The sequence below is a fragment of the Gastrolobium bilobum genome, unplaced genomic scaffold (assembly GCF_033153095.1).
Source record: "Gastrolobium bilobum isolate Gb01-03AN ecotype WA unplaced genomic scaffold, APGP_CSIRO_Gbil_v1 utg1383, whole genome shotgun sequence".
In the NCBI taxonomy this organism is placed as follows: domain Eukaryota; kingdom Viridiplantae; phylum Streptophyta; class Magnoliopsida; order Fabales; family Fabaceae; genus Gastrolobium; species Gastrolobium bilobum.
The window spans coordinates 226,159-368,734 of NW_026899537.1; the positions used below are offsets into that span (position 1 = coordinate 226,159).

Below are 142,576 nucleotides of genomic sequence, written 5' to 3' on the forward strand. Positions count from 1 at the left end.
AATCTGTTGAACCAAACACATGCTTTCTGAATTGCTTGTGAGATTTGCATAGGAAAGCTTGAAGAAACCGTTAACCAAACACTACCTTAGAGATTCAGTTCTTTGTATGGTAATTTATTCTCATCCTTTATTGAGTGTTTGACTAAACTTAAAGTAAAGGTGAAAAAGAGCATGGCCATTCGATTTCATATATTTAGAATAAAACTTGTCATGCAAAATTAATATTTGAAATAGTTATATTTTCGGAAAACAAAAAAGTTATGAGCTTATTAACAAGAGAGAGGTTATAGTTACTACCTCTTTTTCTTATTATCTCTTACTATTAAATCTTAATTATTGATTTTCGTCGATCTAACGATTATAATTTATTAATAATTAATAATTAATTAATAAGTATGACCCAATAAATTACATTCGTTAGATTGGCGAAAATCAATGATTAAGATTTAGTAATAAAAAATAGTAAGAAAAAGAGGTAGTAACTATAACCTCCCCCATTAACGAATTTAAAATCTTGTGACGATAAATTATCAAAACTTTAGATACAAAAATAGGGAGAGGTTATACTTACTACTTACTACCTCTCTTTTTTTACAATCTCTTACTACCAAATCTTAACCGTTGATTTTCGTCAATCTAACTGTTATAATTTATTGGGTTATACTTATTAATTAATTTTTAATTTTTAATAAATTATAATCGTTAGATTGACGGAAATCAATGATTAAGATTTAATAGTAAGAGGTAGTAAGAAAAAGAGGTAGTAACTATAACCTCTTTCTAAATAAATATGACCCAATAAATTACAACCGTTAAATTGACGGGATCAACGGTTAAGATTTAGTAGTAAGAGATAGTAAGAAAAAGAGGTAGTAACTATAACTTTTCCCACAAAAATATAACTATTTCAAATATTATTTTGATCAGGAGATTATATTTACAACCTTTTTTCGTTTACAACTAAATCTTAACTGTTGATTTCCGTCAATCTAACAGTTATAATTTACTATAAATTAATATAATTAATTAATAAGTTTGATCTAATAAATTATAACAGTTAGAGTATGATACCCAAAAAAATAATTATTCTACCTATCTTTTTTTCTCTCTATCTTTGCATACCACGTTTTAACACTGTTAAATCAGAATCTCAACTTCCTTTATCATTTCCATTTCCATCTCCTATTGAGATTCTGATCTAATGGTGTTGGAAAACGATAGACAAATGTTGACAAAAAAAATAGGTAAAATAATATATCTCCATTATAAATTTTATTTTTTATTGAAATTGTTTCGATATCTTTTAGTTTTAAGTGAAGATTAGTATTTTAATATCATTGGGATACACCACCCCAAAAGTTAGCTCAAAGTGTGGGAGTGTCCAAGACATTATAAACTCCACATTAGTTGCACATACAACCAATGTGGGACTATATATCTCAACACGCCCCCTCACACGAGAGCCCATTGGGCTTGAAGAGTGGACAATGCAACAGGCCCAGCCTACCTGTGCTAAGAAACGCCACAAGAGAAAGTGGGGGGCGGCAAAGCTCTGATACCATGTTAAGAACCTTGGATACACCACCCCAAAAGCTAGCTCAAAGGGTGGGAGTGTCTAAGGTTTTATAAACTCCACATTAGTTGCTCATACAACCAATGTGGGACTATATATCTCAACACGCCTCCTCACGCAAGAGCCCTTTGGGCAAGAAGCGTGGAATTGCACAGACCCAATTTTCAATTTTTGGTTTACCTTTTTATGCTTTTTATTTTAATTCCAATTGAAAGTGGGAGGCAGTGAGAGCTCAACCTCTGATACCGTGTAAAGAACCTTGGGATACACCACCCCAAAAGCTAGCTCAAAGGGTGAGAGTGTCCAAGGTCTTATAAACTCCACATTAGTTGCTCATAAACCAATGTGGGACTATATATCTCAACAAGCCTCCTCACGCAAGAGCCCTTTGGGCAAGAAGCCTGGAATTGCACAGGCCCAATTTTCAATTTTTGGTTTACCTTTTTGTGCTTTTTATTTTAATTCCACTTGAAAGTGGGAGGCAGCGAGAGCTCAACCTCTGATATCATGTAAAGAACCTTGGGATACACTACCCCAAAAGCTAGCTCAAAGGGTGAGAGTGTCCAAGACCTTATAAACTCCACATTAGTTGCACATACAACCAATGTGGGACTATATATCTCAACACTTGCGTTATATACTTGAAATATATAAAATATGTGTAATTAAATACTAATGACTAATTAATAATCAATAACAATAATTAAAAAAACTAAATATATTAGTGAATCTCCATTCTTCACATCATTGATTCACTATGTATGATAATCATTGTACACACGAAAAATCGTAAGTTTTGTTTATACAAATAATTGTATTTTCCCAAATGCGCATTTTTTATGCGACATGAAAGGAAAAGCATAGAAGGGAAATTAAAATAAGAAATAGGAGTACTTTGAGCTTTCGCTTTGCCCCACATCATATCGAACTTTTTTTGTTTGTTGCAATAGCATCATATCAAACTTTAACCAAGCCCAATGCACAATTATTTCAAATTTCACCTTTGGATGGAGGATTTTGGAAGGGAAAATGCAGTCCACATCCACCAACCATCTTTTGCTTTCTGATTTTGTGGTAGAGAAACGGTAAAATAAAGTACAACAATAACAACAAATAATATCTTAAAAGCCAGAGTTTCTGATTTGCATATTTTCATTTGGCTAATGTGCCCCCAATTATTGTTATGTTATTTTTCTGTTACGTTATGGTCCAACAAATGTTAAATGGGCAGAGCTGGCATTTTGTGGTTTAGTAGAGCCTTTACCCTCACTATAGTGTTAATTAAATATTAAGCTTTTGTAACCTTTCACGAGTCAGCGAGCATATTTTCAATGCTCCCTTAAAGTAGTTAAAAAATAGATTTATGTGTCATTAATTATAAGATAGGGATAAAATAAAGTAAGATAAATTATTTTTTTATTTTTAATAAATGATGTATCCAATACTCAATATGAATAATAATTTTTAAAAACAATTGAAAGCAAAACAACCTTAAAAAAGTTACTCTTTCATCCCGTAATCAATCCGTAATTTATCCATGTTGATTATATTGGTTATCTTTTAGAAATGCATTGTTGTTTCCATTTTCCAATAAAAAATATTGTATACTGAAAGATATCGAGCCAACTCATTTCAAATAAGTAATTAAAGTTGAATTAACTAAAAAAAATTGTTGTTTACTCAAATTTTCCTATCATAAATTCTATCAATGAATAAATGGTCTTGTTAACCGGCATGTTTGACGTAAAAGCTCCCTCATTGATTGATGAATGTAAACGCTATTGTTTGTTGTTGTTGTTTTTATTTTGTTTTCTTTTTTGGTAAAGTTCTTTACTGTTTGTTTTGATATGAACACTGTTGTTTGTTTGATTATCAAGGCCTTATAAAGATTCAAAAGGACGATATTTTCTAGTTCTAGAAGATAGATACACCATAAACCAGCTCCAACTGTTTTGTTGTCAACGGCAAAACAGTTGACAAAAAAAGTTTGATAAACTGAACATTGACTTGGTTTCATCCTATTTGTCACCCCACATTTATTCGGAAAAATAATCCTGAAAAATGAGTTTTTATGAAAATAGTAAGTGAAATTAAAAACAGCATTCATGAAAATACTTTTGAACATATAATAAGAAATTAAAATTGCATTTATAACTTTATTAATTACTTAAAGAATGAAATATTAAATACTTCTTCAACTTTAAACAAATTAAGTTATAGTAATCTTTATTTAACCCTAAGGTGGTGTTTGGTTGGGAGCTTTTCAGCGGATATCTATCTTTCTCAAGTATGGCTTTTAGAAACACCATGTTTGTTTCAACGTTTTTCACCAAAAACTCATCTATCCAATTTGTCTGGATTTATGAGAAACATAGATATCCGCACTGTTTAGAAACTCAATTTGAAGGTGGGATTTTTCGGAAAATCGGTTATCTGGCTTTTAATGCACTGTTGATTTCATAAAGTTACTTAATTTTCCCAGTAAAGTTTTTCCCCACCAAACAACTTTTTTTTACATTTTTCTACCTATCTCACTTTATCTATCTTTCCAATCATTTCTCTATCTATCTTATTTTCCTACTATTCCAAAAAAATTTCCTTGAGAAATCTACTTCACCAGATTTTTTTATAGCAAAAACAAAATTCGTTGACCACAATTAAAATTGAGTCAATAATTTAAAATTTAAAATTCACAAGACTCTAAACCAATCAAGATAATATTGATATTTCATTCAATTCTCATTCATAAGTTGAATGAGCTGGCTACTTGAGTAAAGACCATATAACTTGTGCACCAGATATACCTAAACTATCTTCACCAACTTATGCTGAACTTTTCTCACAAGAGATGTGGTTCTAGATCCACACATAATCAATAATTAATTGAAAATGATAAACTCTTTCGGCTAACGAGGAGTTACATATCTGACTCGCTAGAATGTTAAACAAATGAATTATGAACATTTTGGACAATAAGATTGCCAAACATAAAGTCAAAGTAGATAATCCATCTTAATAAACAAAGTCTACAGCTGACATCTTATAATGTTCTAGATTTCCAAGCTCAATGCAGAGAATAAAATATGAAGGCAAAGATTTGGCTTCAGATCGAATTAATACCCAGTTAGAAAAATCATGATTAATGTTATTTTATTATTTGATTTAAAAGTACTAAATAATCATTTCATTTAAAAGCTTAGTTTATTAAACGAAGGTTATTAATGCAGTCCCTCACACAAAAGCTCATAATGTCACTAACATAAAAAAGACTATTCTAATTTTATATTATACTTTCCTTAAAAAAAAAAGGGTACTATTGCATGATTTCGTCATACTAATTTGAATTTCGAATAGGCCGAAGTACTCGTGGTACACATGGAAACTAACTTTGGGTCTCTTCTCATGTTGATTCATCTGGGTCCTCTTTCAGTTTCTTTTCCTTTTCATACACCAACATTCTCATATACACGTCTCTAGCTAGTAGTCATAGTCATCGGATGTGCATTCATGAATGGGTTTTGCATCTATCATTTAACATGACCACAACAACTTTCCTACACACACAACATTTTGTGGGACCCGCAATTTTTGAAACCAAAAAAAATTAAAAAATTCTGGCACGCAAAACAAATCTCTGTAACATAACACAATCAATTTTCCTACAACATAACTCTTATAAAACTATTCATGAATCTTATAAATATGTTATTTTGAACATTTTTTTGTTAGTAATAAATTAACAACTTGTTGGGCGGCTTTTTTTTCTAGTAGAAAGAAAATCTTTAGGGTGTGTGGGGTATATGGACGGCTATATTTTGGAAGACTCCACAACGTTTTTCTTCCCTCTTTGTATTAGTCCTTCCGAATGTTTAAAGCAGTCTTAATCAATTTTACAGCAGAAACATAAAAAATAAAACATAAGGAAAGGAATTACACAATAATTAACAACTTCTTCTTTGTTTATTTTATAGTTTTTACTTTACGCATCGAAATCATCGTCTACTCAATATTCAAAAATCATGCGCTCTCTTTACCAAATAAAAAATAAGATTGTATGCGATGCTTTCCACCATGCAAAATAAATTAAAAACAAATATGCATTGCTATTTGTTTTTTTTTTTTTTTAAGAAACATCAAATCTATGCTTCCGCTTTGGAGAAAGTAAAACTTAGCTCAAAGGTTTTATAGATGCTAATTTGGGGAAATATGTTAACTCGAGGAAGTCGATTGATGACTTTTATTATAGGAGTTGTCTTCTGACAATCAAAATTTCGTAAGTGTGTGGCACTATCAACGATTGAGGCTACATATATAGCTACAACTTGAGCCTACAAGGAGATGATGTAGATGAATAAATTCCTTCTTGAACTCAGGCCATAAGCAAAACAAATATGAGTTGAAATATAATAATCAAAATGCTATCGATTTAGCGAAGAACTTGACCTATCACTCCTGCACAAAACATGTTAACGTGAGATATCACTGGATTTGAGATGTGTTAGGAGGCAAGCAACTTGAACTCGTCAAGGTGCACACCAACCAGAATTGGTCTGACATGATGACGAAGCTGGTACAAGTAAGGAAGTTTGAAGATTGCTATCAAGGTATCGGGATGCTGAACCCGATACATTAAAGTCGAAAGAGGGAGATTTGTTGGAGTGTGTTTCTCCATTAATGTTTGGTGGCTAAGCATGTACTACGAACCTGTTTGGTACCTCTCTCTTTTTAAAAATAAAAACTACTTTTAAGTTAAAGCAAAAAAAAAAAGAATTTTAAAAATAAAGCTATAAGTTGTTTGATAATTATATAAATTTTTTAGCTTAAAAGTTGTTCATTCCAAAAAAAAAGAAAGTATACAATTTAAAAAAAGCTCTTCCTAGAAGCTTTTTGCTTTTTGCTTTTTTATTTTAAGAGCTTTTATAAAAACTTGTATGGCTTAACTTCTATTTATAAGGAAAAGAGAAGCTAAAAAAAACTCTCAAACAAGACGTTACATTTATTGGTGCATGACTCAATAAATGCTACCTATGTCATTATGATTAAGATTCTAGAAGAAGATGAGAGGCTTCACTTTACTTTATAAAGAATTGTAAACTTTTTTTAAGGATTAACCTAAGCTTAGAGCCTGTGTGAGAATCCTTTGAAAAGAAGTTTAATTGTGAGACCTCTTTAGAAAAGAATAGTATAATCACTTTTGATGGTGAAATTTGAGTGTAAACCTCTAGTGATACTAGAGAAGCTTGAATCTTTGTAATCCTACTATTCATAGTAAAAGATTTTCTCGACTAGGTCTTGTAGTTTTTACTCCTTTACGTTAGGAGAGACTTTTCACATTAAAGTTATGGGTTTTAGTTTTCTTATGTAACATTTAATAAATGAGTTTTCTTGCATACACAAATATTCATGGCCCCCAATATTTTTTAACCATTCTAGCCAAGCTCATCACAAGGCCCAAATCCAATGCAAATTGATTTGGTTTTTTATCCAATCACAAAAATCACTCAAGACTCGAATGCTGATGTCATCGCAGAGATAATTGAAGAAAAAGCTAATTCCGACAAACCCGGATGAAAAGAGATGTATGATGATGTCCACTCAGAAGAAAGAAGGGCTCTGAAACTGTCCATCAGTACCGACACTACTGATAATGAACCAAGTTAAAGGTCACGTGTATGATTGTAATATAAAGAGTGTGCTAAATAATTCAGATTTATGAAGAATAAAAAAAAAAATACTATTCACCCTTCCGCAAAAGAATAATATTTCCTAAAAATTATTGTGTTTTTCTCTTCATTTCTTTATATCTTCATATTTGCATTTTCTTTGTTTTTCCGACTTAGTCGACCTGTGGGCTTCAAAGCCGACCTCCAAAGTGCCAAGCTGATGCTTTGACGGTTTGTAACTAGTTTCCGCGCCGATTTAAAGGACCCTAGGGATTAGTATATTCTCTTCATCCCAATAGAAGGATCCAATGCTAGGGGACTTGGGGAAATTGGTATATTGTCTTCAGAATACAATGAGTAAGCGAATATGTGGCCCAACTTGGCTATCTAAGCCTTTAGGCCCTGGGTATTGACATGTGTCCACAGAGCAAAGCATTAATCTCTATCTTGTTTCATGTTAATTATTGCTTGGCTGGTTCTATATGATACCCTGCTTTCTTCTATTTGTTTGGTTGTGTTACTTGGACATGGTCACACCACATTACTTCAACTTCAATAAAAAGAATTTCCGAAGTTGCTTAACTTGAGATATTGTCATCATGCTTAAACTTTCTTGAGGTTTATCATTTTGTAGATTTGGTGGGAAACATAGTACAAATAATAGGATATTGGATTAGTCTTTATGATAATTAGAGTATTTTCTATATCACGATTAAGGTAAAAATGTGTAGTTATAATGAAATTATTCAATGAGGAGTGTTATATTTTTGTGCTGAATAACGAATAATTATAAGACCTGTTGTGGATTGGGCCTTGGGCATATGAGTCAAACAATGTATACTCTTGTTGGTCCAATCGCATGGCCTCAACAATGTCTTCATTGCTTTAAGAAGTGTATAAGTAAATCAAACAGGAAATTATGAATCTTTCAATCTACACATCACTTGCGCGGTTGCTCATTTGTCACCGAAAAATTACAATCGATTATTGGAAACAATTTATTCATTTTAATTTTTATATATTTGTGGGTTTAATTACAAGCAAACCTAAACATAATAAATTAAGCAACTAAAAATTTAAAAGTAATTTCCTTGAAAGTTACATGTAATGTAAAAATGTGCATGTTCAAACTCTGTAATGTATTTTGTCTTTTTTTGTTGTTGCCCGAATACTATGTTAGTAAATATTTTGCAAAATGAACATTCAGTATATACAGCAGACAAGCTACTCAATTTTTTGAATCTTACAAAAAGCTTAATGTATTTTCAGAAAAATCTCAATATATTTTGACACGGAAGAAATCGAAACGGGAAAATTTCTTTGGTATTATTATTATACCAAACTCAGTACAATATTTTCTTAAATTGAAAAATTTTGGTTTCATTTGAATTCAAGTCATTATTCATATTTTTATTCAAATCCAAAATTTTCTTTTTTTAAAAAATATTTGGTACAATAGTAATACCAAAAAAATTCTGAGAGTAGACTAGTTTGGACGGTATTTTTTTTTTTTTTGATTTATTGTCCTTCATATTTTTCTACATACACATAAAAGTATCTAGGGCCCATATTTTTTATTTCTCTCTTCTCCTCACATGAATTCATACGGGCACCAAATATTTTTATATATATATACGAGATAAAACTTATCCCTTATAATATGAGAAATATTAACACCTTGATTTTATGTCCAAAGGCAAAGAAGGAGATCAATTTTAGTACTCTAATACCATTGAGCAGTGGTTATTATTCTCATTTAAAATGAAATTAAAGGCATACATTAGCATAATTTTAGAGTTTTTTTTTTTTTTTTTTCATTTCTCAGAAAACATGTTAACATAGATGTTATATTTTCACTAGCCGGATATAGTTACAATAACAATATATTAAATTGAGAAAAGTTCAGCCCTCGCTATTATTTTGAATCACTTACACTCATGTGCTTTATTTTTAATCACTTAACCCTTTTTAATTATTTTCATCCACACCTCTTTTTAACACTATTAAAAATTTAATTAAATATACCTATTTTACCCTTCTTAGAAGAAAAAATAGAGTGACAAAAAAAATAAAATCAAATATTATGAAAACTTCAAACACTTATTAAAAGACTAAAGGAAAAAAAGATCAAATGTCTAAATAAGAAAAAAAAAGATTAGGGACAAACAAAATAGAACAAAAAATAAGATTAAATATATTAAAAATCACAATAGTGATAGAAAAGACTAAAAAAATGGAAAATGTTTTTCTCCTTTAACATAAGAGAAGATTTGTTTTCTATACATAGATCAAATTATGTGTCAAGTTTTTGTTTTTGTTTTTCTTTTCTTTTTTAATTGTTGGCCCCACTTTTTTTATTTCAGTAGGAGACAATTCTTCTCTTATGTAAAAGGAGAAAAGCATTTATCTAAAATGAGTTTACTAATATCATGTTACATGAGATAATACTCTCATGTGGATAACACAAAAATGTGAGATCCACGATGTAAAAAGAAAAAGAAAAGAAAAATTGGCACGAAATTCTTTGAGTGTATAACATAAAATAACTCTCTTATGCAACATGATGCTAATATTTTTCATAAAAGAAAAAAAAAATTGTGTTGTAACATATTTGATTTTTTTTCTATTTTTTCTCACTCTATTTTATTTTATTTTTATTTAGGTAAATTTGATCTTATTTTTTCTTTCTTTGTTTTTTTGTATTTGGTTTATTTTATTTTATTTACTTTTAATTTTTCTGTCATTGTTGTGATTTTTCAATAAATTTGATCTTATTTTTCCTTTGTTTTGCTTAATTATTATTATTATTTTTTTATTTAGACATATTTGGTCTTTTGTTTTTTTTTATTTTTAGTTAACCCAACCCTAATTACTTTTTTGAGGCGAGTTGACTCTAACCCGTATTCTCGCAAACTTTGACTATTTGAGCCGGCTATGGACTAATCCGGAGTGTGGAGTGAATCATGGATAAAGATATTTAAATTTCTCCCAAATGTGGTATGTAAGGATCGTACCAAGACTCTTTCCTTTCCACTTACTCTGCTCACTTGCTATCAATTGAACTACCGTCATTTGATTTTAGTCTTTTATTGAGCATTCTAAGTTTTTCTAATATTTAGTTTTTTTTTTGTCACTCTATTTTTTTTTAAGAAAAGTAAAATAGATATATTTAATTAAGCTTCTAACAATGTTAAAGAGAGTGTAAATGAAAAAAAGAAAAGAAAATTAAGTGATTAAAAATAAATTACAAAGACAGAAGTGATTCAAAGCAATATATCATGTTCAGGGTTTTTTAATTTTTTCCTATTAAATATTTCCACAAAGAAGATGCCACGTCACGAGCCTTTTGAAAGTTCTAGATCATATGCGGGACCCACCTGATTAGCCATCATTGACCGTCAACCAAAGTCACGCGCTTTATCCTCTCTACACCTAGTCCTAGGACAAAAAATTAACGACACGAACTACCACGATGAATGACTTTTATGAATGTTTTTAACTACTTGACTAGTCTACACACTAGAGTTTTATTGATAAATGTGGTCAGAATGTCAGATAGCTGGTTCATGAATAAATTAATAATGGAAAAAACAAGTATAACGTTGTAGGAACATAGTATATTTTTCTACATACATATAAAAGTACATGTGTTATATTTTTTTTATTTTCTCTCACCTCTTTATTTTTGTGCGTAAGAAAGAGGTATTATTTTTTTATAACATAAGGAAAACAAACCCTATTAATAATAATCATGAAACAAAGAAAAAAGTTTGTCATTAAAATAAATTAATAATTATGAGTTATAGCAAAGGATAATAAGTGGAACCTACCTATATATTGTGTGAGTAGCAAACAAATTTCTTCTTTTATAACAGGGTAAAACTATTACCCTATAACGAAATATACAAATTTAAATATTGCAATGTATTTTTTCCTCTTTTTTATTTTTTATTCTCCATTTTTAGCTTTGCTTGTGAAACTTTTCGCATCTTATAATAATGATAGGTTTTTCTTTAAAGAAATTATTATATTGAGAAATAAAAAAAATTGTTTGTTTTCAAAAAAATTATTCGTTAAAAGTGTTTTTAAAATGAACAAGCTTATAAAAATTAAGTAAATTAAAACAATTAATAAATAATACATAATTTCTCTTCATGCATACATAATACATTATGTTCAATGAATCATTTCTCTTGTTTATTTTCCCGGCAAGACCCCCTCAAAACCCTAAATTCCCATTTCCACCGTTTACTGAAATTAAGGGTTTCTTTTCCCTCTATCTTACTCTAATACTTCTCAGCTGTAACCACTATCTGAAAAATCGATTCATCGTCGTTGAAGTTTCCATTTTTTTTTTTTTTGTGGGTGGTCTCGGTGTATTGATATTTATAGCTTGTATAGTGTAGAGTGTGGTTTGTGCTTCAAGGCCCTTCAATGGCGGAGGACCGCAATGAGGTCAGTGATTACAGTTCGGAGGACGAGGGCGCTGAGGATTACAGGCGTGGAGGGTACCATGCGGTTCAGATTGGGGATACTTTCAAGAATGGGTGCTATGTGGTGCAGAGCAAGCTCGGTTGGGGTCATTTTTCCACTGTTTGGCTCGCTTGGGACACTCAGAAATCGGTATGTCCCCTTCTGTTTGTTTCCTCAGGAAAATTTGGGAGGAAAAAAAAAAAAGAATGCTTTTTGACAATTGACAATTAGTCTAGTGTTTTGGGTTTGGGAAAAGTTGAGTTTTGTCCTTTTTCTGGGTTATGAAGGAGTGTCACTGTGTCAATGGCAGAGAACTTTGAGAAAAGTTGAGTTTTTTCTATTGGTGATTGAAAGAAATTTTTAAAATATTGGATTTTAAGCATTTTAATATTTTGGACAATGATTGGTTTTCAAAAGAAATCTGTCATTCTCAAGTCTCAACTAATAAAAGGTAACACATTTTGTGTTTAGTTATTCATATTTTTGTTGCCTTGTTGCTCTTTCTAATTTGCTAAGTTGTTGGTCATGTCTATTGTGTATCATTCGACTTCCTGTAACTAGATGGCAATTCACTTTGTGACTATATTATTAGTCATTCCTTGAAAGCCTAGCTAACATACATGCCACGATCTGTACTTTGTAACTCTATTAACAATGGAGGAAATTATTTGTTTGTAGCAATATGTTGCCTTAAAAATTCAAAAGAGTGCTCAGCACTACACTGAAGCGGCAATGGATGAAATAAAGATTCTCAAACAAATTGCTGACGGGGATCCAGATGACAAGAAATGTGTTGTAAAGCTTTTGGATCACTTTAAGCATTCGGGACCTAATGGGCAGCATGTTTGTATGGTTTTTGAATTCCTTGGCGATAATCTTCTCACCCTCATCAAGTATAGTGATTATCGAGGGGTTTCCCTTCCCATGGTCAAAGAAATTTGTTTCCATATCTTGGTGGGTTTGGATTACTTGCATCGCGAGCTTTCTATAATACACACTGATTTGAAGCCAGAGAATGTCTTGCTTCTGTCTCCAATAGATCCAGCTAAGGATCCTAGAAAATCAGGTGTTCCACTTATCCTTCCAAACACCAAGGACAAGATGGTCTCCAAGAATGGGCCCATAAATGACGGTAAAAGTTTGAATGGAGATCTGACCAAGAACCAAAAAAAGAAAATGCGGAAAAAGGCTAAAAAGGCAGCTCAAGGATGTGTTGGGAAGGAAAATCCTGACGAAATTGAGGAGGATTATAAAGCACCTGAGCAAGATGATTGTAGTAATGATGTGAAACCAAGTGCAGAATCTGGTGAAGGTAAACCTAATAGTCCTGTGAGTAAAGATGAATCAACAAAGTCTTTTGAAACTAAGGATGATCCACAAGGAAGTCATGGTCGTAGGAGAGGTAGCTGTTCTACAAGAAAGAAGTTGCTTGGAGCCGTTGATCTTAAATGCAAGCTGGTTGATTTTGGTAATGCTTGTTGGACATATAAACAATTCACAAACGATATTCAGACAAGGCAATATAGGTGTCCTGAGGTTCTTCTTGGATCTAAATACTCAACTCCAGCAGATCTATGGTCCTTTGCTTGCATTTGCTTTGAACTTGTCACTGGCGATGTTCTTTTTGACCCTCATAGTGGTGACAACTATGATAGGGATGAGGTAAATGCACACCTGTTTTCGACTTCAAAAGAACTGGTTGGCTTCACTTCTTGCTATCATCATCTAAAGCTTGCCGTTAATATGATTATTATTATGGATTTCACAACTGGCTTGCCATCATGTTTTTTCTGAACAGAGTAGAAGTTGTCCTTAACTGTCTGGTTTGATTGTTGTTCAATATCACAATTCGATTTTGTACCTGCTCATATTGTTAGAATCGTATCTGCATTAAAGAATATTTCTGCTGATTTTGTTAAGTAAATATTTGTTAAAAAAAAATTATGCATCTTGCTGTTTATTTATATATCTCTGCAGATATTTTGTTTTTTTGTTGTTGCTTGAAGTGCTATACTTTTTTTGCTGCTGAGACAAGTAATTGTATCATTTTTTGAATATTTTCTTTGTTTATGTCTGATTTTTAGGAATTTGAATGGTAAAAAATAAGGAAACATTTAGTGAAAAGATACCCTATCAAAATGTTTCCTCTACTGTTATACTCCAAAAGTGGGTGTGAGGTTGGTAGATTGATAATATTTGTGGCCAGTAAAGTTTGGTTAAAAGGACTCTTAATCCAACTAAAGATTTTAAACTACTTGTGCACTGCTTTGTCTTCAGAAGGCTGAAATAGAGGTTTCGACCCCAATCTGTAAAGTTCTGCTACTAGATCATTCGTAAGAGATTTCTTCAAAGTAATGTACTTATGTCAATACTCAATAGCATTTTTTTTTTTTTGATAACATACTCAATAGCATTTTGAAATCATTAATCAGCTAAAGTATGGCTTTTTGTCTAAAGATATTGCAGTCTTCTCAAGTTTTGAATATATTTGCTGTCATTCTGTTGGTGATCTTAGAATTGAAGCTTCACTATGCTTCTTTGGTGTTAATTAGTAAAAACTTATAAAGTTTAAACCAATAGGAGGTAAAATAACAATTAAAACTATAGGGGCTCTAAGCCCTCATTTCATCCACAAATAATGTATATTGTTGGATTTGTTTTTATTGTGTATACCTACTGAAAATGTCATCATTTCCTATTTTGGAAAAATGTACAAAATTGTGAAATACTGCTGTTGTTATTTGGACTTCAACTTCAATTAATGAATTATTTTGATGAGATTTCAGAATTTACTTTACAGGATCATCTGGCATTGATGATGGAGCTTCTTGGAATGATGCCTCGAAAGGTAGGCAAGTTGTTATTATCCATTTGCATGTTGGTATGCTCAAGTAAAAAAATATTCAACATATTATAGATGCTTTATAGACACTATTTTCCTGATCCTATATTCCTATTGCATTCTACTCCTTTTCTGTCTTAATGAATTGTGCTTTCAGAAAAAGAAACATTATGGTAGTTTACTGCAATCCATTTTGAATTGATTAGTATCAATATTTTATTTGTTCTTATCATTTAAAAAATGAACAATTATTTCCTTCAGATTGCACTTAGTGGCCGCTATTCCCGGGATTTTTTCAATAGATATGGTGATCTGAGGCACATCCGTCGGTTGCGTTTCTGGCCTCTTACAAAGGTGCTATTGGAGAAGTATGATTTCAGTGAGCAAGAAGCAAATAACATGGCTGATTTCCTTGTTCCATTACTTGATTTTGTCCCTGAAAAGAGGCCAACGGCTGCTCAGTGCCTTAATCATCCATGGATCAGCACAGTTCCTCGTACTCTTGAGCCCTCATTGACTATTGTGCAATCTGATGCTATTGATGGGGAAATGTCTGAAAAGTTGAAGAGGGAAAAGGTTGAGCAGGAGGCTGTGGAAGTTGGTATGGGGAATATGGCCATAGATGGAACTTCAAAGTCACCCAAAGAGTTCCAATCTGTGAAGCCATCAAAATAGACGCAAATTGGCTTGCTTGGGTGGTGTATGCAACCTGTTTTTGTTTATATGGTAAGCTTTGGTGGTCCATGGAGAGTGGTATTCTATTTAACTGTTATATTAAGCCTTACAGGTAATATAGTTCATACGTGAGGTTATGATTTGGAAAGCCCTTCACAGGGTGAGGGAAGCTGAGTTTTACAATGGAGCAACACCATTTCATTCACCTGTTACAGAGCAGAATGTCTAAAAGATATGCTAGCTTCCTTCACATTCAATAGTAAGTGCACTATGATGTACCCATGAAGATTTTTTATTTATATATATTTTTTTGGAGAGTTTGTCTGAAACTTCTCCTTAGATTAGATTTTCATCTTCCAAAATGGCGATAGTTGAGGGGTTTGAACTGTACATTTGAATGAGTTGATTTTTAATGTGTCCATAACCGATTTTGTTACTTTAAACTTTACCATTGCATCTTTTGTTTCCTTGTTTTTGGTATGTTTTTAGTAATGCGCACTTGATTTTTTAACCTAAAGTTTAGCTTAGGGGTCATTGTATACATATGTATTTTTGCGAATCAGAGTTTTAAGCGGCAAAATTTGAGATAATTGCTGGTCGGGAGTGCAAGCCAAATTCCAATACAAAATTATTAGTTATAACTGATACTAATACCTTGGGTACCCAGCTAAAGAGATGCATATTTGACAGACGCTGGCTAATGGCTATACTTGACTGTGCAAGTGAAATGTAAAATAAAATCTAATATTTTTTTTTTTTTTTTTATGTTATTGTACTCTTTTATTAAAAAAATAAATAACTGTCTTACAATTACAATTGTTTATTTTGAAAGGGAAGAAGGTGGAGGGACACAAATTTGAAATCGAATTAGTCGCACTGGTTGGTACCTTTAAAAAACAAAGTTAATATACATTTTTTTTATAATTGTTAATATAGAATTTTAGTTCAAGTGAGAGTTTGTGTTTCTTTCGTCTCAGAAAATATATATCTATCTAAATTGGTCGTCGAAAATAATAATTTTATAATAAGTATATTCTTAAATTGATGTAGAACGTTAAATACATGTGTAACGTTAAATACATTAACATTGTAAAGGATGTTGTCACTTTGGTTAGAGAGATTTAAAAATTTATACCAATCGTAGACTTTTCAAGGAGAATGGGTGGGAATTTTTTTTTTTTTCAGGGTACAAAGTAACGATGTCATTCAGGAATTCCATGTAAGTAATTTGATTACCAAATAACGTTACACATTTCATATCATCATTTATGTTACGTCTCACTAACACCGTCCGACAGAAGGATTAACTTGTAATGAACATTTATATTACTTTCAGATACCAATTTATATATACACACACTTTCATAAACTACAACAATACAAGTTACCACTCTGATACGGGCCCAATGTGCAACAGCCCAATAGAAGAGTTCAATGACCCAATTTCACAATCCAGTGATCAGGGTCCAATTGAAGTACACAAAGCTGCAAAAACTATGGAAGCAATACCGACAGCAGCTGAAGGAAAAGAGATGGAACCAGAGCTACATGCAAGTGTTGAAGAGGAAGTGGAACCAGAACTAGAGAGGCCCATTGCAGAAAGAAGATCCAAGAGAGTGAGTAGAAAGCCAAGGAGATTTGAAGAGTAGGCATAGCAAACAATAATGGTTGTAAATACACAGTTGTATCATTAGTGGTCCATAGCAGATAGTGAATGAGTTGCATGTTGTTGTTTTACTTTCTGTTTTCTGTTGAAATGCGTTTAGAGTATAAAAGGGGGAAAATCAGTGTAAGAGGGATTATTGATGAAATAAGACAAATTACTTCCTTCTCTGTTCTCTCATCCTCTTTCCCTTCTTTTCATCTTCCTTGATAGAACTCGAGTCTATCACACTCCAAGGACTATATTGTATATTAGCTCCCAAATTTACAATCTTTATAATTTAATTCAACTACCTTTTTAAAGCAGTGGCTATACATATTGAAACCTTGACCCTAGAGATAGAGTTGAAGAATGTTTTAGCACACACAATACAACACACCCACACAGGAAACAACCAAATGTAGAATGATAATCTATCAGGAGTATCATAGCCATTATGAACTCATGAATAATACAAAATTGTCTACCCCCCTCCAAAACAACAATAAAAACTAACGATCGTCACGTTCAGTAACGTGAGTAATATCATAAATACTTTCAAACCCATTTTGGATGATTGATCCTCATGTACAAACACTGAATTTGTAGGGTGCTTAATTTTCTTTGCAGTCAGACATCACCTGAAAAATGAATTAGATTCCCTTCAGGTTCGGAGGACAATACAGAATTGTAATTATATTGATATCTAAACCTTGGGAAGTCATTAGAAGCCTTGAAAATACTTTACTTATAAAGATGTTATGTTGGTAATATCATGGTAGTAGATCCACAGCTCTGTCTCACACTCAAGATCTCGGAAGAAAAAAGTTGAGAGTAATATTGCTTGGGAAACAAGTTAAAAGTAACAAAATTACCTAAATTTGAAGTTTCTTCCAATCAAAATATTTTCCTTGCCCTGAGGTAAGAATACATAAGAAAAAAAGCAATAACAGCACCAATAATTATCCCAGCTGTTGTCAGCCAAAATGCAAACTGCATCAAATCCAAAAATGTGGTTAGTTTAACGAGACTGATTGACAACAACCTCCAAGAAGAATCAAGCAAGTCACGCATGGAATAAGATTTCAGACACTAACCACATGTTCCTCAAGATAGGACTTCAGGTTCATGCCAAATATACCTGAAATCAAAATCAGGAAATGGACACAATATTCTCTTCAGATAATAAACCAGTCCCATGCATTTGACATAATTATTCATGCCATATAACCAAAAGTTCTAATATAATCTGCATGTTCCTTTGTAACATTCCATTAGAGGTCAAATTGATCACCTCCAGAGTCCAGATACCAGATTGGAAGTCCTTTATAAAGAAGTATATTTGAAAAGCATAATTATGCCATGATCATGATGGTAGCCAATTCATATAGCATGTACCTAGGCGGTTAAATGATAAAATGCATGTTCATATGTTTTGGCCAAACTTCAGAACTAAAAGATTAAAAAATTAAAAGATGAGTGCCATGGGTTGTTTTGAAACCATCCAAAACTTCAACAAAATTTATAATTAACCAAGTTTGAGCTCACTTTAATTACAGGTTAATTTAAGAGGGAGATTGCATTTATAACCTATTTTCCTTTACAATCTCTTACTGCCACTTTTATGGTTGTCAGATTAAAATCAAATCAACGGTTACAAAATGATATTAAATGAGAGCCCTTGATTTAATTGTAAGAGGTTATAAAAGAAAATAGGTTGTAAATATAACCTCTCCCTGACTTTAATGTAATTAATGTAAAGTCAATTTCATTAACTGGTTAACGTGGACTTGAGTGTGATTAATTTAAAAATAAATCTTGGTTAAAGTCATGGGTGGTTTCAATAAAACTATCAAAGAATCAACCAAAATCTGTACCTGCTACAAGGGCACCAACTGCCACACAGAATGTTCCAACCTGGAGAAGCAGTTCGAATCTGCTAACCTCAAGTCTTCGTGAGCTGTTGATTGAAATCAAATTTATTTTAATACATAAGGTTTGTAATGACAGATAGAGTTATTGATGTTAACAAATTGCTTTTCTTGAATTGAGTTTAAGCAAAGCTAATCGATGTGACCTAACTATATGCATAATTCTCTCAAGTTACTCTATGTAACACTAGCACAAAGGAACCTGGGTGGTTCTTTTAACTTTGCAACAAAGTATTTCATGCATTCTTAATTGTAAGATAGCTTCCGAATAATGCATTTTGAAACTCTTGATTGGTCTTTACCTGTCTTATTTGAAGCCCTTGAATGTCATAATATTATCCCAAGGTTTTGACTTCATTGAAAATATGGGATATATAATGGTTTAATGCCTAATGTGACTTCTGAGTCTACGCCATCACATTGGATCCAGAGATGGCAGTCCAAGCACAATCCCATGGTTAGTATAATTGTGGCTTTAGAAGAATACTAAACTACCTAGCATCAAATTATGTAATCTTTTAATGCAGTAATCTACAATAAGTTGATACAAGTCTAAACCCTCCTGGGCAAAGAGAGAAAAAAGATATTCAAACCTCAAACTGACAGCAATAGAATCTTCCATTTCCCTTGCAGAATCAAGAAGCCTTTCAGCTTGGCCATGACAAGATTCACATCTGCAAGTGCATTAAGACATAGAAGTCAATGCTGCGATGAAATCATTAGGAATGTTTAACTTTACAAAAACTAGCATTTGCTAGAACCATCAATTAATTGTGTTGTTTGAAAGCTTAATGGTTATGAGACATGTTTCTTAATGTGGATCCTTTTAGATATCGTAACATGGATCAGATAACTTTCTGGATATCCATTGTATTGTAACATGTAGTGTTCTTGTGTACGAATATTAATGGTAAGTAAAAGCCTAAGATTCTTGGTTTCAACTTGTTTCTTCCATGTTAGTTCTGTGATGGTTTCCTTCTTAAAGTTGACAAAAGGAAGGCCATGCAGGCATGTAATAATGTTGTATGGTGTACTACAAATAAAGGACAAACCCCGGTGCACAAGGATCACCGACAAAGAATTGAGGGTAAGGGTCAATTGTACACAGCCTTACCCTTATTTTTTTGGGCAGAGAGGATATTTACCATACTTGAACCCATGACTTTCTGGTCACTAGGAATAAGCTTACCGCTGCTCCACTCATTTTTTATTTTTTGCTGAATGGCGTACTACAAATATCATATATAAATCCTCAATACTTGTGCATGCACAAAAAAATCAATTATGAAATGTAATGCACAATTTTGGATTCAGAATAACCTTTGAAGATAATTTTCCAGAAGCATCTCAATTTCCTCCTCCTCCTCTACATATCATAGAAAAAGGCAGATGAGAAACTATGTTATAGGTCATCAGTATAATGGGAATATCCATTTTGATGTCTGCAACAAATAATAATCCTTTAAAGTTTAAACATCTTACGTTCAGCAATCTGCTTGTCTACGGGCATTGAGCATTCCATAGCATTGTTTCCTTTATTAATTGTGCAGTTTCTTCCCATGATACATATACGGCGTATTTCGTGGGGGTCCTCCAAAAGGTCAAGCAGCATCTGTCTGAGCTCACCTGCCCTAGAACCTAACTCAACCTAGCAATTTGGCAGGAAGCAAATTAAAAACTAGTGTTCTCCCAGTACTTCTGAAGATTGCTAATAAAAATAAAAAATAAAAAATACCAAAGTTTGTTTGCTAATACGAAGTTGCTCCAATATGTCCCCAGTTAACCGATTTGGCAAGGCCTCAAGAAGAGCTTGAACCTAGGATCAAAAGGGAGAGAGAAAGATAGAAAGAAAATAGTTATTCCAATCAGGGAGTGAATTCAGAGACAGAGAAAGGTGGAAACTTATAATCTATCAGGTAGCTTTTGGTGACTGTATTAGAACGGGACAGAATCTAATATATGGGTTCTGTTCTGTTTATTGCATTTTAAAAATAGAACAAAACTAGACATGAAGTTTAAAAAGGGGGTACATTTTGGTTACAGTAAAAAGGGTGGAACCAAGAAAAACATAATAAAACAGAACCGTTCTGTTATATTTTATTCCATTCTGTCCGTACGCCAAACGCTACCTTAATGACCTAGAAGGCGAAAAACCCATCTACTCTTTTTAATATTTCAATAAGAATGTGATACAGTAAAAGTATCTCATAAAGCACCATGAAATTTACTTTATGATAGTTTTAAGATCTTATAGAATGCCTGCATGAAGAGAGTAGCAGAAACACCACACAAGAAACAGTAGATAAAACCCAGAATTTTCACCAGTTTTTGTTCACAAGCAGGTTTAGAAATAACTACTTATCAGAGTCATAAAAAACAAAAACAGACAAACACATCTGCAAGCCCATACACACACACACAATAAGAATCAACATAACATACTCAATTACTCACTGTGTTCCCATACTCACACGTGGTTCTAAATCCATTAGTCTCCGCTCCAAACGCTGTATTCTTGAAAGCAATGCTGCTTCAACAACCTGAAATTTACACCAAATAACTCGGGGTAAGACAGTTCAGAATAGTATGCCTATGATGACAAGCAAAATGGATGGCTTAATATATACAAAATGAAAACAAAGAAATTACACCCATGTAACCAATTAATCATATGCATGATCATATGAACACCAACACTCAAAACTCATTAAGAAGTTTAAAGAGGGTATTTTCCACAACTAAAAAGCCTTAAACTTGAAGGGCCGGCTTGGCTCAGCGGTAAGCTTGCTTGCCGTGGTGTGTCAGGTCGCGGGTTCGAATCAGCCTCTCTGCAAAAAGCAGGGGAAAGACTGCCTAGAGTATTCCCTTTCCCAGACACTCACGAAGTGGGTATTTGAACTGGGTCGGCCCTTTAAAAAGCCTTAAACTCAATCACTTGGAAATCAACAGCCCAAAAGTCAAAACCATTTAGGGTCCCCTATGTGTTTTTTCTTTCGGCATTCTGACTTACCTTAAGTTTAAGGCCACACTTTTCCCGGCCTTCTGCATTGGGAATGTCACAATTTTTAGATCCTCCCACCTCATCATTTACACTTAAGTTACCATTTTCTTTGGTATGATATTGTCATTATTTATATTATATTCCTTGAATTCCTGAACATCCACTACAAACACCACATTTACCTTTTCCAAAACTTGGGCCATAAATATGTACTGAAGTATAATTCTAATATTTCTGTTTTTATCCTCATTCATTGGAAAAAAATTGGGAAGAAATGCATGTTATTTTGTTATTGCTCTTAAGTTGGTTCAAGCCTGAGTTTGCCTATCATATTTCAACCCTTCGAAATAAACCATATTCAAATCATCTTTCTTACTGTTGAGATATATAGTCCCACATTGGTTGTATGTGCAACTAATGTAGAGTTTATAAGGTCTTGGGCACTCCCACCCTTTGAGCTAGCTTTTGGGTGGTGTATCCCAAGGTTCTTTACATGGTATCAGAGCCTGGTTCCGATCCAGGGACCTGTGGGTTATGGGCCCTTTTTCAAGTCTTACCTTTCTTTTGTCTCAAGATTTAAAATCAGCTTGTGCTCTCAATGATAAAGCAGAACACAAGATGGGAAACATAGAATTAATGCACAAGACTATGTCTGGAAGTTAGTTCTACTCTATTTAGTTTTGTTTTTCTCCTATTCAGTGATCAGCACGTTAAATGAAAGAAGCAAATTCCAGACTAACCTCAAGTTCAAATGGCATTGATGGCCCTCCATTGTTGTTCTTGGGGTTCAACCGAGGCAGCAATGACTCTAGAAAAGCTTTCCCTCCTTTACTGATAAGAGTTTGGTTTTAGTTACCTCCGTTACTTTATCAAAGAAATAATGACAGTAATGCATCCCAAAATATATGAATTATTTCGGAATTAAAACACTACCGATTATAGTCAAATATAAGTACACGATCTTTCATTGCTATTGCTCGTAGTGAACCCAGATTTAGAAGTATAGCATACTCACGGACCTAATACAAGACAGAAATTGAACTAATAATTAATTGATAAAGACAACAATTGATATTGATGTTGTATATTCATCTTTACCACATATGGGGTAAACTTTCCAAAACAAAGGTTGTGTGTGTGTGTGTGTGTGTGTGTGTGTGTGTGTGTATTAATGAATTCATTTTTATGAGAATGAGTTCATTTTGAGGCTGAATTTCTATGAACAGTGTAATACAGGGAGTAGTTCAAGAACAACTTTTCCATCGACCTACGCAATAGGCTAATTAGATTCTTATTTCTTAGTAATGTCTAGAGTAGTTTTTACTCTACCATTTTTGGGGCACAGTTCTAGTTTTCCATGTTACCTATTTATATACTTGATTGTATGTGGAAAGTGTTCTACAGCAGTTTGGGGGTTGGCGAGGATAAGGATGAAAGCTAAGTTCAAATTCCATTTCTTGAAAATTATGCAATGAAACATACAATTTTAGCAAAACTAACCAACTGAACTTTACAATAATACGGAGAATAGTGACATTTCGTGAAACTTGGATGTGCGCGTTTACACGTACAACGAGGTATTAAGAAATGATAGGGAAAAAAAGAATAAAGAAATTATACCAGCAATGAAGGCATTGAATTTGTCAAAAACAATGACGGATCCACACTTCGAATGTCCCGTGGACGAAGACCTGAATAATCACACACTCATCAAACAGAACATGGAAAAAAAGAATTAACGATATAAGTAGGTTTAAGGTATTCAATAACGGAGCGTATAAAAAATAATAGAAGAGAACACGAAGTAGGTGCAGTGGCCCAATGGAAAACAAATGTTCTGCAAATTTTATTATAATTATGTTCATAAGCAACTTCTTTGACTTTGAGCCCATCGAAAGTGAAATAAGCAAAGCATGAATAACAGATCATGATAAGATACTAGCAGCATGGAGTATTCTCAACTTCCAGCTTAGGCATAGCATTTTACTCACCACTTGACTTCAACAATTCTCTCCTGTTGATTTTTCTTGTTGATACTGTCCCATTTGACTTCACTTCTACAACCTTCACAATTCACAAATATAGAAACCAGTAAAAGTGGATAAGGAAAATAACTAAATTCCACTACATAATTTCAGGATTTATTTAAAAAAGGAAAAGAAAAGAAAAATTAGCTTATAAGAACGAACTTCATAAACAGGCTCGCGAATTCCGAGCAAGAGAGAATCGCCAGAAGATGCGGTGGCAGTCCTCTGAGACTCAACACGATCGTTTGCAGGAACGGAAGTTCGGTTCGGAGCCTGATCATTTGGATTATCTCCAGCTTCATTGGAGTCTGACACGGCGGTTTCGGAATCGCTCCACTGTTTCTCCTCCGTGGATCTGCTGAGGCATTTCACGGATTTCAGCGCCGGCGAAGACAGAACGGAGATCTTTCTCCGGCGGAGTACGGTGAGGGAATAAGTGTACGGCAGTTCAAGAGAGCTGGATTCGGTAAGATCGGAGAAGAAAGGTTGAGAACGAAACTTCAGCAGATGGGGCCAAGTTAAAGCCATTGTTAGTGTGGTTTAGGTGTGGGAATAGCTATGGTTACGGTTATGGTGGTCATGCATGCCGTGCTTAGAAACGGAACGGGGTAGTTGGAGTTGTCCCTGATTATCCGCAACGATCAAAACGAAACAGAATGATAATTTATCCAGATTTGTTTTTTTTTTTTAATTTGTTATTATTAATATTACAGGGTTATTTGAGAATATATAGATAATTAGAAAAAGCCAAAAAAGTGAAAAACTCTCCTGTATTTATGTGTGGCTGAAATCAATTGGAAGGTGACAGTTATCATTATTTATTTATTTATTTATATTTTTTAGAAATATTTCAATCGGTTCATTTTTCGCCTAATCTGATTTGTGACGGGTCTAGGATTAAGACTTTAATCCGCTCCCAAAAATGATAATAAGAAGATTTGAACACATGCTCTCACCCCCACCTACTTATGCCCCAACTAAGTTACCGTCATTTGGTTTTATTTATTTATTATAAGGCTAAAATGTTTCTAAAGTCAACGTAGATAAGTTATCTACCTTGCTTCAAAAGCGACGTCGTTTTGGGTTGAAAAATTAAAAAATTATAATAAAAAAGACTATTATAACTCTGAAATAAATTATAATTAAAAAAATACTTTAAGGGGGCGTTTGGTACGCGAGATTTGAGGGATTACCAGGAAACTGAATTTTTCTAAATTTTAAATTTTCAGATATTATCGTAAACTGAATGCAAAATCATATTTTTGAAAATCGAGATTTCCGGACAAATAAAAATTTCTCCTGTACCAAACACCCCTTAATTTCCGTCTCAAAACGACGTCGTTTTGAGCTTAATATAAATAAATTATCTACATTGACGGTAAAAAAGTCTTTATTTTAATTCATGTAGTTGACACGGACAGGAAGCCCGCATTTTTATGGGCCCACAGGCCCAATGGGAAGAAATTTGGGCCTTGGATCAAGTTCATCCAAGAAAATTGAAATTGACGCAATTCAATTGGAGCAAGTAGTGAAGACGATGCGCATGGCGGTTCCTGCAGATTCAGCCATTGAAGAAGAAGAAGAGCAGGGTGGTCCCACACATCACCCTTCTCCTCCGTCACATGAGGTTAGTTGCATTTGCTTCGATTAATCTCCCATTGCTTACTCTTAGATTATTCTTCTTATTTTTAAATTCTTATTCAGTGATTGTTTTGAATTATTTCTGATGCAGTTTTTTGATTTATCAACGACAGTTGATCCCAGTTATATAATCTCCTTAATAAGGAAGCTTCTGCCTTTGGGTTCTGCTTCGGATGACCCAAACCAAGGAACACTTAACCATAATAACACAGAAGAAGGGGATGATGCACTGTCTGCATCTATTTCTAATGATGAACACTTTGAGCCACCCAAGAATAAATCTGAGAATATGGATGTTGATGTTTCCGGTGAAGTTTCTCACCGTCGTGGAGAATATAAAGATACTACTGGTGATGGATTTGAACACTCTGGTGTCTCAGTTGGAGAGAATGCCTGGGAGGAATATGGTTGCATTTTGTGGGACCTAGCTGCCAGTAAAACACATGCAGAACTCATGGTACACCGTACATGGATGCTTTCTTTTGGTTTAGTGCTTTGAGCCTTTCAACCTTTTGATATTTGTATATAAACTTAAATGAAGTGGTTGGTCGGTATAATCCTGCAGGTGGAGAATCTCGTACTCGAAGTTCTTTTAGCAAATCTTGTTGTTTCCAAATCCGTGCGTGCTAATGTAAGTCGATGTCAAAATATGTATCATGATTCAGACTGCACCCTTTTCATGGTTTGTGAAAATTTAAAATTTTTAGGTAACTAAGAAGCTCTAATATAATATTTTTTTGGATTAATTACATGATGCAGGAAATTAGCATAGGAATTATTGGGAACCTTGCCTGTCATGAAGTTCCAATGAAGCGTATAGTTTCGACAAAAGGACTAATTGAGATAGTTGTGGACAAATTATTTCTGGATGATCCTCAATGCCTATGTGAAACTTGCCGGTATGATGCATTTTTTTAAACACGTAATTGTTATCAACTTTGGACATCTAAATTTCATTTTTGTTAAGGATGAAATCTACATGATTGGTTACTATTTCCATATTTTATGCCCTCGTTTCTTGTTATTCCTTATATTTTCATGTTCTGCTTCTGCAATGCTCAACTTCTGTGAGAAAGAAACACTCTGCTAGTATAAATATATCTTTGGAACTCTTTTTTTAAAAAGAAAAAAATTGTATTTTTTCTATGCTTATCTAATTTTTCCTTTTTCTATTCTGTCCAATTCCTCTTGGAATTTTTCATTGTTTCAAGAACTTGCATGATAAGGAGGTGAATAGGTTAGAGCCTCTTTTGCTTTTCGCCTCTTCCTGGAATTTGTTCATCTTTCTTCCAATCCCTATAAAAGAATTTGGGCTGTTGACTATTCGGGTGTCTTCTCTTGTAAGTTGTAAATCTTATTTTCAGCCCCTTACCTATTCTCCTAATAGAGATGGGTTTCTATTGGACAAATCCATCTGGAAATCTAAAGCTCCATCTAAGGTCAATTTGTTTGGATTGCTGTTCGTACAGGATTAGCACTAATGACAGGCTACAGAAGCGCTGATCTCTCACTGCTTTGTCTCCCAAAATGTGTATGATTTGCAATTCTAGTTTGGAAACCAGTGCTCATCCGTTTTTTGCGTTGTTCTGTCACAACTTTTCTTTGGAATAAGCTGTTTGGGATTCTTGGAGAATATTGAGTCCGGCCTAAGGATTTGCATCAATTTTTCTTAGTTAATTTCAGAGGTTTTGGACATGTAAAGAAGACAAGATTTTCTGGCAATGTTTGGTCATTGCAATTATTTGGTTTTTATGGCAGGAGAGGAATGCTAAAATTTAAAAGGGCACTTGTTTGACTCTAAACTTCATTTGGGATAGGGTTATTTTGTTAGCCAACCTTTGATGTTACGTTCATGGTGATTTTAGAGGTGTTTCTTATTCATACCTGCAGAGAGATTGGCATGCTTTGCTACATGATTCAATCTCCTACATTCTAGCTTTGATCTTTGTGTTGTTTTGTTGAGAGGAAAAGGCTATGATGTTTCATTTTTTTATCTCAATAATTTCATTTGTGTTATTCTGTAAATTAGGTATCATGCTGCTTTTTGACATAATTATCTTTGCTCTTTATTTTACAAATTTTTCTTATAGTTTGTTTTGAGAACAGATTGTTGACTGTGGGTCTTCAAAGTGGTGAATCTGTTACGTGGGCTGAGGCATTGCAGTCTGAACATATACTATGTCAAATATTATGGATTGTGGAAAATACTTTGAACCTTCAGCTTATAGAAAAGGTAATGAAAAGTTTGTATTAATTCATGGTAGTTTCAACGTTTTTATTGTTATAGAAGTTACAATATGTGAAATCACTAAACTTTGTGAAAAATATGTTATGGAATATGTGCATAGAAACTTAAATAATTTGGGAGGAAAAATGATGTAATTATTTTGATTATTTTTTGGCATTCTTTCTGAGCCAGAATGCAAGTTCCATCTAATCAATAGCTACGAGTGTTCTACTTTTTAACAGAGCATCGGACTTATATTAGCTATATTAGAAAGTCAGCAGAAAGTTCTGGATGCTCTTCTTCCACCTATGATGGAGCTTGGTTTGGCAAGTATATTGATCAGTCTCTTGACTTTTGAGATGAGCAAATTAAAGAATGAAAGAATACCTGAAAGGTACCATGATCCACTACCCTTCATTCTGCAATGATGAAATTACACAGTTCCTATTATCTTCTAATACTAATTCTGACAATATCAGAGACAACTGCTTAAAATATATTGCCTTGCAATTTGTTTTCCCTCTTACATTTCATTTTCCCAAAAATTATCCATTCAGCTATCTATTGGAATTTGATATGACAACCTAATATCTATGTTTCAGGTACCCAATTCTTGATTTAATTCTTCGTGCAATTGAATCCCTATCTGTCATAGATGATCATTCTCAGGAAATTTGTTCAAGTAAAGAGCTTTTTCAACTAATTTGTGATCTAGTTAAGTTCCCAGATAAAGTTGAGGTACATTGTTGTTGTAGTTAACACTTTCAATTTGATTCATTGTACTCAACATCCATTGTAATAATTGTTTATATCAATAATTTTGTATTTGTTGACCTGTAAATATATGATTTTATAATAGCTAATTTATATTTTAGGTGGTCATCCATGCTAGGGTATGAGATATTATTGGAGGAGAATCTTAGTCAGAAAAATCTATGTCCACATAACTCATGTAAATATCATAATGAGTTTTCCGACATAATATCTTTTTTTACCCCTTTCTAAAATGCATCACGAGCTTTTATATTTTGAAAGTTAAGAACTCTTTTCTCTTTGTTGGTGGAAAAAATGGTTTCTTTTTCTTTTCTTTGTTCCCTTGAGTAGCATCAGTTGAACTGTGTACTTTACTTCTGATATTTTCCCATAGATATATTCCACATTTTCCTTAAGTCATGATAAGTTGTTTGATCGTGGATTTTGCTTGGTAGACAAGATGATCGTTGTCAAATACTATGCACCCTTCTCAAAAAAAAAAAAAAAAAAAAAGTTGCAAGCATCTCCTCATAAAACACAGAACAATAGAGTTCTTACTGAAATTGATGATAAATGGACGATCTTTTTAATGTATATCAGTGTCTCTGAGAGTTGAAGTTACCGTTCCTTGTTTCGCACTCCTGTTTACTCTTACATGAATAGAAACAAAAAGGCCTTCCTCCTTTGTTCTGGAGGAATATTTTTAATAGTAAATCTAAATTCAATTGAGCAGTGAACTTCATAATGCAGCGAACTTAATCAGGTTGTCCAAACTTATGTCAATGATGAATTTTGAGTCCAAGTGTTGTTGGAATCAAATGTCTTCTCAAAGAACATCTGATTATCTTAATTGATCTAGAAAATGGTATGAAATAATTATAACTGATAAAAGTTGTGTCATCTGGTAAACTACATGGTCGTATGACTCTTGCTTCTGTAGTATGCGCTTCTTGTAGATTGACAAGGAATGAAAATAATTTGGCTAACTGATAAAGTATGGTGAATTGGTATTATCTCTGTAGGTCGGGAACTGCTGTGTCACTGCTACAGTTCTTATTGCAAATATTTTGTCTGATGTTGCTGATCATGTTTCTGAGATATCACAGGGTAAAACATATCTCTCTCTCACTCTCTTCGATAAACTTCAATTCTTTATTTTTTTTCTGCATCTCTGGATTAGTTAATATAATGGTAAATGGCGCTGTGTCTTCCAGATTTGTGCCTCTTTGCTGGTCTGCTTGACATATTCCCTTTTGCTTCCGATGATTTGGAAGCAAGAAATGCACTCTGGAATGTAATTGCTAGAATAATGGTTAGAGTTCGAGAAACTGAAATGAGCCCATCAAGTGTATATAACTATGTTGCAGTTCTTGTCAGAAAAAGTGATCTGATTGAAGATGAACTTCTCAACCAACAATTAGGCTCCACAGCTGATGCTCGAAATACATCCGTATCCTTCTCTTGTAGTTGAATTTGTTGTTTGTGTTTTTGGGGCCCCCTTTGGATGACAGAATTTGAAATGAGGAAGAATCACAATTCTTGGAATGAGATTTCAAATAAGATGTTAATTTTAGTTTCATTCTTTTCTTTGTATGCTGTTATGATTGTATGTTTAGGAATTCATTTTCGTTCCTCTTGCAGTAATTGGCTTAGGCTAAAAAAGTGTGATAATTCATAGTAACTAATTATGCGTCTTCAGAAGAGTTAAAACAATACTTCTATTGAAACAGAAAAGAATTTAGTTTGATACATTGATAAGAACCTTGAGGTGCACCACCCCAAAAGCTAGCTCAAAGGGGGGGAGTGCCCAAGGCCTCCAAGTCCCATACCTTGCAAATGGGATCGTAATATTTCTCATTTGCAAGGTACGAGACTTGGAGGCCTTGGGCACTCTCACCCTTTGAGCTAGCTTTTGGGGTGGTGCACCTCAAGGTTCTTATCAAATAGTATCAGAGCCTTCCACGATGCCTCCTGGTTGCAATCGAGCAGCGCGGGTAGTAACGCCGGCATTGCAGTAAAAGACTAGCGCAAAGCCAGCCCGCGTGGGCGCCGGGTCTGCGGAGCGTGGTGGAATGTTACGATAGCTTTTGGGGTGATGCACCTCAAGGTTCTTATCATACATTGTCAGTGTAAAAAGGTTTTTCACTTACATCCAATAATATGTTGTTACATGATTTAATGAATTTGACATCTCCAATTCTCCATGTAGTGATAGCTATGTCAAACTCATTAGATGAGGTGGTAACATGAGATTAGTAACAGTGTACAAAAGTTTTGCAATAATAGTGCATCAAAGTTAAAACTCAACAAAAAAATGTTTTACATAATCAACTAGTTTATATCATATTTTTGTTTTTCAGTTTTATATACAGGAAATGTTTTTGCTCTTTTTCATTTATTAATGATGCTATATGTAACACAAGATTTTTTACAATATTAGGTACAAATGTGGCGGAAATTATTATTATATCTATCTTTGTTTTCTCTGGCTGTTACTTCACATCTAATTTCCTTTCGTGACATTAATCATTTTCCTTCATTTGTAAGGGAAATTCTTAAGCAGCGCACCGAAAGCACTGCTGATCTTTACGTATTTAGATTACTGGTTTTTAATTCTGAAACCATAAATATCCAGCCACACCTACTGAAGGTTAAGGTTCACATGTATGTTCTGCCATTTGTTTGTTTTCCCATAACTTTTGCAATAGCTCAGGAGGATAATCAGCATTCTGAATCAGTGGACCGCTGCAAAGGAGAGTGCTGAGAATAATGTGAATGCTGAAGTTCTAGTCAATGAGACAGACGTAAAAAGATTGTTGGATTGCTGTCATAAATTCTCCAAGTAGAATTACTTTATCTTGTAAATTACAGCTGTCCAGACAATATTTGAATGTTCTGTACCGACAAATGCTGTTTTGTGCTTGCTTGTTCTGCACCGACAATATTGTATATGGATATCAATATTGACTTTGCCCTCTCTTACCTCTCAGAAGCTATTGGTGGTGAGAGAAATTTTGTACCTGGCTTTTTGGAATGTGTTAATTGCTGGGCTTTATGTCACCTACATATTCTGAGGGATTTGTAATCTCAGCGAGTATTTGTTCTTCGTGAGTGATGAAACTGAAGAGTAATAAGTTTCCTAAACACTCGTCCCCGAGGATCCTTTTTTAGTGAGGTTTTATCCCCTAGCATTAGCACATCTTGTTTAACTCCCAAAAAAACCCTGAAATTGAAGCTAATACCTCTTATGAGAGTAGAGAAATCCGACTGTAGATAAATTCTGAAGCTAATGAGTGGTTTGAACGATCAAGTCTTGTGTGGTTTAAAGAGAGTAGTAAAATAGTGGTTTAAAGGGAGGAGAAAGATGATTTAAAAACAGAGAAGAGACTTGTCCATTGAATGCTTAAGTGGATGTTGTTTCCTTTCACATTTCTCCATCACCTTATAGAAGATTTCTTGAATTAATTCCTTGGAAAAAGTCACATTCAATTTAGCCCACAAAATTGTTAATAGCACATTTCATCTTCTGATCCAGGGAAGCATTAATGACAGTATATAACTAACAGTTTTATAAGCCAGATGATCAATGAGGCTGGAAAAATGTGACTTTATTTTCTTACAAAGAAAATGTGAGATTTTAAAAGAATCGTTGGGAACAAATAGACTGGTATCAAAATCTGAAATTTCAATAAAGATAACAGCTGAGTAATTATGGGTGAATACAAGGCATTTTTTAGTAAATTTCTACAGGATATTACTATTTAAGAATCAAGTTTCTTCACACGAAACTCACCGCTTATGATCTTATATAAGAAATTAAGTATGAAAGGGTGAGCAAAAAATCATTTCTTATTTGATACTACACTCAAAGTTTTATATTCTGTATTTATGGTGCGAGTTTGCCTGTCACATAAAACTAAATTCTCTAAATAAAATAGAACACAAATCCAGCATGAGCAGCTTTGAAGTCCCATATAAATAGAAATTTTACATGAAGCTTATACGCAAATTGATGTTATTACACATAAATTGAAACACATAATGAGCTTTGCAATTGAACATATTCAACCTCCTTTTACATAAGCCAAACTCATACAAAGCAGAACCACACATAACTCAAAAAAAAAAAGAAAAAAAATCCAAAGCAAAATATGACCCGTAAAGAGTTCGATTAGGATATGAGAGAGATGCCAGCAGTTAACAAATTATCAGCCAAAACCTTGTTTGTAGCCTCTGAGGGATGAAAACCATCCCAGAATACATACTCAGATGCATTAGCACATGTTCCTATAGACTTCTTATTGCACAATATAGATGTCTCCAGCAACCCCGTTCCACAACAAGCCTTCCTTGCTTCAAAAAAACCTGTGATAGTGTAGTGAGTGTCACACAAAGGAAACTTGTTAATAATCTTTGTTCATGATCCATAATAAGATTGGCTTTCTGGGATTAGCAAAATTAAATTTTGTACCATTTTCAGAAGGCTTAGTGACAAGGTCAAATAGAGGTTGGTAGATATCAAAGATAACCACTTTAATTCCAGGAAGCAATTTTTGCAAGCTCTGAGATGTGGTGTTTAGTTTTTTATTGAAGTTAATAGCATCACTGTTTATCCTGGCCACACATTCATTGCTATCAGAGCCAAAAAGAGTGATGGCTGCTGGGAGACAACCCATTGGAGGTAATGATGTTACACCAATCTTCCTTGCTCCAAGTGCATATAAATTCTGTCACATGCATGTTTGGAATTTGGTAATGCAAAATAAAAATCAGCAAAGTTCTTTATCAAATGAAGACAAACATCTTTTTTCTTTTTTTCTAAGTGGAATGTGGTTTGCTAAGGGAATATGTCAAGTTTGAGAGAGACATGCCTGAATGAAAGTGGCATAGTGTTGTATGAGAATGTCTGAGAATTGATCAGCAGTGTAAACCTTGTAAAGCAGAGGATTTATGTAATAGTTCTGAATAAAGTCACTGTTCCCTGCGCTTATAAGATATATAGAACCAGATATAATTGATGAAGCATTTGATTTCCCTGCTATTCCCTCCAATATATTCTGGCAATCTTTGTAGTGTTCCAGCTGCTGACTCAATGGAATTGCATGCTACACCAAGGGGAAACAAAGAAAGCGAAAAACACACACATATTAGAACTTACCAATAAAAAACCACACTCCATTTTACTAACCATGGCATGAGTGAGAGCAATTATTGTACGCAGCCTTATTTTTACATATTTGCAAAGAGACGCTTTTCCGGATTCAAATATGTGACTTTTCAGTTACGAAAGAGTAGTTTTACCACTACTCCAAACTCGTCCGACTTACCAGTAATGAAAAAATAAAAATAAATGAGAACATAAGAGTTTTAAACTTCCAAAATGTGTATTTACATATAATTTGGCTGTAGAATCATAGTAGCCAGAAGCAGCCGAGGCAAAGTTGGCACCATTCAAGAGGTTCGTTCCTTTGGCCTTTAAGTTGAGGTAAGCTGGTGGGTAAGAGGTAAATCCAAGGTTTTCAGCTGCAATGAATGGAACAAAGATCAAAACACTTGTTGAAAAACAACATAATGTGAGTGATAATGAAAGGGATAATTAATTAAATGGGGATTTTGAAAGTGGAAAAAAAAGTACCTGTATAGTCTGATGCAAGCTTTCCATTGCAAAACCTCCCTGTTGGCATGTGATTCTTGAAGTCTCTTCCATAAGGAGCGAAGTTTGCTTTAACAATAGTGTATAAGTGGTTATTATTTCCCACATCAACGACAGAGTCCCCAAATATGAACATTGCTGGGACTAGAGGCTGTCCTTTAGCCACATTGAACATTACAACCAGAAGCAAGGAAACCAAGAAATAAGTTGAATACCCCATGCTTTTCAATTTCTCTTCAGCAATGAGCTTTGAAAATGGGGTTACAGTATTGGAAACAGATAATCTGAGGAATGAGGATGGTCTTGTGCTTTGAGGCTTCAGTTCCGAGAATCTTATATAAATGTTTCAACTTACTAACTGTTAAAGATACTATTAACCAACCAATTTAGCTATTAGATACACCAATGATTTTATATTAGATTTTTTTAACATAGGTAGTTATGTACTAATATAAGAAATTTCAAGGTTAAATATTTGAAGATAAAAAAACTATTGAGTGAATGTCATTGTAATATAGTTGTATATTACACTTCATCAACAATCTTAGCTGTAATGTAACCACCTTAATCTCGGAAATATCTATGGTACTACTGCTGTACCATTCACTCAGTGTATCTATCCAATAAAAAATGAGAAATGATTGTCATGTTTGCATGAAAAGGAGAGAAAAATATTTTTTTATCCAAGTGTCACTTGTTAAATGGCAGATGTACATACTACAGATGTACAGAAGATGATCTCCTTAATCTCACTCAATTTTTGCTGAAAAATCAACTCAAACGAAATTATTAGCTTATCTTGAGCTACACGATACTCGTTAAAACATAATGCAGTGTAGTTTTCAGTATATGTAATTCGAGAAACAAACAAATGCTATTTTCTTAGTCTGTTATATACATTTCCCAAAACCAAAAAACCTGACTAACAATAATTTAGTAGTAACAAAGGACGTTGGTTACCAACAATTAAGTACAAGTATAGTTTTGTACATGATGAATTGAGCTGTCACAACTTCTTCAACAAGCCCACTTCTCCACTATATCAAATGAACAACACAACAGGGCGCAACTTAAACTCAACAAGAGCTATGCCATGAGAAAAGAATAGAAAAGAAACAAGAGGAAGAAATTAAGAGAAAATAAGTGCATGTTTATATCATTTTATTTTTATAAAAAAAATTATTAAGTTGTAAAAGGAAATAATTTTTTTTTTTAACCTAATTCAAAAACCTACTTGCATTTTGAGAATAAATTTTTGGTGCTACTGTTGGATCAAAGATTCAGTACATCTCATCAATAGAAATATTACATGTCAGCTAAAGTTTTTTTTTTGTCTGTTAAATTTTTTCTCTCTTCTATGATATGTAATACTTCCATTGGTGAGATGCATTGATTCTTGGTGCAACAGTAGCACCAAAGATTCATTCGCGTTTTGGACACACATAAATATAGGATTGGACATATGTAGATTACTTAAAACTAAAATTGAGATAAGTTATTTACCAAAAGAAATAAAAATTGAGATAGGTTTTGACAGCACATTAAAATTGAAAACGGATTAAACCTAACTAAATACTTAAAGCTAAAGAAAAGAAAAATGTCTAAATTATTATTAAAAAAAGGTACTTTGTCCGAATACCTGACTGACGCGGAATCTTAACATATAGTTTTTACTTTACACAGACACACACGGTAGGTGAAGGTTAAGATAACTTAAAATTAATTATTTCAAGTTTTTAGAATCAATTTTTTATATTAAGTTCTTTTAATATACGGTCATTGAAATTCTACCCAAACAATCATGTAATTAATGACCACTGATGAAGTTCGTATTTTGCAGCTTATTTATTTCAGTTTCCGTGGCACCTTTTCTTATCAAGAGTGATGTTATATATACAACATTTTATGCATACACAAAATTTCAGCTTTCTTTACAATAATTCTGTAGAGTATTATAATTGTTTTTTCTATATAAACTCACGTGTAGTCTAGTAATTTTAAATTTTATTTTTATTTTTAGTCTAGATTCTTGTATAAGGACAATTATGGCTTTTCTTTTGGGCTTCAGGTTACTGTTTCTTGTGACATTAAGTTATCACATGCGATATTTGGTGGGTAAAATATTTTTATGATTTCTTTCCATTTCTTCCACTAAACTATGCTTCTTTTTGCTTCAGAATGTGAGAGAAGGACTTATGGAACACACAGTCATCAAACCCGTAGGCAATGTTAACACTTATCATAAAAAATAAATCAATAAATAAGTGCAAGGGAGCTGAATAGATGGGAAAAGATTTCACTTCGATACCCACCAATGTTATTTTAAGAAGTTGCATAAAATTTTAATTTTTAATCAGCTTTATATTTGGAATTAGTGTCGTAATCTGTTCAAAAAGCTAAAACTTGGATAAATATTCGAAAAATTTACTCGCCTTAAAAGAAATAATTAGAGATATTATAAAAAATAAATAAAAAAATCCCGTGCAATGTCTTGGCTTTAAAAAGTTTGCTGGATTTAGTGTACCATTTTTCAAGAACTATAGAGAATCTCGATCCCTACGATTCTACACTGTAGCATTCCATTCAGTTACGTTAAAAATCTTACACAACTAGTTATAAACTTATAATTGTTGGTTGGGGTGATAAGGAGCTTATTTTCATCAACAAGTGGTTTTAAATTTGAACTTTAAAAATGGAAAAAATGATTTTAAGAGATCCGTCACCTATGCTATAATAAGTTCAATAATACTTGAACTGGGTTAGGTTAATCAGTTAATCAATTAACTGATAAATATATTTTTAAAAAAAATTATACAGTGAGACATCTTAGTATTTAGAGGGGGCAAAATACTATTGTGATTATTTTAGTCCAGCCCGTTGAATATTAATGTCATGACACTGAAAAATAGGCCCTTTGTATGGAAAACGGACAACTCATGGTGTTTCCATAACAATATGTTTAATGTAAGCACTTTATTCTTAAATTACAATGCTCTTTTCTAAATTACATGATCCTCTTATCTTAACACGTGATCATGTCACGTAGAAAAATTTTAACTATTAATAATTAAATTAACGATGATGATTGTGTAACTTCTTATCCTTATTTTTTTTTTCTCTTCCCTTATCACCATTAACTCGCCCATGTATGGTTATGATTGCCCCACATGACATGATCATGTTAATTAACACATGAGAAGATTCACTCCCAAATTACATTTACTTTCAAAAATAAAATAATAATAAAATATATCCTTATTAATTACTTACAAACTTTTATACATAGCGTGCTAAAAAAATAATAATAATAAGTAATTGCTAAGTTGTAACAAACACAATTTTAAAATTTCAGTTTAATTGGAAAGAATAATCTTATTCGGTAAGAGATACCTGGACTCATTAAGACACTACTATTTTTTTATTTTATTTTTTGGTGACTGAAGGTTGTTGAGAGAAGGGAATCGGTTGGCCTCTAAAATGTTAAGGGTTGCGAAAAAAAAAAATTGTAGAATAAGACAGCAATAATATCTTAAGCAAACATTAATATCAATGTGTAGTATAAAGTTGGTGGGCTTATGGGTTAATAACTATCAGTCATAATGCTATCGTAATTAATCTCATAATAATGTTTATAGGAATGTTTTGATTAAAGACAAAAAATAAAATTACAAATATATAAACATTTTTACATTCAGTGACAAAAAATATGGTACGTATAATGTCCTATCTTGAGTTTTCTTTTCTATTTGGCTATTTTGTAACACAAAAAATGATGATTTTACTGAAGAAGTCTAACATCTTGCACATACATGTCAAATTAATTTCAAGCGTAATGTTTTATTCATCAAAACTCTAAGAAAATAAACAATTACACATGAAAGCCATATAAAAGTAAAAATGCATAAAATAGAAACCACCTAAAACTACCTCTACCCACTTTGTTAGGCTTTCGAAAATTGCCAAGACTTATTCAAACAAAATTCAAATACTAGTATAGTAACTAATTAGCAACAATAACAAAACAATAAAATTAAATTAAAATAAAAACTAACAATCATAACATCCTTACTCTTGTCCCAAAGAGTAATTCCTTTTACTTCTATCATATTTTCTCTTTGTTGGGTAGCTCCTCTTCTAGCTCCATTTCGGCTTCTCCGTCATTATCCTCTAAGGCAGCTTGAATTGTGAATTACTTCTTACAATGGTGACTTGGTGCATAAGTCTCATTACAATGAAAGCATAAGCCTTTTCATTGTCGTTTCAAGATTTCATCAAAGGATAACCTTTAACCGGTGGGTTTTCGCTTCGGGTTGGGTTATTCATGGCGAAAAGGGTTGGACTTGTGGTATTTGGAGATAAGATTATTTTGAGCCTCATACAATTTGGCAAGCCCAATAGTAGATAGGGAAATGGGTCGGTTTGCCTGCATATCCTCCCGAAGAGCCTCAGAGAGCCCATTTATAAAGCAACTTACTTGTCTCAACATCTCCAACCGTCCAACATTGGAGAGCAACCTCTCAAATTGGCTTTGGTATTCCTACATCGTACCATGTTGCTCTAACTTAGTCAATTCCCTAAAGAAAACAACAAATTGATTAGTGTCGCAACGCTGTAATATTTCATCACAAAACTCCTACCAAGTGATATTCGAATGGTCTTGGACGAGTAATTGGTACCATAATTGAGCATCTCCAGGGAGATGGAAAGACGCCAATGAAACTCCTTCTCCTTTCGAGGTGTGATGATATTGGAAAAGTTGTTCAGCCCGGTATAGCCATCTAGTTGAGTCTTTGTTGTCATTGAATCGCGAAAAATTCAACTTCACTACCATAGAAGCGTATGTTGTGTGCAAACCTGATGCATTACATGAGTTGCTTTGTTCGTTGTTCATACTACTTCTAGAATGATCCCCTCTATGACGTGTTAGTGTGGTGGCCGTAACATCCAACCTATTGGAAAGTTAAGCGAACATCTCCTTAAATTGCTCTAACAAAGACTGGATTGCATCTTCCAATCTCTCCATATGTTCATCCATGTCTGTGCTCTGATACCAAGCTAGTACGTACAAGGTCCTGTCTTAGGTTTTCTTCCCTATCTTGGACTCAAGAAGATCCTTCTTAGCTCTAAGAGCATCCTCACATTTCTGTTGCACTAGGACAACCCTCATTTTTTAATCTTCCACATGTTGAAGTTGCCTCTTCCATCAAATTTTTCCACCTCAACCTTTGTTATGCCCATCTGTTGAATATATTTCCATAAACAGATTACATGTCACGTTTTTAAAGCCTATTTGTATGGGTATTTTTGTAATTGTTTGTTTTACTAAAACGGTGAGTTTTGGTTAATAGTATATATTTGATAAACATTGATTGAGCAATCATATTATCACTCTCTCATTATCGTTTTCTCCTTGCTCTCACGAAAGTCCCCTTTGTGCTCTGATAGGGTTTCTTCTCAAGAAACCCATCTGTTTTCTAACCCTTGTTCTTGCATGATCTTTGGTTCCTGGTTGTTTGGAAGGATTTCTTCTTGTGATTTCAGGTGGAGGCTGCGTCCAGAAGAGCGGTGGTCGGTGATAGCTTGAAGATTGCGGTTGTACAAGGGATCTCTTTCTCTTGGAGCTGTCACGAGGTTTTGGCCATCAATCAGTGGTGTTTCTGGTGTGGTTTGTCTTTGAATGTGGCTGTGTAATTCTTACCTGTATCTGTCAATCTTGAACTGAGTCTGAGGGTTAGGGTTCTACTTTGGGGTTTTCTTGTTTGAGCTGCAATTAGTTGTGTCTTGATTAATTGTGTACTCTGTTTGAACTATCATTCTATTAACGTGCAAGTGCCACGGAGTATAATCCCTAATTGATCCTTGATGTAGGAAACTTGGTAAAACAAGTTTCTTAACAAGTAAATCTTGCGTGTCACTCTCTTCTTTCTTCCCAATCTTTTGGTTTCTGCATGTTATTTTACAACACCATCCTTTGAAGCTTCCAGCAACAGTAAGCACGAGAACCAGAGGGAAGAACGAATGACAAGAGATACAGAAGGTGACCAAAAGGAAAAAAAGAATGCAAAATCCTAAACTCTTGATACCACTTGTTACAATTCTAGGAATATAGTTACCAGTTAAGAATTATTCACAAAGATCAAAAGAGAGCAAGAGAAAATATAAAGATCAAAGACACAAGAGATTTACTTGGTTTACAAACTTAGGGTTAGTGAGTTTCCTACGTCCAAGGGACCTAAGAGGGTTAAACGCCCTCAGATATACACTTAATTCAATAACAGAAAATAGGTACAAGAATGCTCAGCAGTTCTAAGCAAATTAAACTACACATACAACATATATAACACAACCTAGAAAGAACCTTCAAGATTATAGAGATATATCTAATATATGCAACTACAACACATATATATTTGAATACCAACAAGAATCATCAACAGAAATGAAAACAAGGAAATATATCACCAAATCAGTGAGCAAGCATCACGATTACAGTGCTCTCAGCTCCCCAAGCTCACAAATCCTTCTTTAATAGCTAGGAACATCACCTTGCTCCACCTTACCTCCCCAATTGATCGAAACTCCCAAAACTACATCTAACAAACTATGTGTCTTGACCAGAAGAACACTTCTCTCAACATATCTAAGATAAGATTCTTGGTTTATCTCCCTCAAAATATCTCACGAAGATTTCAATGAAATCCTTAGGTTTCTCGTCTCAGACAACCTAAAACAGAGAGAGAACAATGTGTGTAGAAGATTGAGAACCAAATGACATGTGTTAACAAGGACTGGATAACCATTGGGTATATTTGCCATCACAGTACAAAACGTCATCATTTTGATTGTGTTGCAATAATACCAGCTAATGGTAATAGCAACTAGGCCTCAGAAAAACAATACTGAAATTATATGCCCATAATCCAAATATACAGACAGAAAGCATAACGAAATAAGCCCAACAATTGATATAACACATACAGACATGTATTCAGCCCACATGTTTAGAAAATACAATTAACAAGAAGGAACATTCTATATTTGTTCCACTGATTTTGGCAAGTTAACAGGGGCAAGTGATCAACTATAATAACGTTTCAAGTGGATCCTTTCATATGTTAATTAATATGACCATATCATGCAGGAGAATCTTAACCATATAAGGGTGGATCAATGGTAATAAGGAAAGAGAAAAAAATATAAAGATAAAAAGTTACACAATCATTATCGTTGATTTAATTATTAATGGTTAAGATCCTCTCACATGATATAATCATCTTAATAACACATAAAAAAAATCCATTTCGTTACTTTATTTTAATTCCTCAAATCATAAAAGCACCAAGATTATTTATTATACATTTAAATTAATATTATCTCCCTGAATTTTCAAGTACTTTAACCACTCAGGTAGTGTTTGGTTCGGGAGAAAAAAATTTTTACTAGGGAAATGTAATTGATAGGGAAATGGTTAGAAAGTGAGTTTGATAGGAAAATGTAAAAAAAGTTGTTTGGTTGACCCAAATATTACCAGGGAAATTTATTTAAATATACAAAATCTATGTTCGGGAGAAACTTTGTACCTGTTTTTTCACTTCTCCAGTTATCTCAAAATACCACATCTCAAGTGGTATTCTGTAACAGTGAATTTCATCCAAAAATCAACACAAAAGTCATTTTTCCATCTATCCTATTTGCCTGGTATTTTTTGAAAAAACCTGAACCAAACGTGGTATTTTCCAATATCCACTTACACTTTTCCAGCAATCCCAAAATAAACCTTCAACCAAACACTACATCAGGAATTAAAGCAAACATCCAAATTATTAAAATTCTTGAGCTCTTTGCATTTCCTTAGTTTTTTGAGATCCAACAATAGATTGGAGATTGTTAGTGGGCTAGAGATTTTTACTGTTTACTATTTATGTGAGCCTACTATGTGGTGTTTTTTGCCTTAAGGCTGTCGAATCTTTATATTACATTTGATTTTATTTTTTTAGATAATATATAGTATATTCTCTTTCTAAATCCCTCTTAAAGAACATAACAGCAATCAGTTTAGTAATACACTAACACCACATTTTAAGCTGTTTTTTCTAGGCACAGTGGCACACAGTTTAGCCTAGTCATTTTAAACGTATATATAAACGTATTATGTATTGCTCTTTCTATAAGGATTTTTTTCATAAGGAAACTCATTTTGCATTTTAAACGTATATTTGAGAAATGTTTTTAAGTAAAAAAGTTATTTAAATTTAAAATAAAAGACATTTATATATAAAATATTATAAAAAGGATATATAAAGGTGAAAACATACAGTTTGAGTTCTGGATAAATTAAATTTTGGAGGGACTGAATTAGTTTTTAGACCTCTTCTTCTTTTTCTTCTTTTTTCCAAAGCCAGGAACCTTGATTTTAAAAAATCATTTTAACTTTCCTTTTTTTACTTTTCCCTCCAAAAATTGCATTTAAATAAGAGAAAAATATTTTTATTTTTGCTCCAGAATTTTTTTTCTGTCATATTCACATAAAAGTGAGTGAGCCTCATTTTGAAAATAAGAGAGAATAAAACTAGTGGAATACACTTACTTTTATTTGAATTTACCAGAAAAAAAAAAATCTGCACCAAAAAAAGAAATGTTAAGTCCTTTAAATAAACACATAAGATAAAAAAAAACATTTTTATTTAAAAAGAAAATAATTTTTTGAAAAAAAAAAGGAAAATCATTTTCACATATTGTTTTCTCATGTTATGAGACATTGAAATACATGTTATTTTATTTTATTTTTTATTTTTTTAACAAGGAGTGAATCCTATCACTTATTGTGTCTATGGCATGAAAGATGTTACTTCATTTGATATGAAAAATGAGAAACTTTTAATAAAAAATCCAAACGGTTCTAAGGCCTACGCTCGACCTAACCTGCAGAAGTTGTTTGCCACATCGTTGCAATCTGTACAAACTCGTGCTTTCTCATAAAGGAGCAAATTAAAGATCTTCATCAATCGATCCAAACTGATTCAAACCGTGATGACTGAACCGAAAAATCAAAAATCGAAAAAAAAACTGCAAAACTTAATTGGATTAGATCGTCTTTTGGATGCGTTGATGAAAATCGATTCAATCCAAACTGATCCAATGATTCTCCAACCTTACCATCTATCTACTTGGGCATTTTTTCAATTATAGCCCAAAAATCATATAGTAAAATTCTAAATCCAAGACCCATTAACCCATCATGTTAGAGAAAGTGGATTGTGCTTGATACATAATATATTTTTATTACATGTGTTATTGTTGTACAACAGTTCCTTTATAAGATGAAAATTTGGGTTACTTTGTATCTTAGGGAACCATATAATAAATTTTTTGTTAGAGGTAAAAGATAGTAATTCAACTTTTTTGTTTATAATGCTTCTGGATTGCACAATAATCATTGTACAAACTTTACAAAGTCGATACATGCAAAAGATACGTTATTTGCACAATAATCATCGTATAAATCTTAGGCTTTTAAAAAAATCGAAAATCAATCCAATCCAAACCGAATAAAATTAGATTGGATCGTATTTGAAAAAAAGTCCAAACCGAATGGATGACTACATGATTAAACCAAAGGGATTAGATCGGATGATTTTTACATCCAAAATCGATCTAATTCAGACCACGAACATCTCTAGAACAAACTTTGGGTGCCACAGTGCAGTGGTCCAAAAAAGGTAAAAAATTAAAGATTTAAATGAAATAAAAATTAAAGTGAGGATTTAAATAAAAATTAAAGTGTGGATTTAAATAAAAAAATTTCTTTTTGGGAAAAAGGATGTAACCAAATGGAAACATCCAATGTATTTAAGAAATTTCCCTCAGAAAGTGCTCTACGATAGTGTTTTATTTTTAGGGTGGAAGTTCAAATTGATATAAAAAATAATAAAAGTGTTTTTCGATATTATAAAATACAGATGTACGTAATCTTTTATCAAATGTAGAAAAATTAATATATATATATATATATATATATATATATATATATATATATATACCATCCTTATTTTTATAATTTTTTTTTTGTTCTCATTTTTTTTTTTTTTGCCTTTTAGAAAAGGAAGTACCTACTCTTTTAGCAATTTGCTTAGTACGAACAAATTTTGGATACTACTGTAATATGTACATCCCTTTTAAAAAGAATAAAAAATTGAGATCGAGAGGAAAATAAACGTGAAGGTGTTGATTTAAATGGTATAGAAAATTTTCCTTTAAAAAAAAGTACTGAAAAAAAAAAAAATCCGCTCAGTTGATGAATCGTCCTATGTACAAATTTTTTCAGACAGTCAATCATGAATAGGTACAGTTGCTTTGACCGGCATTTAATTATAGAGGGCATACCGCGCACAATTGCTAGGTTCATGGTGCGGAGAAACACAAACTCCGTTGATATCCACCCTATCCATTTCTTCAATATTATTCTTAGGGGCGTTTGGTACACGTCATTTTTTAAGACTTTTGAAAAATTGAATTTTTCAAAAATTTTAATTTTTGGATATTTATTGTAAACTGAATGTAAAAATTATGTTTCTGAAAATTGAGATTCTCGAACAAAAAAAATTTCTCCTAGACCAAACACCCCCTAAAACTAATCGTGAAAGGATTGTGTTGTGGATGGTCCATATCTGGACGGTCCAATGACTTGAGCCTAAACTTCTTATTCTTTCCATGTCATTTTTATCGACCTGTCAATACCAACTCTTCTTCTTTCTTGTCCCCTAGGCGACTGCATCCTCCAGTTGCGATACCAAAATGTCTCACCTTGGAATATCAACCCTGCAGGAAGCTGCCCCAGGTGTCATATATAATAATCCTTTTTTTACAGAGGTAGCATCAGATGCTGCCACCTCCAACGCAGTGAATGCACCACTGCTACCACAGCAGTGTCAGTCACCTATAGCATCCCTTGAGGAGGGCTAACCCCCCTCACCTACCCGCTCTAGCAAGATACCTTAGACCCATATAAATACCCCCCTCAAGACCATATGAGTGACATCTTATGTATCGTTATTCTGTTAGTTTATAAGCCTGGAGTCACACACACCCCCTTGATCTGACAGTAGTATTCATATTTGAGATAGTACTTTCTAACTTGGTCTCTACCTATGTTAGAGGTATAACTCGTATAATAACTTTCATCCCACAAAAGAAATATATTAGGCTTATAAATCCTAACGGTAGAGATTGTAAGTATTTCTAGTTAAGCTTTTAGCATATAGCCATATATGTCATATTTGCATTTGAGATATTTGCTATTGATATTAGATTGACATTTTACATAAATAAGCAACAGCTATTTCATTAGGGAAACAGTGTGAAGTTTAGATGAGTGTTGTATTACAACTGGCAGGGATGATGAATCAGTTGAATATTTGTTTGAACGGCCAAACCAGAAGGCTAGAAAAAGTCAACGCTATTTTCTCCTAGACCTCATAAGAAAATGAGAGGTAGGGATTTCATTGTGTGTTTCTTCTTTTGATCTGTTATTGCTTGGAGTAATCTTCTATTAAACTTTCCATTCAACACTTGTGTTGGGTGGTTTATGATCTCCTCCATGATCCTTTATGACGCCAGCAATAAGGTTTCTGTTCCCCTCAGTACCCTGCATATGTACAGAAGAATTTATGCGTAGTCATATTATTAGACAAACCATACTTAAAATCTCATTGTGTCAAATACATTTTGTTTGATTGTGTTTACGTTTCATACATTGATATGGATCAAGATTATCATTTAATAAAATTGACTATCTCTTTTAATAACACAGGAATACTAGTATTATATTTATATGATAAGGCTAAAGTATATCACAATGTAAGTTAGGGGATTTGTCCAATTTATAGATAAACTCGCTTTAGGGGATTCTTTTTCTGCTTATCTTTTTATATGGCAATAGGCTCCGAAGCACGAAGATATTAAGACATACGATCAACATTTTTTTCACATGCAGTTAATATTTTTTTGACATGCGGTACGTTCATACAAATCCAAATTTTGTTTTATTTTATTTTTTTAACTAAATATAAAAAATTAATTTATAAATCAAATATTTTTTGTTATGGAATATGACATGAAAAATTATTTTTATTTTCTATTTATGTTATAAAATTTGAATGTTTTTACTCTAAAAATGACCTCGTTTTGGATTAAAAAATTAAAAGACTATATATTATAACTCTGAAATAAATTATAATTACAAAAATACATTAATTTTTCTCCTAAAACAATGTCATTTTGAGTTTAATGTAGATAATTTATCTACATTGACTGCAAAAAAAATAAATCCATAAATTATAGTACAGACAAGCTGGACGTAGCCTATATTGGGTGAACCAGGGTAAATCATCGTGTCAATCTCTCTACTCTTATCTCTTTTTCTGTTTTCTCGATTCTGTGTGATTGTCGATTTCCAACAAATGGGTCCCTTATACGGGTCCCTAACACTTTTGAAATTTTTATATCATTAAATACTAATAAGTATCATATACTTGTATTTTATGGGCATTTTTAATTAAAATAAAACTCAAGAATAGAAAAAATTATAATTATAATAATTTACATAGTTTTTAAAAAGTTCTGAATTTGAAATTAAAAAAACAACATACATTACTCTTAAAAAAATGGGCTAAGATATTTTGTCATTTAAAAAAACAAATATTCTTATGATATCAATTGATTCCATTAATCAGTCTAAACTTTAAATGGTTAAAGCAAATGAAAAGTCGTACCCATTCCTTGTCCAGTTGGATCTTAACATTATTTGGAAATATGCAATGTCGGTGCGAAGTTGCTGAGTGCTTACTCTATGTTTATTTGAAAGCGACCGTGCAATGCAGCTTCCGATTGAACTATGTTATTGTTTCCACTTGAGCGAATATTTAGGTAGTGTTTGGTTCGGGAGAAAAAAAATTTTAATAGAAAAATGTAATTGATAGAAAAAATAAAGGAAAGTAAGTTTGGTAAGAAAGTTTATAAAAAGTTGTTTGGTACCGCAAAATATTGATGGAAAAATTGGTTTAAAAAACCTGATGTATATTTGGTTGAAAATAAAAATTAGATGGGAAAAATATCTTCAATTACGAAAGTAACCTTTATTTTAAAAGTTTGAAATGGTCACGTGTGCTTAAGAAAAAAAGAGTAAATCTGTCATGTCATTCATCCCTTTTTTATTTATCCAATTTCTTCCAACAATTTCACCTTTACAAAGGACTTCTTAAACAGTACAGACTCTCGTTTTTTACTCATTTCCCTCAATTGCTAGGCAAAGCGTTTTGATGGACAAATCTACTACAATATTTCAACCAAACGTGGAGATGTCTCTTACCCACATGCACTTCCCCAAAAATATTTTCACTTCTCTTCAACCAAACACTACCTTAGAATTTTTTCCTTTTTTGGCACACCTTTTATCCCTCATCTTTTTGGTGAGATCGAGGGCTAAGTAGAGTGGTAAATGGTTAAACTAGTCATGAAAATCCGTTTAATATGTTATATATGATGAGTTGAATTGATATTTTTAACCTGTCAATCTATTACAACTGGCCGTGGGTTGGTCAATTCATTAGGATACAATTTAAACTTTTTTTTTGTTTTTATTTGATACTTTCTCTATATATGACTCACATATAATTTCAAAAAAAAAATCCCATTTTTAATATATAGGTAAATTGGAGTCGGAAGCTTGAAATTTTTAATCCACTTTTAAAAATTAAAATAGGACAAATTGACTTATTTTAAAACAAGCACCTTAATTAATTGCAACTCTCCTCAACAATGAAGCACCGTCACAATCTTGAAAGAATATAATTATATAAAGTAATATTTCTACTCCTCGGTCTTATGTATCACTTTCAAAATAATTTTTTCCAATAAAATATTTTTTTATAAATTTAACAACAACTTGTTTATTTCTTTATATAACCTGTTTATGATTAACATATTTAATTTCACGCATATATTTAACAGTCTAAGCCTAGGATGCATATTTTTTATACATATTCTGTTTATTTTAATTTTAAATTTAGCTGATATAATTCATTTACTAAACTAATTTATTAATAGTTTTTAAAAAAAATTATATACTTTTTTTGCTATTTTTATTTTATTTTATAACTTTATACTTCTTATGGTAATAATATAATTATTATAGAGAAGGTATTTTTTCAATTGTTATTATCGTTTTACTAAAGAAATACAACGAAGAATAAAGATGTGAAAAGACAACAGATTACATAACAACATGGACCCAAAAATTACGTAACAGCATTAAATAAAAAATTTATAATATATTATAAGAAAGAGAATGTGATAAATTAACTTACTCAGCGACATAGTTGGCTTCTACACAGGACCGACAAATTCTGTTCGGGATTGGTGAGTGAAATATTTGGTCACCCAAATAAAAGTAAACTCTTTATATAGATATGGAATATTACAATATTATATTACTTTTAAGTTATTTACATTTTTATTTATCATATATAAATGTAATTTTAATATGATTTTATACATGTTAAATGACGATTTGAGTATATATTATAAATTCTATTTAATTTAATTAAGAATCTGTTCTTAAACAAAATCCAACGTGATTACTTTATTTTGTTTAATATATGTTTTTAATTTGTTTTGTTTTGTATGTTTAATTTTTAAATTTTTATAATACATATTTTTAATATCAAATTTTATTTATTAAAAAACTTATTAGTCGATAGAAAATAGTCAACAATTAAGAAAATATTTCATAATTAATAATATTCAATTTCAAAATAAATTTGTCTTTTTATGTTAATTTTATTTTATATTATTGTTCCCCACCTCACATAGAATGAGACTAATCTCCTTTCACGGATTGAGAGAGCAAGGAGTTCTCCGTTACCCATAAAGTGAGTTTATCAGGAGTCAAACTCAAGCCCTTTAAACTCATAACCCGAAACCCTTGGACTCAGCACCAAACCAACTAAGGGCCTGTTTGGTGAGACGTATAAGACATGATAGTATAAGTATATACTATACGTTATGATATTTTCAGTTGTTTGATGTGACCATCGTATAGTATAAGATTATACAACATAATTCCTTAATACATCAAAACGATGTATAACTTAATCCAGCCTAAGGGTGAGGGATAAGACCTGGTAAGATATTGATGTATTAACATTGTTGACCAATGTAATTCTCAAAAATTAATATATTATTTTAATATTAATCTATTAAAAATTAATTTTTCAATATATTAATTTTTAAAAATTGAATATTTTTATTTTTATAAAAATTAATTTATATTTTGGACACACTGATCAATAAACTTTTATAAAATTTAATATCATATGATATTTTTTGAAGAATTATATAAATTCTTTATTAAAGAATATTTTTATTAAAAAAAATTAATTTTATCATATATGGTATTATACAGTGCATTACCAAATATTAGATGATATTATCTTATACAATATATTATTTTATATAATACCGTGCCAAACGCTGAATAGTATTAAAAATCAATCAGGTCTTATACAATCAGGACCTTATCCTATACTATGCACCAAATATGCTCTAAGTTACATCTCGCACCTATTGACTTCTATTGTTTTGCAGACTTTAAGTTTCGAAAAAGTGGGCCCCACACGCAAATCTATAAAAATATATATTTAATTGACAATAGTATTAATCTTATAAAATTAAGTAAACAATAAACTTATAATTTATTTGAATTTTGTGTAAATACTAATTTCTCTAAAATAAATATTAACAACATATTTTTTTTAAAATACACATTTTACTGTTGAGTTAAATTATATATTAATCTTATTATATTAGTAAAGGTTGAATTAAAATCATTTACTGAAACCAATATAACAATTTATTTAATAATAAGATATTATAAACACTCTGTCCCTGTAAATAATATATCTACATCATATACGGTTCAAAATAAATTTGAACTTATGAGGTGTATTGGATTAGGATTTTAAAAGATTTTTTTTTGAGATAACCTTTTTATAGATTTTAAAAGACTATTCAGAATTGGAGAGACTTTAAAGACCTTTTTTACAATCAAGATTTCATAAGATTGGATTTTAATGGAATTTATAAGATTTGAAAGAACAATATGGATTTATAAGATTTTAATAAATCATATGAAATTTTAACAAATATTCAAAATTACAAGAGTCAATAAAAAAAGTAACAAATAAATGCAATGATATTAATAAATAAAAAATAAAACATAATGCCTACCAAAAAAAAATAAAAAATAAAAAAAAATATAATTTTCTCAATTAGTAAAATTCATGATAAATTTTCATTTGAAATTTTTTGCAATTAATCTTGTAAACCTTGAGATTTTTGTTCCACGTGATATGAGTCTTCTAACCACATATCACATGCATGTTTTCATTAAGCATTCCAGGAAAATTTTGAATCTGAATTTCTGTGTTTCATTACATGAAAGTTTAAAAAATTTCTCAAATTATTTTCAATTGATACTTTGAAATCTTAAATTTCTTTGGAGGTTTGAAAAACAAGTTTTTAGTGATCTATTAACACAAAAATTGTTTGAAATCGTTTCCTATAGCAAAGGGATTTCGTTCATGAATGTGCTATTATGAAACATAGTGTTCATATTATGAAAGTTTCTATCTCTCTTTAAATCGATCTTGTTTCATTGATGTAAAATAAAAATTGATTTGGGAGTTTTTGTTTCCCTGTTATTTTTTTCTCTGTTTTATGTTATTTTTAATACAAAAATAACACATTTTCGTACAAAGAAAAATATGACCAATTGCTTGAAAAATCGTTTTTAAATTTTCAAAAATTGCTCCAAAATCTGTTATTTTTGAGATGAATTTTAGATTAAAATTATGTTGGGTTATTGTTTCTGAGTTATTTTATGATGAAAATCGCTCAAAAATCTATTATTTTTGAGCTTTGCGGCGGAACTCGATTTCGAGCATGTGGACCTATCAAAGGAAGAAGAAGATATTGCAATAGAGAAATTTTAAGAAATTCTAGGGGTTAGGGTGAGATTGTGAGAGAGACATCCTATTTATATTTCTCACTAAAAAGTCTCACGAAATCCACACCAATAGAAAATCCATTAAAATCGTAAGATTTTTGAATGGAAAAAACGTTTGTACTTTTAAAGGATATAACTTTGTGTCATTTTAGATCTTAACCATTGATTTCCGTCAATTAACGGTTAGGATTTATTGGATAAATACGAATTAATAATTAATTAATAAATTTGATCCAATAAAGCCTAACCATTAATTGATGGAAATCAACAGTTAGGATCTAAAATGACACAAAGTTATATCCTTTAAAAGGACAAACGTCTTTCCCTTTTTGAATACCACAAGATTATTTTTTCTTTGTTTAAATGAATACCAACGAATTTTGACGGACTCTAAAATAATCTTTTTTTTTTGTATCCTGGATGGGGTAAGACCCCAACCAGGCTAAGAAGAAGAAATACAACGAGTCCTACTCAAACCACTTAAATCAGCTATATACATCAAATGAATTTCTAAAGGAGGATCAAGAAATGAACAGTAATCCTCTTGTTCTAGATTTTCAAATGGCAAGTTAGCGATCCAATCAGCGCAACAATTTCCTTCTCTATAAGTGTGGTTTATCTTCACTATCCAATCTTTATTCATTCATGCCCGTATACGAGTCACAATGTGAGACTCACAGGCTAGCTCACAATAATCTTTTAAAATCTTAATCCAATATAACATGATTTTTTTTAATCCTTTAAAATCTTAATTGAATACCAATGGATTTTTTTGTGCAAAAATAATTCACTAAAATCTTTTAAAATCCAAATCTAATACACCCCCTTAATTTATTTACAAATTTAATAATTGACACTTATTCAATCATCAATCATGTTTCATTTAAAAAAATGATTTAAAAAGAAAACTGATAAATAAGGAATAATTCTTAATACCTAAATAGTACCCTTACTATATGCATTTTTAACAAATGCATAATTCTGAAAGTAATAATATTTTATTGAATGACGCAAAAGGGGTTAAATTTGCAGAGGGGTCTTAGTTTGTCCTTTAACATAAACTTTCCTACATACACAACATTTTACGGGCTTCACATTTTTTAAAGCAAAAAAATAAAATAAATTATGACACGCAAAACGAATCTTTATAACATTACACAATCACTTTTTCTACTTTATAAAATCCATTTGGAAATGTCCCCAATCTTATTTAAGATTTTCTGTCCATTTATAGCAAACGAATCATGAATCATCAGTACAATAAACCGATGTAATAAACATAAACATATAAAATCTTTCCAGAAGAACACGCAAAATTAAAATCCCCAAATCAAATATATACCTTGCGTGCGAGACTCAAATATGGATTAGCAGTGACACACACTTCAGTATATCATCAAAGAGAATCAATCAATGTCACACGTTATGAGATGACAACAGTATATTAACATCACATTTACAATTACTCCGTTTCATAGCAACAAGTCCTTCTTTGCCACACACACACACACACACGCAAAACATCTTCGTTTGTTTCATCACTGTCATGGCGAGCATGCGAGTAGATCTGGATGGGAACCCCATTAAGGCAATGACGATTTGCATGATAGGTGCCGGAGGGTTCATTGGGTCCCACCTATGCGAGAAGCTAATGGCGGAGACGCCGCACAAGGTGCTTGCATTGGATGTTTACAATGACAAGATCAAACATCTCTTGGAACCCGACACGCTCCCTTGGTCTGGTCGCATCCACTTTCACCGTCTCAACATCAAGCACGATTCCAGGCTCGAGGGTCTTATCAAGATGGCAGATCTGGTTCATTTTCATACCTACCCATTTCAATTTTCCATTTCTATTTATCTGGGTTTCCCTCAAAATCACGTCTTTTTCTTTTCTTTTCTTTCTTTCAGACCATTAATCTCGCTGCGATATGTACTCCTGCGGACTACAACACGCGCCCTTTGGACACCATTTACAGCAATTTCATTGATGCGCTTCCCGTGGTACGCATTTCTCTATCTCTTTCGAATCCAAATATTGGATCTTTCTGATTGTTGCTATGTTGGTTGGAAGGATTGATTGATGTGGGTTTCTTTCTTCTTTAGGTGAAGTACTGTTCGGAAAACAACAAGCGTTTGATTCATTTTTCTACGTGTGAAGTGTATGGGAAAACGATTGGAAGCTTTCTCCCAAAAGATAGCCCTCTTCGGCAGGTAAGCTTTCGTTTTCCCTTGGAGGAAGTTAATTCAGATCCGTGCATAAACCAATGATGGTTTCGAATTTGCCATGCATCCGTTACTTTTGGAATCTGTCGGTGGTTGTCTTGTCCCACCCCACACTACCTATCTGAGATTAACGGGTTTAATGATGATATGCATGTGCCCCTTTCTCTTTTTACTAAATAAATAATTTGATTTTGGTTGGTTATTAGCATTTAGTGTGTGAGTTACGCACACATATATGGTTTTTCTTGGTTTCTTTAGGAACCGTTTGTTAACTTCCTCTGAAGTATTTAGTAATGATGGATCTTTTCAATGAACAGTTCCTATCTGTCTTTATTGTCAATTTTCCTTTTGTTGCTGCTATTGGTTTTGGTAATTAGTAGAAAGAAGGCCAAGGGTGTAGTTTGATCTCTTCTTTCTTGTAATAAGCTCAGCTATATAATTTCCAATGTTTTGTTAGGATCCTGCGTACTATGTTCTTAAAGAAGATGAGTCTCCATGCATTTTTGGTTCAATTGAAAAGCAGAGATGGTCCTATGCCTGTGCAAAGCAGTTGATTGAAAGGCTGGTTTATGGTGAGCTGATTTCTTTTTGTTCTTTTTTGGGTGTATGTTCTGTTTCTATTTTCAAGTTTTGACTTGTCTTTCATTGACAGCCGAGGGTGCTGAAAATGGCTTGGAGTTCACAATTGTGAGACCTTTTAATTGGATTGGACCACGAATGGATTTCATTCCTGGCGTTGATGGTCCAAGTGAGGGTGTTCCTCGGGTTCTGGCATGCTTTAGCAATGTCAGTCTACTTTTTTTATTTAGACTTTGGTTAAGCTTGTATATGCTTTATTCAAACTTTTTGATGAACAGTTCTGAATTTTTTCTCCATTCCTTTTTCTGCAGAATCTCCTCCGAGGAGAGCCCCTCAAGCTTGTGGATGGGGGTCAATCCCAGAGGACTTTTGTTTATATTAAGGATGCTATTGAAGCTGTCTTATTAATGATTGTAGGTTCCCATAGCCAATCATCAATGAGACTATATGCTTTTTAGTTATAGATTATTTGGTTGTAGAAGCTCATCTTTAAACTATTATTCTTTTTGGCTGGTCCTCTAAACGTGAACATAACTTTTTAAACAGGAAAATCCTGCCAGGGCCAATGGACATATTTTTAATGTCGGTAACCCAAACAATGAGGTTACAGTTAGGCAGCTTGCTGAAATGATGACTCAGGTTAAAGGATTAAGTTTTGATTGTTTGAACATATTACTAGAATTTCAGCGTTTTGTTTGGAGGTGTTCAATTTCTATTTTCGTTTCAATTCTGCAGGTTTATTCAAAGGTAAGTGGAGAACCAACTTTGGAAAAACCTACAATTGATGTGAGCTCCAAAGAATTTTATGGTGAGGGATACGATGATAGTGACAAGAGAATTCCTGACATGACCATAATTAATAAGCAGCTTGGTAGGTTTCATCTTTCATTTAACCTTATGTATCCTTTAATATTATTAAGATACTTTACCTGTTAACGAGCAACTACCTATTTGTCAGGCTGGAATCCTAAGACCTCACTTTGGGACCTGCTTGAGTCCACTCTCACCTATCAGCACAGGACTTATGCTGAAGCTATCAAGAAAGTCATTGCAAAGCCTGTGGCAAGTTAATCACACATGGTGATGGTGATGAAATGTATTGAGATGAGTGCTAGGCCTATAGGGGCACTTACATATAGTTTACTGGTTGGTTTTACTTACATGATAATTTTTTCCCCCTTTGGTTTTGGTAGCCTATGCCTTCCTTCTTTATTGCTTGGTTATGGAGAAGTAAGAATTTACCAAGGGCAATCTGTGCTACTGCTATGTAATTTTCATGCAGAGCTACGGGCTACTTGGCATATTTGGATACCTTTACTATGAGGAAAGATGCTTTTTTGTGTTGTAGGGATGGTGTTATTCATTCCTCTTTGTTGTCTTTCCACATTCAGTTGTATCATTTACCATATGTTTTCTTAATTAATTGTCATTAATTTAATTTATGTATTATTTCTACAGCAATGTTTTTACCCCTCCCGAGTTCTGATAAATTCTACCCACCTTCATTCACCCAAATTAAAAAAATAAATAAAAAGTTTCCACTAAATCACGTCCACATATGTCTGGGGAAAAAGAGAGTAGAGAATTGTAATAAAGACTTGAGTGTATTTGTTTGAAAATAAAAAAACCATGGAATTTGCTTAGTAAAAAATCAAACATGTGGGAGGTTATTATAATTTTCAAAACTAAAAGAAAAGTTAAGTTATAATTGATAATTTTTAAATGAATTGGTTTTATTCTACAGTACATTCCATTACTACTACGAAGAATTTAACATCGAGTGTAGTAACATTGTAACAATATGAATGAAAAGTGAATTAATTCTCTCATGTTAATTTTATATGCATATAAAAGTCTTGTATTTATTTTTTGGAAAAATCTTTGTCGTTTTAAAGGATAAAGTTAGTATTTTTTATTTAATATTTAAATTTAAAAGATATATAATTTTCTCCTACCAAGATTTTTGTCTTTCTCGTTATAAAATATAATAATTTTGACTAAAATAATACAATTTTATATTCTTTAAAATTTTTAATTAGACTATACTTATTTAATGTCAACAAAGAGATAGGTATAACTAGAATTTTCACATGACTATATGAAAGGAGATTCGGGAGCTTAGATGATGCAGCTGCCACCCTCTCGTGCAATCCATTCATGTCCTGGCGAAAATGTTATCTCAGAAATTTAACAGTTGTGTTTAACTAAAAATCAGTGCCTAAAAAAAGGGAACACGCCCGGTGGGACTCGAACCCACAATCGCCTGATTAGAAGTCAGACGCCTTATCCATTAGGCCACGGGCGCGGATTTGCTCCGATATTGCCATATTTAGAATATATATCTTTTTAATCTTTCTATGTCTCCCCTTTAACAAATGATTAACATTGGGAAATATTGGTTAGTGTCGTAAGAATAAGGAATAAGGATAATGGTATTTTAATAAAATTTAAAAGGCATAAACATAAGTCTGTATGTAGTATTACAAAATACCAATGAGGGAAAACTGAAAAACTCCATTACTAGAATTGAAGAAAATGAATTTTGTTATATTCACAATGTACGAGATACATATATTTATATACAAGAATACTTAAGCTATACAGGTGGCAAAACGGGTCGGCCCGCCGTCAACCTGCTAAAAACGGGTTAGCCCGTTCTGACCCGCCGCTTGAATGTGGGTTGAAAACCTCAATCCATCCCGTCTTGTAGTGGGTAGGCGGGCCAACCCGCCTAAAAAATAAAAAAATAATTAAAAATTAAAAATAAATTATATTTTATTAATTTTATAATATTAATTATTTTTATTTCACACTTCCCTTAATTTTTTCCCAATCTCAAGTCTAAATGTTTATTAATATTTAATTAAACATTCTTTAGGAACTTATTTTTGTCTCCATATATAGATAACATTTGTTATAAATAAAAATTTTCTTCTCTATTTTTTCCAGGGAGTGCTAAAATAAAAAAATTGCATATTGCGAAAGCTTAAAAACAAATAAAATACTACCTAATAGTAAAAAAAATAAAAATTGACTCGACGGGCCAACCCACCCCGACCCGCTGCCAACCCGTTTTGACCAACAACTTGACGGGGCGGGTTGGTGGGTTGGAATATGTAACCCGACCCGTTTTGACGGGTTGACCCGTCGGGTTCAACCCATATTGCCATCTCTATTAAGCTATGTAACTAAGCAACTAATCATAACTTCAAAACTAACATAACGTTATATCACGTGGGTGCAGTTAAATCCGTTGGTGATTCCGTGATTAGAGGACTGACGTGGCACTGCTTAACTGCATTGCTGACTTGGCAAGTTTCTGCACTTGTGTCCAATACCCCCCACAAGCTGGACGTAGAAGATCATGGAGACCAAGCTTATCAATAAGAGAATGGAACGGACGAGGATGAAGAGACTTGGTGAAGATGTCAGCCAACTGTGCCGATGAGGAAACTGGAAGGAGATGAATAGTGTCGTCATTAATACGTTCCCTGATGACATGACAGTCAATCTCGATGTGTTTCGAGCGTTCACGAAAAACATGATTCTTTGCAAGGTATATAGCTGAAAGATTATCACAGAAAACAGATGCAGGCTTGGAACATGAGACTTGCAAATCCTGAAGTAAAAGACGGAGCCATTGGATTTCACACGATATGAAGGCTAGTGCACGATACTCTACTTCTGCTGAGGATCTCGAGACTGTGTATTGTTTCTTCGATCTCCAAGAGACTAATGAATCTATCCTAAGAAAGCACAAAGACCTGAAATAGATCTCCTAGTATTTAGGCAACAATCCCAGTCATTATCTGCAAAACCTGACAACAACATAGAATTGGAGGATGAGAAGAAGAGCCCTTTGGCAAGTGAACTCTTGATATAACGGAGAATAGGATTAGCAGCTGTCATGTGAAGATCAGTAGGAGAAGAAACAAATTGACTTAATTGATGTACTGCAAATGACAAGTCTGGCCGAGTGTCGGTGAGATACAACAACCTACCAACCAAACGACGATAAGGTTGAGGATCAGGCAGAACTTCAGATGAATCTTTGGCATGATGAAGTCTAGTGGTTGGTTCCATGGGTGTAGTGGCTGGTTTGCAGCTCAACATGCCACTATCATAGAGAAGTTCAAGAGCATACTTCCTTAAAAAGAAACAAAGATCACCCAAATCTTTTATTTTGAAACAAGAATCCAGAAATAGCTTAACCTTATTTATTTTTGCTAAGTCATTCCCAGAGAGCACAATGTCATCCACATAAATCAAAAGTGTCGTGAATGAAGAATGATCTTTCTTGAAGAAAAGTGAGTGATCTGCATGGGATTATTTATATCCCAAAGTAATCAAGGCTTAAAAACTTGATTAGATACCATATTACAAAAGATCAATCAATAAGAGTTAACTGAAAAACTCCATTACTGGAATTGAAGAAAATGAATCTTGTTATATTCACAATGTATCAGATACGTATACTTATATACAAGAATACTTAAGCAACGTAACTAAGAAACTAATCATAACTTCACAACTAACATAAACGTTATATCACGTGGGTGCAGTTAAATCCATTGGTGATTCCGTGATTAGAGGACTGACGTGGCACTGCTTAACTGCATTGCTGACTTGGCAAGTTTCTGCACTTGTGTCCAATATATGGTTATTAAATTGTATATATATATATATACTTGTTTTTTTTTTTTTTGGTAAGCATATATTTGTTTATTATAATATCATATTGTACAAACCTAAGAAAAAAAACCTAATTGATATTAGAATACTAGTGATTCTTTGTATATATTAAATGTTATTTACTTAGTATTTTTTTTGCATAGTGTTATATAGTATTATTTTGATTTGTTTTCTAGTCAAAAAAAAAAAGTTGTAGGTGGGCGACATTTGATGAGATTGGTGAAGGCGTCTATTTTGAATACGAAACAGTTATTCATTTAGTATCGTCGAAAAACTAGACCCTATTTTGATCTGGGATGTCATTGTCAATATGCAATTCAGAAATTCTTGCTTAGACTTTATCAATATAAATTATGTTAAGCCGATTACATTCTGATGCACGCATTCCAGTGCAATGGCATAATAATAGGTTGGATTATTGTGGAACTAGGGTCATAGCATCTTCAAGAGTTATAATTTCCGGTTCCTGAATATGATACTTATTATCCATTCTTCCCAGCCCCAGAAATTGACTTGAAACTGCCGTTACCATGTTTGCTTCGATCTTTACATAATTGTATTGCATGCAGCATGCCTTCAAGAGAATAAAACTTGTGGTCTGTGTCAACTGTCAACATTTGAAATAACCAGCAATGAGTGATTTTTTTTTTAATGTAAATTATTGCAATTAAGAAGACAAAGATAAATGTAGGAAACTAACCTTTTTGTCTTCTTGTACTGTTTTGCAAACTTTTCATGAGACTACCCGTCATGATTTTGTGGCAAACTGATTCTGTGTGGAAGTTTTTTTCACTTTTTTTTATACACAATTCGATATACGTGATGGGTTTACCAACCCTAAACTGTCATTTAGTTTTTTTTTTTTTTTTAAATAAAGGGTTAAATTGCTTAATTTATTATTATTATTATTATTATTTTTAACTGACCAAGTCATTTTTTTGTTTTGAAATTAGCGGTGGATTCTTATTGTTGTTAAAATCTCGATTTATCACTACGATTTTACGTTTTTACGATTTTTTTTCATCAAAACAATTTTACTAATATTCCAAACGCTTTTACGTTTTTACGAATATTCTAAACGCTTTTACATTTTTACGATTTTTTTACATTATCATTTTACGTTTTACAATTTTTTAATTCCCTTTCGATTTTACTTAAGATCTCGATTTTAACATGATTGGTTCTTTCCTTATGTATCAAAAAAAAAAAAAAATTAGAGGTGGGTTAAGTTAGCATCAAACCATAAATAAACGTTGGGTTGTCTTTTCAGTTCACTTAATAACTCTCATCTCTTGTTTAATTAATTTGTGACAGGTTGGGCGAGTTAGTTTATTTTACAACCTCTAATGATAAGAAATAATAATGTACCCTTTATAAATTTATTACACACAAATTATATACACCAATTACATACAAGAATCTCCCGATGGATAAATGATGTGGCACAAAAATTGAATTTTAATTTGGCTAAAATTCTATAAATCCCCACTATGGGTTATGTGCAAAAACTATCACTTACTTTAAAACTCACTAATATGAGTCAATGAACTCATCAAACTGTATATATTAATTAATTTATAACAATTTCTTTTTCATAAGCACAAGGAGGTCAATAATAATACTAGAAGCTTCATTAGGGCATAGGGGGGGTTAAAGCCAAGAAGGAATCTGGGAATAATGGTATAAGGAGACCAAAGGAATAAATGAAATTAAAACATTCTCGGTCACAAGGTCCTTTCTTTAATCATAATTAAAACAAAACAATAAATATTACAACTAACCAATAACTTTTTAAAATAAAAGATGACAGAAAAATAATTAATTTTCTAAGTCAATCTCATTTATATGAGCGGGACATAAGCATTAAAAAAAATATTATTATATAAATAATTTTATATATTAAAAAAAAGACAGTGTTTGTCATTTTAAATAACATTATTTTATGTCATTTTTAATAAAATTACGTTATTTTGATATGTATTTGTTAATTTTTAATTATGAAGAGAGAGAAAGTAAAGAAGAAGAAATGTAAAAAAGTAAAAAAGTAACAAACAAATACCAAAATGACACAAAATTATATTATTTAAAATAATAAATATTTTTTCCTTAAAAAAAATATCCATTTGAAATGTGAAGATTCGAAGAGTTTGCTCAAGTGACAAGGTACGTGTTAAAAAACTAATCCTGGAAATATTCATCAGTTAATTGATATTCTCCTCTTTTTGAGGTATTTATACAAGTACCAATAACAGTACTATCTTAAAAATAGATAACGAACTCTATAAATCTAAAAAACTAAACAAATCAATCCTATCCAATTTACAACAGTATTTCAACAAACTAAATTCTATTAACAAATTAAATCCTATCTTCAACACTCCCCCTCAAGTTGGTGCATGAATATCTATCATACCCAACTTGTTAATGGCTTCTTCAAAAGCTTTTCCGGAAACAGCTTTGGTCAATACATCTGCAAGTTGTTCTTGAGACCGTACATGAGGAATCTCAATTATATGATTTTCAAGTTTCTCTTTTATAAAATGCCTATCTATTTCAACATGCTTAGTTCTGTCATGCTGAACCAGATTATGTGCTATCTCTATTGCAGCTTTGTTATCACAGTAAAGATTCATTGGCTGACTATATATAATTCTCAATTCAACTAATATATTTTTAATCCATAACAATTCACAGACACCATAAGCCATACCCCTGAATTCAGCTTCAGCACTTGACCTAGCCACAACCTTTTGTTTTTTGCTCCTCCATGTGACTAATTTCCTTCTACAAAGGTGAAGTACCCAGAGGTTGATTGCCTTGTAGTCTTATCACCAGCCCAATCTGAGTTTGTATAACCTTCAATGCATGGTCTATCATTCTTTGAAAAAAGTATCCCTTTTTCTGGAGTTCCTTTGAGATATCTAAGGATTCGGTATACGGCTTTCATATGTTCCTCACTGGGGGAATGCATAAATCTGCTTACAATGCTCACAGAATATGCAATATCAGGTCTAGTGTGTGACAAATATATTAATTTACCTACCAACCTTTGATATCTGCTTTTATCTGCGTCATTCTGATTCGGATAAACACCCAGTGAGTGATTCATCTCCATTGGAGTTTCTGCTGGCTTGCTACCCAATAATCCAGTTTCAGAGAGAAGATCCAAAATATATTTTCTTTGAGATAGGAAAATTCCTTGTTTCGACCTTGAAATTTCTATTCCAAGAAACTATTTCAGTGGACCAAGATCCTTCATCTCAAATTCAGCAGCCAACTTTTTTTCAAGAGACATCATTTCTTCTAGATCATCCCCAGTCAACACCATATCATCTACATAAACAATAAGTATTGCCACCTTCCCTTTGTTATGCTTAATAAATAGAGTATGATCTGAGTTGCTTTGTTGATACCCAAACTTTTTCATTGCTAAAGAAAGCCTACCAAACCATGCTCTTGGTGATTGTTTAAGATCATAGAGTGCTTTTCTCAGTTTACAAACCATATTATGTTTTGAATGTGTTGTCTTCACTCCTAGGGGTACCTCCATGTAAACTTCCTCTTCTAGATCACCATTCAAGAAAACGTTCTTCACATCAAATTGTTTTAAGGGTCAGTCTCGGTTTGCTGCTATAGAGATTAGTATCCCGATGGTATTTAGTTTTGCCACGAGAGCAAATGTCTCTTGATAGTCTACTCCATATCTTTGTGTAAATCCCTTTGCTACAAGTCTTGCCTTGTACCTATCAATGCTTCCATCCGCCCTTAGTTTCACAGTATAAACCCATTTGCAGCCAATTGTCTTCTTCCCTTCCGGTAGAGATGTCAGACTCCAAGTGTTATTTTTCTGAAGTGCTTCCATTTCAGTGTTCATAGCTTGCTTCCATTTAGGATCTTCCAATGCTTCCTGCACGCTATTAGGAATTTGTACAGTAGATAATTGATCAATTGTTAAAGCATATGATTCAGATAACCTATGGGATGACACATAATTGCTAATGGGATATTTCCCTTTCACTTTCAGATTCGGTTTATAAGTGGTCTTTGGAATGCCTTTGTTTGCCCTCTCTGATCGTCTAATATCCGAAGGTAAAGGATATGTATTCTGGACAGGAATGACTTCAATAGCAGGTAGGTTTGGACGATCTGTATGTTGGGCAGAAGTGGTTTCAGTGGCAGGAGATTCAAAATGTGTTTCAGATGTTTCCAAGGACAGGGTCTCAGGTATGTGGGATATATTTGGTGTTTCATGTAAAGGAGGATTAGTATCTGTAGAGAAAGGAATAGGAATAGAAGTAGAAGACCAGAATTCTTCTTCTCGAATATTAGATATCTCCCCCTGAGAAGAAGAAGAAGAAACTCCCCCTGAATAGTAACCTTCGAATTCATTAAAAGAGTCTTCAAGTGTGACATACATCTTGTGGGTTTGAGGATCAAAACAGGGTAGCCCTTTTGGGAGTCAGAATAGCCCACAAATATACATTTCTTAGCACAAGGATCAAGTTTGGTGCGTAAAACTTTTGGAATATGGACAAATACAGTGCAACCAAAAATTTTAGGTTCGAGATTCATAACATAGAGGAATCGAAAAAAAAGTTTCAAGTTTCTGTTGAGGAGTTATAAACTTCAAGTAGCTAGAGGGGGTCCGATTGAGAACATAAGCAACAGAAAGAACAGCTTCTCCCCAATAGTGAGAGGGTACATTCATGTCAAATAAAAAAGCTCGAGTAACTTCTAATAATTGCCTGTTTTTTCTCTCAGCCAAACCATTTTGCTGAGGTGTATATGCACAAGAGGTTTGATGTTTGATCCCTTACGATTTAAAAAAATCAGAAAATGCCTTATTTTTATATTCAAGACCATTGTCAGATTGCAGTATTTGGATGGAAGTGTTAAATTGAGTGGCAACCATATTATGAAAATTTCGAAATACAAAAAATTCTTCACTTTTGTTTTTCAGTAAAGAGATCCACATCATCCTAGTGCATTCATCAATAAAAGAAACATAATAAAAGGCATTTGAAAAAGAAGATACACGAGCTGGTCACCATACATCAGAATGAATAACTTGAAAGGGAATTTCACTTTTATTTGAACTAGGATAAAAAGGCATACGATGGCTTTTAGCCATTTCACAAGTAGAACAATGAAATTCAGAAGGATTACACTTCGAAAATAAATGAGGAAACAATTTATTCAGATACGGAAAAGAAAGGTGTCCTAATCTCCTATGCCAAAGCCATAATGTAGAATTTTTATTGTCAGAACTATGAGCAACAACTGCCCTAAACTCTATGTCCGATGCATTATGAGAAGCATCAAAAAAATAGAGATTGCTCTTTCTACTCACTATAGCAATTTGTCTTGGATAATTGATACTGGTGCATCAAACCATATGATTCATGATGCTTCTGTTTTGACTGAATTTTTGCCTTGTGATAAATCGTCTGTTACTACTGCAAATGGTAGCATTGCTTCAATTACGGGTCAAGGAACCCTTGTTTTGTCACCCACCATTACCCTGTCCTCTGTATTTGTGGGAGGTGTGGTGTCAGTAGATTCCATTGACGGCGGATTGGGGATTTGGGGATCTATTTTTGGTAGAAGGGAATAAACAAACCGGGTGAGGGATTGAAGAATACGGGTTGGAAGAAAATCGAAGAGAGAAAGAAAGAACTGGGTTATTGGAACGCTATTGGAAGCAAAACGTTATTGGAAACGGGTTCGGGTAATATGTAGGTGTCAGTTTACTTCACAATTTGGTGTAAAACTCATACGGGTTCAGGTAAGGCAATAAAAGAAACGGGTCAGGGAAAAAAAACTAATATATATAGGTACGAAGACTTTCAAGGATTAGAAAAAATAACCAGGCTCTGATACCATGTTAAAAAACTAATTCTGAAAATATTCATCACTTCATTGATATTCTCCTCTTTTTGAGGTATTTATACAAGTATCAATAACAGTATTATCTTAAAAATAGATAACAAAATCTATAAATCTAAACAACTAAACAAATCAATCCTATCCAATTTACAACAGTATTTCAACAAACTAAATTCTATTAACAAATTAAATCCTATCTTCAACAGAACGAATTGTTAAATCCTTGGGTGCCTGAATTAAATATTTGTTACACAGCTCAACTTTGAGTACAATCTCATTCTTATGGGGATCCATTTCTTGTTTAAGTTTGTTAAAGCTTTTCCAATCAATGGACAAGTACATGATACTAAAGGTTAGAGATAAGTAACTAGCTTATGAATTCCTATCAATAAAGTACTAAAACAGGAGGATTAGTAGGTGAGGACCACATTTAATTAAGTAATTTAGAAAATTGCATTACTGAATTCAAAAACATGTGCAAATTGTATAACTTGTACTTAGAATATATTTCTTGTGATGTTACTGATTTGAATAAAATTATTTTTCGTAGAGTATTTGTGATTTATAAAAGAAAATAAAAATGTCTTTTAAATGTTAGCCTATCCCATTTCAAGTTCGTATTTTTTCAAATAATCAAATGAAATATTATTCCTTTTTTTTTTATTTATATAACCACGATATTCAGGTTCAAATCTATAATTTTGTATAAATTATTCAAACCATTAATTATTAAATTATTTCTAGTGACTTAATAATATTTTTTTTTTGGTATAATCTGGAGGTATCCCTATTGAATCTCCTCATCTTGTTCTCGGAGTACAATCTTGAAAGCTATCCCTTATTAGAACAACGAATACATTAAACTTCGCTAACAGAAAAAGCATGAGACTAATCCCCCGTTCGAAAAAAATTTGAAGCCCTGACTCTAACAAATCTTCGAAAATTCAATTGTTAACTGAGGTACTCTTGTGAGTTGGCGACTTAATAATTTTAATGATGCATGATGTGTATGTTTATAACTTTATGTGTGTAGTGGTGGGTCCTACTCACCAAACAGACAGCAACCACAAAATAAGCCTTTCTCGCCCATATACTCTAACGAAATGAAAGCCACGGCGTTGCGGTTGGACCATGATGCTGGAGGGGGCAAGCAAAGTGGTTTGTGCACAAGCCAAAAAGAAGAACCAAAAAACTTAAAAAGAGAAAAAGAAAAAAAAAAGAAAAAAAGAAAGAACTTGATAGTAAACAGAAAAGAAAGAGGAAAGATATTCTCACTACTAAAATTTTTTACTATCAATTTACTACTTATCTAATTATCGTTAGATTAATATTTTCTCTCTCTTCTCAAAAAAATTTTAACATTCTTTTTTTGATCCAATAATAATATGATGAGTAATAAATTAATAGTAAAAAAATTTAATAATTAAAATATCCTCACTCGAAAAAAGAATAGATGAGAGCAAGAGGGGGGACAAGAAATTACATCACACTCACCAGTCATTTAATGATGACCTTTTAATGTTTTTCTTAGCCCCAACGACGATACTGTGTGGGTTTTCTTATCTGTCCCCCGCATTCATTCGCATTCACTACTATCATTTCATTATTATTATTATGGAATGGTTATATTTAATATTATTTTAATCTTATTATTTGTATTACTTAATTGGTTATTATTAATTTCAAATTAATCAAAAATTAACCAATTAAAAAAATAAGATTAAAATAATAGTACGTATAACCTTATGTTATTATTATTGTTATAATATTAATTAATACTTAGCTTTTTGCTTAAGACACTATCGCTCCATTTTTTTAAGTTGAGGTTGCTTAACTTTACCACGACCACCTCTGCCGTCGTGATCCCTGCGTCATTTTCTGTTCCATAAAACTGTGTTTTTAATTTCTATCAGTGTTACGTTGTTATTTGGACACTTTGGTTGTTTTTTTTTTCCTTAGCTGTAAAGACACAGTGTTGCCTTCACGTTCTTATTTGAATCAGTGGGTGTTCCATTCGTGTTCCGTTCCTTCCATCATTCCTTGCCTCCTTATAATTCGTTCTTCCTTTTTTCTGCTTTTCCCCTTTTCTCTTTTCTCTTTTGTCCTTTTTTTATTTTTGAAATTAAGAGGCAACAATTTAGTTAAAAATGTTGTTAGGTTGGTAGAGTAACGAGGGAAAAGAAGGTCTTTCCTTCCCTCAGCCATGGCTCCAGCTGGGAAGCTTTCTGGGTTTCGTCGAGAAGGCGATGACTGGTATTCCCTCTCTCAAAAGTTTCTGTTTTGAAGTTCAATTCCTCTTTTTTTTTTTTTTTTTTTTTTTCAACTACCGGAATTTATGGCCTTTCTGAGTTGCATTTGCATGATGAGCGTTTTGAATCCGAGTCATTTTGAATTACGTTTTGGTTTCCTTATGCTGTGGGAGTGATAAGAAAATGGCATGTTTTGTTCACCTGGTTAATGGGGAGAGTTCAATTCAGACATGTGTATATGTAGTTTTAGAATATATGTTTGATTTGATTTTTGTGGTTTGTGGTTTTGGTAGGTTCTGTAATGCTGGACTGCCAAGTGATATTACTATTTCCATCGAGGGCGTCACTTTCAATCTTCATAAGGTAAACCCCTCCATTCCAGAATTGTTATCTTCTGGAACTAATCTATAGATAGATGAAATAGTTGTTGTGCTTTTTTATTTTTTGTTTTAGTTTATCCTACTGCTCTTTTCTGTTTACTTTGACGTTTGATTCAACCCAATTAGTGTGGTTCTGGTTTATGGCTTATGCTTTTGCTATTGGTTTGTTCCATCTCTATTGTTTAAGTGCAGAGACTAAGCATCCCTCTTCAAATAAGGGAGTTGGGTTAGACTCACTAGGGATCAAAACTTTCACAATAATTTTTAGTTACGTATTGAAATTCAGAACAATACCATCGGTTTTTCCATAACCTTGTGGATCTTCTTATGCTGAAACCCACTTGTATGGTTCTCAAAGGTTGTGGCTTTGCTGCTGTTGGTTTACTTTTTAGATTTTAATATTAAAATTGCGGCAAGATTAAGTTAAGACAGGGCCGGGACATGTCTCATAGTTTATTAATAATGGACTTTATTTCAGCTCATACTCATTTGCTATTATTTAAGATGATGATTGTAAAATTTTTATTTTTTAAGTTATTGGATGTAGTTCAGGGTTTACCTCCATTGGTGCAGAATTGTAATTACTAATACTCAACCATACTGTCATTGATGAAGCTAAAAATTTATCTAGTTTTGCTAAAGGTATTATCTTTGCTGATGACTAAAATACTAAAACAACTAATTCAAACACGTTCAATTCACATGATTTTCTGTTTTGGAAGTTATACTGCTTGATGAGGTATATCACATGTTGTGATCACTTGGTCCCTCTGTGTCTCAATTAGTGTTCTAGGTCCTCCCTTCAGAATTAAGAGGAGAAAGTCTTTTGAGATATTGGAGAAAATTGCTTTGGGAAGGAACTTGTTTTTTCTGTATTTCAATTTTGAATCCATGCATAAATGCACATTGAACTAGGGGGCAATTCTGAAATACCAAGCTTGATTTTATGGTAGTCATACTGTTATTTTTTGATATGAAAAATTACTAGTTGTATTATTGCATTGGAGTTTGAGTAAGATATGCCTTGGAATTGCAGTTCCCTCTTGTATCAAAATGTGGAAAAATTGCTCAAGCATATGAAGAGTCCAATAATACCCATGGAAAGACTCTGACAATGGTGCTGGAAGGATTTCCTGGTGGTCCTGACACTTTCTTAATCGCTGCCAAATTCTGTTATGGGTTTCGTGTGGAACTGACAGCCAGAAATGTAGTATTGGTCCACTGTGCTGCAGAATACCTTGAAATGACAGATGAATTTGGTGAAGGTAACTTGTTGTCAAAATCAGAGATTTTTTTTCATAAAAATATACTACGTAACTGGAAAGATTGTATTTTGGCTCTCCAAAGCTCTGAGCCTGTTCTACCAAGAGCTGAAAAGCTTCATTTGGTGGATAAGTGTTTGAGTGCTCTATCTATGATGGTTTGTACGGACCCAAGTTTGTTTGGATGGCCCATGATGATGTATGGGCGTTTTCAGAGCCCTGGTGGAAGCATTCTTTGGAATGGTATAAATACTGGTGCTAGAATTCGCAGCGCAGAATCTGACTGGTGGTTTGAAGACATCTCATATCTCAGCGTAAGTTTGTTTGAAAAGCTTATTAAGACAATGCAAGCGAGAGGTATAAGACCTGAAAACCTGGTAGGTGCGATAATGTACTATTCTAGGAAGCACTTGCCAGGTCTGGGTCGGTGGCAGGGTGGACAAGGTGGTAAAACCAGAACAGTTGCGAGTTTTAGCTTGACGCCCGCTGCCATTGATCATGGGGTTCTGTTGGAAAGCGTTGAGAAACTTCTTCCTCAAAAGAAGGGAAAATCTTTTTGTCGTTTCCTACTGGGACTTCTTCGTGTGGCTTTGATATTGAATGTCAATCAAACTTGCAAGGATTCTTTAGAGAAGAGAATAGGGATGCAATTGGAACTGGCAACTCTAGATAGTCTTCTGATTCCTGCGTATTCTGATTCTGATACATTATATAACACAGACTGTATTGAACATATTGTCCATCATTTTGTATCTACTGAATCAAATTTAACTGCCTTTTCTCCTTCATCCCTTGACCCCCAAGCTTCGCCATCATCTGAACCATTAAGGAAAGTTGCAAAGTTGATAGATAGCTTTATTGCAGAAATTGCTTGTGATGTTAATTTAAAACCAGGAAAGATACGCACTCTTGCAGAGGCCCTACCTGAGTCATCAAGATTATTTCATGATGGACTTTACAGGGCACTGGACATATATTTCAAGGTTTGATTTTCTTGAGCTACTTTTTTTACATAAAGGCTTATTTGTGGTGATGGATTATTATTAGTTTGATGACTGTTTATTGTATTGTGCAGGCTCATCCTTGGCTCTGTGATAAAGAAAAGGAAGAACTATGCAACATCATTGACTACCAGAAACTCTCAATCCATGCTTGTGCCCATGCATCGGAAAATGACAGGTTACCCCTCAGGGTTGTTCTTCAAGTGCTGTTCTTTGAACAGCTACATTTGAGAACAGCATTAGCTGGATGTCTCAATGCATTGGATGATGGAATTGCTCCAGTAGCTCCTGCTCCTGTTACTGCCCCAGGTGATATTGCAGGGGAAATTGTACAAAGAGATGGATGGGTGACTGTTGTGCGCGAAAATCAGGTTTTAAAGGTAGATATGGATAGGATGAGTTCTAGAGTTGGAGAACTTGAAGAAGAATTCAGTAAAATAAAGCAAGAAATGAAAAGTGTGACCAAATCTCAAAGTTCCCTTAGTTCTCCTCGGTTAGTTGCCAGGAAATTTGGGTGCAAACTTGTTCCACGAGCTTCAGATGCTCAACCAGAATCCCTTGACCGCACAAGATCCACACCGAGAGCATCAATTGAACGGGCGCGTAGTTCTCGTAAGTCCAGACACAGAGAAAGCTTTTCTTGAGTATCAAGAAACCGGAGTTTCTCTTTATTTTATTTATACATGCATAGTAGTGTTTGTGTGGTTATGAATTTTTTTGTACGAGGGAAAGGGAAGGAAAATGTTTGTTAATCCATTATGCCTTTTTGTTTCACCAGTTTGCATATCTGAACATTTTCCATGTCTTTCCCTCGTGTAAAGTTGGTAGGTACATTTATGTAGGCAATTGCACATGTTATCCTGTTTGTGTGGGGAATAGCTCTTGTATTTATCCATATAGATCCATTCTTCTTTTTTAGATCTTGACATTAGAAGATTTTATTTTAGACACCGTTTGTGAAGGCCATTGTTGTCATCAAAGAAAGAATCATGTGGGTCCTCCCACAGTTCCACTGAAGAATCAAAGCTGATGCAGAGAGATTGGAGCTCTCAAATGAATGTAATTGACAATGAGCTCCCACTATTTATTTGTGATACATGTATAGTTTCTTCTATAGATGACAAATATTGTATACTTGTGACATAAGTGTAATTTCATTATAATGACAAAAACAGATACAGTATTCCCGTTGGCATTTATGCTGCTTTTTTTCCTGTTAGGGTCGGCAATTTGGAGCTATGAAAATGATGTCTGCCTATTCCTGCATCTATTAAACTAAAGTTAGTTGAAAATATTCATATAATAGTATATTAGTATCTTAGTACACATCGATGTGTGTGTGAATTTCTCTTAATTTTAGTTAAAAAAATAAAAAGTAAAAAAATTGCATAACTATCTAATTGTTATTTATTTTTTTAGAATAAAAAGAAATATTACAATAAATATTTCACTAATTATATATTTGAAAGGAACTCATGTTTGGTATTTATATAATGAGTTAGGAACTTAGGATATTTATATTACTAATTTTTTCTATTGCCACTCTAATCACTATTGGATTTTAATTTTTTTCTTTCTTTCTTCATTCAACTTTTCTTCAAAACCAATGATTATCACAGTTGCAGTAGAAAAAAATTGGTTGAATATCTTACCTATTAATAATATGCAAGGAATGTCTTTCAATCGGAACAGTGATCAAAGTGCCACTGTTAGCAAAAAAGTTTACCAAACTGTCACACTAACAGTAAATTTTGTCAAAATATCACGTAGCATATTTCGCTACACTGTGTAGCGAAATATGTGTGCAAATAATCCACTACACAGTGTAGCGAAATATGCCACGTCAGAACCAAAAATGTCATGTGTCAAAATTGGAGAAATTCGCCACACTACACACTATGTAGCGAATTTCTCCAATTTTGACACATGGCATTTTTAGTTCTGAGTATTCTGACGTGATATATTTCGCTACACAGTGTAGCGAAATATGCCACGTGGCATTTTGGCAAAATTTACTGTTTGCGTGGCAGTCTGGTAATTTTTTTTGCCAACAGTGACAAAATGGTTACTGTTCTTATAATATCAATTGCAAGTTACATGAAATAATATTAAAATATAGAGATAACAGTAACACAACCGTCGCTTTGGCCGAGTGGTTAAGGCGTGTGCCTGCTAAGTACATGGGGTTTCCCCGCGAGAGTTCGAATCTCTCAGGCGACGATTCATTTTTTTATTTTTATTTTTTGTGTCACAAATTTTTATTATTTGATCGTTGACTCCTGATTCACAGGTTCAGGTTCCATTTTGCAACTCTCATCATTCTCCTTCTCAGTTCTCAGTTCTCGCCAAACACACCTTCTACTCTTTGTTCTCTGGTGGCACCACCAACATGCCACTTTCTTCGCCAAGCTTCACCAACTCCAACACATGGACAACGAAACAACACACCCCTCAACTCAACAACACTTTTCAATCTCTCGACACCTCACACAACAACACCTTACCCATCATCATTCTCAGCCAATCCCTCCACAAAACGCGCGCTTTCAGGATCCACTGCATTGCACCAGAACCCCTCGGCCCATTGGAACAACCCAAATGCGATCGTCACTCTCAACCCGAATTTGCTGGGGACGGCGGAGGTGGTGATGGCGGCGGCGATGGCAGCAGAAGCGGCGGTAATGGGGATGGAGGAGGAAGCGAAGAAGAAGAAGAAGAAGATAAAGAGTTTGGACCCTTGTTGAAATTTGAAGCGGTTATGAAAGAAGCAGAAGCTCGGGGTGTCAAGTTGCCTTCAGATATGGTGGATGCTGCGAGGATCTCAGGCATTCGAGAAAATTTTCTTCTTCGTTACTTTGAATTGCAGGTGGGTTCTTTGAAAGTTCAAATTTTTCATCAGTTCTTGTGCTCAATTTGGGCTTTTTTTTTTTTTATTGCAGGGTTCGGCTTGGCCACTATCTTTCCTTATGAAGCATTGTTCTATGCTGAGAAATCGAATGCTAGCGGACCCTTCTTTTCTTTTTAAAGTTGGAGCCGAGGTTTGTTTCGTATTGGTGTATCATAATACGGTTATGGTTATGATATGAACTTTGATCAAGTGCTGTTTAGTTATCCTTGATTTGGCACGTGCAGATTATTATAGACTCTTGTTGTGCGACGTTTGCGGAGGTTCAGAGAAGAGGGAAGGATTTTTGGGCTGAATTTGAGTTGTACGCTGCTGATCTTCTGGTTGGAGTGGCTGTTGACATTGCTTTGGTGGGTATGTTAGCACCTTATGCTCGAATTGGCAAGCCTTCTGTGTCAAAAGGTTTACTTGGTCGCTTTCAACATGCTTGTTCATCTCTTCCTAGCAGGTTAGTGTCTGCATTTATGTATGCTATGAAGCACCGACTCCGACATGGCGTTTTCGATACGTTCTCGATATAACTATTAATTTGTCGATACGATACGTTTCCGATACGCGTATCGGATACGTTGGAAAAAAAATTTGGAGTATAGGTGCTTCATAGTATGTATGTATGTATGTTCATTAAGGATGATATATTTTTTTTCTATATCATTTTTATTACACTGTTTTTACACTCCTTCATATTTGATAAGAAAACAAGAAACAAACATGATCCAATACACACACTCTCGATCTTCTTTTTCTTTTTTGTTTCCTTTCCAAGTTAGAAAAGTGTGAAAACATTTCCTGTCAAGTTACTATTGAACTCTTCTGATCAGTTTGATTTCTTTTGCATTGTACATCTCAACCACCTGGAGCCATTAAAGCTTGTTTCCATTGATATTTTTGCTTTGTTGATTGATTATTTTGGAGCAGTGTCAAGTTTATGCAAGAGCCATTTGGTTGGTAGATTGACATACAGAATATTGTTAAAACATATTTTGTTGCTATAAAATATTGTGGATACAATACAATAGTGTTATCCCATTAGGTCAGAGTGGATGGTTTAGCACATCTACAATATCTGGTGTTTAGGATTTGTTTATTTGCAGCATCTAGGCTGAATTCTTTTTCTGTTCAGCGTCACCAAATTTTATTTATATTTGGTCTGAACCATTTTTTCTATGAAATTTAGTATATGGAGGCTGGTGTTAATTAGCAATTCAAGTCTTAAAGGGTGATTCCTTTTATTCTAGTAATTGCGAAGAATAGTACTTCGGGGAACCCCTTACGAATAATTTTCCCCCTTCTACGTTTGTGCTGGGTGAAACTTTTGGTTGGCTTCAAATTGATTATATACTTCACCTTACTTTTCAGAGATCTAGCTGAATATAAAATTACCTATATGATACTAAATTACAACTTGAATGCAGTGTTTTTGAAGCTGAAACACCGGGATTTAAATTCTCTGTGAAGCAGCGCATTGCCACATACTTCTACAAGGTGCCATGTGTTCTGAAACTTTAAGAGTTAAATAACTGTTTAATTGTATGACATAGTATAGGTCATATAAAAAATCCAACAATAATATAATCAAACTTTGGTTGCATGTAAAGGAGTGCTTCCATTTGCTTTATATTAGCTATGGTGCTATCTTTTTTTTTTTACTTTGATTTGGTTTCTAGTCATAGTTTGTTCCTGTGAATACCTGACATTCTGTGTTCAGGGCGCATTGTATGGATCGGTTGGCTTTGGATGTGGTATTATTGGTCAAGGAATTGCAAATATGATCATGAATGCCAAAAGGTATGTCTACCAGGATGGCTTCTGCTGTATAACTTTGTTACAGATATGTCTTATTGACTATTTCTTTGTTGACTGCATATTTATCATAAGTGCTTGATTTTTTTTTGTTATATATAATTCTAGAAAGCAATATACAATTTTATTTTTTTTATTTTGGTTTGTTGGGGGGGGGGGGGGGGGGGGGGTTAATATTTTTGCTTTTGTAAATTACTAAAGGAAATGTTGTTTATTTAAAACAGGAGCTTTAAGAAATCTGAAGAGGACATACCTGTGCCTCCTCTTTTGCAAAGTGCTGCTCTATGGGGTATGTCTTGCTCGGTTATTCAAAATTTCTATCTCCAGTCTTTTGTGCTTTATTCTAAGGGCATCTGATTGAGCATATCTGAATAGTATTGTGTTTTATTCAGTTTAATGGCAATAAAAAGGAGTTTCATATTAATGTTGTTTCCAATATATTTTTTTATTAAAAAAAGTTCCATATGTTATTCTCAAGAAAGTATTTATTTATCGTTTGGCTTGGTGGCAAGGTGGACAGAAAATTGAGCTCCATCTTCGGTTGTTATTTACTTGGTAGACCATATTACGTTTGAGCGAGCTTGTTGCTTTATTTTGGAACAGGGATCATTTTGCCACACTTCACCAAATTATTTATCAGACTGCCACGCCAACAGTAAAAATTCCCGGAATGCCACGCGGCATAATTCGCTACACTGTGCATCAAAATATGTTTGCAAATAATTCGCTACACAATGTAGCGAATTATGCCATGTCAGGCTGCACAGTCAGCAAAAATGACACGTGTCAAACAGGCAGTAATTCGCTACACTATGTAGCGAATTATGCTTGGATTACTGCCTGCTTGACACGTGTCATTATTGCTGACTGTGCAACCTGATATGGCATAATTCGCTACACTGTGTAGCGAATTATTTGCAAACATATTTCGCTGCACAGTGTAGCGAATTATGTCGCGTGGCATTCCGAAAATTTTTACTGTTAGCGTGGCAGTCTGGTAAATAATTTGAGCAGACGTGGCAAAATGGTCAGTGTTCTCTTTATTTTCAACTTGAATGCATTTGCATCTGTTCATGTACCTTTCAACTTGTTGAGAAATGAAAGAGAGAAAAAGAAACAAAAGAGGGGCTAGATTATTTGTGCTAGCTAGTGTCACAGCCTTAAAGGACATAGGGTCATATTTACTGATTCAACAGTAGCCTAGGAGACAATGCTGTGCAGTATTATTGCCATATGCTTAATTTGCTTTATTGGTTTTCCCTCTCTGTATCAGGTTTCTTTCTTGCTGTGTCATCCAACACTCGTTATCAAATTATAAATGGACTGGAACGCCTTGTTGAAGCTTCTCCCGTGGCAAAGAATGTCCCACTTGTTGCAATGGCTTTCACTGTTGGTGTGCGATTTGGTAACAACATCTATGGTGGCATGCAGTTCGTAGACTGGGCCAAATTGAGTGGAGTACAATGAGTGCCCTTGTCTCCACTTTCTATTTGCGCCTTTTTTTTAAAGTTTTATCCAAGGTTCTAACTCAAATTAAGAAGAGAAGCTCCCATCATTTTTTCATATGTTTCAAGAGGAATTAAGCTTCATATAACTGGGAATGGTCTTAAGCTATATTATGATTCATTTGTTTGAGAAAAGATCTTTTTGCAATCATTTAGGCCAATGAGTTTTTTTTTTCCCTTTCCCTACACCCACTAGCACTATATGTTAAATCACATAGGAAAAGAGAAACATTTTTGTCACTTTTTTAATGGCTCAATGCTCAATTTTTTATAGCATCTGATTAATTCACCAGTGGGTGGTTGGTGGCATTAATGCAAGTTAAGTCTCATCTGATCCAGCATATAATTGTGTAGGCAAAAAGTCAAAAATCTTATTGCGGGAACATGAAAAATTATCAAAACTGATGCTGTTTGAGAATTTATCTGATGTTTAAGATTTTATAATCGATAATTCATGTAAGGAAAATCGTTATCTTATTTTACATGAGATAGTATGTTGTTCTTACATTAAAAATTGTGTCACTATTTTTTTTAATAGGTGGTGAGTTCTATCACATCATGTATCTATAGTAAGAGATAGCTATCTTTAACAACGTGAGAAAATAGAATCTCTTCGTGTAATGCATCAAATTTTTATTATTTAGTTAATGAAAATCACAGATATAATGAAAGTGTGTGAAGAGGTAGCATTAGCATACTTCTTTCTTTGTATAATATTCAGAAGCCCATAACGTACGGAGTAAGGACTGAAGAGAAAATTCAATGGAAAAAAGGCACGCAGAGGGGCCGGTGTTGTATATAGTCATATGTTATTTCCTAAACAAAAGTAACTCAGTGTGCACCTCACTAATCTTTCATTGGGCCAATCCTGTTTTGTCTATTGGTTACTTTGTGACTGTGGGCCAAATGTGAATGTGTGAGGCTCATTGTGATTTACACTCAACTGAGGTTGGATCTCTTATACACTAAGCAACACACTAAAACGCAGCGTTTTGTGTGATGGCTTAAGTGTATCCTTGTTCCCTTTTGGCCGTAGCTTTGTGAGACTCACTCATTCTGATATTTTGGCTCTCTCTCTCTCGAAAAGGAAAATGCTCTCTGCTAGGGTTTGTGAGCGTGAGTGTTTTGTGCAAACACTGAGTGAATCTTTGTTTAGGAAATAACATATGACTATATACAACAGCCGGTCTAGCTGTGAACACAATGCTTTGAATCTTGACAGCTGGGAAAGTAGGAGTAAATATTCATTTGGCTTGAAAGGCCAATTCTGAGGTGTAACATTTAATTTGAATTTAATTTTTATATTAAACATATATTGCACTGATGCAATAAAATAGTGTTGTTGCAATAAAGAATTTGTTTGTGAATACTTCGAAAAAGCTTATTTTTAGTTTCATTACATACATTTAATGAGAAAATATCGGAGGACATTGGTTGACTTCTCTGATCGTGATGCCATTCAATTTCATCATCAAGAAAGCTTACAATTTTTTTACTAATGTTAACGTAGAACCCACTTGAGGAAAAATTGCAAAGAAAAAGAAAACTTTATAGCCTAAAAAGCAAAACTAAAATCTCAGTAAAAATAATAATAATAATGGCTGCAGCTCAGTTGATAACTTGGCGCTGAGTTAGTGGGGTTGGATATGTGTTCGATTCTCGCTGAATGCATTCTTGGGGAGGGGGCTGAACCTTTAGCCATCACTGTTCCCCCGCACTCCGGATTAGTCTCATAGCCGGCTCAAAGAGTCGAAGCTCGTGGGGATACCGGAAGAAGCCAACTTGTCTCAAAGAGATAATTAGGATTTGGTAACTCCAAAAAAAAAGAAATTGATACACAAATCAATCAGTATAGAAAAGCTTTTCATTTATGTTAAATAATATGCATTAAAATTTAGCTTCAATAAATACACAAAAAGGCATAATTAACATAATTAAGATTATAATGGATAGGATCATAAACTAAAACAAATTTGTTATATGATGCCTTCACGGTGCACGCAGTTTCAAATTCATTCGTAAAGCAAAGGGGGGGAAATTATGCCTCTGACCTGTCCAAAGATTACCCTTGACTTGAACATCAAAGCCAAAAGCGAGAGAGAGAATAAAAATTAAAAAAAGACGGCATTGGGGAAAGAAAAACGAAACCAGATAATTTTCTTAAAGAAAAATAGCAAACATTAAATAATAATAATAATAATGAATTAATTATGAATTTGTATACGGGATATAATTTCTTATCTTTTATTTTCTCGGTAGGTCTATTTACTTTTTTTATATATTGTATAAAATAAATTATTTTATATAATATGAGAAAATATATCTCCTTTGTGTAAAGGTGGGGAGGGAAAAGAGAAGAAAAAATTAAAATTAAAAATAAAAACAGAAAATGGAAGTGGAACGATGAAATTGGTAAAAATGAAATGCAAATGGTAAATAAAGGTGGTGCGAGCAGAGTCGGAGGGCATTTTCAATTTTCGTCAGTCCACCTTCTCTCTCTCTCTCTCTCTCAACCCGCGAAGTGTTTCTCGCTCTAGATCAAACGTAACAGAACACGGGGTTTGTTGTTCTCTTTCATTTCCGTTTTGTGAATTGGAATTCGAAGCTGAAGATCAATAAGCATAAATATTCATGTTGGATCCATATCCTTAATCCAATTGAGTTTGTTCGAGTTTGTGGATCTGAAGACAAAAAAAAAAAAAAGAAAAAAAAAAGAGAGAGAGAAGAGAAAAGAGGGATCTAGAAGAATAAGCGGAGGAAGAAAGAAATGGCTATGTCGGGGATGAGAGGACTCTCCGTATTTATAAGCGACATACGCAATTGCCAGAACAAAGAGCAGGAGAGGCTCCGCGTCGATAAGGAGCTCGGCAACATTCGAACACGCTTCAAAAACGAAAAGGTTCGCTTAGGGTTTCTATTTTCCTTTTCCTTTTACCTATTCCACTTCAATTTCCACTTCTTCTTTCCTTTCTCCTCTGCTCCACACTTTCTTAGTGATTCTTATGGTCAAAATTGATTAATAATCGCATTTTTTGCCTAGCTCTGTTGTTATCAGTGCAAAAACCTAAGACTATAGAAAATGACGCAACTGATTGATAGTATCAGGATTCATGCACAAAATTGATCGGTGTAGCTTAGATGTTAAGCATGTTTTGAATTTGGTTCAATATTAAAATGAGTAGGATTTTAACAGGTTTGTGATAAGGCACTTGGATTATACACTGGTTTACTGGTATAAGAAAAACAAAGGCTCTCATGATGTTAGGTCCATTCTTGTTTGAGCTATTTAATTATTTTATTCACTTCTTCTGTCCCTTTGGCTGCATAATTGGAGTTAACATACAATGGCAGCAGGCATCAATTGATTTTATAGCTCGCGTGTAGATATTTATATACTTGTTGTTCACATTTTCACTGTACTAGAAGGCACATGCTTTTAAGTTTTTTACAGTTTAAATACATTACGAGTAGCGTAGTTTCTTTCCGGGATAACTTCAAGTGGCCTTATTGTTACTGTGGCAAAGAATGCGTTGGAAGCTATGCACTGATACATTAAAAAAATTTCACCGAGAAGAAATTGTTCCCCGATGAATCGACTTCAAATATATTATAAATTTCTTCCATAATTATGTTTGTGGTCAGACTACAACATTATTTATTTGTGTTTTAATCTCTATAAATGCATCTATCTTTCTCAGTCAAATTCAGTCTGTTATGACCGGGAAAACGGCCTTGGTCTTGCTTTTTGATTGGGGAAATTTGCAAGTGTACGAAATTAATCAAGTAATGAAGTGGATGAGTCCAAATTCGTTTCCACAAGGATCATAACTAATATCCAACTACTCTTAGCCTTAATTTATATTTGGAAGAAGTCAAAATACAAAGCCAAATTAAATACTAATAAGCTAGAAAGAAATTGCAAAAAATAAAAATAATAATCACAATAGCAAGTTAGAGAGTAAGAATGCATTATTGAAGTCACTAGGGATCTGATTTCACCTGGTTTTCTAACTAGTATTTAGAATTTCGACCTAGCTAAGATCTAATCAATCAGTTGATGGGGAGATTCCCTAGATTAACTAGTATGCAATTCTTTAGCCTATTAATCTGTTTGTTCCTAAAGCTCAATTAATTCCTTAACTTGAATTCTAAGAATAAAGGTATTTCCAATTTACAGAGTCTCATAATAATCTGTTGAGATATATAAAATCATTAATGTAATCTCACCCAACAACTTAAGCTTTTGGGTTGAATTGGTTCTTTACATGGTATCAGAGCTTGAGTGACTATAAGGTCACAAGTTCGATCATCACCGCCCCCCACTTTAAAGTGAAATTAAAATAAAAAACACAAAAAGGTAAACCAAAAATTGGGCCTGTGCAATTCCACGCTTCTAGCCCAATGAGCTCTCGTGTGAGGGGGCGTGTTGAGATATATTGTCCCACATTGGTTGTATGTGCAACTAATGTGGAGTTTATAAGGCCTTCGGCACTCCCACCCTTTGAGCTAGCTTTTGGGGTGGTGTATCCCAAGGTTCTTTTTTTTTGTAATAATCCCAAGGTTCCTTACATAATCCCACACATCCACTAACCTCTATTTCTAGATGATTAATGATTATGTTATTAATCACATGGTCTGAGTCGTGCATGAATTTTCCAATTTCCTACACCACCCGCAAGATCAATTTATGAGTGTCTAATTCATAAAAGCATTAACAGTGATAAGCTCTCAATTTAGTAAAAAGAATCTTAGATTGAATCAATCAGAATCCAAATATATCATCATTCAAACCAAGCTATGTCTTCATCATTGCAGAAAATTTAGTTAATAAATAATGGAAGAAAATTAAACTTTAAAATTACATCCTTCTTGTATATCCATTTTCTTCCTCGGAACTCTCTAGCCGTCTTCTTGTAATCTAAGCACAAACTCCTTTTGTGACAGCTCCCCATCTGACTACTCTGTTCCTCTCTCAAAAGTCTCCTCTTCTTATTTGTAGATTAGATCCAGGAGTCTTGTTTCCTGATTTATTTTGGTCTTCCAGCCACTAACTCCTTGATTTTTTTATAAGGATAAGGTTTACTTTATTCTCTCCATGAACTTAGAAATTTGGATATGATTTTGAGTTTGAGTTAAATTTCTTTATTTCTCTTTCTTCAAAATATCTCCAATATTTATCCTAATTCTTTTATAATATACCTGAAAACTCAAATCAAACATAAAAAGGATAGGGAAGACGAAACTTTTCGAAATCTACAACTAAAAGGAAATTATTTAGAAGTTCTAATAAGTAGAACCCAAAGATGTGTGCAATTTTGCAGTTCATCACTTTATTAGCAGTAGTATAGCTGTTGATACATATTTAAGATGCAAGCCATTTGTGTGTTTGCATCAATTGTAAATGAACTAGGCCTACACATGTACATCATATATGTGTGTTTGTATGTGGATCTGAACACCATTTTGTTACTGAAATTTATTATCCATGGATTACCATGTCAATAGAATTTCTTTTGCTGACTAGTAAACTAAAATATTGAATATTGATTATAAACAGTACTCTAATGTTAGAATTTGAAATTTGCATTTCATCATCTCCTTCAATGGTTTATAACCTAGTTTCTTGAAATGAGGAACATTTCAGTTCGGAGGGCTCTTCTAGCCCTGGACTGATGCTGAAGACTCTTATGTGACCTTTGCCTTTGCTGCACTACTTTTGTTGGGGTTTGCTTTCATCCATGCTCAGTTCTCACTCCTTATTTAATGGTGTCTAAAGTTTTTATCGTAAAATGTCATATTTGGCTCTAATGGTGTCATAGAATCCACACCAGAGGGAGTCTGAATTATCAATCGACAGATACATGCAATCCTACAAATGAAAAATAATTGATCGATATAAGAGATTTCCCTCCTTTTCTTAACAATTGAATGTTCTTTTTTGCAAATGTCACTCTTGGCACCCAAGTTGGTTTTATTGTCTTCAAATCTGTTATATTTGATTTTTCTTCTGTATCTCTCTTTTTAAATAATTTACCACTCCATATCTCCATTAATCTACTTGTTTATTTAGAGAAAAACGAGTTTCTCAAATTTGTTTTCTAATTTCTGATTGATTGGTCCTTTCTTTTTTATTTAAGTTGTTGGCTTTCTGCTTTTTTTTTTTTGGGCGGGGGGAGGGGATTGTGTGATTTGCTTTGGGCCTTTGGGGAAACTGTTAGGCTCACTGACAACTTTTAAAAAGTTTTTTTTAACGTTTCCTGGTAATGTAGCATTTTTATCTTTCTTTTTTTCTTGGCTGCAAGAAAAATAATATGTTCATTTATTACAAGTCTTCTGTTGTTGCTTGATCTTAATCAAAGCAACTTCAATGTCTTAATAATGCATGTGTTTAATTTTTTACTTTTGGTTTGTCTTTAGGCTCTGACTCCATACGAGAAAAAGAAATATGTTTGGAAAATGCTTTACATATATATGCTTGGCTATGATGTGGATTTTGGTCACATGGAAGCTGTTTCTCTTATATCTGCTCCAAAGTATCCAGAAAAACAGGTAATTTTTATATATTATATATTGTAAAGTGCCACTTCAGGTCAGTTACATGTTTACCTAGCAGAGAAAATACATGGAATGTAAAGAAGGAATTCTAATATTGCCGTAAATGTCTGCAGGTTGGGTACATTGTAACATCAAGTTTGCTTAATGAAAATCATGACTTTCTCAGGATGGCTATAAATACTGTGCGCAATGACATTATTGGTCGCAATGAAACCTTTCAGTGCCTAGCATTGACTATGGTATGGTAATGGAAAAAACTGTCAACCTTTCTAAGGATTGCTCTTTGTATTAATCGTTTGACAATTATTTATATTACTGTATTTCTCTTTATTGTACTAATGAGAAGTCCTAGAAAAACTTTTGCTGTTTGGGGAGCACTTAACTCTTTTTTATATTTTACCAAATGTTGTTGATGCATGTGCCGTGAAAAAGATTTTACATGGTAATATGGACTTGCAATGAATATACAATTTATAAATAAACAAAATATCCACATTGGGTGGTTCTCTCTCTCTCTCTCTCTCTCTCTACCATTATGGTTCCAACATATATGAGTTAAACACTTAAGGTTCTCACTACGAAGACAATTTCTAAAATTCGTGCAGTTGAGAGTTTCTTGATGCCATAGTAGTCAATAGCGGTGCTATTGCACCGCAAGTCGCACCAGTTGCGCTTTGCGGAGCTTTGCCGCAATTATCTGTGCTGCGCCGTACCAAATCGCAATAATTTGCGGCCAAATCTCGCCGCAATTGTGTCTTTTTATGATTTTAACCCTAACCCACTGTCTCTTTCTGCCTCTCTTGCTTTCTTTATTGCGCTCGTTTCTTCCCTTCTCTACTTTTCTCTTATAGTATTGAAGTTCAATGTGGAAGCCATGAACAAAGAAGCAAAGCTTTGAGTGAGAGAGAGAGTGAGAGAGAGAGAGAGAGAAGATGACAGAGAAAAGGAGAAAAAGTGAGAGAAATAGTAAGAGAGGGAGAGAACAGACGAAGGAGAAAAAGAGAAGCTGTGAGAGAGAGAATGGATGAAATAGAAAAAGTGAGAGAGAGAGATTCTGATCTATCTTAATTCAAAGAAAAGAAAAGTATATTTGTCAAAAAAGTGATTCACAAGTCACGGTAACCAAGTAACTTGGTTATAGTGACAGTGGGTAAAACTATTTCTATATCCCCAAAAAAAAAGAATGTATCATTAAAAGGTAACTAAGGTAAAACACTAAAGTAACTAAGATAAATCTGGTAAATCAGTAAAGTATAGTTACAACTAAAGGTAGTACAACTATAGTTAAAGTTTGGACACTTATTACTAAGCGGTAACATGTCAACTCTGCCTTTATTTTTAAATTTTCTTTATTATTTATCTTTATATTTTTGTTATTATTTGTATTTTTTTAGGTGTTATTATTTTTTTAATAATTTATTATGTCACACACACACACACACACACACACATATATACATATAATTTTCTTTTTTTAATAAATATATTTTTTCCGCTATTTCTGCAACCGCAACCCGCAATAATGCTATAGCGGTTTTGAGGGTTGGCCGCATCATGCCGCAATCCGCATTTGATAAGTTGATGCTAATTTGTGCATTTAGTGAAGTACAAAGTTGAGAAGTCTTGGTTATTGTTTCTTTCCTTGGAAAATAAATCTTTGCTGGTGGAAAATTGCTGAGAAAACCCCATGCAATTGCCTGATTCAATCATTTGAAATATTGGCATATTATAAATTACTTACAGTAAACTCCCCTTCCTCCCTCTTTCTTCTTTGATTCTCAGTAGCACTCAAGGTAGTCAAAGGCAATAGGCACTGAGGGGTTTTAATACCTTTGGGCAAGAAGGGACAAAAAGTGCACACTTTACTATCGAAAGGTGTTAATATTAGGGAAAAAAGTAAAATATTGATTATTTACATTGATTTCCCATATAAATTAACTTGTCAAGCATAACATTCAGAGTAAAATAAAACATTAAAATGTTCAATTTGCAAAACCCTAAACTGCTTTCTATTAAGAGTCCTAAAGACCAACAATAAGATGCTAAGGGTAGTGATTTTAGCATCTCAGTTAGCAGGTTCGATGGCTGTGACTTAAATTTTTTACATTTATCAATAAGGTTCTAAGGGTAGTGGCTTACTTAAACCATGGCGCCATAGGTGTGTGCCTTAACCAGCAAGAGGCAGTGACCCCTTTTGGTGCCTTGCTTCAACAAACATGTGGCAATTTTTCTCTCAGAATACTGCATACATTCACTTATTTTCCAAATTTATCATCTGGCCTTGCCATATAAGATGTAGTATTCATTTGAGTATCTTTTGCTAATCAGATTCTTTGCTTTTTGTTGATATCATATTATGTTATTTACTGTACATTTATAACTCTATTTCATTTTCAACATTATAGCCACTGCCATCATATTATGTCTTTATGTTTTGTAGGTTGGAAATATTGGCGGGAGAGAATTTGCAGAGTCCTTAGCACCTGATGTGCAAAAGTTGCTCGTAAGAAATTATTCATTATTATGAAATAAGTGATGTAATTGGAAAATATTGATGTTAACTTTATTTTGTGATCTAGCTATCTAGCAGCTGCAGACCGCTTGTGAGAAAAAAAGCTGCATTGTGTTTACTGCGCTTGTACAGGAAAAATCCGGATGTTGTCAATGTAGATGGATGGTAAATCTGGATGTAACTTTGCTGGTAATACACTTTTTTCCTTTATTGATTTCCTTCAAATGTATCTTATTAGTTCCTTTCAACCTTATTTTTAAGGGCGGATCGGATGGCACAACTTTTGGATGAACGGGACCTTGGTGTTTTGACTTCTTCCATGAGTCTTCTTGTTGCGTTAGTATCAAACCACCACGAGGCATATTGGACTTGTCTTCCTAAGTGTGTCAAAATTTTAGAACGCCTTGCTAGGAACCAGGATATCCCACAAGAATACACTTACTACGGTATCCCATCTCCCTGGCTTCAGGTTTGTAAAGTTCTCTTTTCATCAAAATATTTCTGTCTTGGCTTTGGTTTTAGGAAGATTTTATGGTGCTATTCTTACAGTTTGTCTTTATTTGAGAACTAAAAGTATCGAACTACTTATTCAGCAAGTTAACCTTCATTAATGCTTACCAATTTTTGCTTAATGAAGGTCAAAACAATGAGGGCTCTTCAATATTTTCCTACCATTGAAGATCCGAATACCAGAAGATCATTGTTTGAGGTTTGTAATATCTCAATAACACTTTCAAAAAAATTATTTATTTAACGAATTTTACTGAGCCTTGAATTAATCGTTTCAGGTCTTACAAAGGATACTGATGGGCACTGACGTTGTGAAAAATGTGAACAAAAATAATGCATCCCATGCCGTACTTTTTGAAGCCCTTGCTCTGGTATGTTTGTTGCACAACACTATACTGAAAACAAATACAATTTCTTTGTTCTTTACAATCTCGTTATAGATGGCACTGTATGTATGAATTTGTTGGTTAAACTAACTAAAACCCTAGTAGAGTATGCCCCGATCTTATACTATGGTGTTTTAACATGTTTTGTGCTTTCTTGGTTCTATAGGGTATATTTAATTGTGTTAAATGATTCATATTCATGATTTATTCCAGAAGAGTTACATTTGCGTGCTAGCTGCTTGAATAGATGCAGTTATGAACCTATCCATACATTACTATGTGGCTTAAATAATCTTTGTTCTATGTGGAGATAAGTGCGCTCCCATATGGATGTGGGGCTGTCCCCTGTACCATTCTTCACACACAAAAGAACACAATAAGTAAATAACCACCCGTCTAACTTCAAAGAGATAATTAGAGGGATGAGATGTCATTTCTTTGAGTTTTTAAATTTTTAATACCATTCTCTTCTCTCTTTCTATATTTTTCTTGGTTGCCTTTGTTTCTATCTGTACATCAGCTGGCATGCCCAACCATGTAGGGGTGCTTACAGTTTGCATTTGGTGGGCTCTGTAGCCTTTCCTTAGTTTCTGCTATAGTGCCATGATTATATGGATAACTGCTCATATAAATGTGTACAGTGAATTTGGTGGCTATATATTATTCCGTTTTCCCTCTTAATTTACATACAAGGGAATTCTTACTTACAATGAGGGTTTTTTAGTTATATTTTCTATTCTTATTTCCCTATTCAGGTAATGCATCTTGATGCTGAAAAAGAGATGATGTCTCAATGCGTGGCTCTTCTTGGAAAATTCATTGCTGTCCGTGAACCAAACATTCGATATCTTGGCTTGGTAAGTGGGGGAGCATACTTGATTTATCTGTATTTCTGTGTGAGATAAAGGTCTTGTTGATGTTTTTGTTTTCCTGTTTGGAGGGAGGAATAAGAATTGCATGACCAATATTCTGTGGTAGATCTCATTGTATCATAGTTTAGAAGGCTTGGTGGTTTTTGTTACTGTAATGCAATGTCCTAGTTCATAACATACATGCTATTCTGTTGCAGGAGAATATGACTAGAATGTTGATGGTTACAGATGTGCAAGATATCATAAAAAGACATCAGGCTCAGATTATTACCTCATTGAAGGATCCTGACATCAGGTTACATGTGTTATCCTATATGTTGAAATCATTGATCCTGTATATACCATTACTGAATTATTTGGGTACCCAGTCTGTACAGTTTCTATTGGTAACATATAAGTATACATTTATGTAAAAGTTGCGGTAATTATGAAGGATAGGAGGATGTCTATTCATGGAAGTTCTTAATCTATGTTCTTTATTTGTATTTAACAACCAAATATCAGCTGTCTCATTATACAAAAGACTGTTAATCAGTTACTAAAGTAGCTTCTACTTGGAAATTTTAGAAGTGCCTGAATATAGAAGTTTGATACAGCCATGCGGGACTAATTCCTTTGTTCTAAATGTCAATTTTTGTTAAATCTAGTATTTCTAACTGCATTGGTTTATACTCAGTATTCGGAGGCGTGCTCTAGATTTACTTTATGGCATGTGTGACGTTTCAAATGCAAAGGATATAGTTGAAGAACTACTGCAGGTATTGATCCAGGTCCAAACTAATTTATGAAATTTCGAACCTCTCTCCCAAACCTCATAGAACAAAAACAAAAGAAAGAAAATGAACCAACTATTACATGTGAACAACAAAATAATTAGTTTGCAATTCAAATTGTTTTGTAGTATCTCAGCACAGCAGAGTTTGCAATGCGCGAGGAATTGTCACTTAAAGCAGCTATTCTAGCTGAGAAGTTTGCACCAGATCTTTCATGGTAATGCAATAGAGCATAGTAGAAAAATACAAGAATGAGATTGCTACTGTAGCAGACAATCATTATTGATAAAAGAATTCATAAAGGCTATATATATACTATGGCCTTCTATATGAGCAGTTCAACAGTTACTCACAATACACAATGACTCACAAAAGTCAATAACTAATTCTCAAGAGAGAACTCACTGATGATTGTCTGCTACAGTTTGAAAGTACATGTAAAATAAAAAAAGACTTGTATTAAGTACTAAAATTCCCAATCCATCATGAACAGAACTTATGTGGTGTTATATATATTGATATCATGCCATCTGCCATCCCTTTTTTACAGGTATGTTGACGTGATTCTTCAATTAATTGACAAGGCCGGAGATTTTGTTAGCGATGACATCTGGTTTCGTGTGGTGCAGTTTGTTACAAACAATGAAGACCTACAGGTGAGTTTGAAGCTTGTTGTGATTATGTTACTGCTTCCTAGTTGACACATAATTCACGGGCATTTTATGTCTTTGATCAGCCATATGCCGCAGCAAAAGCACGAGAATATCTTGACAAACCTGCCATACATGAGACAATGGTTAAGGTTTGTGTATTTTTAGTGCTATTCTGTAATCGTCTGAATGCGATTAGTTGGAATGGATGATATTTATCTGTTAATGTGCCACTCACTGATGATGGTTTCTAAAATGTAGAATGTGTATGAAACATTTATCCATGTTAGAGCAAAACAGTGAGATCTTTGTGAAAGGGGTCCATTTAAGTTGAACTTTCATAATATGTTATGAAGTAGGAGTAATGTCAATAAGTATTTATTTCCATTTATTTATGGATTTTACTTTATATATTCATTCACAGTTTCTAAAGAATATACTACTTGATCAAGTCACTGTGAAATAGTAAGAGGTCTGATTTTAGTCAAGTATTTGTTTAATATCTTTTTCTCATCTGAATACACTTCAACAGGTCAGTGCATATATACTTGGAGAGTTTGGACACCTTCTAGCAAGACGACCTGGGTGCAGTCCAAAAGAAATATTTAACATTATACATGAGAAGCTTCCTACTGTATCGTAAGAGGAATCACACCCTACCTCTCAATTTTTTCGTAGTTGGAATCCTTTTAGCCTAGATACCTTATGTGGCATGCTTTATTTTCAGGACTTCTACTATTTCTATTCTTCTGTCAACATATGCTAAAATTCTGATGCACAGTCAACCGCCAGACCCTGAATTACAGAATCAGATATGGGCAATATTTAAAAAGTGAGATTTACCTCTACATACAATTTTTCTATTATGTGTTGTTCTTTGGTTTTGCATAATGCCATAGGTTCGAATCCATTTTCTCTTCTTTTTAGATATGAAAGTTCAATTGAAGTTGAAATACAGCAACGAGCTGTTGAATATTTTGCATTGAGTAGAAAAGGTGCAGCACTAATGGATATATTGGCTGAAATGCCTAAATTCCCCGAACGACAGGTATATTTTACAGTATTGTTTCAGGGACAACTTGTTTGAAGTTTGCTTGATCACTTGAGTAATCGATGGAATAACACTCATGGATTAATACTCCTGTTCAATTCAGTCTGCATTGATTAAAAAGGCCGAAGATACTGAAGTTGATACTGCAGAACAAAGTGCCATAAAGTTGCGAGCCCAGCAGCAATCTCAAACATCAAATGCTTTGGTTGTAACAGACCAACATCATGCTAATGGAATTCCACCTGTCAGCCAACTTAGTCTTGTAAAGATGCCCAGCATGAGCAGTAATGTGGTCTGTTCCTCCCTCCACTTTTTGCATTTTTAATCATATCATTTTGGTCAACATTAGATGGTTTACTGTGTCATCCTTGTTAACCATAAAATGGTTCCTCCTATTGCTTCTTAGTTTTTGAGACTGACTTCGGTTCTAAGCAGGATGATAGTTCAGCAGATCAGAGATTATCCCAGGAAAATGGGACTTTGAGTAAAGTAGATTCTCAACCTCCCTCTGTCGATCACCTTGGTGATCTCTTGGCTATTGAGGGACCTCCCAGCAGCAGTGTCCACCCTCAGCCGAGCACAGATTCAGGATTGGAAGGAGCTGTAGTTGAAGCCACAGCCATAGTACTTGCGGGAGAGCAGGCCAATTCTGTGCAGGTACTTGTGTTGATTTAAGTATTAATATAAGCAGTGAAGTCTTTTGCTTAACCCAATGTGTTAACTGAATGCTGCTACAGATTTCCATTTGAAGATTATTTATCTTATATTTTCTTTTTCACATAATTAGGATTCATGATGAACCACAATGTTAAACTGAAACTGTCTTTACTTGAGTGAATACAAGTTTATGATACCACGTAGCACGTCAAATTTGACTAGACTCCATTCTTCATTGTTCAACATTAGAGGGACGTTACTGCTAAACAATTTGTGTACATTGGAAGATAACTTGTGCCCTTTGTGTGTGCAGCCAATTGGAAATATTGCTGAAAGATTTCATGCTTTGTGCGTGAAGGATAGTGGTGTTCTATATGAGGATCCTTATATTCAGGTTTTTTCTTCACTTTTTCTAATGTTCTCTAGTATTTTTTGTTTTAATTTTGATCATAATATCATATATACTTGCAGTTCACTTAGAAGGACCTCTGTTTATGGTACTTTAAGTTAGGTTCAAGCTTGTGTTCTTAGTTGTTGTTGATTTTTTTTATATATATATATATTTGCACAGATTGGCATTAAAGCAGAATGGAGATCTCATCAAGGGCATCTTGTTCTTTTCTTGGGTAACAAGAATACTTCTCCTCTTGTCTCTGTTCAAGCTTTGATATTGCCTCCCACCCATTTGAAGATGGAGCTCTCTCTTGTACCAGAAATTATACCTCCCAGGGCACAAGTGAGAATCCATTGTTGCTGTTATCTGTTGCTTTCAAAATTTGGTTAGTATTGTTTACATTTCCCCTCTTTGATGGCATAGGTGCAATGCCCACTTGAAATCATTAATCTCCGCCCAAGCAGGGACGTTGCTGTTCTTGACTTCTCCTACAAGTTTGGTAACGATATGGTACATAAATTTAAACATGTTTTATATTTCTAATTTGAAAAGTTCTTCCTTCACCTCTACTCGGCTCAACTCCTGACAGAGTTGATCATGTACTTCCATAGGTAGTCAGAAAAAATGCAGGTTGGCCTCTTTATACTACATCTAGTTTAATAAGCACAAAATATCTTGAGATATGTCTCTCGAGGAGTCAAGCATGGGATCTGACGCCTTTATCATGTAGATTTTTCTTAAAAATTCAATTGGATAGTGGGAACTGGGAAGTACTTCACTGAAGTTATGATATAGCTCAATTTTGATTGTTGGAAAATGTGTTCTTTTTTCTCTCTCAGTTCCTTATTATTGAAGTAATTGAAATATTGCAAACAGTTCATAATAGTAAGAGCTTAGATTTCAATGGTAAGTATGGGGAAAATAGTAAGAGGCTAATAGCTATTTTTTGACCTGCAACAATCATGAAACTATAGTTGTATATTCATCTGTGTTGTTTCATAGGTCAATGTCAAGCTTCACCTTCCCGCTGTTCTAAATAAATTTCTTCAGCCTATATCGATATCTGCTGAAGAGTTTTTCCCTCAGTGGAGATCACTTCCTGGACCACCTTTGAAGCTTCAAGAAGTGGTATGTACTCGGCATCATGTGCATGATGAAATTTGTATTTTTGCCAACTTGGTTATGTTTATTTTGAGAATATTCAATTCGCAGTGGCAGATATATAATTGCTTGGCTGGTTTGTTCTTCTGGTCATGCAGTCTTGGGTTCATCTTTCCTGTTGGTTTTGCAGGTTAGAGGTGTTAGACCACTTCCACTGCTCGAAATGGCAAACTTATTCAACAGTTACCATTTGACAGTTAGCCCGGGGCTGGTATGCTATTGAAGTCCCTCTTTTTAACTTCCTTCTTTTTTTGTTTATTTTTCCCTGAAATTCTTTAACAGCTATTAATTTTTTCTAACTTGCTTCTGCTGTCTATCTGCTCTAGGATCCTAATCCAAACAATCTTGTTGCGAGTACAACATTCTATTCAGAAAGTACAAGGGCAATGCTCTGCTTAGTAAGTATATATGTTGAACCGAATATCTTGCATTGCAGTCCCTACAAGGAGTTTAGTGATGAATTATTGAATAATCTGATATAAAAAGGAGGGGAAATGGAGGCAGCATTTTTCACCTGCTTCAAGATCATAATGATCAATTTCTGTTACAGTCCGTGTTTGCTTTTCATAAAGAACCTCCTAGTGCAGAGAGGGACAGTATAGGGGATTTTTTTCCTCCTGGAGAAGCATTGGATGTTCGGGTTGCTGTTTTATTGATTGATTGATTCTCATTTTTGAAATCTGGTTGTATTAGGTTTTCTGCCATTCATTCATAATTAAATTTAGATGATAGCGTTAGTTGAAACTTGCGGGAGGTAGTTGTTTGAACATTTTACGTGAATGGTGTGCAGATAAGAATTGAAACAGATCCAGCAGACAGAACCCAGCTGCGAATGACAGTTTCTTCAGGGGACCCAACACTAACATTTGAGTATGTGATTTAGTTTCCTATTTACAGGATGCCACCAGTAGATTCTACAGCTTTTACAGATCATTCTGATATTGATTTGCAGGCTGAAGGAGTTCATCAAGGAACAATTAGTCAGCATCCCCACTGCAACCCGTGTACCAGCGCAAGCACCTTCAACACCTCCAACACCTCCAGTGGCTCAACCAGCCAGTGCTCCCGCAGCATTGACAGATCCTGGGGCAATGCTGGCTGCTCTTTTATGACAATATAGAGGGGATTGATTCATGAGGATGTTCATTAGTCATTACTTACTTGTAAACCTGATCTGCACAGCCTAACTCACCTATGTCCCTCAAGCTAGTGGGGTGGATAAACAAAATCATGATGCAAGGGCTGGCGGAGTTAAGGGTGAGCTTGTTTACTAACTGAGTTTTCGAGCAGGGATTTCTGGGTTGGTGGGCATTTTTGAGATTCTTTCTGCACAAAGCGACTGTCCTTTAAGCGACATTTTATATCATTTGGGCGAGGGATTTTAGTTTCCATATTTTTCCCCTTCCCAACTTCACTGGATTGTTTGTGGTGCACCTGAGTTAGCTTGTAAGATATTGTTGCCTTTGATACAACCAATTGTAAAAGTTTGAAATTATTATTCGGAAATTATAGTCGCAATAATAGCTTGTGGAGTACACGCATTTTTGCTTTCAAATGCACTGAAGTTATTGTGTATGAAAGTTCGAATATGTTAAAGTGGAGGAGACTACTTGGAACATACAATAAAAATATAAATGAAACGTGCGCATTATGCTGAAGTATATTTATTGAAGCTTATACTGTATGTCCTACAAGTGTCCAGCAAATGGGAATATCCGAAAAGTAAATTAATAGTACTAATTCGATACTCTCAAAGCATTTGTCACAAGAATCTGGTTGGTCTGTGTCCTTTAAAAAAAAAAAAAAAAAATCTCTTTATTATGATATACTTAATTTTTCACCCTCACTTCAAATATCAAATATAATCAACCGATATTAATTTTATGGGTTTGTTTTTTCTATGGCAGAAGGAAATAAGTTATCTGCATTGAGTTCAAAATAATGTCATTTTGGGGTGAAAATTAATGTGTTTTTATAGTTTTAATTTATTTTAAGGTTATATTAGTCTTTATTATTATAATTTTTTAATATTTCAATATCAAAATAACGTCATTTTGGGAGTGAATACAGATAGATAACTTATTTGCAATTATTGTAGGAATATTTTTCTGTAATTTTATATGTATTTAAACATTATATTTAGACAATTTTGTCTAATGTATACCGAAATGACATCATTTTGGGACGGAAATAATGGTATATTTGTAATTTTAATTTATTTCAGGGTTATAATAGTCTTTATCATTCTAATTTTTTAATCCCAAAATGACATTGTTTCAGTGAACATTAGACAAAATTGTTAAAAGTAACATTAGATACTTTTTTCCCTAATATTTTTATGGGTTTCAATTTTTTGTAGGAGATAATTTTCTCATGCTATAGACACATCTTGTCTGGGGCCTACATCTACTAAAAAAACATTGCACAAAAATCGAAGGATCACTGGTAAGAGAAAATAATTTTCCTACAAGTGAGAAAATGTTTCCCTATTTTTATTATAATATGTTTCTAAAACATTATATGAATTTTTCAATTAATTGACAAAAAAAATTACTTTAATTTTTTAATAGTATTTCATTATTTATAATTAATTGATTGATGAAAATTTTATGTTAATTAATTTTAATCAATTAATAGATTTATAAATCAATTAATAAAAATTTTGTGTAAATCAATTCTAATCGATTAATGGATTTATACAACTGATACTAGAAATTAGTAAGAAATTAAGAATACATAATTGATATTAATTGAGAATTATTATTTTAGTAATTAATAATGATAATAATTTTAATTATTTAATATTTGAAGTGAGTGACTATGAAGAAATGAGTACTTCATAGTAAAAAGAAGAATTTTTTTTAAAGGATATGGAACAACCAAATTATATCATGCCATGTGGCATAATCTGATTGGTTCATAACCTTTTTTTTTAAATTAAACGATAAAATTAAAAAAAAAAAAAAATTCCCGACGGGATTGTAACTAGAGGTATAAATGGATTAGGCCGGCTTACAAGGATTTATGGCCTAGCCTATATTAGGTCAGGTTTGACTTATTACAAATAGTCAAATTGAATAAACTTAGACTCTTGAAAAAAATTATTTAAAAAGCATTTCATAGATTTTTTTATACATGTCAGACCTATAAGCCTACATGTCGGCTTACATCATATTATTTATTTTAAATAAAATTATTGTTTTAATAATTTTGAATAAAAAAGTAATATTATTTTAATTATTTTTTTAATTATTGAATGTTTAATAGGCTTAAAAAGGTTAACATGCCAAGGTTAAGAGGTCAGGCCATGCGTAAGATTTTTTACATAGGTCTGACCTATTTAAGCCAAAGCTAAAAAAATATTTACAGTAACATCAAATTCTAATATAATAAAAATTACTTAATAAATATTTATAACACACCAAAATAGAAACTTTATATTAAAAATTCTAATAACTATTTTCTTCACAGTGAATAATGTTTTATGGAAATACATTAAATTTAAATTACGAGATAAATACTTACACTACAAAGGATGAAAATTTCATATAAAATTTATATTAAATTTAAATTATAGATGTAAATATACACATCAAATGTTACAGGAATTTTATATCAAATCATTTTAATTTTTAAAATAAGAATAAAAATTTGACGGGAATGAAAACTTCATATGAAAACAAAAACAAATAATGGCTACTTGCAAGATTCAATGTTTAGGAAAAAAAAAATTGAAGATCGTAATTATCAATAATACATTTGAATTCAAAAAATAAGAAGAAGAAAGGGACATATTAAAATCAAATATGATCAAACTCTTAAGTTGTAATTGCAAAGAGAAAAGGATGAAAAGAATGAGAATTATTGAGGGTGTTTGACCACTTTGGAGTTTTTCCTGTTTAAATTTACGAATTTGATATCTGGTTGGGAGAAATTACAGTTTGGGAGAAATTATTTAAAGTGTTTGACCACTCATGTGATGTTTTTTTTGCTGACACAGTGTCGTCCCCAACTCCATCGGCACTCAATAAATAATATTTTTTATTTAAATAAGTGCCGCCCGCACTCCATCGGCACTAATTCTCTTTTTATTTTTTTATTACAAGTGCCGCTCATCCCCCAACGGCACTCATATTGTATTTTTTATATTTTTATTTTTTGAGTGTCGCCCATAGTATACCAAGTGACATAGCTCCGGCCGTCCGAGCCCCACCTTATCCTATTTTTTATGTATGTGTTCTCTCGCTTTCATTTATTGCAAAAATCCAGGTCTTCAACATTCTTCTATCTCCCTTTTTGTTTCCACATGCAGCTCCTTTGGTTTTTTTCCAGTTGCCCAGCATTACATTGGTTGCAGCAAAGTGCAATGAAGCTCTTCCAAAGCAAAAAGGTTATAAGGCAAGTAAGTTAACATCATTTTCACTTTATTAATTAAAATCATTTAACTTTTTTTACTTATTTTAGATATTAGACATAATATTTAGAATACACTAGTTTTTTTTTTTTTTTTTTAACAATACACTAGTTTTTTTACTAACACAAGCAAGTGCAATTAATTATATTATATAATTGTCATAATAATTAGTCATTGGAAAGTAGTGTTTAGTATTTTAATAATATGATTTAATTTAATTAATTTGTATATGTTTAGGGTTTCTTTTAAGGAGTAGGTTATATTTACAAACTTTTTTGTTTACAAACTCTTACAAACTACACTAAGTATGACCGGTCATACTTTAATCATGCAGTGTATGACCGGTCGTACTTAGTGTAATTTGCAAAAAAAAATTATAAATGGACCATATCCCTTCTTTTAATTAGAAATAGTTGTTATAATTTTTGAAATTAATTATTTTGTGTTATCCTAACAACATAGGCATGTATAATTAATAATATATAGAGATTTTAAATAATAATTAATTTTTTATGTTCATGTGTAATTAATTATATTTACATATTTGACATAATAATTATTAATAATATAATTTATAATAATTAATTGTTATTAATATTTAGGGTTTTTTTAATTAGTAATAGTTGTTATAATTTATTTATTTTTCTGGTAAAAAGTTGTTATAATTTTATGGTTAATTATTTTGTGATATCCTAACATAGGCATGTTGTATAATTAATATATAGAGATTTTACATAACAAAATATATTTTATAGAGATTTTACATAACAAAATATATTTTTATGTTGATGTGTAATTAATTATATTTAGATATTTGACATAATAATTAGTCATTGATGAGTTGTGTTTAGTATTTTAATAATATATTTTAGAATAATTAATTTATTATTAATATTTAGGGTTTGTTTTAATTAGTAATAGTTGTATTAATTTTAAATTAATTCTTTTGTGATATCCTAACATAGGCATGTATCCAATGTTGTCAAATTCGAGTTTTTACGTAGAAATAGAAAGGAGTGGCAGAAACGTAAAACGTAAAAACGTCACGAAACGTAAAGTTTCTACTTTCTATTACTTAAGGTCAAAATATAAAATTATATATATGCATGTAAAAAAAATATTACATAATGAACATGTGTGTTGAGCCACTTATCTATCTAAAAAGAAAAATTATTTTTGATAACCAAGTATCAAAATTATAAACAGTGATAACTAACAAGTAATGGGTAATCAATTTGCTCTAATTGCTTCATACACTCTGCAGATTTTGGATCATCGCTCATTAGGATATAATTCCACTTTTTTCAATGCACACAATGATCCAAAAACACAAAACAATTCTCATAACATAACTTATAAAAGAATTACAACTTTATAAGACATAATTATAAAAGACATATATGATATATCCGAACAAAAAGATATCAAGATATTGTGCATATGATTTGGGGAAAACGACATATATGATACATCAAGATATGTTAATATTTTAATAACATATTTTAGAATAATTAATTTATTATTAACATTTAGGGTTTGTTTTAATTAGTAATAGTTGTATTAGTTTTAAATTAATTCTTTTGTGATATCCTAACATAGTTGTTTTAATTAGTTCCCAATAAACCTTGCTCGATGCAGTTTCTCGCTGTTTATTTTCATTCTTAAGCGCCTATGGACAAGAAAATAAAATACAGCATCACAGAACCTAAACTGTACACTCTTAGAAATTAGTGATGCAAAAATGTACAGAGCTGCATAGGCAAAACAAGAAGAATTTGAAATGCATAAGAGCAGCAAGAAAATAGGAATAAAGCAATAACCAAGCCAAATTTGTTATCATATTGAAATCCCAGATCCCACACGCATCAATTAGCAACACATTACAATTATGGACCATGTTTCCAGCACAATTGAACTCAATGGCAATATCAAAACTCTAAAGTGAAAAAAAACTGCAGAATTCTAGTAGGCACTTACTGGGATATGTGGTTATGATGAACAGTGGCTGACGGCGAAGGTGTTCGAGGTGATAGAGGGTCTGGTGGTTGACGGTGAAGGTGGCTCCGATAAACGGTGGCAGAATGAATGAGTTACCTGTTAATGTCGTTGTCTAGACAAATTACAGGTTGATTCCATCATCGGCGACACCATAGACAAGGTTCTTGTCCTCCGATTTGGTAATGGCTCTGAACCCTTCTCGGTCTGCAGCTCGACGACATTGGATCATTTAACTTTGTTTTATTATTTGCAGAAGTTCAAAACAGAGATACAAATTGGGGGTTTTAAAAAAAATTATATTAGTGCTGTATGGGGGGCTGGGCGGGACTTAATTAAATAAAAAAAATTATTTAATTAGTACCGTAGAGAGGGCAGGGCGGCACTTATTTGAATAAGAAAAATTGAGTGTCGTGAGGGACAAGGAAAAAGATGACATGAGTGTCGTGGGAATCCGGGGGCGTCGTTTAGATACGCTGGGTCCCCCACGACACTTAATGACCCGAAATCGTAATTACTCTTATACACATAACAAATTTGTCGATTTAAACGGGAAAGTCCCAAACTAGGTGTAACACCCCGTATATATCCGGTAATGTTATCATACTATCGTATTAAGCAGCGCTTAATTAAAAATGTGGAATATCTTTTTCTTTTCAATTATGATGTCATTATCATTACCAACTTGCTTATTAATCAATTAATAAAACATCGTCTGTATGTAATTGCAATAAAACAGCTAACTGAAAATACCTCATAACATAGATGATATAAGTGTGGCTCTAGTCACGGAACTACAACAACGTAGACCGGACCATCTAACAGTTTATACAACTCCAATCTAAAATTACTAACATAAAGTGTCATGGACAATCTCCATGCTCACTCAAATAAGGCAACACGCCCAACATCAGTCTCAACAACCACATAATCATAAATAGCGGAAAACATAACAGCATCCATATCCAGTCATGGCAGCAATACAGCATAATATCATCAACTAAGCTCTGGCCTCCTACCGCCAGAGGCATCAGTCACCAAACCACCGGAACCTGAAATAAGCATTCCCCAAACGTGGGGTGAGATCTCTAAACAAGAAATCTCAATAAGACAAGGGGTCCTCAAGGATCTTCCACCTCAAGTTCACTTACATGTGCAATATAAGTTTAAAAGCAATTCATCAATATCATTTCTAAAACAGTGCAATGCAGCAGATAATCATGCCATGTGTGTCAATTCTATTCTACTGGCCAGAGAAATGCAGGATTTATATACGTCTAATACCCACAAATAGTGCAAGACGCTACTTGCATCCACCCCGGATCACCGTCCTGTATGACGCTACATACTCAGGCTTACCGTCAAGATGGAACAACACATGCATATTAAAAGCCATTACACATAAAGCTCAATAGCATTTCAAATATCCAAAGCATGTAACACAGCATGCATATAACCATACCCCCATGGGACATGGTGGAACCACAACATGGCTAAACCGAGGACACGAAAGCTTACCTTGTAAGCTACTATCCAAACCAAGAGTCCACACAGCTCAAGGCCCACAAATAGTACAATCACAATCTGCCCATACCATAATTACTCATCAATAATCATAGCTCAGATTACATTAAGTGATTAAGTCTTTCTTAGTCATTTTCACTCATTACATGCTGTTTCTGCAGGAAGTATTCGAATACTCCACGAGTAGTATTCGAATACTCCAGCTCTCCAGAAAGTATTCGATTACTTTCATTTAAGTATTCGAATACTCACCAGTATCCGAATACTTAACCCCCCAGTATCCGAATACCTCAGTATCCGAATACTAAACTTTACTGTATTCGAATACTTTTCAGTATTCAAATACTTCTTCAAAGGTAACCGAATACTTTTCTTCCCAGAAAAGTATTCCAATACTCCAGCAAGAGTATTCGACTACCTGATGAACAAGTATTCGAATACTACACGAAAAGTATTCGAATACTTCTTCAACAAAATGCAGAAATTTGAGCCAACTTCTGTATAATCCCTAATTTAAGGGTCCAAACGCGATTGGGAGTCCAATGACTCCCTAAACAGATATAACCCAACATGTTATGAACCCAGAAACACATTCTTTTACTAAAATGGTTAAAGTTCTTATTTTTAATAGATTAAACAAGCTTTAGGCCTCAAAATGATACTTAGGTGATCATGGCTCACCTCAAGAGCTCAAAACTTCGAAAATGAAGCAGAAAGGAAGCCTCCAATGCAACTCCAAGGTTCTGACTTCACAAGGCTACGAAAATACACTTCAAGCTAGACCCTTTGTGCCAAAAGGTGGCTTCTTGAAGCTCAAGAAGCCAAGAACAAGGTCACACAACCCCAAACCCAAGAAGACAGCCCCAAAGTCAGCAACTTCACCTCACCACAGAGGCCACAAACTCAGAATGACACACTCCACACCCTCCCAAGGCCAACACTCACAAGCTACAAGTGTTCAAGGTGTAAAGTCTCTCATAAAATTGGTGTCTTGAAGGATTTTTGTGAAGAAAACTCAATGGAACAGTGAAAAGGGAGAGGAGGCAGCAGCCACACACACAACTCACACATAGAATGGCTGAGTATCAGCCTAGGGTTGTGTGCAAGTGACTATATATAGTACACTTAACACTAACCACACAATATTAGCTTTAATTGCTACGCTTAGCATTTTAATCCCAAACTTTGGATTCTTAACCTACTCAATTTACAAGAATTTTCATATTTTTATTATATTTTTCCGAGCACCTTTCATGTACGCGCTTTTCAAAGCCAGTACCGGTTTCTAGCACCAGTTCTCATTATTTGGACTTGAAACTCGTTTTACAAGTCCTACATATTATTCTAGTAATTATCAGTCACTTATTATACTTTTCCGGGATACTTTTTCGGTACACATTTATACCGACTAGCAGAACCGGTATCTGCACTTTTCTTCCGAAAAATGACTTTCAACATTCTTATTCACTTACTATAATCATTAAAGCCTCATAATAATTATTAGGGTCAATTATGGAATCATTTCCTATTTTCTCATAATTTATTAATTAAATTCCTTAATTAACGGTGCAGGTTCTTACACTAGGGGCCAAATTATTCATCCTCTAGAACAAGGAATTTTTTTATTTTTTTGTTATTTTTTTTTATATAAATGGAGTGCCTAGCCCAGCAAAACTACAAAGACAACTGATGCATGTTAGAGTTCACATGCTCTATCAGTAAATTCACCCTAAAGGTGTTCCACAAAGCTACAATGCTTTCAGGGGGAGAGGCAAACACTCTTATCTCATCCCCCGTTAGGTACAAACCTTTTTTAGCTAAAAGATCTGCTACAAAATTACTATCTCTATTAATATATTAGAACAAGGAATTTACGGCCCAATTGAAAAGGATTAGTGAATTGATGTTCAAAGAGTGGTGTAGATACATGATATGGGGAACATTAAAACATTGGATCGACTACTCGTTATCATCTATAAGTGTGTGAAAACATTGGTGTAAATATGATAGTTATGAAATTTAGAATAATTAATCTTGAAGGGACAAGATTAATTTATATCAATGTAAGAATAATAAATTTTATATCAAATTTTAATCGTTTGTAATTTCTTATTAATTAATAATTTAATATAACCTAATAAATTACAACTATTAAATGCACAAAAATTAAGGGTTTAAATTTGATATAAAATTTACTATTGTAAATAGATGCTGCTCAATTTTAAAATTATCTTAGAATAACAATAACCCATGATTATTCATTTCCACATCAATGCATATGTAAATAAATAATGGTATAGCTGGATTCTTATGTACCCCTATCGAAAACACGGGATAATGGATAATGGCGGGAAGGCAAGTAACCACGTGCCTCTCACGTGAACTCCCGCCTTGTAACGGAGACCCACTTCGTCCCCGCCTTTTGTCTAATTTACGAAAATTGAGAATTTCGTTCGTTCTTCATTCTTTGCTTCAAATTTTCAAAAGCCGAATTACCAAGTTAGGGTTTCGATGGGGAGCAAGGTCACAGTCACAGATCACCACTTATCCACCGTACGATCCATCGTTGGTTCCGAATTCACCGACATGGACATCATCAGAGCCCTACACATGGCCAATAATGACGTCACCGCTGCCATTAACATCATCTTCGACAGTACCCATACCACCAAATTCAAACCCACTCGCACCACCACCGATACTCCTCACCAAGATTCTCCTCTAAAATCGAACCCTAACACCGTCATAGCCAACTCCGACCACAATTGCGGAGGAGGAGAAAACAGCGATAACTGCCCTGTTGGATCCGATGATTGGTGGTTCGTAGGTTGTGGCGAATTGACAGGGTTGTCAACTTGCAAAGGGAGGAGTATAAAATCCGGTGAGCAAGTGTTTTTCAAGTTTCCGATAAAGAGAGTCTCTGCTTCTCCCTCTCCGGGTAAGGGTTTTGGAAGAGGGCGACAGGGTGCAGCAACTTGTTCGGAGATAGTTCGGTTTTCTACTCAACAAGCTGGAGAGGTAATGTGCAACGATTGTTCCATAGTTCAATTTGTGTTTTTATAGTGATTGAATTTTGATGGGTTTTTTTTTTGTTTTTGGCAGATTGGTAGAATACCAAATGAATGGGCTCGTTGTCTTTTGCCTCTTGTGCGGGATAATAAGGTTAAGATTGAAGGGCATTGTAAATTTGCACCTAATGTTTTGGGCATCATGGACACCGTTGTTTTGACAATCAGGTATGCTCAATGCGAAAAGCAATGATTGCCTAGCCATGTTCTGTTGTCTAGTGTTAATGATTATGATGGTAAATAATTAAATTCGGCTGTTATTTTTATTTTTATTTTTATTTTTTTGCGGGTTTCTATTTCAGTGTATTCATCAACAGTTCAATGTTTGGTAAGCATCACCAGGTTTCTCTCAAGGATGCTACCAATTCCACAGATGAATCAGTGTTTCATCCTCTTCCAGCCTTGTTTCGGCTGCTAGGCCTGAACCCTTATAAGAAGGTGGTTGTTGGCCCCGTGTCACCTGTTTTTATTTTATTTTTATTTTTTCCCCCGAGTCATTGGTATATTCGGTTGAAATTATTATATTTTCTTTCTTCTTGTGGAGTTAGCTTCTGTTGTTCGAGTACGTAACTCAACTGTGAGTATGAAGAAAGTTGTACTGGAATATTGACTTGCATTTGCTTCATCATGTAATTTTTAGGCAGAGTTAACTCCTGGTGACTTCTGTTCCCTAAAGCGTCCTTTCAACCTAAAGGTACAAAACTACTGATAGAATTGCTTAGTGATGATGTCTGCAACTATCCTAGCATGGTACCTTTCTTTAACAGGATTTATAATATCTTCAGGTCACATTACTACATGCCAAGTCGGAACATCCTTCTCAAAATGGTAATGAGAATGGCAATGAGGATTCCATTTCCGAAATTGATCTCGAGAACATTGTTGGTGTTGGATCAAACTCAGAGTTAGAGGTGCTGCTTTCTAAGAGTAACATGCATTGTTTTACTTATGTTATGTATATAAATGGTGTAATAACCATTAACCAGAAAGTATTGTTCAGGAAATGGATCCCCCTGGCAATCTTCTGTGTGAACTGCGGCCCTATCAAAAGCAGGCTCTTTATTGGATGGTCCAGATGGAGAAGGGACGACCTATGGATGAGACAGCAACAACCCTTCATCCATGTTGGGAGGCGTATCGCTTGGCTGACAAGTATGCCTGTGTTTAATATATATATATATATATATATATATATATATATATATATGTGGAAAAACCAATGAGTGGTTTTGATGAAATAGTTATGCTTGTACTTTTTAGGAGGGAGCTTGTTATTTATCTGAATGCATTTTCTGGTGAAGCTGCAATAGAATTTCCTAGCACTCTTCAAATGGCCAGAGGAGGAGTATGTTTCTTAACGAGTTAACCCTGGTAATTTTGTTGCTTCCACATATTGTTCAATGTTTGTAATGTATTATTTTATTGTGAATTCGAAGATTTTGGCAGATGCTATGGGACTTGGAAAGACCATCATGACCATATCCCTTCTCCTTGCCCATTCTGGAAGGGGTGGATCATTAGGCAGTCAAATCATAGCTCAGTCCTTCATTGAAGGTGAAGTTAGTAATACAGTGCACAATTTTTCAAACATACCAAAGAAAGCAGCCAAATTTGCTGGTTTTGATAAACTGATAAAGCAAAAGAATGTTCTAACAAGTGGTGGTAACTTGATAATATGTCCCATGACTCTTCTCGGACAGTGGAAGGTATTTGTGTTGTCAATTTTTCAATATGTAGCTCTCTTATTACTGCATTTCTTTACTTGAGAGTTGGTCTCTCATTGTACTCAGCTCTGGGATGTAGTAAGTCAAATATTTTCTTTCCATTTCTGAACATTTGACAATTTGTTCAGGCAGAGATTGAAACTCATGTGCAGCCTGGGTCTCTGTCTCTATATGTTCATTATGGACAAAGTAGGCCAAAAGATGCAAAAAGTCTAGCTCAAAGTGATGTTGTAATTACTACATATGGAATTTTGGCCTCTGAATTTTCCAGTGAGGTAGTTGAAAACCTGTTTAATCTGATAGTTGTCAGCCTATTTGCTTCATTTCTTAAAACTCAACCGATGAGTCTTTCTATCTGTCTTATGTACAGAATACGGAGGAGAATGGTGGACTTTTCTCAATTCGGTGGTTTAGAGTAGTTCTTGATGAGGCACATACTATAAAATCTACTAAAAGCCAAATTTCTATGGCAGCTGCTGCTCTAATTGCTGACCAACGTTGGTGTCTTACTGGCACTCCAATCCAGGTGAATTATTATAATTATGAGTCTTAATCTTATATCATGGCTGACGATTTTCTTTTTGGTATTTATGGATTAATTAACTAATTGATTTACCAAGAATAAGAAATTTCTCCCTAATCCCAAATTTTACAGAAGACCACTATGTGATGCATTAACTTGATATACTAGGAATTCTTGATTAGCACTAACGGTAATATCATATTGTATAATTAAACTTACGGATATTTAATTAGCTTTGACAGTGTCTTGTGGTTTCCATCTTTCAGTTGAGGTTTTCCAATTCATGCTCTGGTTGTGGTAGTACACCCATCTTGCTTTCTGACTCAATTGTATTTTCATTTATTGTTCATGGTTTATCCTAGTGTTGTCTGTTGCAAATTGTGTTTAAGCATGATAGCCTTTGGTTTGTTATGCACATGTATCTTGCAATGCTTTCAATTCCTTAATGTGCATTTGGATTAGCTTTATGTTTTTTCAATTCTGAAAATGCTTTTGGTATAAAAAAAACTTCTTCTGAAAAGTTAAAAATATCAGCCATGGGGTTTTTTTCTGTAACTTCCGCATGAGTATGTACTTCAAATTTTTTCTTGCAATCCTTTTCATGTATTTGAATTGAATATTAGTTGGCTTATTTTGGATTGGTCATTAGTCTCATGACTGCAGATGTAGTTTTTATCGTTCCTGACATGGCATCCCTTTTATGTACAGAACAACCTTGAGGATATTTACAGTCTTCTCCGGTTTCTGAGAATAGAACCTTGGGGTCATTGGGCCTGGTAAATTCGTCTTTTTCTTAGTGTTGGATATGTTAACTCTATTTGAATTATCTCCAATATTTTCTTCCATTCTTCTCAATTTCTAATTAGGGTTGTTTCTTTTCTGGTTTTTTACAACTTCTGAACTGAAAGCCATTTTTTATTCAAGGGAAGATATAGTTTCAAATATTTCCTTCTGAGGATTGTAACAAATAAAATTGGTAGCTAGACTTATACATGAAATTTATAGCGTAAATCTTATGTTAGTTTATAAGACAAGTGGTCTGACTCTCCTTTTTACTTTCCTCTTCAAACTTCTGTTAGTTGATGATGATGGCATCTGGTGGTGAAGAATTCTACACCTTATGATTTAATTAGGTTTTATGAGAATAATGTTTTCTGGACTTGTTGCAGGAAACATGTTACTATAATCTACTGCTACTCTGTTTATTACGTTGATTGTTTACTCTTAGTGGTTATGTGGCTGGAGTGATGGACTGGGAAAATTTGTTTTGAATGATGCAGGTGGAACAAACTTGTTCAGAAACCATTCGAGGGTGGTGATGAGAGAGGGTTGAAGTTAGTTCAGTCTATTTTGAAGCCAATCATGCTGAGGAGAACCAAACATAGCACAGATCGCGATGGCAAGTCAGTAAACTGGTTAAGGACTTGTGCTATTTTATCATCTAGTATATTCTGTCAACTGATTATTTGTTGCAGGCCTATCCTAGTTCTCCCGCCAGCTGATATGAAGATAATTTACTGTGAACCCACGGAAGCTGAAAAAGACTTTTACGAGGCCTTATTCAAAAGATCTAAGGTTTATTTTATTTTTTCGTAATCTATATTTAATATTTTTCACCTTTTTTTTTGGCACTGAAAAAAGTCACATTGATCCAACCTTTTGATGCAATTTATGCAGGTGAAGTTTGACCAGTTTGTTGAGCAAGGGCGTGTTCTTCATAATTATGCTTCAATATTGGAGTTACTTTTACGTCTTCGGCAATGTTGTGATCATCCATTTCTTGTAATGAGGTGTGGTGTCTTACATTCCTGTTTATATACTTGAATGTTGTACTGGAAATCTGCTAACTTTAAACATTTGTTCTGGTCAATTGGATTTTAATGAACATTTATTGTCATAAACCAACTATTCTAAAAGCTTAAGCTAATAAGTGAAGACACAAGAATGATTTTATATTTTATCTCTTTCATGTCCCCTCGTGGAGGAGCCTGTTGGACGTAGAGAATGCTCAGGTCCAACCACCTTGTGCCGAAATTTAACTTTCATGTAGAATAATAAGGGTAACAAGGATCGAATTGTAGACCACATGCCATGTCATGAACTAATTATCCCAAAAGTTTAAGCTATTTGGTGAAGACTCATGAATGTTTTTAACATTACAACTCTAACACTTACACTAACATATTTAACCTGCTCTTCAAGATTTCTTACCTGTTCTGATCAACATAATGCAATTCATAAACTAATACGAGGAGTGCTTTTGGTCAGGTTTGGTTAGTTTTTTAATTTTCAGGAGAAAATCCAGTAAGGTTCTCTGTAAGAGACTTCATATTTTTTGGAACATTCAACATTGGACTCTGAAATGTACTATATGGTAGTCACAGTTTCCAGGTTGAATTTGAGGGAATTCATAGTGAACTTTAGCACCAATCAAATTGATCAGAATGATAATACAATGATAAATTGCTGGATGATGGTAGCATAGTGGAGGCTGAAAAGCAAAAATGATAGCTGGGAAGTACTTTTACTTAATGGTCTAATTGTCAAATGTTCTTTCTGACTTAACCTAAATTTTGTTACTTTCTGATATTGAAGAATATTAAGGATAGGAAAAGCTGCAAAATAAAAACATTCAGTGCTAACCATATTTGGAAGGCCATGGGTTCTTAAGGTGGAACCTTGAGTCAGGACTTTGGTTCTTAACAGGATTGAAAGTAATAGTCAGTGCGACTTTATTGGGTAATTACCCTTGCTCATTTGATTTAATATCATTAAGTTGTCTAAAGTATTTGGAACATGTTTGGGCTGTGGGTTCACCATAAACTGCTTTTCTTTCTTGAAGACAGAAAGATATGTATAACAGAGATGTTTGCAATGTTTGTAATAATTGTGTGTTTGGTTGCATCAGAACTATACTACTTAGAAATAAGCTTGTCGTTGCATAGGATGGTTTTCTTAGCTTTGCTTGATGATGCTTTACTTTTGTTGTTTCTAGGGAAGTTTGTTTGATGCAATGTAATTGGAAAGAACTCTTGTGATGATATTTTCTTTGACCTTGCATCGTTAATTTGTTTTCTCTTCATAAGCCTTAACTTATTGTCATGGTGACAATTGATTCATTTAGTCGAGGTGATACTCAAGAATTTGCTGATCTAAACAAACTATCTAAGCGCTTCCTTAGAGGAACCTGTAATGCTTCAGAAGGCGAAGTAAAAGTTGCACCTTCGCGGGCTTATGTTCAAGAAGTTGTGGAAGAGCTACGTAAAGATGAGCAGGGAGAGTGTCCAATATGTCTTGAGGCATTTGAAGATGCAGTGTTGACACCTTGTGCTCACCGTTTATGCCGGGAATGCCTCTTGGCAAGTTGGAGAAATTATAGTTCTGGTTTATGCCCTGTTTGTAGGTATTGACAGGTTAACCTGTTAGAATTTTGGATATCTTTTGTTTGACTTTGATCCAAGGAAGTTCAAGTTTGTTTTTACTGCAGTAGTTTTCAAATGAATCTTGGTTATAATGTGAATAACGATATTTTTTCTTTTACAGGAAAATAATCAGCAGGCAGGATCTTATCACTGCCCCTACTGAGAGTCGGTTTCAGATTGATATTGAGAAGAACTGGGTAGAGTCATGCAAGGTAAGTATTCTTTTGAATGAACTTGAAAATCTTCGCTCATCAGGCTCCAAAAGCATTGTTTTCAGCCAGTGGACTGCTTTTCTAGACCTCTTGCAGATTCCCTTTACTAGGTAAGATTTGTTGCTGATTGAATCATATTTTAGGAAAGATGTTCTTGTGGGAGAGAATCTGAGTGAATGTGAATTCTCTAAAAGAGCTGTTCTCATATTCTAGACATGCTTTTTCTTGACATTGTGTTGCAATAATTCTTTTTAAGTTGATATCAGCTTTGAGGATTGCTGTGACCTTGTGGCATGTTTCATCTGTTCCTTTCTGCATCATGCTTAAGCCATTTATGCCAATATGAGTGTATTTAACCTTTTTATTGTTTTGAAACATTTTGGTGATGAAAAATGATACAAAAGAAGTTTCCTATTATGTACCAGGAATAACATTTCATTTGTTCGTCTTGATGGAACTTTGAATCTGCAGCAGCGGGAAAAAGTAATCAAACAATTCTCAGAGGACAGCGACACCCAGGTCTTGACATATTTCCTCTTGCTTTTATCACCTAGTCAGTGTAGTGACTGGTTCAAATATTGTGTTTTGACTATATATAACCATTACTACTTTTCTTGCACCAGGTGTTGTTGATGTCACTAAAAGCTGGTGGAGTGGGTATAAACCTAACAGCAGCTTCAAATGCTTTTGTCATGGTACGTGCAAATCCGTTTCTTTTGCTCAAGTTGTCTTATTTGTCTAGCTTCAGGCATAAACCAGAATTCAGATAGGGTAAATAAAGTATTGAGATTCATTTCAAGATCTTCTAACAAGGTTTCAGGCGATAGGACCCCTGCCTCAAAATATATAAAAATAAATAAATCTAAATATGGCTTTTTGTTTAATTCGAAGTTGGGAGATAAATTAATGTAACAATGCGGATATATAGTATTCTTGAAGATCAATTAATGATGGTGTAGCACATAATGCTGTTGAAATATAAGTAAATAACCATCATGATAAACATCAATTTAATATAATAACTTTTTTTTTTCCCACTTTCCACTTGTAAAGTATATTATGCGAATATTTGAAGATGTTCTCATAAAATACAAAATGATTTAGTACTACTATTAATATTTTGAGGATGATCTACATGATGAGAGCTTTTAATTAAATGTATTCTGTAAAAAGCTCATCCTCTACAATGTTATTATCACCAGCAGCATTAGGCGCATATAAAAAATCAAAATAGTGACCAAAATCACATGATCATAGCTGAGTATATAATATATGATCTCCCTACACTATTACCCACCACCTAGACGATTTTGACTTATCAAATGTTTATTTTTGTTGCTTTACACAGTAGTTTGAAATTTTAGGAACTAATACATTACCTTGTCTCAACTCTCAAGTCTTCATTAAGGATAAATTAGGCTGAGAGAAAGTTATTTGTATTACACTGTCATTAAAGATTCAAGATTTAAATATCGTGATTAGAGGGACACTATTCTGATTTAAATTATTATTTCCCTCTAATACTTTTACTCGTTTCTGTATAAATTTACAGTCATTTTTTGTTTTCGACAGTTATTAGTTGTCTTAGTATATGCTTTAGATTAAGAAATTTAAACTATACAATGGATAGGGTGCAATAAATCTTATATAGGAGTAAACATTTGCATGTATATAGGATTCTGAAAGTTGCACCAGAATGGTATGTTTTAAGAATAACCAGTCCAACGGATATATAATGACATTTTATTATTATTATTGACATTTGGAACGTTATATTATAATTGACATCTGAAAAGTAAGTGTTTTCAAGTAATTGTGGTATGTATAATTTGTTAACATGAGCAGGACCCATGGTGGAATCCGGCTGTTGAGGAACAAGCTGTTATGCGTATTCATCGCATTGGACAAACAAAGAAAGTGGCCATCAAACGGTTTATTGTGAAGGTATATTTAATATCTCAATTTTGGAAAATTGTGCGCATATCTCACGTGTTTGTGTTATGATCTATTTTTAATTGGGCCTGATCAATTGGGTCACTGGGTACAAGGAATCCGGTAGTAACCAGGCGAAATTTTACCTTTTCTAATGTACATATTTAATGTATAATCTTAATTTAATTGAAGTGCTAAAAATTTAGTGAGCTAGGCTGGTGCTTGCTTTATTAGTCCAATATATTAGATTGTTAAGTTCAAGCAAGTCAATTTGGATAATTATGTGTCACTTGATGGTATATTTGTTTGGTGTGTAAGGCCAAATGATGTAAATTTTTACCTTGTATTACTTATTATTGACTTGAATGCGGCATTTGTTCTTTTGTTTCACATTGCAGGGGACAGTTGAGGAGAGAATGGAGGCAGTGCAAGCACGTAAACAACGAATGATTTCTGGTGCCTTGACTGATCAAGAAGTTCGAACTGCACGGATTGAGGAGTTGAAGATGCTTTTTACTTAGACCACTGAGGTAGTGTAAACATGTTTGTTTGCTGTTAGGTGCACCGTGCACCTTTACCATTTTGCATCCCGCGGATTTCTTTCTGTCTTATGGGCTCGTGAGTGCAAGATAGCTGTAACTCGTATTATGAAGGTGCTTCTTAGGTGGCACGTGAGCCAGGGAGGGAGTCATCTCTTAGCTTTCAACTTCCATTTGGGAGATCAAGTTTAGCCGATGTCTTGATCAACATCATGCTTGAATCAGGCTGTTTGAAGGGGGAGGTGCAAACAAATTTGGTGAGCATTTTTTATGTAATTTGGGGTAATTTATGGTATTTTTATGCTATGCTTGGGAGAGAAGGGGTGGAAAGGGAAGCTATGGAGGGGGACTTATTTCCCCGTTTAAAAATAAGGGGAAATCCATTGTCCCTGTTTGGGACTTTAAAAGGGAAGGGGTAAATTATAAGTTTAGATTTTCAGTAGTCCTTATTTTGTCAAACTTATATTCCTAGGGCTAATTCAATAACTATTTAAAAATGAATCCTTTGGCCTTTACCAATTAAGATTAAGAGGAGGTTTCCATCCTTTCCCTTCATTAAAAATCTTCCACTATGGGTCTCTTCTCATTTTCATCCAATCAATACATTGTGATTAAGGTTCACTAGTTATAAATTAACTGGACATAGATTGAGTGATTCTTGGACAACTTTGAGATTTCACTGTGTTTACTTGTGGCATTTACCTCAATGCCATGAAATGCAACGATTGTCATTTTCGAAGTGGTTGGTTTGTTTAGGCTTCCTAACTTCTTTTATAGTAGTTTCTGTTGTATATTGACTCAAATTATCTTCAAATGAGTTAAGGAGTTTGTGAATTGTTTAACTTGTTAAATGTTTAATTAAACTTATTTATCTAACTAAACGAGCATGTTTAGTTTTGAATTTAAACTTGTATATATAAATGAGTTAAGAAGTTTTATGAATTTGACGTCAAAAGTTTGTAAATAAAATGATCAACTTACTCCGAATTAGAGCTATTAGATGCAACGGTTAAGAATGGATACATAGGTGTGAGTTAGATATTTTCCTCTTCAATCACAAAATTTTGTAATTATAGAAATGTGTGTATATATCATTAATGATTTAATTTTTATTATTTAAAAAACTATAATTTTATTTAGAGAATTTCAATTTTATTATTGTTATCTATCCCTTGTTTAAATTTTAATTTCAGACTATTTCTTATTATTATTTTCATTTGTTAGCATAAATTTAAAAAACGTTTATTAAATATCAAAGTAATAAATTTAAAAACACATCAGGGAGAATTTGGATAAAGGGAAAGAAAATAATAAAATGTTGAGCTTAAACTAAGGGTTTTTGTAGGTTGAATATATATCAATCTTAAGAAGAAAAGAAAAGTTAACCAGTCTAATTTAATCAATTTTTTGAATGGTTTAGTATGAATTGTAAATTTGATTTAATTGAATTGGATTAGATTAGATCACTTCTAAGGATAAATTATCGATTGACTTAATTTAATTAGTTTTGTGATGATGTTATCTAATTTAGTTTAAATTATAAATTTGTTCTAATCCAATTTAATTTCGTTGGTTTAGATTGGATTTGTTTCTTATTTTTTTTGTTAGAATTTTTAATATATAAACTTGGGAGTTGGGACCGTTTATAATTACCACTAAATTGTCTTATCACCTCTTACTACTATTTCATTATCATCAGATCAAATTTGATTCAATGACTTTGGGTTAATGTTAATTTCCTTTTTGGTTAATGTTAATTTCTTTCTTTCTCTTCCATCTCACCATCTCTTTCATCCTTCTCTCACCCTCTCTACTGACTGAGGCAAAACTGAAAAAACTCTCAAGGTACATTCCAATAAATGTATCATGTCAAACCCCAAAAAAAATCAAGTCTTTTCAAGCCCAAAAAATCAATATCGCAAAGAATCATAATAGCTACCGTGATAAATGAGATAAAAAAGAGCACAATAACTTTTGATAACCCATTCCAATCAAAGTTACACCAATAAAATAAACAATATTTTTGTGGATCGATTTAATTTGTTCGATGACATTATTTTATTACTGAACAATCACAAGAAATTGGCATCACTTATTTCCACGTGTGAGTTTCCTTGTTTGATATAGGAGAATTTTTTTGATGCATGGAAATCATGATTACCAATAATATGATAGGAAAGTGAATTACCAAGCAATGTTATAAAAAAGTTGTTTGGTATGCGAAAATATTACTGAAATTTTTTGGTTAAGTTTACCGAGTCTTTGTTTGGTCGATGATGAAATATTAGCGGGAATGTAGGGTTACACCTTCACTTTATTTTTATTTTTTTTAATAAACACGAATTCAAGGAGGATGTTAAATGTAGCGACTTGTTCAAGGAGAGAACCAAAATGCAGATACGAGAGAGCTACACATGAAGAAGTCCTTGACAACAACTCAGATCAAACAGAAAATCAAAGAGAAATAAATCAGCTCAGATCTTCCAAAACTCTATAATAACAGCGTACAAGCTCTAAAAATGAATCTATATTCATAGGGACAAGCAAGGAAATAAATCAAAGAGAAAGCAATTTTACTGATGAAGAAATGAAGAAATAAGATGTCGATGATATTCTCTGAAGAAACGAAGACAACGTTGTGAAGAGGAAGGGCACATTTGTCCGAAATGTTTTTGACCAAATCCTTGTATCTGGTAAACGAAAAAATACCACTCCTTTTGTGGTATTTTGAGAAGGTAAAATAACTCACACTTTGCATATAATATGAAATCTAAGGCTTTTTGACCTTTTTGCCCTTCATTAATTAATTAATAATTATCTTTCTCCTTATCCAAAACTATCTATCAATCTGCTCCTCTTTAATCGATTAACTTGAAGATGTAATCGATTAAATGGTCAAAACTGACAAAAATGGTTGACTTGAAGATTTAATCGATTAAATACCCCTTTTAATCGATTAAATATCCCTCTTAATTGATTTAATCGATTAAAAATTATATTTAATCGATTAAATATCTCAAATGAGCGTGAAAACATTGATTGAATGAGACAAACACGGTATTGGAGGTTATTTGAATTTTGGATTTAACGTAATAGGAGTTGATTGCGATTTGTATTTAATAGGAGCTGATTGCGTTTTATTAGGAGTTGCTATTTTACGAGTTGGTTACAGTGATACCAAGATAAAAATTGAATACAAAACACAATGAACTCTTATTAAATACAAAACGCAATCAGCTCCTATTAAATACAAATCACAATCAACTCCTATTACATTAAATCAAAATTCAAATAACCTCCAATACACGGAAAACTACTTGAAGATTCTGGTAAGTATTTTTATGATGAATATACGGGAAGGGTTCGTTGTTCGCCTTGATCGCTGTCATCGTTCTGAGGTTGACAATAGGATCACTTCGCGCCGTTTTTCATGTAATAAGCAAGGTTTTTATGTGAGAGGTAGAAATGGAGCCAGGCCTGTTCATGTAAATCAATCCAGTTTTCAAGAATCCTTTTTCTTTTGTTGGTTTCTTTGTTTGTTTGGTTATCTATGCTTGTTGATTTGCTTCATATGCATAGAATCTGCTTTTGTTTATGGAGGAGATTTGACCTTTGTTGCCTGTCGGGAGATTTAATCGATTAACTTGAAGATTTCATCGATTAAATCTCGAGTCAACCATTTTTGTCTGTTTTGACCATTCAATCAATTAAATCTTCAAGTTAATCTATTAAAGAGGGGCAGATTGGTAGATAGTTTTGAATAAGGGGCAAAGTGATTATTAATTAATTAATGAATGGTAAAAGGGTCAAAAAGCCTGAAATCTAGGGCAAATTAGATGGCCAAGCAAATATTATAAAAACCTCTACCAAACATGGGTATATATGAATCCTACTTTCACTTTTCTATCATTTTAAATAAAGTACTCCTACCAAACAGCCCCTGGTTGTATCATTTTCTTTTGTCCCCAATTCCTTTGCTACCCTGCGATGTCGATTTGGGCATGAATTAATAAAAGGAAAAGTGTGTATCATTACTTTACATCATTAAATGATGTAAAGTTGTGTCAATTTTAAGTGAAAGAAAGAGATAGATCATAGGAAAAAGAGAGTAGATATAAAAAATAAAGGTATGAAAATGATATAAGTTGTGTCATTTAAAACGATAAATATTTTTTCCAATTTATTAATGGGAAAAATATTTATCCTTTTAAAGGATCTAACCTTATATCATTTTAGATCCTAACCGTTGATTTTCGGCAATCAACGGTTAGGATTTATTGTGAATTACTAATTAATTAATAAATTTGACCAAATAAATCTTAATTGTTGATTGAGGGAAAGCAACTGTTAGGATCTAAAATGACATAAGTTTAGATCCTTTAAAACGACAAATACTTTTTCCAAATAAATTTTACAATTAAGTAGGAAAAAATATTTCTCTATAAAATGAAATAAAATTATCTTAAAAAATAAAGGATATTTTAAAAATTTTGCATTTTAGATTGGAGTCATAAATGTGTAAATTGGTTGGCCTAGTTAGGCTACAGTGTAGGCTTAATCAGACATATTTTAAAAAATTAAAAAACCTAGCTTATGCCTATAATTCGTTTAAGCATATTAAGTATGGGAAAAAAATATCTAATGTTACTTTAGATAACTTTGTCTAATGTTCATCAAAACGACGTCGTTTTGTGGTTGAAAATTAAAAAATTAGAATGATAAAGACTATTATAACCCTGGAATAAATTAAAATTACAAAAACACCATGATTTTCGTCCCAAAACAACGTCGTTTCGGTGAACATTAGATAAAGTTATCTAAAGTAACTTTAAAAAACACAAACCCATTAAGTATTCAATAGTTATCAAAAGTATATATATATATATATATATATATATATATATAATTTTCTATTAATTAGTATTATATAATTATTTATTTATTTTAATTAAATAAATAATATAATATAAACCAAGACTTTAATATTTCTATAGTGAATGTAGATAAGTTATCTACATTCATTTCCAAAACAACATCGGTTTGGGTTCAGAGACTAAAAATTTATAATAAAAAAGACTATTATAACCCTAAAATAAATTTTAATTATAAAAATAACTTGATTTTTTTTCTCAAAATGACGTCATTCTGGACTCAATATAGATAATTTATCTACACTGCGGAAAAACGAACCCATAAACCAACCGTAAATTTGTAGGCCAAGATTTATAAAGTTGCTTACTTCTTAAACACATTTTTCATAAATTCCAAATTTATTCTATTTTATTAAACATATTAAAGGCCTAAGGGCGGTGTATTAGATTGGGATTTCAAATGATTTTAATTGATTATTTTTCGATAAAAAAATCCACTGGTATTCAATTAAGATTTTAAAGGATTAAAAAATAGTCATATTGTATTCGATTAGGATTTTAAAGATTATTTTAGAGTTAGTCCAAATACATTGGTATTCAGTCAAGATTTTGAACAATGGAAAAACAATCTCGTGGAATTCAAAAATCTAATGATTTTAATGGATTTTCTATTGGTGTGGATTTTGTGAGACTTTTTAGTGAGAAATGTAGATAGGATGCCTCTCTCACAATCTAACCCTAACCCTTAGAATTTTTCGAGATTTCTCTATTGCAGTGGTTTCTTTTTCCTTTGGCAGGTTGACTCGCTAGAAATCGGGTTCCGCAATGGGAGTTTCGCCAAAACCAAAAATAGCAGATTTTTGAACGATTTTTATCACTAAACAACCCAGAAATAACAAACCAACGAGATTTTAATATAATTTATCTCAAAATTAACATATTTTTGAGCCATTTTGGAAGTTTAATTTTTTTTTTCAAGCTATGAGTCATGGTGTTTCTTGGCACAAAAATGTGTGATTTTTGTATTAAAAACAACATAAAATAATGGAAAAACAACTGGGGAACTAAAACCCTTAAACCAATCTTCGTTTTACATAAATGAATAATATCAAATTAAAGAAAAATTGAAAATTTCATAATATGAAACCTGTATTTCGTAATAATACATTCATGAACAAAATTCGTTCGATATAGGAAACGATTTTAAACAATTTTTGTGTGAATAGATAACTAAAGTCTTGTTTTTTCAAAAGCCCCAAAACAATTTAAGGTATCAATGTATTGATTGAAAATAATATGAGAATTTTTTTTTCTAAACTTTCATATAATAAAACCCAGAAATTCAGATTCAAAATTTTCTTACAATACTCAATAAAAACATGCATATATGAAAACCCCCAAGGTTTCTAAGATCAAATGCAAAAAATTCTAAACGAAATTTTATTATGAACCTTAGGTTCTATATACAAATTTAGAATTATTTTAATAATTAAAAAAAATTGAATCGTATAATCATATATGCATAGCTTTGATACCAAATAAAGAAGAAAATTTTCAACTCATTGGTCAAACCCAAGAGCATGAACGAGAAAATGCTCATGCGTGAAGGAATAATATATCTTTAGATATGTGGAGAGTTGTTGCTTAATAATTTTGAATGTTTGTTAAAAATTATAATATGTTTTACTGGTTTAGAAAATTATATTAGGTTTTACTTTTTTTATTAATATTATTGCATTTCTTTGTTTTTTTTATTAACTTTTGTAATTTTGAATGTTTGTTAAAATTTTATATGATTTTTTAAGGGGAAAAGTATTTCTCCGGTCACCGAAGATAAAGTTATCTCCAGTGAGCTCAAAACGACGTCGTTTTGGGGTTATAAGATTAAAAAATTATAATGATAAATATAACCCTGCTATATATTATAAGGGATATGATATTGTGACACCCAAGTTATGTTACATCCATGTGACACCCAGTCAATCTCACTGTTAGATCGCTTATGTTGATCCAACGGTTATATTTATTTCCATCTTTGTATGGTCATGATTTCCCAAATTTAATATTTTATATTTATTTCTACCTTTGTATGGTTATGATTTCCCATATTTAATGCTTTCACTTTAAATTTGGGAAATCATGACCATACAAAGGGAAATAGATATAACCGTTGGATCAACATAAGCGATCTAACGGTGAGATTGACTGGATGTCACATGGGTGTAACATAACTTGGGTGTCACAATATCCTATCCCATATTATAATTACAAAAACACTTTGATTTTCGCTCAAAACAACGTCATTTTGAGCTCACCGAAGATAATTTTATTTCCGATGACTGGAGAAATCCTTTACATTTTTTAAAATCTTATAAATTCATATTGTCCTTTCAAATCTTATAAATTTTATTAAAATCCTTTAAAATTCAATCTTATGAAATCTTTATTATAAAAAAGATGTTTGAAGTCACTCCAATTCTAAATAATCTTTTAAAATCTATAAAAAAATTTATGTCAATTTTTTTTTTTTTTAAATCCTAATTCAATACATTTCATATAGTTAGGGGATAGACATCTCATACGCTTAGCCCATCCCGTAATTGGAGGAGGAGATATTTATCTCGTTGACACTAAACCCTAAAAGTTACTCACAAAATAGAAAACGTAATTCCCAACGCAGTATTCCCCGTAGTGCTAAACAATGGACAAACGTTACGGTACCTGCGAAGAAGAAAGGCAGAGTGAGAGAGGAACAAGAAGCATTGATAACAATAATACTCTGTTTGTGCCTGAGGAATTGTTAATTCAAATCCTACTGAGGTTGCCCGTTAAGTCTATCATACGTTTCAAATGTGTTTGTAAGTCATGGTTTTCTCTCATCTCTGATCCTCACTTTGCAACATCGCATTTTGAATTAGCTGCATCATGCACCCAAAGACTTGTGTCCTTAGCGGTTTCTGGTTCTGAATGTATATCCAGGGACTTAAATGCATCGCTTCTCGACGATTCTGATTCAGTAAAGCTTAATTTTTTGCCTATCCAACCTCATTGTTATCTTCGTATTCGAATTATGGGTTCCTGCAGAGGGTTTCTACTTTTGGATTGCAATACATATCTCAATATATGGAACCCATCCACCGGTGTCAAAAAACGAATATCTTTGCCTCCTTTAATATCCACTACGAATTATGTGTGTTCCTATGGTTTTGGGTATGATCCTTCAACGGATGACTACTTGGTGGTGGTGGTTGTTCTAGTACCTTTCGATGTCCGAATTAATGTGGCAACCAGCTTGGAGCTTTTCTCATTGAGAGCTGATACCTGGACAAAAATTGAGGGTACCCGTTTGCCCTATATGTACCCCCGTATTGGTAGACCTGTGTATAAAGGGTTACTCTTGAATGGTGCTATTCATTGGTTGTGTGTTCATCGTCGTACAACAATGCTTGTTATTTTTGCCTTTGATTTGATGGAAAGGAGTGTTTATGAGATACCTCTACCAGATGATTTTGTCGGCAGCTTTCTATCTTGTGATTTGCGGGTACTTGGAGGATTTCTCAGTCTGTCTGTTGTTGTGAGGAATAGTAAAGCTAATATATGGGTGATGAAAGAATACAAAGTGAAGTCATCTTGGACTAAGTCTATTGATGGCATTCCTAATGTATACTTTTCTCCAATATGCTCTACAAAAAGTGGTGATATTGTTGGAAAAGATGGTGGACGATTAATGAAATATAATGACAAGGGACAGCTTCAAGAGCATCGCTTGTGTTGTGTTTTTCCACGTCAGTACGATGAGGCTATGTATACAGAGTCTCTGCTTTCGCTCCCCCGGAGACAATGAGCAAGCTGGAGAAGATGAATGACAATAACAAGCAAGAAGAATTAGATTGTGAAATATTATCTGATACCTATGTCATTTTATTCATACCCGTCTTGTATTATGAACTCTTCTGGTATTATGATGCATAAAGAGTAATAGGCAGAGAGTGATGAGACTGCTTGGAGACAGAATAGTAGTCCGTATGCACTTAGTTTTGGAGTTAGTACATGAACTTTAGCATCTTTATCTTATTTCATCGTGAATTTTATTTTTTGTTGTTGTTTGGAGTTTGGACGAGTATTTAATCATTATGTTATTACTGTGTTTATGTTTTGCAATTTTTTTTCCTTCCACTCTTTTACAGTTTTTTGTAGCTTGAAGCCTTAATACTGAATTTATTGCATTGCTAGCATGACATGAAGTCAAGTTGTAAATTTTGACAATCAGTTGACACCTGACACTATTCATATGAACTGATTTAATGGTGATATCCAATTTGGTCTATGCTATATATTATGAAGTCAATATTATCAATCTTGGCTTCCTTACCAATTCAAAGGTTTTTATTTTTATATGTTGTCTTGGTTAGCATATAAATAATCATTTCTTTGATAAAGATATATTTTATCAATAGAAAATTAGTCTTTTATTCCTTATATTGACATGATTATCAAGTAGCCAAGCACTGCACCAGAAAGGCAGGAATTACTGAACATAGCATAGTAGACTGAAATGCTAGGCTGAACAAGAGTCCTGTTCAATAGATTTTATATAATTATTCTGTTTCCTTTTGTAATGATTCATTTTTTAAAGAATATGAAATTTGTAGTTTGACTGTATGTCTTTAGGGAAAGGATATTATGTGAGTTCTAATCCTGTCTTCAATTTTCTCCTGTAGAATAAAAATGAAGTTATTTATATGCAGTATGTTGTATTTGAGACAGGATATGATTCTTTCAATTTCTTGGTGATGCGGTTTATGTCATTGCAAGATTGAGGGTGTGTATGGCAAAATAATTGTTGACTTCTTGTATCCCAATAATGGTGGTGATTCTGATTTTGATGTCTCCCTGCTTGCTCTCATGAGATAAATAACAATTCTTGTTTATTGTGCATGTTAAGGTTTTTGTTTTTTTACATGCATGTTAAGGTTTTTAGATAGGAATAAGCATGCGCCAGAATGAAAAGGATTCTGTTATTCTTGATGGAGATGGAGAATAAATAGAGGTTGAATCCTCTTATAAGGGAACATCCCTTCTCTGTTTTAAGAAATCATGCCAAAAAAATGCTTTACAATTCTGTTTCCTCCTGTTTAACCACCTAACTCTTAATTGATTCACGAGACTATGACCCATGTGAATGTTTCTAAACATGCTAACCCATTTCTTCATCAATATTGTACTATTTCAAATAAAAAAACATCATTTGCTCTGCAAAAATCCTAATGTTTCTTTCCAAGGTGACTTAGATTTCGTAGATTTCTCTTGAATAAGTACAACACTCGTAATCAGCAACACAATTCTGGATGCTTTCATCGATTTCTATGAAAATCCAAGTAGAAATGATTGACACTCCTCTGTCTCTCATCAATTTTCTTATCTCGAAAACATCTTTCCACTTCGTTCAGGCTCAAATTCTATCAATTATTTCCAAAACTTTCTGTCCTAATTCAACATGACCATGCATTAGACACCCATTGAGTTTTAATTTTTTTAAAAAGTGATAAATTATAATATTTGTTTAACTTATAATATATTTTGTATAACATGGTATTTTTGGTTTAGTATAATTTTTAAAATTTATATTGTGAAACACCTTATTGAAAGTAGACGGGAACTGTGAAGCAGAATTAGCAATCTGGACTTACGTTTTGGCCATGATAGCTTCAAGGCGTTCCAAGTAAACATGCTACGAAATTTACAGAGGTATTTGTTGCTATTATAAATCATAATGGTTTGCAAAACATAACTGCATCTGGTCATCTCCTGTGATAAAGACAACCCAAATTAAATTTGATTCATGTCTTTGCTTCTTCTTTTTTCTTTTTTTCTTTTTTTGATATATATAGGAAGGGCATAGCCCAAATTACAGCAAGTTTAGGAAACGAAAAATAATTACACCAGCAGTATCAGCTTCTAACAGCCTAATAACTTCTTTTTATCATGGTTGCACTTGCACTTGCACATGTCCCAGTATTGGTATATAAGTCTCAGTTGTTACTCATTTTCTGCTGAATCTTGATGCACGCAATAAAGGGGACTACTATGCATAGGAAGAATTTTTTATTTATTTTTATATATAAAAACTTTTGGTATAGACTTGTATTAGTAAGCCAATACATTACATCAATAAGTGGCCATTTCTTTCTTTCTTCCTTTTTTTAACTAGCTATATTTTCTCAACTTTTAGTTATGTATAGTTCAGTTTATTTTTTATTAAAAAAAATAACTACAGCACCTCTCAAAACGATGAAATTTTAGAATTGCTAAAAATAATTTTATCTCCAATAACAAGAGAAATATTTTTTCATAAAAAATACTCCATTATTGTAAGAACAAAGGTATTTTACTTTAGCGATTGATATTTTTTAAATAAGTTAAAAACATGAGTTGTCTGAAATATGCATCAAATAATGAGTATAAGTAGAGTATAATTATTCCTTTTTTTTTCTTCCTAAAATAGAGTATAAATATTCTAATTTAAAATTCGATTGTAAGATCTGGCACAAATATCGAATTAAAAATTGGGATAGGATATTGTGACACCCAAGTTATGTTACACCCAGTCAATCTCACCGTTAAATCGCTTATGTTGATCCAACGGTTATATTTATTTCCATCTTTGTATGGTCATGTTTTCCAAATTTAAAGTGAAAGCATTAAATATGGAAAATCATAACCATACAAAGGTAAAAATAAATATAAAATATTAAATTTGGAAAATCATGACCATACAAAGATGGAAATAAATATAACCGTTGGATCAACATAAGTGATCTAACGGTGAGATTGACTGGGTGTCACATGGGTGTAACATAACTTGGGTGTCACGATATTCTATCCCTTAAAAATTATATATATTTCAAATTAATCAGACACGTTAGAATTCAACATTTTCGTAGGTTCTTTATTTTGATACATATTTTCGAAAAAGAAGAAGAAAAAAAATGAACTTTATCTATAATACTGTAAAAAAAAAAGGGGGCAACCAATCAAAGGTAAAATCCGAGTAAAAATGATAAATGGACTTTGAGATTGGAAATTCGGAAACTTTTGGAAAAAAAAAAACGAAACGGAAACTGGAGAAACGCGTGTCCCTCTAAATTCTTCGTTTCTTTACCGTATACAGAAACCCCAAAGAAACGCGCGGTTTCGTCAACACGTTTTGCTTCACGAAATTCTCTGCTAAGGTAAATTTCCATCTCTCGAAATACATCGTTTTGATTCCAGAATTCAGTTTCAGCTGGAATTGTTCACAAGCTTTGAATAATAGTAATTTCTAACATAAATGTAGAGTTTCAGTACCCAATGTCTGTGTTAACGTTGTCACCCTTTTATGTTCATATTCACGGTTTGTTCTGTTTCCCAACGTTTCCAGAAAACCTAGTCCACAAACCCAAATGGGGTTCGGATGTTTGTGGATGATCTTGTCGTAGCACGAAAACCCAGTTCAAAGTTCGCTAATTTAAATGGATTTTTTGTGTAAATATTTTAACTTGAAGTTCAAGTAACACAGTAAGTGGTGCTGCAAGGGAATAACAAGGAGATGCTGTGAAACTATCTATTCTTGGAAGCACATTTGAGTTGATTGGAGAATACAGACTAAGGATTAGAGCTTATTGTTACGGGGAATGGTTTTGTTCTTGACTTGAGATTGTTATCAATGTTACAGCTATAATACCTGCTTCAAGTGGCCCTTTATAGTTCTTTTTGATCAATTTTGTTGCGTTCTGTTAAATTTTGATAGATGAAATTAATGTTAAACGAGTGTTTAGGACCTTACATTAAAAAAAAAAATTGGTGCAAGAAGGGGACAACAAGATATTTATGTTGTTTTGAATATGAAACCACTCTGGTATGTGTTGGACATGATGGGAAGGATCCAACCTACACGGCAGCTTAATAATTAAATGTTTGTGTGTAAAATAAAATCAGACAAAAACTTAAATACGCTAAATATGGTTAATATTAAACAAGGATATCGATAAGTTTCAAGAGCTGCCATCTTGAGTTCTTATAATGATCCAGTATCTGAATATGTTATCTTCAAGGGAGTTTGGCTTGGTACACAAAATTGCAATCTCATGCTATGCTAGTGTAAGAATGTTTTCAAGTAACTTTTTTTTTAGTATATAATTTTATCTTTCCATTATGCAATTGGTTTGTATATGTGGAAAATATGACTATGACTTTAGAATGATGCTACGTTGTTTCCCATGTCAATGAAAATTAGCTTTTACATAATTCAAACTACATGGGCTAATATAATTAGGATTTTAGGCTGTTTGTAGAAGAGCATTCATGTGCAAATGGTTTAGCTTCTAGTACAAATATGTTTATGCTCAGCATAATTTCCATGTGGTTATCAACTTTTCCAAAGCATCAACTGCTTATTCTGTTGTTTTCGTGGCATGTTAAGAATTTTAATATGGTGTTTTAATTTCTTGGGAATTTCATCTTGTTGAATGTTTACCCCTTTGTGCCATGCAGTACCCTGAGTTTGAAGGATGCCATCAGAATCAGATAAATGGGGGTGGAAGCATGTCAGTGTGTTTGGTGGGTTTGATAAGGGAAGCGGTACAAAAAGATGGAAATGCAATCACTGCAATCTACGATACAATGGATCTTATTCACGTGTTAGAGCCCATCTTCTTGGTTTTTCTGGTGTTGGAGTCAAAAGCTGTCCAGCTATAGATAGGTCTTTGAAAGAATCATTTCAAATCTTAGAAGAAGAGAGGGTTGCTCGGAAAAAGAAAAGAGCTTCTGGAACTGGAAAGCATAGCAAGCGTATTCGGACTTCTCGACCTAATCTCACCTGTATCACCAAAGAGGATGTAGATGAAATGCTAGTAAGATTCTTCTTTGCTGAGGGATTACATGCAAACATTATTAACTCACCTTACTTCCAGGAGATGATAAAAGCAGTTGCAGCATTTGGACCAGGCTATGACCCTCTCTCAGTACATGATTTGTGTGGTTCCTTTTTGAGCAAAGAGAAAGAAAGGATTGACAAATATGTGAGTCTTGTTAGGGAATCTTGGCCACACACAGGATGCACGTTACTGTGTATTGGCCGTTCACATGGTATGTTGGGTAGTTTTCAGGTTAATATGTTTGTATCTAGCCCTAGGGCACTCTCATTCTTGAAAGCAGTAAATGTGGACAATATTGATGGAGCAGGCAATTCTGTTGTTAGCATCCTTAGAGACACGGTCATGGAAGTTGGACCTACATATGTGGTTCAGATAATTTCACATCTAGGTCATGCCAGATCATATCCAGAATCTCATGCAATGTTGGATTTCCCTCATATATTCTTGTCTCCTTGCTCTTCACATTCTGTCCACATTTTGATGGAAGATATAGCCGAATTGGATTGGATAAGACCTATTGTCTTATGTGCTAAAGAAATTGAGAAATGCATGACCACATTTCAGAACTTCTCTCCCTGTGTCTTCACTCAAAATTTGAAAGGGACCTCTGACTCGCTGTTTGCTAGAATTGCACCTTCCAGTTATGTTGTCCAACAGATACATGAACTAAAGCAAGGATTGCAAGAAGTGGTTGTGAGGGAAGAGTGGAAGCAATGGAAGCATAATATGCCACAAGATGTGGGAAGCATTGAGGCAGCCATATTAGGGGAAGATTTCTGGAGCAGGGCTCATATATTGTTACAAATATGTGAACCTTTTATCAGATTGTTTGCTTCGCTTAATATTGACAGATGTGTCATGGGCGATGTCCATGAGTGGCGTGTTCAGGCTATCGATGCGGTGAAGAGTACAGGCATGGATACTGGTGCATTCAATCAACTAGAAGGGTTGATAGATAATAGGTGGGATGTGTTGTTCTCGCCTCTTCATTCTGCAGGTTATATATTGAATCCTAAATATTTTGGCAGAGGCCAGACCAAGGATAAAACCATAATGAGGGGTTGGAAAACCACATTAGAGAGATATGAGTATGAAAGCACAGCCAGAAGAGTTCTCAGAGAGCAGTTAAGTTCTTATTGGCGACTCGAAGGATCCTTAGGAGAGGAAGATGCTGTGGATTGTAGAGATAAAATGGACCCGGTTGCATGGTGGGAGAACTTTGGTTTTGAAATACCCCACTTGCAAACCTTAGCCATAAAAGTTTTGAGTCAGGTTTCAAGTGTTGCAATGTGTGAAGAGATATGGAAACATAATGGTAATCCATGCCAAGAAACATCTTCTGGGTTGGGATTAGAAAGAAGGGAAGACCTTGTTTATGTCCGAAACAATCTAAGGCTTCAAGGTCATAAAAAGGATTTTCAGGCTCCTCATCAGCTTAGAGACACGGTACTAAGTTCTCCCGCAGAATTCAAGACAAAAGCTGTACTTTGTAGTTCTGACTTCTGACAGATTATACTAGTTTTTGTCACTTCTCGTTGACACTCCAATATTTGGAATCAGACGTCAGTAGTAGTAGCATGGTGTTGGAAGCTTGGTAAATAATGCTTGGGCTTCTTAATTTTGTCTTGACAAATTATCTTAGTGCTAATCCTGTTGCAGGAGATTGAGTCTTTTATTAGTGTAAAATCTGAATATGCTAGCTGATTTTTGAGAAATAGTGCATGGATACATGATATCAGGTGTTCAATCTTATGCATATTCTAAGGTGGTAATGGCCTAGATTAAAAAAATGGAATACTATGTAGTTCTAATTGTTTAATCTGAATTGGGACCAAGCTCAGTTAATTTTGAAAAGTGAAAACATTGTATAAAGGGGCATTCCGAGAATTGAACTCGGGACCTCTCGCACCCTAAGCGAGAATCATACCACTAGACCAAATGCCCTTGGTTGTTTGCCTGATCAAATGACTGTACTTTACTATTCACATTTAAGAAGCCATCATTCGTCGATTTCTCCATTGAAAAGTTTTTAATCTTTTATTATTAATAAAATTAAAATTTTCACATTATTTTAATGATTAAGATTCTTATTTTACAATAAAGTTTTTGATAACTTCTTAAATATATTACTGTTAAGAAATAATAAATATATTTTATCTAACCGTTTAAATTTTTGAATTTAATTGATTATTTACAAAATTCTATTAATGGAATTTTACACTTTTTTTAGAGAGAATTTTACACAATAAAGCAAATGAAATCCATAAAATTATCTTAGGTGGTGTTTGGTTGAAGATTTCTTAAAATTTACCTATGCAAATCGAATTAGCAATGTTTGGTAGAAGGTTTTACAAAATTTCCCTAAGTATTGTATTTGCATAGCATTCCTTATTTGTTCATAGAAAGCAAGACAAAGTTACTATTTAGAAAGACAACTTGAAGGTGGTATTTTACATTTAGCTAGCTAAATGGCAAAAGAGCAACCCACTAGTAGACTTAAATACCCTCATCTAAAGTGCCAAGGTTTCACTTTTTTTCTGGGGTTAAATTTGTAATTTGAAGTTATTTCTCCATCTATATTTTACCTCAAACCAAACATAGACTTTATAAATCTTACCTAATTTTTCCGGTAAATTTTTTTCTAAACAAACAACTTTTTTTACATTTTCCTACCAAACTCACTTTCCAACCATTTTCCTGTCAATTACATTTTCCTAATATTCAAAAAATTTCTCCTCAACCAAACGACCCCTAGGGAAACTCTTACAATTTCCCACTCATTCTTTCTGTTTCCTGGATTTGTAGTGTGCATGTTCTTTTTTCGACAGTTTTCTCCGTTAAATCTGGTCATGATGACATTGTTTTTAAGGGCATATAAGGCTCTCTTGGACTGTTTATCACTTGTCATTTCTTATATATTCTATACGTTTTAGTGGGAAGTAAAGTGTCCTAAAAATATAAGATGACTGTGAAAGGTATCAGATACAAATGAAAGAAAAGCAAGATAAAAGATAAGTGTGTAAAATGTGTATTGAATTGAATTAATTGTACATGTAGAGTATAGCACCTTTATATAGAAGGAATGCTAACAGAGAAGGAAAGCTTAATAACAGAAAGTGAAAGTAAATCTAAACAGAATACAGTTAACAGTTATAACTAACTGATCAAGTCAATACAATACTCTATCATCCCCCCTCAAGCTGAGCAGTGAAGTAAGGTGAAACGCGAAGTTTGTCACGAAAGTCAGTGAACTTGAAATTGGAAACAGACTTGGTAAAGCCATCAGCAATTTGATAAAGGGAAAGGATGTGATGAATGAGCACCTCTTTGGCAAGTACTTTTTCCCAGACAAAGAACAAGTCAAGTTCAAAATGCTTGGTGCGTGAGTGGAACAGTGGATTGGCAGACAGCATAACTGTGCTGAGATTGTCACAGTAGAGGATGGGAGGTTTTGGAAGTGCCACACGCAATTCAGAAAGCAGAGATTTAAGCCAAGCGAGGTCAGTTATTGTCGATGCTATGCACCTGTATTCTGCTTCGGTGCTGGACCTGCTCACCACTGGTTGCTTTTTGGAAGACCATGAGATGAGATTCCCTCCAAGATAAATGCAATTTCCAGATGTAGACCGTCGATCATCTGGATCAGATCCCCAATCAGAGTCGCAGTATGCAACTAGATGAGAGTGAGGTGAAGGAGAAAACTTTAAGCCATAAGAAGCAGTACCACATAAGTATCTGAGAATTCATTTGACTGTTTTCCAATGAGTATCAAGGGGATTGTGCATGAACTGGCAGACTTTGTTAACACAAAAGGAGACTTCTGGTCAAGTAATAGTCACATATTGGAGTGCACCCACAATCGATCTATACAGAGATGGATCATGGAAAGGAGAACCAGTGGTAGAGGATAGCTTTAAACCTGAAATCATTGGAGATGGCATGGACTTGCAATCTGCCATGTTTGCCTTGGTGAGCAAATCAGAAATGTATTTGGACTGGTTCAGCAGAATATGACCAGTGGACAGTTTGTGAGCTTCAATTCCAAGGAAGTGATGAATGTGACCCAAGTCTTTGAGAGGAAATGCAGAATTTAAGTTCTGGATAAGAGCTTTAATGGTTGTAGAACTTGATCCAGTAATTAGAATATCATCAACATATACTAAGACATAAAGAGTGGAAGTGGAGGTTAAAGAGACAAACAGGGAGCTATCACATTTGGTTGCCATGAAACCAAGATTAATGATAGTGGAACTTAGCTTTTCGAACCATGCTCTGGGAGCCTGTTTTAGGCCATATAATGCCTTGGTTAGATGACAAACAAGGGTTTTATCACTTGCCTTGAAGCCAGGAGGTTGTGCCATGAAGATATCTTCAGTGAGATTACCATTGAGAAAGGCATTGTTGATGTCTATTTGATGAATTGGCCACTGTTGAGTTACAGCTAAACTGAGAACAACTCGGATTGTTGTTGGTTTTACCACTGGACTGAAGGTCTCAGCAAATTCAAATCCTCGTTGTTGGTGGAAGCCCTTTGCTACTAGACGTGCCTTGTACTTGAGAATATTGCCATTAGGTTTATACTTTGTTCGAAAAACCCATTTGCATCCTATGGGTAATCTGCCAGGAGGAAGAGGTTCCAACTTCCAAGTGTTATTTTTCAGCAGTGCATCATACTCTTTACGCATTGCTTGGAGCCAGTGAGGTTGACACATAGCTTGAGTGGCAGTTGTTGGCTCTAATGTGACTGTCAATGCTTTTGGTTTATGAATACCAGCTTTGGCCCGTGTGGTCATTTGATGGCTATTTGTTGTTGTGGCTCGAAGTGGTGGAGTGGCAGCTACATTTGGGGTAATCCTTGTGGATGTAGCAGTGCAGCTATTTGTATTTGTAGGAGCTGGTATCAATCTGTCAGGTAAAGAAACAGCTTGCAAAGGAGATGTATTGTCATTATTAGTAGTGTCAGTAGGCAAAATAATTGTATTATGGTCATTGAATTCTTGAGTAATAGGGACAGGATAATTGGACTGAACAAGAGGAATGACAGGAGCATGTGATGTGGTTGGAATTTGTATGTGAGTGGATGGAGCAGTGACAGTTGCAAAAGGAAATAAAGACTCATCAAAGATTACATTCCTAGAGATAAACATTCGACCAGATAGCTCAAGACATTTGTAGCCCTTGTGATGAGGACTGTAGCCAAGAAAGACACATTGAGTTGATCTATAATCAAGTTTATGAGAGTTATAAGGTCTGGTATGAGGATAGCATGCACAACCAAAGGTTCGAAGATATGTATAGTTGGGAGTTTTGTTGAATAAAACTTGATATGGTGACTGGTTTTGGAGGGTTGGTGTAGGCAACAGGTTTATAATGAAAGTTGCTATTTGAAAAGCATCTTCCCAATGTTGTGTAGGTGTGGATGAGGCAACCATGAGTGCTAAGCCTGTTTCAACAAGGTGTCTATGTTTTCTTTCAGCTGTACCATTTTGTTGATGAACATATGGACATGAAAATCTATGAATTATGCCATGTTCTTTAAGAAAAGGGGTGAGTCTAGTATATTCCTTGCCATTATCAGTTTGGAATATTTTTATTTTGGTGTTTAACTGCAACTCAACCATTGCTTTGAATTGGGTGAAAATTGTAAATGTTTGGGATCGGTTCTGTAATGGAAATATCCATGTGTACCTACTATACGCATCAATGAAGCTGATGTAGTATCTTGAACCATATGTGCTTGGGACAGCTGCAGGTCCCCAAATATCTGAGAAGATTAGTTCAAGTGGTTTGTTATATGTGGTGTTAGAATTAGGGAACGGAAGTTGGTGCATCTTGGCCATGCAGCATGCTTTGCAAATGTCATGATCAGTTTTATTGTAGAATGGTATTTTACAATGATGAAGAACAGTCTTTACAGTGTTGATGGCAGCATGTCCTAATCGACCATGCCAGAGACTTAGACTAGACTTGGAATTGAAATGACTAGCTACATTCATAGTTGAAACAGAAGAACTTGAAATTTTAAAAGGACTGGAACTATGTAAGTCAGAAGAAGAACACAGTCTTGAAGAGTTGAGCTTCTTAGGTTCCTTAGAAACAGCAACACCTTCAAATGCATACAATCCATTCTTAAGCTTTCCTTGGAGAAGGATCTCCTTGGAAGCCTGTGATTTAACAAAACAAACATTAGCATGGAATTCAAAGAAAACTCGATTTTCTCTTGCAAATTGAGAGACACTAATCAGATTCTTTGACAAGTTTGGAACATGAAGCAGATTGGATAATGGAAAAGCTAAGGAATTGGACTGTGATTCAAGAATTGAATGACCAATATTTTTAATTTGCATACCTGAACCATTACTAATTTTTACTGTTTCTTGACCTGTATAAGGTGTCTTGGCTGCAAGATTCGAGACATCTGGTGTGAAATGATTTGTGGCACCTAAGTCTGGGTACCAGGTTGGATCAAAGGCTGAGAAGAAATCTGAGTTATCATCATGCTGTGTAGCACTTAAGCTTGCCATGGTCATATTTGACTGAATCTTGGGCATTGAGTTTGAGCTTCCCGAGTTACTAGTCATTTGCTGTTGTTCAAATGGATTTGGAAGATTCTGACTGAACCTATGATAGCACTCCCATCCAGTATGGCCATATTTGCCACACACTTGACACTGGTGTTTACCTCCATTGAAATTGTTACCTCCATTGAAGCTGTGACCAGATTGAAAGTTGTTGAAACGACCTCCATTTCTAAAATTTCTTCCTCTGAAGTTGTTGTTGAAACGTCCTCTGTTGTTGAAAGAAGATGGACCTCCTCTGAAATTGTTTTGCCTTCTGAAATTCATCTGTGTGAAGTTGGCTTGCATATGATTTAGCTCAAACTTTTAATGCTTTTCAATTCTTTCTTCTTGAGCTAGTAATAAAGCTTCTATTTCATTGACAGTATACGCATCAGATCTTGAAGTTACTGAGGTAATAAACGGATCATACTCTTCACCTAATCCATCAAAGATTGCATCAATGTGATCCTCAGTTGAGATCTTGGAACCAGTTGCTGCCAGCGCATCAGATATCTTCTTGATTTGCAGAAGATACTTTGATACTGGTCCTTCTTTCTTGGAGTTCTTGAGCTGCAGCTTCAGCTGTTTTATTTTGGCGCGAGTTTGAGAAGTGAAAAATTCTTCAAGATTCTTCCAGATTTCATATGAAGAATTGTAGCCAACCATTCTTGTATGCATCGACTCTGACATTGAAGCCATAAGCCATGACATGAGGAGCTGATCTTGTTGCTCCCAGCTTTCTTCCTCAGCACCAGATCTGGTGTTTTCATCACTTTGATTAATAAATTTCTGCAACTTGAAACCTTTGATCGTAGCCATGGCTTGCTGTTTCCAAGGTAGGAAATTTCCATCTTCCAGCTTAAATGATACTGGATTTGAGAAGGAATGTAAGTGATTCGAAGAACTTGCATTTGCGGAAGCAGAGACGGATACGGATTCTTGAGTGGTCTCCATGGATAAAAAAAAGAGCTCTGATACCATGAAAGGTATCAGATACAAATGAAAGAAAAGCAAGATAAAAGATAAGTGTGTAAAATGTGTATTGAATTGAATTAATTGTACATGTAGAGTATAGCACCTTTATATAGAAGGAATGCTAACAGAGAAGGAAAGCTTAATAACAGAAAGTGAAAGTAAATCTAAACAGAATACAGTTAACAGTTATAACTAACTGATCAAGTCAATACAATACTCTATCAGACTGTCTGCCCTACCTATAATACGTATCCAGGGTATGTACTTATGAAAATATTTTCAGTGTTACAAGACCACTTCCCATATTTAGTTAACTGCTTTAGGAGTGTCGGCTCTAGCTAGAGAAAAGATAGGCTATTACTGAAGCTGTGAAAAAGAATTGCTAACGAAAGTTTTATTTTCTTAGTTTAGTCACCAATAAAGAAAGTCGTTAGGTTTCTTGATGGTATGAAAGATATAGATCTTAGTGCCTTAGACAACCTAGAAGGAGGATTGCCTATCTAATATAACCCATACGTAGATGAAAATAGCATTCATGCATCGGTGGAAGGGCTAAGCGAAAAAAGTGAAAAAGCTTTGAAGCTTGTTAGAGTAAGGAGTTTAGGCTTTCGCCTCAATCCCTTGCTTCTTGTTTTCTTGCTGGAGCTCGTTGGGTAGTGAAGTGGTCCATGAAGGTTAAATCATACTTGTGTTAAGCAAGCCTAGTAGTCAGACTTCACATTGATTGAAGCAGCTGTTCCTTTTCCTAAAATGGAAAAAAGTTGTTACATTTAAATCCTTCATTTTTTTCATTATTTCCTCTAAATTCCTTCCCTTTTCCATTTTTGGACAGGACCATGGTGTTTCAGAACCATCGAAAAAGCATTCTTGCTTTACATAGAAAGTAATTGTTGCTATTATATAATTTAATACAAGCTTTCCTCTTGATTTACTCAAAGTCAATCCTTCTATCTGATAAGGGGAGAATGTGTCAGCGAGTTTAGTTTGTGTCATGGGATTGTGTCAACTCTGATCCGCGGGTCAAATTGGCCCACTTGTATACAACTCGTTTTTGTTTACGGGTCAAAAATTGAAACTCATACATGACCCGCTACAAGTTGCAGGTCACACAGGTTGACTAGTAAAAATTGATAATTTGATTTATTTAAAAAAATTAAAAATAAGAGAAAAAAGTGAATAAAATACACGGGTTGACCCTCAACCCGAGGTATGTAGAAATCACCAAAATTTCTATTATTTTTTTTATAAAAAATTTTGTCATTTGACATGCAAGTTACACATGTCAATCCATGACACGACATGACACTTGTAAAGAACTTTGGGATACACCACCCAAAAGCTAGCTCAAAGGGTGGGAGTACCCAAGGCCTTATAAAGGCCACATTAGTTGCTCATACAAACAATGACAATGTGGGACTATATATCTCAACACGCCCCCTCACACAAGAGCCCATTGGGCTTGAAGAGTGGACAATGCAACAGGCTCAGCCTACCTGTGCTAAGAAACGCCACAAGAGAAAGTGGGGGACGACGAGGCTCTGATACCATGTAAAGAACATTGAGATACACCACCCCAAAATATAGTTCAAGGGTGGGAGTGTCTAATGTCTTATAAACTCCACATAGTTGCACATACAACCAATGTGAGACTATATATCTCAATACGCCCTCTCACACAAGAGCCCATTGGGTTTGAAAAGTGGACAATGCAACAGGCCCAGCCTACCTGTGCTAAAAAATGCTACAAGAGAAAGTGGGGGACGGTGAAGCTCTGATATCATGTAAAGAACCTTGGACTACACCACCCCAAAAACTAGGTCAAAGAGTGGTGTATCGCAAAATTCTTTACAACACTATTTCATGTTATTTACTCAAACCCACATACAATCCATTTTAATCCACAGGCCAACACAATCCACATTTTGGCGGTCATATCGCAGATCGGGTCATGACACATTTTGCCATCCTCATAATGTAATTAGCGCATACAAAAGTGGAGTTATACATAGGAAAGAAAAACAAACGAGGAAGGGTACTCCACAGATTAGTATCCGACACATATGGTTCTCCTTTTTCTTTTGAGGAAAAAAAAACGGTGACAAAAGTAGAGAAGAAAAGAAAAAGGATATGCTTTTGGAATTTGGAGTTAGTGGCGATAACCTTATTTATTTATTTTTTATCTTTGTAGAAAACAAGCATAGTCGGTTAGTGAGGAATAACTATATACACTACATATATTTTAACTTCCTTTAATTAGTTTTTTTTTTAAGTTTATAAATAGGAACTACACAACAATAACTTCCTTTAATTATTCTTCTTGATTCACAAGTAAACGAAGGAACTGGTCGAGTGAAGGAAGAGGAGATCTCCTATTTTACTGAAGCTCGTTTGTTTTTTGATGTATCTCTCACGTCTTAAATCAGGAATATAATTAATGACAAATTGGATTTTGTTTAGATTTAGAGAAAACAAGGCTTGACCTTGTTCTCTTTCTCCAATCCAAATTTTCTTTATGCATGACTTGCTGTACGTGATGTTCCAAAATGACCGATCGCCTCTTAATAATAACAAGTAACATTTCTTTAATTGTAGAAATAATAATTGCGGTTTATACAAATTGGATGCACCAAACATAGAAGTAAAAGAAGATTGAGCAACCATGGTACATGGCCACCGACAGCCTCATGAATAGTATTAGCAACGTGGTATCCAAGAAGATATAGCAATTAGGACCCCAAAACTAAAGCTAGAGTAATATTTCAACAATATTAATATTTTTTGGGACAATGACCATATTGCCACTTTTAGGCAAAAATTTATTGGATTGTTACGTCAGGAAAATTTTTTGCTAAAATATCACGTCACAATCTCGCTGGTCTGACAAGCGGGAATGAACGAGACACGTGGCAGCGTTTAAATGGTCAACCATTCTAGCTGAGCAGCCCAGCGCGAATGACAGAATGTTGAAGCGTGGCAAAAGTACAGGTATCCTGTACTTTTGCAGAGAATGCCTGTACTTTTGTCACGTGTCAGCATTCTGTCATTCACGTTGGGCTGCTTAGCTAGAATGGTTGACCATTCAGACGCTGCCACGTGTCCAGTTCATTCCGGCTTGTCAGACCCGCGAAATTGTGACATGGCATTTTGGCAAAAAAAATTCGTGAAGTAGCAATCCAATAAATTTTTATTAAAAGGGTGTCAGTTTGGTCAATGTCCCCTTCTTCCATGTATTGAAAGAGACAAGTAATTGGATTTGATTTCTTATTTCCTTCTTTTTTATTAAATAATTAAACTCTCTTTTTTGTAGACATAATTAAACTCTTTTTAATTAAAGATAGGGAGGATCCTCCCCAGTACCTTCTTTGAGAGGGATTTAAAGTCTTAATCATGAACACGTCACGAACAAGATTACCTCCCGTGAAGAATACTATAGTTTATCCAATAAAAAATAGGGATAGGTTCATTCATAATTTATTTAATTTGAATGAAACGAGAGATTCTTAAATACTCTTTTAATATTGCATTATTACTAAAATATTGTACTTGACTCTATTGAATTAAAAAATATTATTGAATTATATTTCTTTTTTTGGTAGATTATTGAATTATATTTCAATGGTTACAAAATTATTCGGTGCATAATGTGAAAGTATTACAACTTGTGTCATTTTAAATGACATATCTTATATCATTTTACTCTCACAAAGAGGTAGAACCCATATTTTTTAAAAAAAATTCTCTCCACTCTCTCCCTCATGTTTTATCTCTTTCTCTCACTGACATAATTTATATCTTTTAAAATGATACACACTTTTCCCTAAAACTTATCGTATGAAAGGGCCCGGTGGAAGAAAAAAAAAATTGATGGGCATATACCGATTAATATATTGAAGAGGTGGTAGTTGGTTAGTTAACCATCGATGGCAGGCAGAAAAAGATTTGCATAATGTAATCAAGGGATATTCTTTGTATAATTATTTTGAATGGTGGGTAAGTCCATTTATTTATTTTTGCTTACCACATTTTGGAGATTAAGACTTAAAAAAATATTCGAGAAAGTGGTTGAAGACTGTCTGTTTATTATATAAGAATGAGACTGAATTAAAGGTCTGATTCTAATAGTTGATTATAAACGAGAGAACGATTGACAGTGTACAAATTAAGGTCGTGTCTTGTCTGTTGAAATATCATGACTAGGAATAGCTGGTTCTTATAAAAGCAGAGGTCATGCGTTGTAGGTATTCAAGATATATGGAAACTAAACAAATAAACATCTTCCTTTCAATCTTTTATGAGATTTACTAATCTCCTGTTACATGAGATAATACTCTTATGTATGAGATAATACTCTTATGTGGGTGACACAAATATGTGAAATTCACAATATAAAAAGAAAAGAAAATTGGCACGAAATTCTATGAGTGTATGACATAAGATAACTCTCTTATGTGACATGAGACTATTATTTTACATCTTTTATTGAGTGTTAACTTTGGGTACTTTTCTTCAAGAAACCCATTATCTACATTATTTTGTACATATTCCTCTTGGCCCACTTTTTTTCTTTCTTTCTTTCTTTTTTAATTTTAGAAATTAAGTTCGTAGTGAGGATGTGTTATATCCATCCATTTCATTTTGGGGGGAAATGGCTATTTTTAAGCAAATAATACAAGAAAGAAAAAAGAAAAAGAAAAGTAGCATGTTAGGTTGGTTTATGTAGTATTCCACACAATGTGCTAGGTTATGTTTCTAACCCGTTTTCACATGATAATCTCTTGGAAAAAGCTCAACAAAATTCAAATCAAATGAGGACACCCATGAAAAAAAAACCCCAAAAAAAAAAAATCAAATCATTTTTTTCCCCTTAATCTCATTCCTCCTTTACAATAGGGTGAGAATGCTGCGTGTCACCTCAGCAAATTGTTATTAACATCAAACTTTTTATTGGTTGTAAAACTAGTGACAAGAGTAGAGCCAAGAGCCTAGTTGTTTTCAATCACAAGCAACACTTAAGTGCATAGACAAATGGGGGATGGACCATGCTTCTTTCTTTTCTCTCTATTTTAAAGATAAAGGGAGAATGGCAGAGCTCAAACCAGTTCCAATACTAGCAACTGAACTTTCCTACTCCTACTAGACATAACAGGGTATGTAACTAACAGAACTGTGCTCTCTTTTGGGATATGGCCTAAGTTTGTCCAATTCAACCCTGAACTAGCTTGAAACCCACATTTTATTCCAAAGTTTACACATAGACAAAGAGTTTAGTTTTTAACATTTTGCAGAGTAAAATGACCAAGGAAATTTTGTTTCCTGATGATATAATTAAATTAAAGTGATGTCGGGCGATTCTGTTAACCTGGATATATGTCAAGAATCAATTTAACTAAAAGCTTAAGTCGTAGATGATATTATATTAATGGTTTTATATTTTTCTAGCATAGCTCTCACATGAAAGTTCATTGGGTTTGAACGGTAAATGATATTATGTAAAGAACCAATTTAACTTAAAAATTTAAACTTAACGGGTGAGACTATATTAATAATTTTGTATTTCGGTGTATTACCAAAGAGTAACAATGTTACAATAACAATAAAAAGAGCCCAAAAATATCACAGCAAAACAGACATGATTCCTAAATCAAGAGCCTGTTAAATTCGAGGTTCTTATTATTAATAGAGATCTGTCTTTAAAAATCAACAGAAGAATCACTGCAGAGCGCTAAATTTCATGTCATTTATCATTTATACATTATTAGTTGTCCCAACATCCAATGGTTGATATACTAATGTCTATAAAATGATTTATGTTCACCAAATAAATAATTAAGGAAGTTATGCTTTGTATATAAATATATAATTGTATTGTTAAACTTGTTCAAATGCTGGTAGCCTTAGCGAATATCACTTTCTTGTTAACTATGCTTATAATAAATTAAGATTGCAGTAAACACCCGCACATGACTTAAGTTTGCGTAAACCTGCAAGCTAGCTATGACCTAGCATTACAAATGCATTTGGACTTTTCTTCGGAAAAGAATAAAGAAATTACTACAAGCATAACTGAAATAGCAGGAATTGAGCAAGTGGTGTTAATAAATCAAATATAAGAAGAAAATTTATGGAAAGAAAAGAAAGAAAGAAATAGGTACCCTATAAAGTACAGATAAATATATATATATAATATATATATATATATATATATATATATATATATATATATATATATGGGACAGATCCATTTACAAACTTTTTTTGAATTTTTTTACTAATTACACTATGTTCTCCTGGGAGAACATAGTGTAGTTTGTAAGAGTTTGTAAACAAAAAAATTTGTAAATATAACCTGCCCCATATATATATATCGAAAAATCCAAAATTCAATCACTGAATTGTCCAGTGAGTGTATTGTGACTATATTCTCCCGCGAGAATATAGTGCAAAAATATTACAATAGTGTTCTTCAGGTGTTCTCCCGGGAGAACATAGTTATAATATTTTTTGCACTATATTCTCGCGTGAAAATACAGTACACTGGACCAAAATTACATCCAGTCACTTGATACTCACTAAGCCATATATATATATATATATATATATATATATATATATATATATATATATATATATATATATATATATTAGTCAAGATATTTTCACGGAGATAATTGTGAGTTTAATCATTTCTAGTCATTCAAGTACAAGCTAAGCTACTTATAATTCTGAACATGTGATTGATCATCGTATACCATTAAACGTGGCTTTGGTTCCCGAAAATGTAAAAGAAGACATGTATTTGAATAAGACCACTCAGATATCAATGCCATTTTCACAATTACAAAATAATCACTTTGCCTTTTGGATAAATATAAACAAGCAATTAATGTCTTTTGACAAGTTTCGTTTATTATTATCTACTTGACCTAATGTGCTCGTGACTCCTCAATTCTTCAATATCGTTAATAGGTACTTTGCAGTTTGAACTGTTCAAAATCTGTTATTCTTGACAATTATTTCGTACAATATCCTATTACAACTAGAAATTATATAAAATGCAGACAATTCATTTTGAACATTAGACTTGGAGTACTTTGAAATTTCACTAAGATTCCACTAAGATGTATATTGTGTGATTTTTAATTTTTTTAATACAACAGTGGCACCTAGATTTAAATCTATTACCTCATACAAATTATTTATAACCTTCGACACTAGACCAATTGTAATGGTTTATACAATGGTATTCCATTTCATTGTCCCATTTCTTGAGCCATGAAATATTTAATAATAATAATAATAAAAGTAGATTATTTTATGAAAAGTCTAAACCATTCTCTTTGGTTTATTTAATGAAGATGTGAACTTTATAAAATAATTATTTTTTGGTTTTACTTGGTCGCAGAAATTGAGATGGCAAGTGTGTTACTAATTTCTCCCGAGACACTACTATCATGGGTTTTAAAACAACCATTAAGTGGTGAGAATCAATGAATTTTAAGGCAGGGCAAAAGGGATAGCAAGTCATGAAGGGCATACAGACCATTTAATAGGGTTGCCTGCCTTTCACCACGCATGTTAGCCTTGCTCTGAATTATTGAGAGCATGGATATGTCATAAATTAAATATTTCTCTTATTTCCAACATGGGCTCATCGCATTATTGAAAGACAAGGTTGTCCCTACTTCTCATGTCTCATTTGTGTAAAATAGCCCCAGATCATCACGTGATTCATTTTTTTCTTTCATGGACCAAAGCGCAAGTCTCTTTCTGAGTCATCACGTAAGAAAAATAATAAATCTGATATTATTGGAATCTGCATGAATATTGATTTATCTATGATGCAGGCGTCTTGTATTAATGCATTATAATAATATTTGATGGGAAATGTTATATTTACAAATTTTTTGTTTACAAACTCTTACAAATTATATTAAGAGAGCGTTTGGTACAGGATAATTTTTTTTTTACTGAAAAAAAAATATTACCGAAAAATTGGTAGGAACTGATTTTTTCCGCGTAAGTTACAAAAAGGCGTTTGGTTGACCAAAATTTTTCCGAGATAATTTGATTAAGTTTTCTGAGTTGTTGTTTGGTTGATTGTAAAATAATAGTAGAAAAATAAGATTATTTTACAAGAATAACCCCATTTACAAAAATGGGATTATTAACCACAGAAAAGAAACGGATCCGGGTACCAAAAATGAGTCACCTTGAATTGAAATCTGGGATGTTCTTTATAGCAACCGCTTCAATATCTCTTTCATCAAACTTTGATCGAGTGGTACTTCAGATGGCGTCCGCCTCTGAAATACGGACACGTGATTTTTGGGAAAACATGTGTGTCGGACACCGACACGTTCTAACACGCGGTCAACTTTTTGGGACATGTTGACAAGTGGGACACGCGAGTTTGACCGAATCAGACACGTGGTCAATGTATGTGGACATGTTTTGGTATTTTTTTTGTAAACAAGAAATAAAATTACAATTAAAAAAAAAAGAATAAAAATTTAATAAAAATTTAAAAGTTTGGAACCATATCCTATCTCGTTCGTTCACGCTGAGGCTGCTGGTCCTTCTCTTCTTCTTCGTCGGTCGTCCAATCAACCAACAACCACCAGTTTCCCCGTGAGCTACAGCACTTTGATAACTCTCCCAAATGAGAGTTAATTTGTTATTTTTATGATGAATTTGTTGCATAAATTCCATATAAGTTAACCTCTTTGCATGATAAATGAGTTGAATGTTGCATATTTATGATTGAATGCTTTGAGATGACTAAGTATGAAAAATAAGACAATATCTCTTGATTTTGTGTAAGAAAAGATGACTTGTTAAGTGTTTGTCTTTGCAGGAAAAATCGACGTAGGAATGCTGTAGCAGAGAAGTTGACGAAGCAATGACATAGCAAGCGCTACAACATGACAACGTGGACAAGGGAACAACCGAAATTTTGAAATTCAAAAGTTAGTTAATTCCCAACAAACGAATAAGACGCCAGCAAGCAAGGATCAAGGATGGTTTCAAAGATGTATTCTTATCCCAAAATCCCAAGAAACAAGGACAACAAACTCATATTCGGTCAACAACAATATTGGCACAAGAAATCCAAGAAGATCAAGATCTTATCCAAGCAAGTGCCAACGCCCAAGAATCTAGGGATATGATAAGGCTGCAGCAACATGATTCAGGGAATCTCACTCCTAACCCTAAAGCCCAATCATCCAACCAATTTTTCCTATTTAAAGAGGAGTCCCCCACGTATTAAAGAGAGTAGTTCACGACAGTTTACAACGGTTTCAAGGAGAGTTCAGAGAGGTTCAAGGTTTGAGAAGTCAGAAGCAAGTGGGGACGTTTTAGAGAGAGAAAGTAAGGTTCTTAGAGGAGGAATAGCTGCTGGAGCAAGGCAGTGACGACATTTTTCTACAGCATTCGTTTTCATCTTCTTTTCTGTTTTCCAATGAATTCCTTTTTCCTTTTCTCTGTTTTATTTAATTCCATCATGAGCTAATTTGCCTTATAGGTTAGGTGATAAAGTACCTGTGCTGTAACATTGAGGTGTATGCCTAAACTTTGTTTATATTAATGTTTGATTAGTTATTAAACGGAATGGTCCACCAGCCTATGTGACTGCTTCTCCGACAGTAACAATTGTAAACCCTCCCTACCTCTGCTTCACCCCATTCTAGTCAGTACTATATACATGTTTTATAATAGGGAAAAATGTGTATCATTTTAAAGGATGTAAAGTTGTGTCATTTTAAAAGAGAGAAAGATATAGATAAAGGAGGAGAGAGAGAGAGTTGATAAAAAAATAAAGGTGTGAGTCCCACCTCTTTGTGAAAGTGAAAGGATATAAGTTGTATCATTTAAAAGGATAAACACATTTTCCTTTATAATAGTTGTCTATTATGTTTCAGGTTGCATAACGTGTTGGTGTCCATGCGTTACCTTGGCCAAATTGCAGAGATTGTTGACAAGGGATCAACTTGTAAGAAACTCGTTTATGACAACTAATTCGTATATGTTATTATATGAATCCCGGAGGTAGTAGAAGAAGTGGGGTTTCTATTTTTTCATAACAGTTTTCGACGAAATTTATTTTTCGTCGAAAATTTTTGACGAAAAATGAATTCCGTCGAAAACTTCATAAATATAATTTCTTTTTTGATTTAATTTTTCATAACGGTTTTCGACGGAATTCATTTTTCGTCAAAAAATTTCGACGAAAAATGAATTCCGTCAAAAAGTTCATAATGATAATTCCTTTTTAGATTTAACTTTTTATAACGGTTTTCGACGGAATTGTTTTTCTGTCGAAAATTTTCGACGAAAAAAGAATTCCGTCGAAAATTTCATAATCATAATTTCCTTTTTGATTTAACTTTTTATAACGATTTTCGACGGAATTCATTTTTCGTCAAAAATTTTGGACGGAAAATGAATTCCGTCGAAAATTTCATAAATATAATTTGTTTTAATATATATTTTGTAAGAACATTTTCGACGGAATCATTTTTTCGTAGAAAAATTTCGACGGATTATAGTTTTCAGTCGAAAACTTCGACGAAATACGTTTTTCATCGAAATTTTCGTTGTTAATTTCAACGGAATATTTTCCGTGGAAAATTTCCGTCGAAAATTAATACTTTTCTAGTAGTGTCGCTTAGAAGACATTGTTGTTGCCGTTGTTCACATAGACACCAAAGTTGTAGACACCACCTTTCAGG

At 33.5% G+C, this 142,576-nt stretch overlaps 11 protein-coding genes and 3 non-coding genes across 26 annotated transcripts; 10 read left to right on the top strand and 4 right to left on the bottom strand.

The window, feature by feature from the left end:
- The first annotated feature begins 11,455 nt into the window (after positions 1-11,455).
- On the top strand, positions 11,456-15,643 carry LOC133291151 (uncharacterized). Of its 3 annotated transcripts, none has more exons than XM_061489359.1 (5): positions 11,456-11,859; positions 12,388-12,921; positions 13,078-13,371; positions 14,510-14,557; positions 14,813-15,643. In XM_061489359.1, exons 1-5 carry the CDS (start codon positions 11,671-11,673, stop codon positions 15,224-15,226), a joined length of 1,479 nt encoding a protein of 492 aa, XP_061345343.1. In that variant the 5' UTR covers positions 11,456-11,670; the 3' UTR covers positions 15,227-15,643. The 3 variants fall into 3 exon arrangements, with proteins under 3 accessions (XP_061345343.1, XP_061345342.1, XP_061345340.1); XM_061489358.1 differs by having other exon boundaries at positions 12,388-12,909; positions 12,952-13,371; XM_061489356.1 differs by having other exon boundaries at positions 12,388-13,371.
- Positions 15,644-16,595: 952 nt separating this feature from the next.
- LOC133291172 (magnesium transporter MRS2-11, chloroplastic) lies at positions 16,596-24,504 on the bottom strand. Of its 2 annotated transcripts, XM_061489384.1 has the most exons (14): positions 23,990-24,504; positions 23,792-23,864; positions 23,421-23,491; positions 22,734-22,819; positions 22,541-22,631; positions 21,271-21,339; positions 20,535-20,615; positions 20,282-20,447; positions 20,120-20,165; positions 19,393-19,473; positions 18,746-18,828; positions 17,966-18,009; positions 17,744-17,861; positions 16,596-17,509 (listed from the first exon to the last, which is right to left on the bottom strand). In XM_061489384.1, the coding sequence occupies exons 1-13, from the start codon at positions 24,353-24,355 to the stop codon at positions 17,766-17,768; spliced, it is 1,353 nt and encodes a 450-aa protein (XP_061345368.1). In that variant the 5' UTR covers positions 24,356-24,504; the 3' UTR covers positions 16,596-17,509; positions 17,744-17,765. The 2 variants fall into 2 exon arrangements, with proteins under 2 accessions (XP_061345368.1, XP_061345369.1); XM_061489385.1 differs by lacking the exons at positions 16,596-17,509; positions 17,744-17,861; positions 17,966-18,009; positions 18,746-18,828 and adding an exon at positions 18,873-19,294.
- An 859-nt stretch (positions 24,505-25,363) lies between these two features.
- On the top strand, positions 25,364-31,495 carry LOC133291199 (uncharacterized). Of its 3 annotated transcripts, none has more exons than XM_061489422.1 (10): positions 25,364-25,454; positions 25,560-25,925; positions 26,034-26,099; positions 26,228-26,367; positions 27,575-27,701; positions 27,938-28,089; positions 28,298-28,433; positions 29,471-29,555; positions 29,663-29,898; positions 31,157-31,495. In XM_061489422.1, the coding sequence occupies exons 1-10, from the start codon at positions 25,365-25,367 to the stop codon at positions 31,292-31,294; spliced, it is 1,536 nt and encodes a 511-aa protein (XP_061345406.1). In that variant the 5' UTR covers position 25,364; the 3' UTR covers positions 31,295-31,495. The 3 variants fall into 3 exon arrangements, with proteins under 3 accessions (XP_061345406.1, XP_061345407.1, XP_061345408.1); XM_061489423.1 differs by having other exon boundaries at positions 28,298-28,409; XM_061489424.1 differs by having other exon boundaries at positions 25,388-25,454; positions 25,582-25,925.
- Positions 31,496-32,389: 894 nt separating this feature from the next.
- Positions 32,390-34,493, bottom strand: LOC133291194 (GDSL esterase/lipase At5g22810). The gene is made up of 5 exons (XM_061489416.1): positions 34,084-34,493; positions 33,841-33,971; positions 33,320-33,553; positions 32,920-33,175; positions 32,390-32,813 (listed from the first exon to the last, which is right to left on the bottom strand). Exons 1-5 carry the CDS (start codon positions 34,319-34,321, stop codon positions 32,620-32,622), a joined length of 1,053 nt encoding a protein of 350 aa, XP_061345400.1. The 5' UTR covers positions 34,322-34,493; the 3' UTR covers positions 32,390-32,619.
- An 18,102-nt stretch (positions 34,494-52,595) lies between these two features.
- On the top strand, positions 52,596-55,413 carry LOC133291182 (UDP-D-apiose/UDP-D-xylose synthase 2). Its single transcript, XM_061489403.1, has 9 exons — positions 52,596-52,979; positions 53,075-53,167; positions 53,270-53,377; positions 53,847-53,961; positions 54,042-54,175; positions 54,280-54,381; positions 54,515-54,607; positions 54,704-54,839; positions 54,927-55,413. Exons 1-9 carry the CDS (start codon positions 52,710-52,712, stop codon positions 55,037-55,039), a joined length of 1,164 nt encoding a protein of 387 aa, XP_061345387.1. The 5' UTR covers positions 52,596-52,709; the 3' UTR covers positions 55,040-55,413.
- Positions 55,414-56,200: 787 nt separating this feature from the next.
- On the bottom strand, positions 56,201-56,273 carry TRNAR-UCU (transfer RNA arginine (anticodon UCU)). The gene has a single exon. It is a non-coding gene; the product is annotated as a tRNA-Arg (tRNA).
- Positions 56,274-66,681: 10,408 nt separating this feature from the next.
- LOC133291211 (BTB/POZ domain-containing protein At3g44820-like) lies at positions 66,682-70,434 on the top strand. The gene is made up of 4 exons (XM_061489437.1): positions 66,682-66,799; positions 67,089-67,158; positions 68,212-69,420; positions 69,513-70,434. Exons 1-4 carry the CDS (start codon positions 66,750-66,752, stop codon positions 70,080-70,082), a joined length of 1,899 nt encoding a protein of 632 aa, XP_061345421.1. The 5' UTR covers positions 66,682-66,749; the 3' UTR covers positions 70,083-70,434.
- A 676-nt stretch (positions 70,435-71,110) lies between these two features.
- LOC133291154 (protein RETICULATA-RELATED 1, chloroplastic) lies at positions 71,111-75,898 on the top strand. Its single transcript, XM_061489362.1, has 8 exons — positions 71,111-71,182; positions 71,729-72,304; positions 72,378-72,476; positions 72,571-72,791; positions 73,759-73,828; positions 74,052-74,131; positions 74,371-74,435; positions 75,420-75,898. The coding sequence occupies exons 1-8, from the start codon at positions 71,111-71,113 to the stop codon at positions 75,611-75,613; spliced, it is 1,377 nt and encodes a 458-aa protein (XP_061345346.1). The 3' UTR covers positions 75,614-75,898.
- Positions 71,577-71,658, top strand: TRNAS-GCU (transfer RNA serine (anticodon GCU)). The gene has a single exon. It is a non-coding gene; the product is annotated as a tRNA-Ser (tRNA).
- Positions 75,899-78,143: 2,245 nt separating the features above from the next.
- On the top strand, positions 78,144-92,704 carry LOC133291170 (AP-2 complex subunit alpha-1-like). 5 transcript variants are annotated; one of them, XM_061489375.1, is made up of 27 exons: positions 78,144-78,550; positions 82,069-82,200; positions 82,320-82,445; positions 84,647-84,709; positions 84,786-84,883; positions 84,980-85,187; positions 85,356-85,427; positions 85,507-85,599; positions 86,370-86,471; positions 86,684-86,781; positions 87,163-87,244; positions 87,388-87,476; positions 87,810-87,915; positions 87,996-88,061; positions 88,442-88,548; positions 88,637-88,741; positions 88,837-88,957; positions 89,064-89,252; positions 89,393-89,617; positions 89,931-90,011; positions 90,189-90,353; positions 90,435-90,521; positions 91,014-91,139; positions 91,303-91,383; positions 91,499-91,570; positions 91,963-92,042; positions 92,125-92,704. In XM_061489375.1, exons 1-27 carry the CDS (start codon positions 78,419-78,421, stop codon positions 92,282-92,284), a joined length of 3,066 nt encoding a protein of 1,021 aa, XP_061345359.1. In that variant the 5' UTR covers positions 78,144-78,418; the 3' UTR covers positions 92,285-92,704. The 5 variants fall into 5 exon arrangements, with proteins under 5 accessions (XP_061345359.1, XP_061345360.1, XP_061345361.1 ...); XM_061489376.1 differs by having other exon boundaries at positions 89,396-89,617; XM_061489377.1 differs by having other exon boundaries at positions 89,064-89,249.
- An 8,764-nt stretch (positions 92,705-101,468) lies between these two features.
- On the top strand, positions 101,469-111,296 carry LOC133291171 (DNA repair protein RAD5A). 4 transcript variants are annotated; one of them, XM_061489383.1, is made up of 21 exons: positions 101,469-102,123; positions 102,208-102,341; positions 102,476-102,611; positions 102,814-102,867; positions 102,959-103,084; positions 103,174-103,325; positions 103,434-103,518; positions 103,610-103,879; positions 104,026-104,172; positions 104,268-104,423; positions 105,129-105,196; positions 105,701-105,823; positions 105,896-105,995; positions 106,098-106,210; positions 107,545-107,823; positions 107,964-108,164; positions 108,480-108,573; positions 108,678-108,749; positions 109,900-109,998; positions 110,385-110,516; positions 110,640-111,296. In XM_061489383.1, the coding sequence occupies exons 1-20, from the start codon at positions 101,617-101,619 to the stop codon at positions 110,505-110,507; spliced, it is 3,039 nt and encodes a 1,012-aa protein (XP_061345367.1). In that variant the 5' UTR covers positions 101,469-101,616; the 3' UTR covers positions 110,508-110,516; positions 110,640-111,296. The 4 variants fall into 4 exon arrangements, 3 of the variants coding, with proteins under 3 accessions (XP_061345367.1, XP_061345366.1, XP_061345365.1); XM_061489382.1 differs by having other exon boundaries at positions 110,651-111,296; XM_061489381.1 differs by having other exon boundaries at positions 110,385-111,296.
- A 6,833-nt stretch (positions 111,297-118,129) lies between these two features.
- LOC133291216 (F-box/kelch-repeat protein At3g06240-like) lies at positions 118,130-119,547 on the top strand. The gene is made up of 2 exons (XM_061489444.1): positions 118,130-118,254; positions 118,376-119,547. The coding sequence occupies exons 1-2, from the start codon at positions 118,247-118,249 to the stop codon at positions 119,238-119,240; spliced, it is 873 nt and encodes a 290-aa protein (XP_061345428.1). The 5' UTR covers positions 118,130-118,246; the 3' UTR covers positions 119,241-119,547.
- Positions 119,548-122,499: 2,952 nt separating this feature from the next.
- Positions 122,500-125,817, top strand: LOC133291156 (uncharacterized). The gene is made up of 2 exons (XM_061489363.1): positions 122,500-122,628; positions 123,929-125,817. The coding sequence occupies exon 2, from the start codon at positions 123,946-123,948 to the stop codon at positions 125,815-125,817; it is 1,872 nt and encodes a 623-aa protein (XP_061345347.1). The 5' UTR covers positions 122,500-122,628; positions 123,929-123,945.
- A 366-nt stretch (positions 125,818-126,183) lies between these two features.
- TRNAP-AGG (transfer RNA proline (anticodon AGG)) lies at positions 126,184-126,255 on the bottom strand. Its single transcript has one exon. It is a non-coding gene; the product is annotated as a tRNA-Pro (tRNA).
- Positions 126,256-142,576: the final 16,321 nt, after the last annotated feature.

What these genes read in the sequence shown, in the direction of transcription:
- LOC133291151 (XM_061489356.1), top strand. Translation starts at nt 11,671, where the DNA reads ATGGCGGAGGACCGCAATGAGGTCAGTGATTACAGTTCGGAGGACGAG. An exon ending in CTTGGGACACTCAGAAATCG is followed by an intron (nt 11,860 to 12,387) that starts GTATGTCCCCTT and finishes ATTTGTTTGTAG; the next exon opens with CAATATGTTGCCTTAAAAAT. An exon ending in TTGGAATGATGCCTCGAAAG is followed by an intron (nt 14,558 to 14,812) that starts GTAGGCAAGTTG and finishes TATTTCCTTCAG; the next exon opens with ATTGCACTTAGTGGCCGCTA.
- LOC133291172 (XM_061489384.1), bottom strand. Translation starts at nt 24,355, where the DNA reads ATGGCTTTAACTTGGCCCCATCTGCTGAAGTTTCGTTCTCAACCTTTC. An exon ending in GTATTAGCAAACAAACTTTG is followed by an intron (nt 20,448 to 20,534) that starts GTATTTTTTATT and finishes CCAAATTGCTAG; the next exon opens with GTTGAGTTAGGTTCTAGGGC. An exon ending in AGACAAGCAGATTGCTGAAC is followed by an intron (nt 20,166 to 20,281) that starts GTAAGATGTTTA and finishes TATGATATGTAG; the next exon opens with AGGAGGAGGAGGAAATTGAG.
- LOC133291199 (XM_061489422.1), top strand. Translation starts at nt 25,365, where the DNA reads ATGCGCATGGCGGTTCCTGCAGATTCAGCCATTGAAGAAGAAGAAGAG. An exon ending in CTTCTCCTCCGTCACATGAG is followed by an intron (nt 25,455 to 25,559) that starts GTTAGTTGCATT and finishes TTTCTGATGCAG; the next exon opens with TTTTTTGATTTATCAACGAC. An exon ending in AAACACATGCAGAACTCATG is followed by an intron (nt 25,926 to 26,033) that starts GTACACCGTACA and finishes ATAATCCTGCAG; the next exon opens with GTGGAGAATCTCGTACTCGA.
- LOC133291194 (XM_061489416.1), bottom strand. Translation starts at nt 34,321, where the DNA reads ATGGGGTATTCAACTTATTTCTTGGTTTCCTTGCTTCTGGTTGTAATG. An exon ending in GCTTGCATCAGACTATACAG is followed by an intron (nt 33,972 to 34,083) that starts GTACTTTTTTTT and finishes CATTCATTGCAG; the next exon opens with CTGAAAACCTTGGATTTACC. An exon ending in ACTATGCCACTTTCATTCAG is followed by an intron (nt 33,176 to 33,319) that starts GCATGTCTCTCT and finishes TGCATGTGACAG; the next exon opens with AATTTATATGCACTTGGAGC.
- LOC133291182 (XM_061489403.1), top strand. Translation starts at nt 52,710, where the DNA reads ATGGCGAGCATGCGAGTAGATCTGGATGGGAACCCCATTAAGGCAATG. An exon ending in TTATCAAGATGGCAGATCTG is followed by an intron (nt 52,980 to 53,074) that starts GTTCATTTTCAT and finishes TCTTTCTTTCAG; the next exon opens with ACCATTAATCTCGCTGCGAT. An exon ending in TCATTGATGCGCTTCCCGTG is followed by an intron (nt 53,168 to 53,269) that starts GTACGCATTTCT and finishes TTTCTTCTTTAG; the next exon opens with GTGAAGTACTGTTCGGAAAA.
- LOC133291211 (XM_061489437.1), top strand. Translation starts at nt 66,750, where the DNA reads ATGGCTCCAGCTGGGAAGCTTTCTGGGTTTCGTCGAGAAGGCGATGAC. An exon ending in CGTCGAGAAGGCGATGACTG is followed by an intron (nt 66,800 to 67,088) that starts GTATTCCCTCTC and finishes TGGTTTTGGTAG; the next exon opens with GTTCTGTAATGCTGGACTGC. An exon ending in TCACTTTCAATCTTCATAAG is followed by an intron (nt 67,159 to 68,211) that starts GTAAACCCCTCC and finishes TTGGAATTGCAG; the next exon opens with TTCCCTCTTGTATCAAAATG.
- LOC133291154 (XM_061489362.1), top strand. Translation starts at nt 71,111, where the DNA reads ATGTCTTTCAATCGGAACAGTGATCAAAGTGCCACTGTTAGCAAAAAA. An exon ending in TGTTCATCTCTTCCTAGCAG is followed by an intron (nt 72,792 to 73,758) that starts GTTAGTGTCTGC and finishes ACTTGAATGCAG; the next exon opens with TGTTTTTGAAGCTGAAACAC. An exon ending in ATGATCATGAATGCCAAAAG is followed by an intron (nt 74,132 to 74,370) that starts GTATGTCTACCA and finishes TATTTAAAACAG; the next exon opens with GAGCTTTAAGAAATCTGAAG.
- LOC133291170 (XM_061489375.1), top strand. Translation starts at nt 78,419, where the DNA reads ATGGCTATGTCGGGGATGAGAGGACTCTCCGTATTTATAAGCGACATA. An exon ending in AGTGCCTAGCATTGACTATG is followed by an intron (nt 82,446 to 84,646) that starts GTATGGTAATGG and finishes TATGTTTTGTAG; the next exon opens with GTTGGAAATATTGGCGGGAG. An exon ending in ATATGGGCAATATTTAAAAA is followed by an intron (nt 88,742 to 88,836) that starts GTGAGATTTACC and finishes TCTTCTTTTTAG; the next exon opens with ATATGAAAGTTCAATTGAAG.
- LOC133291171 (XM_061489381.1), top strand. Translation starts at nt 101,617, where the DNA reads ATGGGGAGCAAGGTCACAGTCACAGATCACCACTTATCCACCGTACGA. An exon ending in GCCTGAACCCTTATAAGAAG is followed by an intron (nt 102,612 to 102,813) that starts GTGGTTGTTGGC and finishes TGTAATTTTTAG; the next exon opens with GCAGAGTTAACTCCTGGTGA. An exon ending in AGCACAGATCGCGATGGCAA is followed by an intron (nt 105,824 to 105,895) that starts GTCAGTAAACTG and finishes TATTTGTTGCAG; the next exon opens with GCCTATCCTAGTTCTCCCGC.
- LOC133291156 (XM_061489363.1), top strand. Translation starts at nt 123,946, where the DNA reads ATGCCATCAGAATCAGATAAATGGGGGTGGAAGCATGTCAGTGTGTTT.